The sequence below is a fragment of the Pleurodeles waltl genome, chromosome 12 (genome assembly GCF_031143425.1).
Source record: "Pleurodeles waltl isolate 20211129_DDA chromosome 12, aPleWal1.hap1.20221129, whole genome shotgun sequence".
In the NCBI taxonomy this organism is placed as follows: domain Eukaryota; kingdom Metazoa; phylum Chordata; class Amphibia; order Caudata; family Salamandridae; genus Pleurodeles; species Pleurodeles waltl.
The window spans coordinates 45,133,210-45,277,388 of record NC_090451.1 but is presented as its reverse complement, the minus strand read 5'-3'; the positions used below and the strand labels follow the sequence as shown (position 1 = coordinate 45,277,388).

General features: G+C 47.3%; 2 protein-coding genes across 4 annotated transcripts in view; both read right to left on the bottom strand.

Moving 5' to 3' along the window:
• SIN3B (SIN3 transcription regulator family member B) overlaps positions 1-10,463 on the bottom strand; it is a 127,902-nt gene extending 117,439 nt beyond the window's left edge. The window contains exons 1-3 of the mRNA XM_069216232.1: positions 10,090-10,463; positions 8,065-8,265; positions 5,682-6,152 (exon numbers count right to left, since the gene is read on the bottom strand). Coding sequence (XP_069072333.1) covers positions 5,682-5,792 — 111 coding nt within the window. The 5' untranslated portion in view covers positions 5,793-6,152; positions 8,065-8,265; positions 10,090-10,463. The remainder of the gene's footprint in view (positions 1-5,681; positions 6,153-8,064; positions 8,266-10,089) is intronic.
• A 15,923-nt stretch (positions 10,464-26,386) lies between these two features.
• NWD1 (NACHT and WD repeat domain containing 1) lies at positions 26,387-104,877 on the bottom strand. Of its 3 annotated transcripts, none has more exons than XM_069217120.1 (20): positions 104,717-104,877; positions 103,715-104,018; positions 102,433-102,518; positions 98,792-98,908; positions 88,751-89,105; positions 85,543-86,821; positions 85,107-85,310; positions 83,301-83,460; positions 81,618-81,735; positions 80,150-80,314; positions 78,194-78,391; positions 77,418-77,540; positions 75,124-75,323; positions 73,523-73,795; positions 70,665-70,755; positions 61,328-61,482; positions 57,260-57,536; positions 55,531-56,081; positions 50,248-50,353; positions 26,387-28,745 (listed from the first exon to the last, which is right to left on the bottom strand). In XM_069217120.1, the coding sequence occupies exons 2-20, from the start codon at positions 103,830-103,832 to the stop codon at positions 28,465-28,467; spliced, it is 4,857 nt and encodes a 1,618-aa protein (XP_069073221.1). In that variant the 5' UTR covers positions 103,833-104,018; positions 104,717-104,877; the 3' UTR covers positions 26,387-28,464. The 3 variants fall into 3 exon arrangements, with proteins under 3 accessions (XP_069073221.1, XP_069073220.1, XP_069073222.1); XM_069217119.1 differs by having other exon boundaries at positions 104,615-104,786; XM_069217121.1 differs by lacking the exons at positions 102,433-102,518; positions 104,717-104,877 and having other exon boundaries at positions 103,715-103,770.
• Between the last annotated feature and the right edge of the window lie 39,302 nt (positions 104,878-144,179).

The window sequence follows — 144,179 nt, the reverse complement described above, 5'->3', positions numbered from 1 at the left end:
TACAAAAAATGGTCTTTCACAGCTACTGGAATATATTTTGAAATGTCTGTAAAGTTGACTTAGTTATATAAATGTTGTGTGTTAGGAAAAGTTGATACCAAAAGCCTTTCACTTCACATAGGTCAGACAGTTCACCTTACAAAATCCAGTCACAAGGAAAAGTATTTGCATTGTAAGAAGACAAACTGACTTTTGACGTCTGGCTCTGAACACAGAGCAAATGTGACAAGTATAGGATTTAAAGGCATCTTAACTGCTAATTCAGTTTGTGAATTAACAGAACACCTGTTCTTTGTCCACTTGCCAGAAGGGTGGAGAGGAATCTAAAAATAGCTCGACCTCATAAAATAAAACTCGCCATAGCGAGTGGTCAAGTAGATTTTTCGAGCCCTGCACAGTGAAAACACCACATAAATACTCCACACCAGCTTGGAACAAGTATTTGCAATGCAATGGGTCTTGTGTTGGCTCGAGTTAGAGCTATTAGCGTTGTAAATTCCTAACTGGACTTTTCTTGCCACATAAATTGAAAATGTAAAGTAGAACAGTTTAGGTAAGTGAGCCGCCGGCTGCCATGAGTGTGAGCGCAAAGGAGAGAGACAAAAGAAAAAAGAAGCTTGCTTGTAGTTAAACCTTTTGGCAAATGTGCAATTATCCATGTAACAAAGTCGATGTCCAAGGCGGTAACAAAACTGCCCCAAGGAGGGACAAACGTAAAGCATTTACTAATAATAAAGGATTTTTGAAAGGCAAGCCCACAAACGAGTGAAAGTGATGGGTGTGGGGTATGCGTGGTTAAAATGCTACATGGATACCAACACATCGGAAAAGCAGCGTTTGCACACTGCTATGCTCGACCTAAAAATGGCCAATATTAATCTGAATAAAATAAGACCAAAACAACAAGAATGCAACATATACAAGCAATGGTACACATTTTTTAAAGATTACATCTCAGTAAAGCGCTTAGAAACACAATGGCTCCAACTGGGGCTATCAAGACGTGGTTGACTGAGTCGTTCTCAACAGTTCGACGCCACTCGCAAGGAAGTGGGGTCTAGTCACAGAGTCGCACAGACCTCCCCAGCTACAGTAACTTTGAAATAAATTAAAGATATTGCACGGAGCCTTACTGCAATCGGGGATGTGAGGCGGGGTTTTCTTACGGTTGAAAGGGAGGTGATGCGGCATTGATGGCGAGGCGTCGGTTCCTTACGAACTGGCGGGGGTTGGGGGAGGGGCAATGAATCCGGCGGGTCAAGATGTGATGGGGTGACAGACCACGGGGCCACAGGTGCTGCAGCAGAGACAGGAGTAACGAACGTCTGTGACACTGCACTCGGGGATTGCAATGTCGTGGGACTTCAGTGGCACTGCAGCAGCGGCGTCAGGCCTGCGGTGTAGTTCACAGTAAAAAAAAATATTAAAAAAAAAAAAAAAAACACACCAGCAGGGACCACAGCTTTGTAAGCAGGTTGAGCCACGGCACCGGTTCTGGAGTCGTCCAGAGTCGATGTGCCTGGTTCTTTTTGTTTTCGCCAGAACTCATGTCCAAGGGCCCAGGAACTAGATTTGGCCCCACTTGGCAGGTCAGGATTCTCAGCAAGAAAGCCCAGGTGCTGGCAGATAAAGTCTTTGAGATTTCAAACAGGAGGCAAGGTCAGTTCAAGCCCTTGTAGAACCTTGGAAACCAGGATGTACAAACCAATGCCCAGTTCTTTCACTCCAAGGGCAGAAGGGGCAGCAGGAGGCCAGCACAGCAACAGGCAGAGTGGCAGGTTCTCCTCAAGCATCCAGCTCTTCTCCCTGGCAGAATGTCCTCAGTCAAGAAGGGTTTTAAAGTTGTCCAATACTTATTTCTGCCTTTGAAGTAGGCAACCTTCTATGGAAAATCTGTGTAGTGCACAAGACTCTGCCTCTCATTGTCCTGGTCCCAGACACACTCCAGGGGGTTGGAGACTGTTTTGTTTAAGGAAAGGCACAGCCTTTTTCATGTGCAAGTGTCCCCTCCACTCTAGCCCAGGAAGACCCATCAGGATATGCAGGTCACATCTCAGCTTCCTTTGTGTGACTGTCTAGAGTGAATTCACTAACGATTATTCAGCAGCCAGGCAGAGGCACAGAATGTTTAAGCAAGAAAGTGCCTACTTTCTAAAAGTGGCATTTTCAAACTTACAATTTAAAAACCAACTTCACCAAAAGATGTATTTTTAAATTGCGAGTTCAGAGACCCCCAAACTCCAGATCTCTATCTGCTCCCAATGGGAAATTGCACTCAAAGGATATTTTAAGGCAATCCGCTGTTTCCCTATGGGAAAGATAGGTCCTGCAAAAGTGAAAGAAGGAATTTAGCACTATTTTACTATCAGGGCATGTGAAACACACTAGTACATGTCCTACCTTTTAAATACACCGCACCCTGCCCATGGGGCTGCCTTTGGGCCTACCTTTGGGTGACTTACATGTAGTAAAAAGGAAGGTTTTGGCCTGGCAAGTGGGTGTACTTGCCAGTTCGACCTTGCAGTTTAAAAGTGCACACACAGACACTGTAGTAGCAGGTCTGAGACAGGTTTACGGGGCTACTCATGTGGGTGGCACAATCAGTTGTGCAGGCCCACTAATAACATTTGATTTACAGGCCCTGGGCACCTCTAGTGCACCTTACTAGGGACTTACTAGTAAATCACATATGCCACTCATGGAGAAAACCAATCAGCAACCCATTTTAGACAGAGAGCACTTGCACTTTAGCACTGGTCAGCAGTGGTAAAGTGCCCAGAGTCATAAAGCCAGCAAAAACGAAGTTCAGCACAGGATCACAACAGGTCAGAAACCAAAAAGACTGGGGAAACCACGCCACAAGAGCTGACAGATCTAACAACACAAATATTATCTCAACTGAAGACATTGCCTTTCCCTGATCCATAAAATGGTACTCTAAACTGGCAGCCAAAGGGTTTTTTCTGCAGGGGTTAGGCCTACTTGTCACAAGAACCAAATAAACATGAAAATGTGTTGTCCCTGACCCCCAAACAATATGTCCTGAACGTTGGGCTATAGGAATGCAAGTCACTTGAGCCAATCTTAAATTCTAGAATTGGCCAGTAAAAACAACTTGAGCCAAGCACAGTCAAATTTAAAAGTCAGCATCCAAACTGAGAGAGACCTCTGAAAACAGTGCTTTCTACTGAGCCTGAATTTAATAAATACAATATTAAGATGGTAAAGGTTCTGAGAACATCCTTATTCTAAAATACGGTTTTACCTCAATTTACATTGGGTAAGCGCTTGAAAGCAAAGCTGCTACTCTCTTATACTGTTTCTTCCACTTATCAATTAAAGACTTCTTGTGAGTAGCAATACCATTTAAATACTGAAATCAAAAACTGAAGATGCCAACATTTTCCTTCAAATGTTTTTGAGCATTCCAATTGTGACAAACATATATAAAGATTTGTCAGTCCTGTACATATTTATAAACAGGAATTGTGAAGTAGGGAAGCAGCAAATTATGCAGGAGGGTGGCTAATCTATTCAGCAGTAAGAGGGAAATTAAATTAAGTGGCTTGTTTTGTTTAAGCATTACTTCATTGTTTTGACATTTTTATACATGTTAATTCAACATAAGCAATGATTTCACCTTATCAGTACCAGTTCCACAATCAAATCCAGAAATAAATAACTTGAAGATATATGTATGTAAGGAATTTTATTTATATCACGGTTACTACCCCTGATGAGGCGTCAAAACGCTTTACGGCGAATAGCACGCCCTCCGGGAGCTCAAAGTTAGTGGTCAGTCCATTAGTTTTAGAGTCAGTTTTGTATGCTCATTCCATGAATTCAATCCAAATTCTTTGTGGTACATTTTTGATTTGAGGTCATCATTAGAGGCTATATGAGACACAATTCTTTGCTGGAATTAATAGACATTGCTACGGTTTACAAAAACTGCTTTAAGGCAGATAGGCATGCAATTTTGAAGTAACTTGCATACAGAAGAGGCAGACAGAAGGTAGAAGGAAGCAGAGGTCCATTAAAAAAAATAAGGAACGGAATGTCAATTTTTCATGCAGCATGTTCAAGAACATATCAGGTTGAGAATATTTGCATGAAATTTGTGTATGGAAACCCGCTGAGAGAAAGTTTCAAATTCTGCTCCTAAGGAATGTAGCTTACACAGTCTTTCTAGTGGCACATTTAGAAGGTGACACAGATACTTCCCACAGTAAGAAAAGAAGCACATTGCTTGGTGAGACCCCTTTACTTCAAGCATTGCAATTAAGAGACTTTTATATACCCACCACAGCTTGTTTAATACCTAAAAAATATAACAAAGCCATTGATAGACACTTTGCAGCAATCACTGGTATATTTAGTGAACGCTTGTGACCCATTCAATGCCTGGTTCAGAAGTGCAGTCCCCTGCATCCACCTGAACAGCACCAGCACAGAACAGACATGTCCAGCAGATGTGTCTGGGGTCACCTTCCCCATCCTAAATCCACCTTGCCTCGTGGATGACCAGTTAAACTTTGCAAAGAGCCTTCCACTGTGCACAAACATGTTACCACGATTTGGTAACTTCTGATCTGTTTGAGCTAGAACCATTTTTCATTAAAATCTGCAGATTATGCAGCAGATGGTGGACTACTTGGCAAGTGTATAATTGTGCAAAAAATGTCAAGGCCTTAATCGCATAATTCCAGTGACCCTATTTATAAGCTACAGTAAAAGTTTCTACACTGAAAATTATTTTGCATTTTACTTCACCACACAAGTCTCTGAAGATGCGATTGCATGACAGCTATTCCAAGTCCACAGTGGCCACAGAGTTTTGCAACTTTCCTGGACTCTCGCATCACAGTATTTTTAAACTATATTCTAAGTGCGGGTTGGGAACTGAAGGTAAATGGAAACCTTAAAACACACAGCAGGAAATATATATTACATTTTTCTTCAGACAAGCAGCTAAGAATTATCTCATATCATAAATATGTGTCTAGAATGAAGAGCAAATAGGAAACAAGCAGTTGTTTGTGCTTTATTGAGGCGCGCCAAGTCTAAGGTTCAGAGCAAGCTCTTTCAATTAACTAGAACAATTCAGTGTCCCTTTTATGATAGTGAAACCAGAGCTCTCAAAAAAGCCCGTCAAAATGATGTTACAATGGAAGACTCAAGTACATTATTTTCTTTTCTTACCCAGGAAACCTCACAAATATATTTGTTTCACGATTGAAGCCCAAATGAGATTTAAGTTGTACTTTGAAAGTGTTTTGGTGCAAGCAAGGTTTCGGTCATTTCAATTGCAGATACAATGGGGCTCCTAACATATATCATTCCACATCCTCTGTTATCAAGACAGAATGACTGGTTTGTCAGTGAGATTAATAGCACCGCACTGTACAACTCAAATCACTGTCAAATAACAATTTAAAAACTCCATAGGGACCTGTAAAAAAGAATATAACAACAACATCATATGGGGTAGTCACTCCGGTAGAGACAAAGTATATTTATGATTAAAGTCTAGAGGAATTAGTCTACATAGACATACAAGGTACAAGCTTCATTCATTTTTCAGAAATAACCCTGTCTGGACAATGCGGACGGGTGGAACGGGAGGTGGGGGGCAGAGAAAGGCCAATCCTTTCTAGTCTCAGTTATACTTATATACTTACATGCACTGGTAGTTTCTCTTGTGGCTTGCTCCAGCTGTTTGAGCTCAGCTTACAGCTGCTGCCACCTCCACTTGCCATGTTGGGAGCCGTCACCAAATCCACAGGGCGCATCCGCTGCGTGGCAAGTCCTCAGAATGCAAGACTTTGGTAAGAGGGGACAGCTCACCTTACAGGAGTTCACATGCAAGGACAGTTGTGCTTCTCACATAGTCAGAGGGTGCTTGGAACAAACTTCAACCGCAACTGGCTTTTTGACATTGAAGAGACTCATCAGCTTTGTGGGAAGAAACTGATCTTGCAACTTTAACAAATGATGGCTAGCCAATCGATGTTCCCACAAGTGTCGCTCACAAAACCGTAGAGACCAAAGGAGATGGGGTACAATACAACTCTGCTGCAGGGCCTTACTGGAAAGCTTAATGTCCGGTTCCTTCATAAAGCGAGTTGCAGTTTGAGCTTGGTGAACAAACGCTAAAGGAAAGAAAAAAAACGCATTAGTGTCAATTGGACTTTTTCTATCCGCTACTCTAAAGCAGTAGCCTAATCTGCTCTCCAAGTGTAAAGAATTAAGATAATATCGTCAAGCCCAGATATCTGTATGGCTTTCTATGGTTATAGGAACTAGGCAAACCATATGCTCAAGATGTCAATGTCAGCGAGAAAACAAATTCAGCTTGTGATTACGCACTGCATCCTTCGATGCAGAACATACAATATAATGTGGCTGCACACAAGTTATCTATGGACTGGCTGCACATCTCCCCAACCCTCGTACTAGCCACTTCAGCTTTCCTTCCAATCTAAGGAGATCTCTCCAAAACATCAATCAATTATGTGCGGGTGTCTAAAATGAAGCCCAGTATGTTATTTGGTAAGCTACAAATCAGCGAGCATCCACAAGTTTCTTTATGTCCTCAATAACACTACACTGCAACTATTCCTGATTAGTTGCGGCTAATAATTTTTTTGTATTGCTTCCAATCCACTTTTCAGCTATTTCACACTGCTAAAAAAGGGAAGGAAAATTAAAGCAATGGACACAAATTCAGGATAAGTTCTAGTCACTGTTAGCGAGGGGATGAGAGCGAAGACTGGGCGCGTCTTACTTAGCCTGTGTGCTCGGACCGAATGTAACAACACTTTTTCCAATACTTTTATGATCTTCAGAAAATCTTGGTCAAGCCTTGATGATGGCGTGAGGTTACTAGGGATACCCTGTATCCAGGAGATTGCAACTGAGAACCTAACAAATCTTCATTTGGAAAAACGGGTCTGTCTGCAACCAGTGGATTCTTGACCACCTTCAGTATACTCTAAAATCTTTAGAAAACTTAGAGTCCTTCTTGGTTCTCGAGGAAGATATATTTGTTGTTCCCGGCACAGGGCAGGTAGAGAGGCCCTTGTGTCCAACAGTATGGAGATGGGAAGACAGGCAAGTGGTGCACTCAGACGAGGCATGCCTGCTTTCACATTAAAGCACCTACAATTTTTAAAGACTGCAAGGTTCTGTGTAATGAATAAATCATCTATGTGTGATATAATGAAAAACAAGACCAGAAAAAAACAAAAGGATATTGGTGTACAACATCGTTTAAAGGGTTGACTTGGTTAAGTTTTCTTTCGTCATTCACTTGTTATGCATTAAGTGCACTATAGCTCCATTATGTTTAAGGAAATTACATCAGTCTTACACGAAATGTGCAACAGTGATTTGACAAACAACATGTATATATAAACCATAAGCACACTATGCATTAATAAAATTCAACAACCTATATGTAAGTGTGCTATAAATCATTATTCAAAGCACTCGCAATCCTGGCAGAGGGAACAGACACTAGTGGGAGAAACTGATCTGCCAAAGAGCATGGTCAAGTGGGGAAGCCAGGATTAGGATTCCGGTCTCCTGGTTATAGAGTCCCCCCAACTCGTCACTGCACAGCATCCTAACTTCATGGCAAGTGTCACTGACAGAGCACGATGCATATTTCTGCCTTGCAGGAATTTGAAGCTTTGCATTTACACAGATCCTTGCAGTTAAGAACATCCAACAAAAGAACATCCAACAGAGATACTTTCGTGGCTAGACCCAAGTGGAAATGGAGTTCCAATTACAGATCTCCATTCCAACACCGAAATCCAGAGCAGACGACAAATCTAAAACCGGGACCTTCCTGCAGTTTCTAAATCATTACTTAGTTCAAGAGGAGGCACTGGAAGCCAAGGAAGTCAGAGAACAGAGTACACAATTACCCCACCAAACCCATTCAATATCTGGATAAAGCCAGTCCACCAATGGACTAGTGGCTACAAATATGTTCTCCAGAGTACACAGAGACCCCCTCGCAGCACTGAGCGCTAGATGACCCACTACTGGACCTACCAGAAGCAAATGTCACAGCAAGTCCAGACAGGAAGAAGCGATGTGAAGCTGCAGTTTGGTGGCGATAGCAGTTGGCAAAGGTCCTGGAGTGCAGCTATGCTGTTGGTCGGCGACGTTGTCTCTTTTTAAAATGTTTGGCTTGGAAGATGATAGCCGTGCCAGTTTGTAAGTGCTTTTCTTTGAGGGCCAGAAAGTCTACACCTGTTGGAAAAGAATACAGGAGTACTAATAGCTGGACCACAGACCAAATGTAAGAAGTAATTTTGCTCAATTATCCTGATCACGAGTTTTTTCTTGCCCTCGTCTACATTTCTCTGCAAAGCATGTTCTGAGTAACCGGAAACCAACCTATCAGCGCTGCTTTGTTTTGATTTGCAAACCAGGTTAGTATAGCAGTGAGGATACTTTGTGATAGTTACATAACCACTAGCTGTGTTCATGACCTTCACATTTCACAGTTGTAAAAAGAGCCACGAGACATTCAACCCATCTTCAACTTTACCTCCCTAAATTAAAAGGCACAGCGGACAGGCGGGGGTGATTTTATTAAGTTATGCATTTCAAGGATGGTTATTTTTTCCAACCACATATGTCTGGTGCTCTAAAGCTCGAGTGCTTCCCTGTACACCAAAACAAAGGGCGCGGAGGCGAGAGCGGATAGTCTGGGCTAATCCCGTCGCTATCTACTGCATATGGTCCCAGACCTCACCTGAGTGAGAGTAGGTAATCAAGAGGTTCTAAGACAGAACCTGCAAACAACTGCATGTGGTACAGCCCCCCCCCCCACACAAATCACCCCCCCCTACAAACCAGCCAGTTTCACATGAGGAGGCTTTAGGAGCGTGTCGTGTTGATGGTAGTTCGGAATATCATGTATGCATTCAATCGGAGGAGAAAATGGTTTGCAAGTTTTAATTCTTAGGACACTGCAAAGGGTGGCATCACGGTTGCTAATTGGGCCTTTCAGTATTAAAATTAGGATTAAACGCTTAAAGTGCAACCCACAGTTAAGAGGAGAGAAAAAAACAACACAGGACCGGTGTCAGAGGTCAGACGGGACATTTCGTCTCTTGGCAGCAAAACAACTCACATAGAGACTGCCAAAAAGAGTGTTTTACCTCCAAACAGAAAGGACTACATTCGCAGTGGGAACAAATATTTAAAATCACTATTTGACAATACTTTTCCAAGTGTGACACTTTTCTAGCCAGAAGAACTCTGCACTGTGAGACGTATGGTTTTGTTTTTAACATTAGCACTAACACCTTAAAATTAAAGAAAGCCAGTTGGTGGTGAATAAAAAAACAAGAGATGTTAAAGGTGTCACATCTGACGTAGTCACTTGGCAGAAGTGGACCCTGGCAGTTAACACTTCCTTGCCTGTGGCTGCAGAGTGGGCCTAGGTCACGGCTGCCACTCTGAGCCAGGAGTAGCCGTGCATCTAAAAGCATGCTGCATTTAAAAAATATGTAGTTTTGTATTAACGGGGTCTGAAATATAACAGCATGGAAAGTGCTCCTGGCTGAAAAGCAAGGACTGACTGCATGCTTTATACTCGATACGGAGAAACCGAGCTGCAAGACTTTCAGTCAGAAGTGTCCTTCCTTTACCTGCAAGGCACTTTCAAAGTATCCTTGGAAATTAGATGCTGGGGCTTTCAGCCCCATACCTGCAAAGCGGTCTGGGATAAAAAGCACGCAGCGCTTGCAAAGCACGGAGCTAGCAATCCACCTGCAGCGCCCACTAACCGGGTCAAAAGAAGCCAAACAAGACTACAATGCCCATAATGCACTAAGTTGGCAAGAGACAGCCCAGGGCTGGGCAGTGCGCGTGATGACATGGAGCGCTGGTGGTCACCTTACACGTATTGGGCCCTCCGGGTGACCCCGGGCCACACGCCCAGCCAGCCCTCCCGTTCTGCAGCACCGTCCTGAGACGTGCGGGGCTGGACAGCACCGAGGGTCCAGCGTCCCCCGGGAGCAGCCGTGACAGCGAAGCCCTGCGGCCTGAAGAGGTCACACTCACCCCCAGGTAGCGGCCCGCGCGGGGCTACGGCAGGAGAGGACGTGCAGGCGGGGACCAGTGCCCACGGCGGCGGCGCTGGCGGGTGCGCTGCTCCCGGCCCCAGAGCTCCGTTTTCGGAGCTGTGTGACTGGAGAGCGCAGGAGGTGACGCGTGCTGATGACGTCGTACGGCCCGGGTGGCTCCAGGCGCCGGATGGCGCGCCACGCGCTGCGGCGGGGCGGAGTCTAGAATGACCAGCCCATGAGGACGAGTGTAGTTGGTGGCACAGATTGCACTGCCGGGGTCTTCTCATTGCGGGGCTCCCCTGCTACCGACACTCCGTGTGTGACAGGCAGGGTCAGGTCAGCCATCGACAGAGGCGGGCACGCGCATCTGCCACACTTGCGCACGTGCGCTCTCCGGAACAACCTTCCGGCCAATAGCCAAGCGCACACAAAGCCTCACCCCCAATCAAAGGTCACCATGCTTTCCCACCGGTAATGAAGTATGATTCGTCTTATATAATTGGTTGTTAACTTATCCAATCGCGCTTGCTCTCCTGAACAGAAAGCAGCGTAGACGAGTGAACAGTGCTTTCAACTTCAGGAGGATACCCCGTGCGTTGCTTAGATACCCATGACAGATGTTTATTTATTGTGTTTTGTTTTTTATGCATGTTTATATATAGCACAGGCATTACCTAAAGATGCCAGAGCGTTTTGCAATAGACACCTGTCGTTGCATTGATAGTTACAAGGGAAACCTGGTGGTTTTGTGAAGCCGTCAGTTCAAACTACACGTCCAGAATGGTTTTACTTCGCATGTAGTTACGGTTTTATATTGAAGACATTGGGGTGCAAAGAACAAACTGGACTCGAGGTACACTAGGAGCTGATCCTATTATGGAAGTCAGGTCCCACCCGGAGAGATTGTTGATGACCAGCTTCTCTTGGCCCTGCTTCCACTCCCAAAACAAAAGCCAGGAGCGGGAGCGATACACGCCCGTCCCTTGGGACTGAGCACACGCGTGCATGCACAAAGCCGCCACGCGTCTTTTGAAATAATATAAGCGTCAAGCGGCTCTCTCCCCGCTAGTGATATACTTCGTCTTAGTTTCCACACGTGTGTGCCCTAGTGCTTAGCCACCTTGCTCCCACTATGCCCTGGTGCACAGGTGTGTTCCCAGGATTGTTAAATCCCACATAGGCTCTGCTTAGAGTGCTGAGCAGGCGGCTCCTTCCACGCATTAAGTATATTTTCGCCTGCTGCGGTGAGCTCTCCCCCTTTATTAATTGTGACAATTACTATCTTAACTGCAGCATAATCTGCTCTTTGTAGCCCTATTGTCACTGAGTGATGGCCCAGTATGACCAATATGAAGATGATTCAGAAGGCTATGGTGATCATGAAGAAGTCGCCCTAGAAGCAAACCTGTTTGAAGAACTGGATAATAGTGTGCAGTTATCGGTGAACAAAGCCTTAGTTTAGCAGAAGGGCCCTTCACCCAAGATTTTCAGGGCTTTGCCCGTCAAAATGGATGGTTATCTCCCCTCAACTCTGCAAAGTTCTCCAATATTCTGCCTACTAAGCCTAGCAAAGGCAAACGGAAAGCAAAAAGGTGGGCCCATACTGAAGCATTTGAAAAACTTTCTGAGACAGAGAAGAGCATGTTCATAGCGTTTCTCAACCCCTCTACGCTATTCCTGATGAATCGCCTATGCCCACTGTTCTTTCGGACTCACACTTCAGTGGATACAGTGAGAGTGACCAGGATGAGGCTCCAGGACCAAGAAAACAAAGCTGCACAAAACACCAAACTGAAAGCCATTCCAAGACCCCTAAGGTATTAACATTCAAATCTATGGAAATCATTCACCCACGTGTCCAACTGGTCTTCCCCTCAAGAGGTTACAGAGTATGTCTAAAACAATATTAGACAAGATTTTAACAAAGATTTCCGCGCATGGAATGCCCCAGACCTGACCTGTTGGGTAAAGTGGCAGAGACCCTGAAGTAGACCCCACCATGGTCAATGTTATGAAGGGAGGGCAAAAGACTCTAAGATGTGCATAGACAGGGCTTGGTGTAATTGTCAAGATAAACTCATGGACATCTCTGGATCCCTGACAAAAATTCTGGAGGTGGCTTTCCTGGCTAAGGAGTCTGAGGAACCCATAGATCCTGATATTCTGGTGGGATGGGCGTAACATGCAATATGCCAACTGGGAAACACGAATGTGGCCATCTCCACAGAGAGACAGCGATCCATTCTCTTGCACATGGACCCGAAGCTCAATAACTTAGGCTTTTCAGAGGCAGGAACAGTGGCTCAAGGCCTTCTGTTTGGGGGCCCTTTTGTTAAAGACTTAGCCAAGTTTGCTGTGACTTACAACATGCTGGACAAAGCTCAGCTTTCTTTAAAAAAAAAAAGAGATTCATTTCGCGTCCTGGGATACTGGCAAGAACCGTCATCATACAGTACCTTCTACCCCACACGCTCGCTTGGGAGCCAATCACGATTCAGCAGAGGATACCACAAAAGTCATCAAGGGACATCCCAAGATCGCAGGTATACAGATGATAATTATCCCTTTGTCTGGAGTAACTTTGGGGAGCAGAACTCGTTTATTCCTTCACAACTGGCAAACTTTGACTCAAGGTCCTTGGGTACCCGAATTCATTCAGGGTTACATACTAGAGTTCTACTCCTCTCCCTAACAGCCAGGTCCTCCCACAGAGCTCTTTATTCCCTTCAAGAACAAGAGCTCTTATCAACTGCCCTTCTTCTCCTATTCGATAGGGTTTTATAAACACCATCTGTAGGAAAAAGCCACTGTTGGCATGGTTACCCCCTAACTTTTTGCCTTTTGTTGATGCCAGCTTTGATTGAAAGTGTGCTGGGACCCTGCTAACCTGGCCCTAGCACCAGTGTTCTTTCCCTAAAACTGTACCTTTGTCTCCACAATTGGCACAGCCGTGGCACACCGATAAGGCCCTTGTAAAAGGTACCCCTGGTGCCAAGGGCCCTGTGGCCAGGTAAGGTCTCTAAGGGCTGCAGCATGTATTATGCCACCCTGGGGACCCCTCACTCAGCACATGCACACTGCCTCACAGCTTGTGTGTGCTGGTGGGGAGAAAAAGACTAAGTCGACATGGCACTTCCCTCAAAGTGCCATGCCCAAACCCACTGCCTGTGGCATAGGTAAGTCACCCATCTAGCAGTCCTTAGAGCCCTAAGGCAGGGTGCACTATACCACAGGTGAGGGGCATAGCTGCATGAGCACTATGCCCCTACAGTGTCTAAGTCAATTCTTAGACATTGTAAGTGCTGGGTAGCCATACTGAGTATATGGTGTAGGAGTTTGTCAAACATGAACTCCACAGTTCCATATTGGCTACACTGACTACTGGGAAGTTTGGTATCAAACTTCTCAGCACAATAAATCTACACTGATTGCACCCAGAGGGCATCTTAGAGATGCCCCCTGCATGCCAGCCCAACTGCTAGTGCTAGGCTGACCGGTCTCAGCCAGCCTGCAACTTCCAGACCAGTTTCTGGCCACATGGGATGAGTGTCTTTGTGCACTCTGTGACCAGGAACAAAGCCTGTCCTGGGTGGAGGTGCATCACACCTCCCCCTGCAGGAACTATAACACCTGGCGGTGAGCCTCAAAGGCTCAAGCCTGGTGTTACAATGCCCCAGGGCACTCCAGCTAGTGGAGATGCCCGCCCCCCCGGACACAGCTTCCACTTTTGGCAACAAGTCTGGGGAGATAATAAGAAAAACAAGGAAAAGTCATCCCCTCAGCCAGGTCCACCCCTAAGGTGACCAGAGCTGAAGTGACCCCCCTCCTTAGAAAATCCTCTATCTTGTTTTGGAGGATTTAGCCCAATAGGATTAGGGATGGGCCCCCCTCCCCAAAGGGAGGAGGCACAAGGAGGGTGTAGCCACCATCATGGACAGTAGCCATTGGCTACTGCCTCCAGCCCTAACACACCCCTACATTTAGTATTTGGGGGCAACCCTGAACCCAGGAAATCAGATTCCTGATGACCTACAAAGAAGAAGGACTGCTGACCTGAAAAACCATCAGAGAAGAAGGAAGACAACAACTTCTTTGGCCCCAGCCCTACCGGCCTGTCTCCTGATTCAAAGAACCTGCACCAGCGACGCATCCTGCGGGCCCAGCGACCTCTGCCAACTCAGAGGACTGCCCTGCAACTGCAAAGGACCAAGAATTCCTGAGGACAGTGGAACCATCTTTAAAGGGACTCTCACCTCACTCCAGAAGCATGAGTCCACACCACTCTGCACCCGACGCCCCTGGCCTGTGTCCAGAGAAACCAGTGACCCAGAGAGGATCCCCAGGTGACTCTGACGAAGTGTCCACCCTGGGCTAAACTCTCTGCACCCCCACGACGACGCCTGCAGAGGTAATCCCGAGGACCCCCCTGACTGTGACTGCCCGAAAAGATGAGACCTGACGGCTGGAAGAAGCACTGCAACCGCAGCCCCCAGGCCCACGAAGAACCAACCACTGGTGCAGCAGTGACCAGCAGACAGCCCTCACCCTTGCCCAGTCGGTGGCTAGCCCGAGAAGCACCACTGTGTCCCTCTATTGATTTCAATTACAAACCCGACGCCTTATTTGCCCACTGCACCCGGCTGCCCCTGTGCCGCTGAGGGTGTGCTTTGTGTGCCTACTTGGGACCACCCCAGTGCTCTACTAAACCCTCCTGGTCTGTTCCCTGAGGACGCAGGTACTTACCTGCCAGCAGATTAGAACCGGAGCACCCCCTGTGTCCATTGGCACCTATGTTATTTGGTCCCCTCTTTGACCTCTGCACCTGACCGTCCCGGTGTTGCTGGTGCTGGGTGTTTGGGGTTGACTTGACCCCCCAACAGTGGGCTGCCTATGCCCCGGAGATTGAACTTGTAAGTGCTTTACTTACCGTAATAACCTAAATGTAGTTACCTCCCCCAGGAACAATTGAATTTTGCATTGTCCACTTTTAAAATAGCTTATTGCCATTTTATGCCAAACTGTTTACATTACTGTTTTGATTCAAAGTCCTATCTATACCTATGCAAAGTACCTTACATTTAATGTACTTACCTGCAATTCGAATCTTGTGGTTCTAAAATACATTAAGAAAATAATATTTTTCTATATAAAAACCTATTGGCCTGGAGTTAAGTCATTGAGTGTGTGTTCTCATTTATTGCCTGTGTGTGTACAACAAATGCTTAACACTACCCTCTGATAAGCCTAACTGCTCGACCACGCTACCACAAATAGAGCATTAGTGTTTTCTATTATTGTCTCTGTCAAGCCTCTTGGGGAACCCCTGGACTCTGTGCACACTATCTCTTACTTTGAGATAGTATATACAGAGCCAGCTTCCTACACCATCTTCTTGGTCAACAAGAAAGGGGGCGGCTCTCGCCTTGTTTTGAACCTAGAAGATTTTAATACATGGATCGTTTATAGACATTTTGAGATTGAGGGTATATACCTCCTTTGGGACATTCTTTAGAAGGGTGACTGGACTGGACCTGAAAAACGCATATTTGATGATCCCCATTTTTCCTCCTCATCGATGATTCCTCCAACTCTTCTGGCTGGGTCTTTTTTTCGAATCTAAAGCTCTCCCCTTGGTCTATCATCAGCTCCTATGTGTTTCACCAAGCTGATGAGGCCCATAGTGGAAATCTTTCAGGCTAGAGGGGTAAGACTAATCATTTACCTTGACAACCTGATCCTTTTAGAAGAAAACCCACAGACTGTGACACTTCACCTGTCTTGGACGACCCAAATCTTGCAGTATCTGGGCTTTGACATAAACCAACCAGAGTCATGTCTGACCTCCTCCCAACAGATGGGGATTTTGGGTTTCCAGATAGGTTTGGTATTGTCTCAGTTAATTCTCCTGACACAAAAGATTCTGAATATTAAGAAGAAATTGAGGTCTGCATTATGCAGCCTGACAATATCCTTGAGATCTGTGGCTCGGATTGTGGGTCTCCTGGCCTCTTCCATCCAGACCATTTTTACGGGCCCTCTTCATTGTAGGGTTTTGCAGAGACTAAAAGAAAGATCTTTCATACTCAGACCAAGTTCACCTCTTAGAGAAATCCAAGAGAGAGGTGATGTGCTGGATCGAACGCACAGATGCTTGGAATGGCAAAGCGATCTTTGGCAGCTCCCCGGACATCATTCTGTAATCATACGCCAGCAGATGGTTCTGGGGAGCCAGATGTGGGTCCCTCGCCACTGGGGGGTTGTTTGTCGGAGTCTGAACTCCAACTCCACATCAATTGTCTGGAGTTATTTGCGGGCTCTTTTGCAATCAAGAGTCTATCCCCCGAGCGAACGGACTGCTGCATATTGTTAAGGATGGACAACATATCAGTGGTCCGATATGTCAACAAGTTAGGCAGAACGAAATCTCGGATGCTGGCAGAAATTGCCAAGGATTTTTGGCACTTCTGTCTCCAGAATCGAATTTCAGTCTTAGCGGAATATCTTCCCGGGGAGATCAATTCAGTGGTGGACTGGAACTCCAGATATCTCTGTGACTACAGCGATTGGAGGTTACATCCAAAATAATTCTTCAACTTCAATCACAAGTGTGGCCCTTGCTCTATAGATCTCTTCACCTCTTGTCTCATTCAGCAGAACCCTCAGTTTTTCAGTTAGCATCCGGACCAGGAGGCAATGGAGACAGATGCCTTCTTGCAGGAGTGGTCTCAGCATCTAGGATATACCGTCCCTCCTTTCAGCATGATCCCCAGAGTCCTGTTGCAAGTCTGTCGATAGAAAGTTAAGGTTATCCTAGTGACCCCACTCTGGAGAGCTCAACCTTGGTTCCCCTTGGCTCTAGAATTGTCTTGCAACATTCATCTCCTGATCCCACCTTGCAAGAACCTGTTTCTACACCCAGTAGGATTGCCTTATCTGCTAATCCTTTCGGAACAGCTCAGACTGGTAGCATGGAGGGTATCCGGAATATATGGCAGATGCCAGGCATTTCTCAGTAAGCTTCCGTCTATATCAATCATGCCTGGGCTTCAGGTACCCGCAAACTTCATGCTGCAGCTTGCAAATGAAGGCTGCATTGGTGTAACAAAAGGGATTCAGATACCAAGTGGACGGATGTCAGTCTGGTGATTAATTTCCTTTCTTCTCCGGCAGACTCAGGTGTGGCGTATAGATCCATTATTAATTATCTATCTGCCATTTCTGCTCTTCATCTGCCTTTAGGGCCTCATTATGAGTTTGGTGGTGCCACCGCGGGACCGCCAAACACGTGGGGAGGACGCCACCGCCATGGCGGAGACGTTTTCCCTGAGCGCTGGGCTGACCGGTGGGAACATTGTAATATGCGGTTGCCGCAGGGCTGCCAGATAGGAACAGTGATATGATATTGGCCTTGGCTCCCATAAGGGAGCCGAGGCCAAAATTGTAGTACTCCAGCACCCTCGGAATGCACACTGTGTGCAAAGCAGACAGTGCGCATTCTGATGGAGCTAGCGGGGGGCCCTGCACTGCCCGTACCATGGGCATGGGCAGTGCAGGGGCCCCTCTGTGTCCCCCGGCACTGGCTTTCTGTCAGCCTTTCCATGGCGGGGTCCCTGCCATGAAATAACTGGTAGAAAGCTGAGTTGTAATCAGCCAGGCGGCACTGAGTTCAGCATCTCCCTGGCTGAGTACAACTCAGGTTGCCATCACCACGTCGGGAACCATGTTCTTGATGTGGATGGCAGTCTTTAGGCGGGTCCGCCCACCAGGGTTGTAATGTGGAGGTCGGACTGCCTGGTGTGCGGCGGTCTGACCATCACCGCGAGTTTGGCGGTCCTTGGTCCGCGGCACTCTTAATGAGGCCCTTAGAAGGCAAACCTGTCGGCGAACATCCTATTCTATGCAAACACATTAGGGGTATTCACATGTGCGAACCCCCTCTACCCAAATACTCTTCTTTATGGGATGTTAATATTGTCCCAAAGTTTCTTACCAGTTGGCCTGAGAATAAGTACCTTTCCCTGAAACAGCTGTCGGCCAAACTAACCATGTTACTTTACCTGATCTCTTCTAAGAGAGTTACCGATGTGCGGGCATTGGATCTATCTGGCAGAGTCTTCTATCTGAACAGGAAGCCCTTTTTCATTTCGAGAAGGACAAAATTTAATACCAGGATAATGTCTTCTAGCATTTCCAAATAATGCAAGACTGTGTGTGGTGCATTGCCTAAAAGCTTATGAGGCAGCTACCAGCGACTTTCGGACTGACCTGGGTAGTCAGGTACTAATCGCTTTGCAGGAACCTTATAGACTTGTAGCTTCCGTTACGCTTGCCAAATGGATGCATTGGTTGCTAGCTGAAACATGTATTGACATTTCCATTTTTGGTGCACATTCGGTCCGAGGAGCAAAGGCCTCTAAATCCTTCTTGGGTTCTCTCCGAGAGGATATTTTAAAAGCTGCGGACTGGTCATCGGAATCCATTTTAAAGGCTTTTTACTATAAACCTATTGTGGTTGCGACATCAGTGGTGGGAGCACAGCTTTAAACAAGCATAATCTGAGCCTCCGGTTCTGACATAGAATAAAAGTTTTTCTATCTTACGCAATAAGAATTTTCAATTCTATTAAGGACACAGAGGCAAGAATTATCCCACACGGATTATATGATCTGTATATATCTACATAAGGTATAAGTACATTCTTGTATATTTATTCTGTGTTACTACATGTTGAAATCCTTCCCTGTATGTGCCTATGATTGATTACTTTATTCATCTGGACGGTTATTACGGGTAGTAATCTCTATTTTCACAGGAAATTATCAGAAACGTACTTGAGATTAGCGAATACCCAACTGGGTTTCAGTGCAGTTGATATGTTCTCTGTGAATCAAGATTTCGCCTTCAAGCAATGGTGCACAGTTCTGCATTGGATATTGCAAGGGTTTTGTTACCTTCAAAGGGAAGAAGAGGCTTTTGTCTTCAGTTTGATATGGTTTTATTACAGAAAGTTTGATGTTCCTTATTATGTCAGGTCTGTTGCAAAAAAGAGGATGTTAAAATGAGTGAGCATCAATTATTGCTATAGGTTACCACTAAGCAAGCAGTTACCATGCAGGCACTAGAGCTGTACTTTGGTTGGTGCAGGACGTGCTGTGGCACGGGCCAAAAGCTCTAGGAAACCCACCAAACACACATTATTGCTAAATGTTGCACTAGGCAAGCGATCACAAGCGCAGTTACCTTGCAGCCACTAAGGCCATGATTTGGATGGTGCAGACGGTGCAGTGGCATAAGGGCCTAAAGCTCGAGGAAACCTACAAAGCACAATTATTGCTCTGTTGCCACTGACCAAGCAGTCCCAAGTGCAGTTACCTTGCAGGCACTGAGGTCATGCTTTGCAGGGTGCAGCAGGTGCAGTGGCACAGGGGCCAAAAGCTCTAGGAAACTCACCAAGCACCGATTATTGCTATATGTTGCCACCCAGTTGCAAGCACAGTTACCTTACAGGCACTGGGGACATAATTTGAACGGTGCCGTAGGTGCAGTGGGCCAGGGGCCAAAAGCTCTCAGTAACGCATTGAGCACCACTTATTGCTATATGTTACTACTGAACAGACGGTCACAAGCGCAGTTACCTTGCAGGCATTAGGGACTATGATTCGGTTGGTGCAGCAGGCGCAGTGGCATGGGGGACAAAAGCGCTTGGAAACCCACTGAACACTGATTATTGCTATATATTACTAATTGGCAAGTGATCAAAAGCCCAGTTACCTTGCAGGCACTAGGGGCTACGATTTGGATGGTGCAGAAGGTGAAATGGCACAGGGGTCAAAAGCTCTAGGTAACCCACTGAGCACAGATTATTGCTGTATGTTACCGCTAACCAAGCAGTCACAAGCACAGTTACCTTGTGGGCACTGGGGGGGGGGGGGGGGCACGATTTGAATGGTGCAGCAGGTGCAGTGACACACGGGCCAAAAGCTCTAGGAAACCCACTGATCACCGATTTGTGTTATATTTTAGTACTAAACAAGCAGTCAGGAGTGCTTTTTTGATTCTTCTGTAACCATTGCACCCAAAGTAACATGTAGCCTAAAGCATCACCATAATAAAAGCTGTAACCTATTAGACTTTTTCGTCTACCTACAACCCATGTTACATTCAGCGCATTTATATGGCACATTTTCACAGTTTTTGTATGGCCCTAAAATGCTTCTGAATCTGAACTCATTAACACCTTGGCAAGGGCATTCTCCGTTCTATAACTTTAGCACTTCTGCCATTGTAAACACCATATAAATACTTATAACTTACCATATGGCACCCCATACCACGCATTGGCAAAGCCGATGGATCGCGCCTAATCAAGATCTATTGGCTTTGTCAATGTTTCTAGCCATATTATAAAGCAGCATTAGATACAGTGCAGCATAACTGATAATAAAAACAAACATTGGCAAAGCCAATAGGGTTCGCTTCTGTGAAATCTATTGGTTTTGGCAATGCTTTTTGGATATGTTACACAACAGTGCTAGCTGCTCTGCAGCATGGCTTGAAGTAAACAAAAAGTTCTGTAATGCGGTCAATGCTGTCTGTAGGAAAGTACTCTTTTTTTTGGCATGGTTACCCCCACTATTTGCCTGCTGTCAGTGTGTTTTGACTGTGTTCACTGGGATCCCGCTAACCAGGACCCAAGTGACTGTGCTCTCTCCCTCTTAATTTGGTTGCTTCTGACTTAGTACACCCCAGAGTTGGCATACTGGTGCCTCCATGTAAGTTCCTAGTATATGGTACCTAGATACCTAGGGCATTGGAGCGCCAGGGGTTCCCCATGGGCTGCAGCATGTCTTGTGCCACCCATGGGAGCCCATGCAAAATGTGTCTGCAGGCCTGCCATTGCAGCCTGCATGAAAACGTGCATGTACCCTGTCACTACAGGTCACTGCACCAGGTCACTGAAAGTTACCCCTATGACAGGTCCTCCTGGTCCCTACAAACTCCAGCTCAATTTTCCTGGACTTCGTAAGTTCAGGGAAGCAATTTTACCGCTGTATTGGACATAGGTGACTACCTATGTCCAGCTACATAATGGTAACTCCAAACCTGGACATGTTTGGTATGAAACATGTTAGAATCATATCCCATTACTGTTCCCAGTATTGGTTGTATGATTCCATGCACTCTGGGGGCTCCTTAGAGGACCCTCAGATTTGCTCCTACCAGTTTGCAGGGTTTTCCTGGCAGCCCGTGTTGCTGCCATCCTACAGACAGGTTTCTGCCGTCCTGCAGATTGACCAACTCAAGCACAAGAAGGCAGAACCCTCCTTTAGAAATAAGTGGTACATGGCTTGAGAGTTGGCAGGCACCAACTGCAACGACGTCCAGCTGCGTGGATCTTCTGTCCTGTAAAACTGCGTGGATTCTGGAACATAGGAACACTGGGGTGGTCCCCTCGGTCCTCTTTACCAGCTGTCCTACTTGGGAGATGGTTAGCTCTTGCCTTTCCTTGCAGGACAGTACCCTGTGCACCGCGACTCTTGCATCTACCAATGCTTGTTAGCTCTTCTTCCAAGGGATCTTCAGGCTTCGTGTAGCCCGGCCTCCAGTACTCTTCCCTGAAAAGCACAGTCTCCTGCCTGCTGCTCGAGCGACGTGGGACTCCTTTTCAGGAGTGCTGAGTGTTCCTCACTGCAACTCCTGTGCCTGCTTCCTGTGAGTTGTCTGTGGGGACTGCATCCTCGTCTTCTGACTCTCCTCACTGCTGAGGGTCACCTGGGACTCCCCTCCTTGGGCTGAGTCCCCCTGGACCTTCCTGGTCCCCGGCAGCTCTGCAATGCCTCATCTGCTACTCTTGCCTTTGCCAAGGCTTCTTGGTGTTTTTTTCACACCACTGACTGACTGCAACTCTTGTTCCGAAGTGGGACATCGTCTGCATCACCTCTGGAACTCTTCTCTTGCTCCTGTGCTGCATAGCTGACTCCTTGTCTTCACTGTCAAACTGGTCCTACATCTCCAGCAGGACGGGTAGTGGCTCCTACCCCAACTGGACACTCCAACTCGAACTGGACTTGGTCCCCTTCATTTGCAGGTCCTCTTCTGTCAGGATCCACCTTTTGTTCCTTCCAGTCTTGCTTGGTTCTAGCACAGTCCTTTTCCAAAGGTTACCTGTGGGTTTGGGGAAAAAACAATTACTTACCTCTTCTCTCCTAGTCAGCAGGGTGCACCCTGGTACTTACCTTTTGGGGTTCCTAGTTCCTTCAGCTCCCCTCTACAGATTTCACTTCCTTGAGTGGGGGACTGACTTTCGCATTCCACTTACTTAGAATATGGTTTGGTCTCCATTTCATTCTGCTATTTCACTATTTTCTATGCCAAATCCTGACTTCTAATGTGTATATAATAGTGTGGTTACCCACTTGCTAGTGGAGTATTGCCGATACAGCATTTTAGTATTTGTATTACCATAATAAAGTACCTTTATTTTTGTAACACTATGTGGTCCTTTCATGTGTGTGAGTGCTGTATGACTGTAGTGATATTGCGTAAGCTTTGCATGCCTCCTGGAAAAGTCGTGGCTGCTCAACCACAGCTACCTCTAGAGAGCACTGGCTTCCTAGACACTGCCTACACTTCACTTATACATGATACCTGGACCAGTATAAGGTGATAACACCATAGTTGCTCACCACACACCAGGCCAGCTTCCTACACTGTCCGTGTCATAACACTTTCATTTTCCAACTTTAAGCCATGTTGTACAGCAACAAGTGTAGCTATGCAACATGGCTTAAAAAGTTACCTCTGCAAAATCTATTGTGTTTGCCAGTGCTTGTTTCAAAAATGAAATTGGAGTTATGTGAAAGCACTTTTTTGTAAAGTGGAGAGGCCAACAGCAATTTCCTGCTGCACCCTTGGGCCGTTGGGTTGGGGGGAATAGCAGCGTGGGTGGGTAGAAGCTATAAGGAGTGGGCATGGGGTGTAAAATACAGGCATTGGCAAAGCCAATAGGTTTCGTCTATGCAAAATCTATTGTTTTTGTCAATGTTTTTAAGCCATGTTACAGAGTGGCACTAGTTGCTGTACAACATGGCTTAAAGTTGTAAAATTAAATTGTTATGACGTGGACAACATTGACCGTGTTACAGCACTTTAAAAAAAAAACTTTTAGCCATGCTGCGTCATACCCAAACAGGATGGCTGCACTGCTCTGGAACGCATAATGGGAAGCTTTCCAAAGGAGTGTCAATGATCTTCTATGCTTATCTCGAGGGGAGAGCATGTGGCATATGGGCTAGAGCATCCGGCCATGAATCTAGGGAACGGGGTTGAGTCTCGGCGGAGGCTCAACATCCTGTGATTCTCCGTAAATCAGTAAATCTCTCAGTAATTAACTGGTGCCTGTTCAAAGTGCTCCAATACCTTTGGGTTGAGTTTGCGCTATGTATAATTGCAAAAAAATAAAAAATAGATAAATAGGAATGCAAGGCTAATTAAAGAAAGTAAATAAAAGAATGGATGAGCAAGCAGAGGAGAGGCATTCAGCGAAGGGAGTGAGGTGTGTGGAGGGATGGACAAGCCATGGACTGGAATGCGGAATGTGACGCAAATAAAAATAAAAGTACCTTTAAAAATGCACTTGAGGAGGGAAGCAGTTAAGTGTGAACCGAGAAAAGGCTGCAGGGGCATGGCGAGGAGAAAGACAGGAGGCCTGCAGATGCACATGTATTCAGTGTTTGTTGGCAAATGAAAAAAAGGTACCTGCAGAGTGAGTAGTAAGCGGAAGGACACTGGCCAGTGCCAGTAACCGGAGGAGTACTTGGTCCAGAATCCATGCATCGGCATGAGTGGCAAAAGCAGAGCAGGAAGTGAAAACAGATCACATACTGGCTAATGGGAAGCAAATGTGTTAGAGCGACGTTCAAGAGACTTCGCAAGCACAACACAATTGCTGTGCAGGCGAAACCTAAAAAGTGGTATAACGTGGACAACGCTGCCTGTTTCATACAACTTTTTTACATTACTTTCAGGCATTTGCAACATATCTAAAAAGCATTAGCAAAACCAATACATTTCACATAGGCAAGACCTATTGGCTTTGCCAAGGCTTGTTCTTTATCTTACTGTCATCCACTGGAATGTCCTTCCACTGAAATTGCATGTCCTGACAAATTAAGTGTAGGTCAGGCAACTTCTTAAAAACTGGCTTTTCCCAGATTAAATCCCCTATTTTTTTTTTCATGCGTTCTTATTGTTTTCCTCTATGTACATTAGTTTCCCTGTCAATTTTGATGTAGCCCTGGGATATTATCTTGAGGACGATTAAACTCCAAGCAAGTCATTTTAACATAACAAAAGACTTGTAAAAAGATGGAGAAAGTTCTGCATATCATTTGACTCTTCAGTAATTCAGGCAGTCTTGGAACTGAGAAACCTAACTGAACCGTTATTCCAAACCTTCTCTTTTGAACAACAGTGCTTAATTTGAGCTGGTGGTTTCCGGTGCTCAGCACCGGCACTTAATTGTCGGCACCAGCACTAACGACATTCCCCACATGGTGGCAGTCTAATTTTGGGATAGGCACAAAAATGTTTTTTTCAAAAATTCTCTAAATTTGAAAAATGACTAACACCAGATGCCCAAGCCATTCTTATAGCTCTGGGCAGCCGGAATAGTATGAATTGTCACCCTTGTAGGAGAGCGATGCTTAGTAGTTGTGTTGGTTGTGTCATTGGCAGCACTGTCAGGAAGAATGTGTGTAACAAGCTGCAGTGACCTCCTGACCAGGGCCCTGGCACTTCTTGTTTTACAAATTAAGCACTGTGAACAACCTGTTTTTTAAAAATATTTACTCCTTTAATTTTTTTACGGCTACGATTGCGCATTGTTTTTTTAAGTATTTTTTTTTATTTCTAACATTTTAATATTTTGTTAACAGAATTGAATGGATGATGGCTGAAAGCAATAAACTTGAGTGATAGATCGAAAGAATAGATTTCAGCATTTATGGTTCTATAGTTTATTGCACAGACATTCAAGCAAACAAGATCCTGTTTTTAAAGTAAGAAATGGTTTACATTTGCTAATGTTTTTGGGTTCTTTAAGGGTTCAACGCTAACACTTAAATAAGAATGTATATTATCATCTGCATACTTTTGTAAGATGTCATTTCTGCCTTAGATTGAATTATTTATCATCTAAGGCTGCCTTATTGACTTCTGAAATACTTTTGAAAAACTTTCTTCTTGTATTTGCTGTATTAGGTTTATTGTAATTGTTTATATGTTGAAAGGGAAAAATATACATTTTCGTGAATTTCCTTATTGTTTTTACAGGCCCTGACGTGAAAATATCAAATACCTGGGTATCATACAGGCGGCAAACCCTTGTCACCCTCCTTCGCGGAAGTATATTAGAACATCGTCAAACACATAACTGCCAAGTGACCTCACGTAATGTGTGGTAACGTCGGCCAGTCCTGTTATATATTTTTTTATTTTTTCAGGCAGCGTCACACTCCATGCCAGGTTGTGTACTTTTGCTTTTCACATTGTAAACACTGGCTCCTAACTCTCAGCCTGATCACAGTTGTTGACCAGTGAACCAGGACTGAGCAAGAGTGTCACTCATGACACAGGTTCACTTTGCAGCCGGTTCATGCACCTGGAAAGAGGAATGAATGTGCCCAGGGTTAAAAGTAAGTTTTGATTTTATTAGCCAAGTAGGGATCTTTATTGAGTACTCCCTTCAAAGTCAATAATTCGGGGGATACATTTCGTTTATATTTGGCAACTGTTTTATTGACAGCACTGGAACTGAATTCAAAAGTAACCAAGATATTGTTTTATCTGGTTGTGAGATAACATTGAAGACAATTGGGTCATTCAGTTCGAGCAATAACAATGCTGTGCCCTAGTCTGCAAGCTGATGCTGTGAGAAGTGTTTTGTGTACTAGATCCCTTTCTTGTGTGATTTTTCTTTGTTTTTAAGCTTTGGTCTTCCACCTTCTGCTACAGAAGAGAGCTTTCCTTCTCAGTGGCTTCTGCTGTAAAATCGATTGAATGTTTCTCTGAAATCCTCCTCCGAGAGACACAGTTCATTCCTCTTTCAGCACATGTAGGCAGGCACTCTTTCTCAGCGGGTTTCTTGTCCGATAACAACCAGGAGTTTGGATGTGTTGGAGGTTTGTGTTCATTAGTTGTTAGCTACAGGTTGGTATCAATGTTTCATATGTACTTCTCATCAGTTGCAGATTTTAACAAGTTCACAAAAGAAATGGAACAATCTCAAAATATAAGGTCGCATATTTATTTTTTACAAGTATAAATTGAAAATATAATTTATATATGTATGTAGACATAAATACTAAGCAAGCTGTATTTAGTGCCGATGAACCACCAATCCTTTAGCAGTTCCCCAGGCGTGTCAGTTCACCAGTTGTATTTCAGAAAATTCACCATAAGCTCAAATACAAAGGATAGCAGCAAAGACAGATTATAAAACAATAGCATCTAGCAAAAAGTATAAAATCGAGGTTCTTGTCACATAACTTTCACTGAATTACAATACAGGTTCAAATATACTGCACATATGCAGCGGCTGAGAGTTTAGTATTGTACTTTTATCGTTGTTCAGTGTTTGCAGGGGCTATGTACATTCTTGTAAGAACTCTCTGTTGTATTTTAGGTGAGTACATGTTGACATTTTGTTTATGTTTGCATATTTTGTGTGGTTTAATTCAATTTTACAATAAAGTTTGAACAAATAGAAATATTTAATCTTTAAAACCGCAAGCTGTGGTTTCTCAAGTTCTGCTGCTGTATAAATCCAACATACTGTTCAACACTTGTGCTGCAGCAATAAGTGTGTGAATGCGTGTTTATTGGCACACTTGTTATAAATAACATGTTTGTTTGGGCACCATTCAATTTTCACTCGCATGCAATGAATATAAAGCATAGTCCATTAAAGATTTATTTTACAGTTTTCAGAATGTTTGCTAATACAATGTGCTAATTGTGCATTTTTAGGTTTTTTGTTTTATACTTTCCAGAGCGATTGGCGTGCGGGTGGTATTTATAATCATATCTGTTGTGGAGGTCCTTGCTTCTGAAAGTCATACCAATCCTGCTTGATCTCTATGTAAAAAAGTTTTGACGCACGGTCATATTTATAAAAGACATCTGATGGTGCATCAGTTAAATTGAAGTATTATCAACTATTCTCTGAAAACATTCAACATATTTATATGAAGACAATCAGCATACTTAAATTTAATTATTGGACGCACTTGAATACAATCGGTGTATAAGGCTATATTGATCTTCAAGAATGTATATATAAATATTTTAATCTGGTATCAATGGCTAAAAATTGAGGACAGAAGTCCGAGTACAAGAAAGACATAAAGACACCAGTGTGTGTTTTTTTAAATCTCCTATATGCATTTGGTTTCCTAAAATGTTGAATCATCAGGAACACCAGAACTAAAACGTACCATGCCTGTTGTCTCAGTATCATTCATGTTTTTTCCCCCATCCCATAAATAAACACCGCAGTGGAACAGGTGGATGAGCCTTAGTGCACTAAGCGATAACGTTTCTAGTCTCATTCTTGTAGGAAAACATCAGTTGCTTCATTGATTAACCAAAATGTACAGCGAAGCCCCAGCCTGTGAAAGAGCAATCACCATTACCACGTGATCCCGTACGTGTAATGTCTATTTCTGGCATTCTTCGTACAAGGAACTGAAAAGAGCAAAGTCTCCTTATCTTGTCACCACATAACACTTTGCCAAAACAGCCAATGTACAAATCCCTTAGTCAACCCTGAGAGACGAGCTACTCATTGCTCCGCGCGGAGTACCAGTTTCGTACATAATGTGTGGTCTAGTAAGGTATGTTTCCTTAGCTGATGTCATATCTTTCCACTAATGCAGTCAACTTAGGGGAATAAAAATGGACTGGAAGACAGTTCTTGTAACCTTGTTTGGAATGAGAGTCTTCATCTATGAACAAAGGCGAATCTTGACTTAAAGCAATATCATACCCATCAATTTCACATGCTTGAATGTATTCTTTAAAACATATTACAATAAACATATAAACATGGCAACAAGGCCATAGTTACCGTGTAACAAAGAAAGTTTGGATGCATCCTTAATCGGTAAGTGCTTTTCCTTTTTTTCTTTAAATGTAACTAAGTGCCATGCAAAAACCAGACACCGAGAAACTTCAAGATGTCTTGCAGAACAATTATCTAATTGATCAACCAGTGACTGTAGGTCGAACTTCATCCGTATCCTCTCGCCAACTAACCCGAACTTCAGAGGGTACGAGGAAATTCCAGTCACTAGGCATCGCTATGCACAGTTTACACTATCAGACACGACTTGCTGCCCTGGTTCTGATTTTCTTTCTTCTGTTGTGCTTTGGAGCCTGTCGCATAGTTCTTGGCATGTTCCTCTTTCCTGGATCTCACCTCGCAGGTGGCACAAATATTCTGAAGAGGGTTGTGCTGAGTGCTAATAGTTTGAGGACTCTGGAATCTTTCTCTGATCACGTAGCCTAGTCTTGTGGTGGCAATAAGCCCCTCTGTCGTCGAGATAATTCGGCTAACACTTGCGTACACATACTGGACTGCAAGCAAGGCTCCTGGGGCAAGATAATAGAGTACAATAAAAAAAATAAAGTTAGCAAGCTCAGGTCATTGGAGGTTGTACTTTCCAACAAATACTTCTTTGTGGCAAGTCATCAGCAACTTCTATGTGTACCATTAATGCTGTTCATGGGTTGGGTTACAAAAGTGCATTGTCTTAAGTAGCAGGGGGTGTTTATTTGTAGTAGAAACTGACATAACTGCAAGCCAGCCCTAAAGCAAGGAGGCTCAATAAGGGTCCTTGCAACAGCCTGCAATAGAAGTTGTTCAAATAGTGCATAACAAATCAAATCGCTGTCTATGAAATAAAAATAAAAAAATGACTGAAATAGAAAACATAACGTTCTTCTAAAAAAAGGTGTTTGTGTATGGACTCTGATGGGATCAGTATTTTTTATTGATTCTGTATTTACATGGTTTTAACATTCTCAAGCACGCAGCGTCTAGTATTGTGGTAGGCACAGGTAGATTCTTGGGCGTGGAATGTTACGGAGGTTTATCATGAGAAGCTGTCACTGGGTAAGTGCAATCATCTTTTAGGGTAGGTGGGGGGGCTGCTGTGGACAGAGGTACGATTGGTGGATTGGTCTCCACACGATATTTCTGAAGTAATAAACTATCTGAGCGTGGTGCCCTTGACTTCTCTGATGACGAGGATGGGATTAGAATAGACCTGGTGTTATCAGAACCAGTGAACATTCAGTCGCTGCACAAAGGATGCCTCTGCGAGGGGTCGTGGTTTGGCCACCAAACAGAATGGCCGCCTGAGGACGATGCTCCACGCGCCGAGATAGATTTCAGCTACGGCGGGGGCAACACGAGCCTCAGGCAGCCTCACAACGGCTTCCCGGGACTGCGAGATACGCAGTCCGGGGAAATAACAGATTTCCCCAGTGAGATATGGTGGCCGCGACGGCATCGGACGCGGATCGCTGGAGGCCTTCGACAGCGCGGCCGACCCCGGCCTAAGGTGAGGGGCCTGCCCGCCGAAGGAAGTCCCCTCGGAAGCCTCGGAACCGCGACTGCGCTCTGAACAGCGCGGTCGAGGCCACCAGCAAAGAACAAGGCGTCGGGAGGCGTGGGGGTAAGTGGCAACGGAAGAGGGCCCCCCCACTCTCATCTCGATCTCTGTCTCCAAACTACCACCCACGGGCAGCGCTGCAAGCTCCGGCATATTACAACGATAGCAACGGCGCACGCTACTGGAGGACATCTTTGAGTCACAGGGCGTACGGGCCAAAAAGGCGACACCCCCAACCCCCCCCCCCCCCCCCCCAAGACACCCGTAGCGCGGAGAACGAACAGGCTTGAGGCTCACCCGAGGCCCACGATCGTGTGCCCGGTCACGGCATCAAACGAAGGGCACGAGAGAGAGCGGAGAATCAACGACGGATAAGTACTGCAGCCACACCCTGAACAAATAAAATAGAGGATAAAACTACCTACCTACGAGTAGCACTGAGAGTGAAACAAAAATCTCTTTGAACTATCTACCTTGTAACATAGCAGCGACGCAGCGGTCTAGAGAGGCATAACCTGAGACACATAGCCCCGAAGGCACCACTGCGTACAGTGCAATAATAGGAGGAAATTATAAGACCGACTGATCCCCGATTGCAACACAAAAACTTTGTTGTGAGAGGCCATCAATATACAGCCTCACAATAGAGCGCTAGGTGGCCATTACTAATGGGACCACCGACCTCCCACCCCCTCTCCCCCCTCCCCCGAGAGAGACGAAGTGGGGGACCATCACAAGGGGAACAAAGTGATTAGATACAGATGGGAAAGAGATGGAGCACCACCAGCAGAGAGGGCATGGAAGGGGTGAAATACTACAAAAGCGGTACAGGAGGACGGAATGGATAGACGAAGATAGCGAAGAAGTGAAATAACAGCAGCAAGACAGAGTGAAGTATATGTACGAGACAATCACTCACAACAGAAAGTCACAGAAACGGAGGGGTAGGAATCGATGTCCGACGGCAGTGTCACCCATCGTATCACAATAACAGTAAAAGTTCTGGCTCAACCTCCTACCCTCCCCTTTTTACGCCATAGATCCTATCTCTCAGATAATAACACTACCGCATGGAAGAGGCCCGAAGGCAGACCTCCATCTGTCACACAAATGGTGGCTGTCTTGGGGAATGGTCCATAACATCCTATGGATGACACGAAAGAAGAACAGAAGCGGCCCCCCACTGCCTACACAGCCTTTTAACTAGCCCGCATTTCACATCAATATTCCACCTCCTCTCCCAAGTCCAACTCCTACCTATAAGGACCACCCTCCTACAACAGATACGACCTCGACACCTCAACCTACAGAACAGGGGAAGGACGACCAGCAAGCTACGACCTCATCGTACCCACACAACAAAATCTATCACATAGAGCCTCCTACATTCCGGAAGAAATGCCCAACGGAAAGCTTTCAGGCAAGCCTTCCAGACAACTCCTGTTCTCAGAGGCTATCACACAATCGAAACCCATGACAACACAAATGGCAACACCAGGGCCAATGCCCACACCAACAGACCCTCCTGCCCCGGAAGCCACAGAACGTATACTACAGGAGATTGCCTCGGTGGGACGTCGTCTCGAGGCAATGGATCAGAAGATCACGGACTTAACCATAGCCTCTTCCTCCATCTGTGCAGATATAGCAGGTTTCAAGGACACAGCGGACGCCCTGGACCAACGCCTCACTACGGTGGAAGATCAAAAGGCGACACTGCCAGATCAGGAAATCGAATTACGATCCCTCTGAGCAAAGGTAACCGACTTGGAAGACCGGAGCCACCGAGACAACATACAGCTCTTCGGAATCCCAGAACGCAAAGAAGGATCTGACACCAAGGCCTTTCTACAGTCACTTCTGCCCGACCTCTTCGGTATTGAATTTTCACCACCACTAGAATTCGTAAGGGCGCACAGAATCGTACCACCACACAAGGCTACCTCCGACAAACCATGGCCCATCATAGCATGCTTTTTAAGACATGATCAGGTTCGACAGGTCCTATCAGCAGATAAAACACAAGGACCAGCCTCTTTGGACGGCCATGAGATCAGAGTAGATGCCGACTTCTCCAGGCTGGCGAATGAAAAGCGAAAAGCGTTCCTAGCCTTCAGACCGCAGCTCAGGAAACTAGACATCAAATATGGCCTTTTCGAACCCACAAGGATGTGGATCACCTATCGTGGTAAATCCAAAGACTTTACGGAACCGGAGGACCTCAGCTCATTTCTCAATGATCTTACCTCACACCCCATGGACGTTTCATCAGGACAAGAAGATCCGATGCCTCCCAGACCGGGAACAACCCCCCTGCTGCACTTTTACGAGCCCAGTCGCAACGGTCTTCCTCACACAAGAGAGGCAGAATGTATGACCGCCTTCCCAAGCCATAGGACAATCGTGACCAGGTGCTACAGGCAGTAATAGACCACACCCAGGACATGGGTAGGGACAAATCCCGCTCACCTCTGAAGCCTTCACTGGACAATCACTCAGATCATTGAACTCCGAGAATACTTAGAACACTGAAGGAACGAACCCTCATTTAGCAACCAACCTACTTTTCGTCGGACAGATAAGTGGCATGCCCAACTGTTCTGAACTAAAGTTGCATCATTGATGGGGAGGGGGCGGGGGGGTCCGAGAGTTTACCATCACCCCCGTCCATTATGGGATATCAGCTCTTAAAGAGTAATGTCTGTTTATCGGCTAGGAATTCCCTAATCAACCTCAGAGGTATAGCTGAGGCACTGTAGGAGGCTGGACTGGCTTGTAGTGAGTACCAAGGGGTACTTGCACCTTGCACCAGGCCCAGTTATCCCTTATTAGTGTATAGGGTGTCTAGCAGCTTAGGCTGATAGATAATGGTAGCTTAGCAAAGCAGCTCAGGCTGAACTAGGAGACGTGTGAAGCTACTACAGTACCACTTAGTGTCATATGCACAATATCATAAGAAAACACAATACACAGTTATACTAAAAATAAAGGTACTTTATTTTTATGACAATATGCCAAAGTATCTTAGAGTGTACCCTCAGTAAGAGGATAGGAAATATACACAAGATATATATACACAATAGCAAAAATATGCAGTATAGTCTTAGAAAACAGTGCAAACAATGTATAGTTACAATAGGATGCAATGGGGAAGCATAGGGATAGGGGCAACACAAACCATATACTCCAGAAGTGGAATGCGAACCACGAATGGACCCCAAACCTATGTGACCTTGTAGAGGGTCGCTGGGACTATTAGAAAATAGTGAGAGTTAGCAAAATAACCCACCCCAAGACCCTGAAAAGTGAGTGCAAAGTGCACCAAAGTTCCCCTAAGGACAAAATAGTCGTGTTAGAGGGAGAATGCAAGGAAAACACAAATCAGCAATGCAACAACGATGGATTCCTGTCTGAAGGTACCTGTGGAACAAGGGGACCAAGTCCAAAAGTCACAAGCAGCTCGGAGATGGGCAGATGCCCAAGAAATGCCAGCGGTTGGTGCAAAGAAGCTCTTACTAGGCTGAAGAACTGTGAATACTGCAGGAACGACAAGGACTAGAGACTTCCCCTTTGGAGGATGGATCCGCCACGCCTTGGAGAGTCGTGCAGAAGTGTTTTCCCGCCGGATGGACGCCAACAAGCCTTGCTACACGCAAATCGTGCGTTTGGCGTTTTTGGACGCTGCTGGGGCCCAGGAGGGACCAGGAGGTCGCAAATTGGACCTGCAGAGAGAGGGGACGTCGAGCAAGACAAAGAGCCCTCACTGAAGCAGGTAGCACCCGGAGAAGTGCCAGAAACAGGCACTACGAGGATGCGTGAAACGGTGCTCGCCGAAGTTGCACAAAGGAGTCCCACGTCGCCGGAGACCAACTTAGAAAGTCGTGCAATGCAGGTTAGAGTGCCGTGGACCCAGGCTTGGCTGTGCACGAAGGATTTCCGCCGGAAGTGCACAGGGGCCGGAGAAGCTTGCAAAGTCGCGGTTCCCAGCAATGCAGCCCAGCGAGGTGAGGCAAGGACTTACCTCCACCAAACTTGGGCTGAAGAGTCACTGGACTGTGGGGGTCACTTGGACGGTGTCGCTGGATTCGAGGGACCTCGCTCGTCGTGCTGAGAGGAGACCCAAGGGACCGGAGATGCAGCTTTTTGGTGCCTGCGGTTGCAGGGGGAAGATTCCGTCGACCCACGGGAGATTTCTTCGGAGCTTCTGGTGCAGAGAGGAGGCAGACTACCCCCACAGCATGCACAAGCAGGAAAACAGTCGAGAAGGCGGCAGGATCGGCGTTACAGAGTTGCAGTAGTCGTCTTTGCTACTATGTTGCAGGTTTGCAGGCTTCCAGCGCGGTCAGCGGTCGATTCCTTATCAGAAGGTGAAGAGGGAGATGCAGAGGAACTCGGCTGAGCTCATGCATTCGTTATCTAAAGTTTCCCCAGAGACAGAGACCCTAAATAGCCAGAAAAGAGGGTTTGGCTACCTAGGAGAGAGGAAAGGCTACTAACACCTGAAGGAGCCTATCACAAGGAGTCTCTGACGTCACCTGGTGGCACTGGCCACTCAGAGCAGTCCAGTGTGCCAGCAGCACCTCTGTTTCCAAGATGGCAGAGGTCTGGAGCACACTGGAGGAGCTCTGGACACCTCCCAGGGGAGGTGCAGGTCAGGGGAGTGGTCACTCCCCTTTCCTTTGTCCAGTTTCGCGCCAGAGCAGGGGCTAAGGGGTCCCTGAACCGGTGTAGACTGGCTTATGCAGAATTGGGCACCTCTGTGCCCAACAAAGCATTTCCAGAGGCTGGGGGAGGCTACTCCTCCCCTGCCTTCACACCATTTTCCAAAGGGAGAGGGTGTCACACCCTCTCTCAGAGGAAGTTCTTTGTTCTGCCATCCTGGGCCAGGCCTGGCTGGACCCCAGGAGGGCAGATGCCTGTCTGAGGGGTTGGCAGCAGCAGCAGCTGCAGAGAAACCCCAGGAAGGGCAGTCTGGCAGTACCAGGGTCTGTGCTACAGACCACTGGGATTATGGAATTGTACCAACAATGCCAGGATGGCATAGAGGGGGCAATTCCATGATCATAGACATGTTACATGGCCATATTCGGAGTTACCATGGTGAAGCTACATATAGGTAGTGACCTATATGTAGTGCACGCGTGTAATGGTGTCCCCGTACTCACAAAGTTCAGTGAATTGGCTCTGAACAATGTGGGGGCACCTTGGCTAGTGCCAGGGTGCCCTCACACTAAGTAACTTTGCACCTAACCTTTACCAGGTAAAGGTTAGACATATAGGTGACTTATAAGTTACTTAAGTGCAGTGTAAAATGGCTGTGAAATAACGTGGACGTTATTTCACTCAGGCTGCAGTGGCAGGCCTGTGTAAGAATTGTCAGAGCTCCCTATGGGTGGCAAAAGAAATGCTGCAGCCCATAGGGATCTCCTGGAACCCCAATACCCTGGGTACTTCAGTACCATATACTAGGGGATTATAAGGGTGTTCCAGTAAGCCAATGTAAATTGGTAAAAATGGTCACTAGCCTGTCAGTGACAATTTGGAAAGAAATGAGAGAGCATAACCACTGAGGTTCTGATTAGCAGAGCCTCAGTGAGACAGTTAGTCACTACACAGGTAACACATACAGGCACACTTATGAGCACTGGGGCCCTGGGTTACCAGGGTCCCAGTGACACATACAACTAAAACAACATATATACAGTGAAAAATGGGGGTAACATGCCAGGCAAGATGGTACTTTCCTACACAACCCCCCCCCAAACGAAGGACAATAAGACTAGCCATTACCTGATGAGTCTTCATTGTCTAAGTGGAAATATCTGGAGAGTCCATCTGCATTGGAGTGGCTACTCCCAGGTCTATGTTCCACTGTATAGTCCATTCCCTGTAGGGATATGGACCACCTCAACAATTTAGGATTTTCACCTTTCATTTGTTTTAGCCAAAGTAGAGGTTTGTGGTCTGTCTGAACAATGAAGTGAGTGCCAAACAGGTATGGCCTCAACTTCTTCAGAGCCCAGACCACAGCAAAGGCCTCCCTCTCAATGGCAGACCAACGCTTTTCTCTAGGGGTCAACCTTCTACTAATAAAAGCAACAGGTTGATCCTGGCCCTCAGAATTAAGTTGTGATAGGACTGCCCCTACTCCTAATTCAGATGCATCAGTTTGGACATAGAATTTTTTAGAGTAACAAGGGCTTTTCAGGACAGGTGCAGAGCACATGGCCTGCTTCAGCTCCTCAAAAGCTTTCTGACAGTTTGCTGTCCATAATACCTTTTTAGGCATTTTCTTGGATGTGAGGTCATTAAGAGGGGCTGCAATGGAGCCATAGTTCTTAATGAACCTCCTGTAATACCCAGTGAGGCCTAGGAAGGCTCTCACCTGAGTCTGAGTGGTAGGGGGAATCCAATCAATAATAGTTTGGATTTTCCCCTGAAGTGGTGCAATCTGTTCCCCACCAACAAGGTGTCCCAGATAAACCACCTTACCCTGCCCTATCTGGCACTTTGAAGCCTTGATAGTGAGGCCTGCCTTTTGCAGGGCCTCCAAAACTTTCCAAAGGTGGACCAGGTGGTCATCCCAGCTGGAGCTAAAGACAGCTATATCATCCAAATATGCTGCACTGAAAGCTTCCAGCCCTTGCAGGACTGTGTTCACCAACCTCTGAAAAGTGGCAGGTGCATTTTTCAAACCAAAAGGCATTACAGTAAACTGGTAATGTCCTCCAATGGTAGAAAATGCAGTCTTAGGTTTAGCATCTTCTGACATTTTGATCTGCCAATACCCTGCAGTCAAATCAAAAGTGCTTAGATACTTGGCAGATGCCAGTGTATCTATTAGCTCATCTGTCCTGGGTATAGGGTGAGCATCTGTTTTGGTTACCAAGTTGAGACCTCTATAGTCTACACAAAACCTCATTTCCTTCTTTCCATCTTTAGAATTGGGTTTTGGTACCAGTACCACAGGAGAAGCCCATGGACTGTCAGAGTGCTCAACCACTCCTAGTTCCAACATCTTCTGAACTTCTTGCTTTATGCAGTCCCTGACATGGTCAGGCTGCCTATAGATCTTACTTTTGACAGGTAAACTGTCTCCAGTATCTATAGTGTGCTCACACCAAGAAGTGGTGCCTGGCACAATGGAGAAGAGTTCTGAAAATTGTCCTAGGAGATTTATGCAATTATCTTTCTGCTCAGCAGTAAGACAATCAGCCAAAACTACCCCTTCCACAAGAGCATCTTGTTCTGTGGAAGAGAAGAGATCAGGTAGAGGATCACTGTCTTCTTCCTGTCCCTCATCTGTTGCCATGAGCAGGGTGAGATCAGCCCTGTCATAGTAGGGTTTCAGGCGGTTGACATGGAGCACCCTAAGGGGACTCCTGGCAGTGCCTAAGTCAACCAAGTAGGTGACTTCACCCTTCTTTTCAACAATTGTGTGTGGACCACTCCATTTATCTTGGAGTGCTCTTGGGGCCACAGGCTCCAAGACCCACACTTTCTGCCCTGGTTGGTACTGAACCAAAACAGCCTTCTGATCATGCCATTGCTTCTGGAGCTCTTGGCTGGCCTGAAGGTTTTTACTGGCCTTTTTCATGTACTCAGCCATCCTTGATCTGAGGCCAAGTACATAGTCCACAGTATCCTGCTTAGGAGCTTTTAAAGGTTGTTCCCAACCCTCCTTTACAAGTGTGAGTGGACCCCTAACAGGGTGTCCAAAAAGAAGTTCAAAGGGGCTGAAGCCCACTCCTTTCTGGGGTACCTCCCTGTAGGCAAAAAGGAGGCATGGTAGAAGGATATCCCATCTCCTGCGGAGTTTTTCAGGGAGTCCCATAATCATGCCTTTGAGAGTTTTATTAAATCTCTCCACCAGTCCATTTGTTTGTGGATGATAGGGTGTTGTGAACTTGTAAGTTACACCACACTCCTTCCACATGGCCTTTAAGTATGCAGACATGAAATTGCTTCCTCTGTCTGATACTACTTCCTTTGGGAAGCCCACCCTGGAAAATATTCCCAGGAGGGCCTTTGCCACTGCAGGAGCTGTAGTGGTCCTTAAAGGAATTGCTTCAGGATACCTTGTGGCATGGTCCACTACCACTAAGATAAACCTATTGCCTGAAGCAGTAGGAGGGTCAAGGGGGCCAACTATGTCAACCCCTACCCTTTCAAAGGGAACCCCAACCACAGGCAGTGGGATAAGGGGTGCCTTTGGAGTGCCACCTGTCTTGCCACTGGCTTGACAGGTTTCACAGGACTTACAAAATTCTTTTGTGTCCTCAGACATCCTAGGCCAATGAAACAGTGGTACCAATCTGTCCCAAGTTTTCATTTGACCCAGGTGCCCAGCTAAGGGAATGTCATGTGCCAGTGTTAGGAGGAACTTTCTGTACTCCTGAGGAATCACTAATCTCCTGGCAGCTCCAGGTTTAGGATCCCTATGCTCAGTGTACAAGAGGTTGTCCTCCCAGTAAACTCTGTGTGAGTCACTGACATCCCCATTAGCCTGTTTGACAGCTTGCTGTCTGAGACCCTCTAATGTGGGACAGGTTTGCTGTGCCACACTCAGCTCCTCTCTGGCAGGCCCCCCTTCACCCAAAAGCTCAGCAGTGTCTGCTTCCAGCTCCTCTGGTGTAGGTTCTGCACAGGGAGGGAATTCTTCTTCCTCAGAAGTAGAATCCACTGTAGAGGGAGGGATAGTAGGAAGTGGTTTGCTTCTACTAGCCCTAGCTTTAGGGAGCACTTGGTCCATTGTTCCAGGATCCAAGCTTCCCTGTCCTTTTTGCTTTTTGGCCTGAGCCCTTGTCAAAGCAAAAATATGCCCTGGGATGCCCAGCATTGCTGCATGGGCCTCCAACTCCACATCTGACCAAGCTGATGTCTCCAAATCGTTCCCTAATAGACAGTCTACAGGTAAATCTGAAGCTACCACAACTTTCTTTGGACCAGATACCCCCCCCCAGTTGAGATTTACAACAGCCATGGGGTGGCTTTGTGTTATGTTGTGAGCATCGGTTACTTGGTACTGGTGTCCAAGTATGTGTTGTTCAGGGTGCACCAGTTTCTCAATCACCATTGTGACACTGGCACCTGTGTCCCTGTAGGCCTGGACCTCAACACCATTTATTAGGGTTAGTTGCTTGTACTTCTCCAAGTTATGGGGGCAAGCAACCAAAGTGGCTAAGTCAATAGCCCCTTCAGAGACTAAAGTAGCCTCTGTGGTCTCCCTAATCAGACCAACCCCAACTAAATTACCAAAAGTGAGCCCAGCTACTCCCTTGGATTGGCTATTAGTAGGTTTGCTCCCACCACCACTGCTATTAGTAGGGACACTAGGTGTAGCAGTAGGGGTTGTAGTGGTAGGAGCTGTGGTGCCTTTCTTTGGACAACTGGGATCTGTTGTCCAATGGCCTTTTATCTTACATAAATAGCACCATGGTTTCTTTTCCTTGTTCTGATTAGAGGAGGGTTTGGGCCCACCACCCCCACCAGAGTGTTTTTGTGGGCCTGATGAAGACTCATTTTTAGATTTGTCCCCACCCTTGTCAGAAGACTTACCATCCTTCTTTTTGTTGCCATCTTTGTCACCCCCTGTATGAACTTTTCTGTTCACTCTTGTTCTGACCCATTTGTCTGCCTTCTTTCCCAATTCTTGGGGAGAGGTCAGATCAGAGTCCACCAAGTACTGGTGCAACAAATCAGACACACAATTATTAAGAATATGCTCTCTCAGGATTAAGTTATACAGGCTGTCATAATCAGTAACTTTACTGCCATGTAACCACCCCTCCAAGGCCTTCACTGCCTGGTCAATGAAATCAACCCAGTCTTGTGAAGACTCCTTTTTGGTATCTCTGAACTTGATCCTGTACTGTTCAGTGGTTAAGCCATAACCATCCAGGAGTGCATTCTTAAGAACTTGGAAATTGTTAGCATCATTTTCTTTTACAGTAAGGAGCCTATCCCTACCTTTTCCAGTAAATGATAGCCATAGGATAGCAGCCCACTGCCTTTGAGGGACATCCTGTACAGCACAGGCCCTCTCAAGTGCAGCAAACCACTTGTTAATGTCATCCCCCTCCTTGTAAGGGGGAACTATCTTATGCAGATTCCTGGAATCATGCTCTTTTGCAGGATGACTATGGGGAATACTGCTGCTGCCACCATGGGTATCTAAACCCATTTTCTGTCTTTCCCTCTCTATTTCTAAAGACTGTCTATCCAAATCCAGCTGTTGCTTCTTGAGCTTCAGTCTGGTTTGCTCCACTCTCAATCTATTGAGCTCCCTTTCCAACAATCTGTCATCAGGGTGGGTGGGAGGGACATTTCTAGATACAGAGGTATGATGGGAATGAACAGAAGGAGACCTGTCCCTTACAGAGGGCACCCTAACAGCTTGGCTACCAGTATAATGTGAGAGCACATCATCAGTATGATGTGATTCCACCTCTGTACCAACTATGCTAGACTGTCTAGTAATGGGCAGGCTGAGAAGTTTCTTTCCTGAACCTTTTCCTGGGGGAGTCCCTGGATCAGATTGAGAACCATTAGCTACTTTTTCTACAGATTGGGCACTTATGGCCTTATCCTGTACTCTAAGCATATTAATTAACAGTTCTAAAGAAGGATTCTTCCCTCCACTCAAACCTCTCTCTATGCAGAGACTCCTTGCTCCTTTCCAGCTAAGGTGATCATATGCAAGTTTGGACAGTTCAACTTTTTGGCCTGTGCCAGACATTTTTTAGAGAGAGTTAAAGTGATAGACAAAGAGAAAAAAGTTTTCAGAACTTTTTGGAAAGACAGAAAAAAACTTTTTAAACTTTTAAGAACTTTTTGAAAGTTTAGAAGTACTTTTCAGCACTTAGAAAAGAGTGAAAAGAGGAAATGCAAAACTTTTTGGCTATGTGTATATACACTGACCTTGTTTTGTATATTTTTCTCTTATGAAAAGTACAATGACAAGAGTGGTAAGTAGTCTCAAAGCACTTATCCCACCACTGCACAACCAATGTAGGAGGCTGGACTGGCTTGTAGTGAGTACCAAGGGGTACTTGCACCTTGCACCAGGCCCAGGTATCCCTTATTAGTGTATAGGGTGTCTAGCAGCTTAGGCTGATAGATAATGGTAGCTTAGCAAAGCAGCTCAGGCTGAACTAGGAGACGTGTGAAGCTACTACAGTACCACTTAGTGTCATATGCACAATATCATAAGAAAACACAATACACAGTTATACTAAAAATAAAGGTACTTTATTTTTATGACAATATGCCAAAGTATCTTAGAGTGTACCCTCAGTAAGAGGATAGGAAATATACACAAGATATATATACACAATAGCAAAAATATGCAGTATAGTCTTAGAAAACAGTGCAAACAATGTATAGTTACAATAGGATGCAATGGGGAAGCATAGGGATAGGGGCAACACAAACCATATACTCCAGAAGTGGAATGCGAACCACGAATGGACCCCAAACCTATGTGACCTTGTAGAGGGTCGCTGGGACTATTAGAAAATAGTGAGAGTTAGCAAAATAACCCACCCCAAGACCCTGAAAAGTGAGTGCAAAGTGCACCAAAGTTCCCCTAAGGACAAAATAGTCGTGTTAGAGGGAGAATGCAAGGAAAACACAAATCAGCAATGCAACAACGATGGATTCCTGTCTGAAGGTACCTGTGGAACAAGGGGACCAAGTCCAAAAGTCACAAGCAGCTCGGAGATGGGCAGATGCCCAAGAAATGCCAGCGGTTGGTGCAAAGAAGCTCTTACTAGGCTGAAGAACTGTGAATACTGCAGGAACGACAAGGACTAGAGACTTCCCCTTTGGAGGATGGATCCGCCACGCCTTGGAGAGTCGTGCAGAAGTGTTTTCCCGCCGGATGGACGCCAACAAGCCTTGCTACACGCAAATCGTGCGTTTGGCGTTTTTGGACGCTGCTGGGGCCCAGGAGGGACCAGGAGGTCGCAAATTGGACCTGCAGAGAGAGGGGACGTCGAGCAAGACAAAGAGCCCTCACTGAAGCAGGTAGCACCCGGAGAAGTGCCAGAAACAGGCACTACGAGGATGCGTGAAACGGTGCTCGCCGAAGTTGCACAAAGGAGTCCCACGTCGCCGGAGACCAACTTAGAAAGTCGTGCAATGCAGGTTAGAGTGCCGTGGACCCAGGCTTGGCTGTGCACGAAGGATTTCCGCCGGAAGTGCACAGGGGCCGGAGAAGCTTGCAAAGTCGCGGTTCCCAGCAATGCAGCCCAGCGAGGTGAGGCAAGGACTTACCTCCACCAAACTTGGGCTGAAGAGTCACTGGACTGTGGGGGTCACTTGGACGGTGTCGCTGGATTCGAGGGACCTCGCTCGTCGTGCTGAGAGGAGACCCAAGGGACCGGAGATGCAGCTTTTTGGTGCCTGCGGTTGCAGGGGGAAGATTCCGTCGACCCACGGGAGATTTCTTCGGAGCTTCTGGTGCAGAGAGGAGGCAGACTACCCCCACAGCATGCACAAGCAGGAAAACAGTCGAGAAGGCGGCAGGATCGGCGTTACAGAGTTGCAGTAGTCGTCTTTGCTACTATGTTGCAGGTTTGCAGGCTTCCAGCGCGGTCAGCGGTCGATTCCTTATCAGAAGGTGAAGAGGGAGATGCAGAGGAACTCGGCTGAGCTCATGCATTCGTTATCTAAAGTTTCCCCAGAGACAGAGACCCTAAATAGCCAGAAAAGAGGGTTTGGCTACCTAGGAGAGAGGAAAGGCTACTAACACCTGAAGGAGCCTATCACAAGGAGTCTCTGACGTCACCTGGTGGCACTGGCCACTCAGAGCAGTCCAGTGTGCCAGCAGCACCTCTGTTTCCAAGATGGCAGAGGTCTGGAGCACACTGGAGGAGCTCTGGACACCTCCCAGGGGAGGTGCAGGTCAGGGGAGTGGTCACTCCCCTTTCCTTTGTCCAGTTTCGCGCCAGAGCAGGGGCTAAGGGGTCCCTGAACCGGTGTAGACTGGCTTATGCAGAATTGGGCACCTCTGTGCCCAACAAAGCATTTCCAGAGGCTGGGGGAGGCTACTCCTCCCCTGCCTTCACACCATTTTCCAAAGGGAGAGGGTGTCACACCCTCTCTCAGAGGAAGTTCTTTGTTCTGCCATCCTGGGCCAGGCCTGGCTGGACCCCAGGAGGGCAGATGCCTGTCTGAGGGGTTGGCAGCAGCAGCAGCTGCAGAGAAACCCCAGGAAGGGCAGTCTGGCAGTACCAGGGTCTGTGCTACAGACCACTGGGATTATGGAATTGTACCAACAATGCCAGGATGGCATAGAGGGGGCAATTCCATGATCATAGACATGTTACATGGCCATATTCGGAGTTACCATGGTGAAGCTACATATAGGTAGTGACCTATATGTAGTGCACGCGTGTAATGGTGTCCCCGTACTCACAAAGTTCAGTGAATTGGCTCTGAACAATGTGGGGGCACCTTGGCTAGTGCCAGGGTGCCCTCACACTAAGTAACTTTGCACCTAACCTTTACCAGGTAAAGGTTAGACATATAGGTGACTTATAAGTTACTTAAGTGCAGTGTAAAATGGCTGTGAAATAACGTGGACGTTATTTCACTCAGGCTGCAGTGGCAGGCCTGTGTAAGAATTGTCAGAGCTCCCTATGGGTGGCAAAAGAAATGCTGCAGCCCATAGGGATCTCCTGGAACCCCAATACCCTGGGTACTTCAGTACCATATACTAGGGGATTATAAGGGTGTTCCAGTAAGCCAATGTAAATTGGTAAAAATGGTCACTAGCCTGTCAGTGACAATTTGGAAAGAAATGAGAGAGCATAACCACTGAGGTTCTGATTAGCAGAGCCTCAGTGAGACAGTTAGTCACTACACAGGTAACACATACAGGCACACTTATGAGCACTGGGGCCCTGGGTTACCAGGGTCCCAGTGACACATACAACTAAAACAACATATATACAGTGAAAAATGGGGGTAACATGCCAGGCAAGATGGTACTTTCCTACAGGCACCCACACAGATCTTTAGAGACAACCCTGAAGGATGTCAAAACTGTTCTAAATGCATCATTTTAAACCCTATACTCAGCTTTAAACATGCATGATCAGGTCTTCTTCAACACCTATCCCCCACGTTCTTCTGCTTCTAAACCTGGACTCCTTTATATTCAAACCCCAGTGATATCATTATCATTAACTATCTATACCCGCACCACGCAACACATAACACATTGAGGCTGACTACTGACCCCTCCCAAAATCATTGAAGAAACACTGAAATAACCCCCATCATATCTACATTTCATAATAATACTCCCTCGGGGTGCGGACTCCACAGGTACGAACCCGCAGGTTAACAGACAGCAGGTTTTCTTTTTCCCTCCCTTTTGTTCTTTTTTTAGGTCTTTCTCTCACTTTTTATTCATTAGTGCATAAGTTCTTCATCTCTCCGATTTAGGAGCCTTTCAACCTTACTTCTAATTTTATAACTCCTACTCATTGCCCCTGGTGACCGAGGGACCCAGACACATCTTGTCTTGCCCCTTATATTAAACCATCCCCCCATTACACATCCCTGAATAGCTAGTATCTGTATAATATTCTCCCCCCGTGCACCTCACCACACATTACAGATACATTATATGGAATACACCTCATCCACATGGCACCCATGGGAACGACAACACCGCTCACAATCGTCTCCTGGAATGTCCATGGTATGACCAACTATGTCAAACGACAGAAAGTACTATCCTATTTACGCTCTAAACATGCGGATATTGCCCTGTTACAGGAAACACACCTTGACTCAGCAGAATCTGAAAAACTTCATAGAGACTGGGTTGGTAAAGTACTCTATAGCGGTAAACCGCCTGTATCTGACGGAACGCAGGGTACTGAGAGGAAATGCGGGGTGGCAATTCTCATACATCGCTCACTGCAATTCCGGCTGCCTAAAACATGGCACGACCCGGAAGGTCGTTATGTCGGAGCCAAAATCAGGATAGGTCTTTCCACGATCTGCATAGGTTCAATATACGCCCCAATAGGCTCCAAGCACACTTTCTTTCTCTCTCTTAATCAACTGCTCACACAGATTGGCGCTTCTCAATATGTACTGGGTGGAGACTGGAACATTGTACAAGATGCTATCCTTGATCGCACAAGCGGCCTTGACGCAGGCAATAACTCAGATAGGGCCCTACTCCACGACGTCCTTTCCGACCACGGCTTGTTAGACTGCTGGCGCTTATTACACCCCTCAGACCACCAATACACCTTTCTCTCTCCAGTCCATGGAACCCAATCACGATTAGACTACTTTATGATCGACCTGAGACTGATACAATCGATAAAACTGACGGATATCCTTGCGGCCGCACTATCGGACTACTCCCCGGTCCTACTAACGCTGGAACTAGGAGTGATCAGTCCCGGCCGTAAACCATGGCGCCTCCCCAATTCCAGATATAGAACCCCAAAAGGAAAGGAGCAACTTAAAACCCACTTAACCATCTATCTAAAAGATAACAAAGGCTCGGTATCCTCACCCCAACTCCTATGGGCGGCAGCAAAGTCAACCATCAGAGGTCAGCTAATGTGAGACGCCGCCATTGCCAACGCCCAAAAGAGAGATCAACAGGCCAACCTAGAAGACAGGATAGCCCATGCAACCAGGGAATATACACGAACCCCCACTCCATCCAATCGCCGCCATCTTGAACAAGCTAAAATGGAACTCAACTCCCTATATACCTTGCGGGCAGAATATGCATTGCAAAGGTTAAAGGGCTGCCATTATGAACACGGCGAAAAAGCAGGACGTCTACTAGCCGCCCAACTACACCAAAGAGAAATTACATTAGCCATACCAGCACTCACTGACCGAAATAACGACCTCCTCACGCACCCACAAGCAATTGCGAATGAATTCAGCAGCTATTACCAAGCCCTATACACCCCAGAAACAGTAGAAGCCATTGACCACCTGAACACCTTCCTACAAAGAGCAGATATACCCTGTCTTTCGACAGAAGGTAGGGCACTCCTAGAAGGTGATATTAGCAAGATAGAAATTCAACAGGCGATAGCCAATCTATCGTACCACAAAGCCCCCGGGGAAGACGGCTTTACGTCCAAATTCTATAAATGGTCCAGGACAAATACAGTGGAAACCCTATACAACGCTTTCCAGGGAGCGGACCGCACGGGATCCCTATATCCTATCTCCAACAAAGCCACTATCACAGTTTTACCCAAACCAGGAAGAGACCCACTTCTTTGTGTGGAGCTACCGTCCCATATCACTACTTAATGGAGACACCAAAATCTTAGCAGCGATATTAGCTACCCGACTTTAAAAAGTCATCCCCTCTCTGATCCATCATACCCAGGTGGGCTTTGTGCCAGGCCCCTCATCAAGGAATCACCTCCGTACGCTATTCCATACCATATGGACAGCACGAGATTCACAGGAAGAATCCCTTGCGCTCTCATTGGATGCAGAGAAGGCATTCAACCCCATAGAATGGTGGTATCTTTTTGAAATTTTAAAATGCTTCGGACTAGGGACTAACTTTATTAATGGAATACGACTACTCTATGATTCCCCGACAGCTCAGGTGAACTGTGGAGGGTTCCTATCTGACACCTTCCCGATCTCCAGAGGAACACGACAGGGCTGCCCACTATCCCCACTATTATTCTTATTAGCTGTCGAACCCCTTGCAGCGGTAATTAGGAACTCCAATGTAATATCAGGAATCCCAGTCCCGGGCGGATGTTCCACCATTTATCGATACGCAGATGATATCCTACTCACGCTCACCGACCTATCCAATTCCCTACCAGCTCTTAAACAGATATTGACAGAATTTGAGCAACTTTCGGGCTATCGGATAAACTGGGATAAAAGCGAGGCCCTCCCCTTATCTCCTGTAACAACCAGCTCCTCCCTACAAGGTCTGCCGGTTAAATGGAAACACGCACAGCTCTGTTACTTAGGTATTAATATAAATAGAGGCCTAGAAAACATAGTGACAGACAACTTAAACCCCTTAATCAATAACATGAAACGAGACTTTGAGAAATGGAAAAAATTAGGATTCTTCATGTGGGGTAGAGTACAGGCGGTGAGAATGGTAACCCTCCCAAGATTTTTATACGTGCTGGGTATGCTCCCTTTATACATACCATTAACCCTCCTCCGAGAGATAGACCATTGCATTCGCGCCTTTGTCTGGGGATCCATGCGCCCACGACTGCCCAGAGCCACGTTATTAGCATGACGTGAATTTGGAGGTTTGAATCTCCCTTCCATAGAACACTATTCTTCAGCATTACACCTATCACAGATGACCCTCCTACTCCCGAATGTGCGGGACCCGCCACTCTGGGTAGCAGTGGAAAGGGCAGTTACAGGAGTTCCTCACGAACTGCAGATACTATACAACACGGACATGCTGGACCAACGAACTACCGACCCCATGATAGGGGCCATGAGGAAATCTTGGCGACAGGCGCACCACTCCCTGAAAATATACCCATATCTCCATGACAGAGCCCCCCTATGGGGCAATAAAGGACTCCAGATAGGAGGTAAGACCATCCACTGGCGGGAATGGTATCAAAAAGGCATCATAAGGATTGACCAACTCATCTCTGGAGACAATTGGAAGACGTTCAAGGAGCTACAGGGCGAATTTGACTACCCCGATCACTATTCATGGCGCTATCTACAGTTGCAACACTGTCTGATACAGCGACTAGGACGATCACCTGGCAATTAACAAATTCACCAATACTCCAATACCTAGAAACATGGGGCCAAATGAAAGGGGCTGTTTCAGGGCTACAGATGGAGCTGAATCGACACCTTTTCTCGCTACCACTACTCAACTCTCTTAGAGAAAAATGGCAAACCCGACTACAGAAAGATTATGACCTAGAAGACTGGGCTGAATTAATTGAGGCTAGAGACCGAGGAGCCCGTGAGGCTCACCTGAAATTCTGCCTTTTCAAGACTCTACGTGACTGGTATTGGACCCCCCAGAAACTATGCAAGGCACGACTTCTACCCCACGCATCCTGTTGGAGATGCCCCAACAAACATTGCGACCTTACCCACATCTTACATGATTGTACTGCTATACAACCCTTCTGGCGGGCGATAGGACACACTCTTGGAGAGGTATTGCCCTTACCGCCAACGCTCACAACATCCCTCATACTCCTACACGATACAGGTGAATTACAACATCTTGCACAACCCCAAAGCCGACTATTGCATACTGCACTAGCCACAGCCAAATTATATATCCTCAGACATTGGCGGGCGGTGGCACCTCCCTCCCAGGAATAATGGATTGGCGCAATGTACCAGGCAGCCTCCCACGAATGCCTACAAGATAAAACTGATATATTCCTACAAACATGGTCACCCTTCCTACCTAATCTGATGACCTAGGTATATCCTGTGAAAGACCACTATAACCATTTAAATTATGCAAACACAAACCAATGCCCACACATTAATATATATAACATAACCTTCAACTATACTGTACCCTCTTTTTATATTGTCCTATCATCCCTAGTAAATCATCATTATTATCATCCCTGACTACATCTAGGTCGCCTTATCCCCTTCAACCCCCTCCCTTTGCCCCCCTCCCCTTCTGTCGGTCACCACTGCTCCGAGCACCACTGCCGCCATAGCGGTCCCCATTATCTTTCTTTCTATTAGTGTTATTATCATCATAATGGATATTATTACCCCTATCGCCCTTTATATCTATCTTTCTCTACCTAGGAATAATCTCATTGTTATGCTTTTCAACATTATTTACCCAATTAAGTTGAATACCCCTTAATCAATCATTAATCATGGATACACTCCCGTAGGTGGCGGCAGGACATCTTATTATCAATATACTAACACGTATCACGAACAATCACTCCATATATTAGAATAGCACAACACGAATATCTCGATCAATGTTTCCTCAATAGAAAACACCCCAATTTCTTACCTACGTATCAGTACTCATTGAGTCTTTCTTGTCCTCTCTGTAAAACTAACCTCCCTATGAGTCCCTGAGTTCCTTGAGGAAGGGAATACTACTAGAAACAGACACGAATGCTCCCACACCGACCCATCTCTGTTAAAAATGTACACCATGTCACAGAGAGGCTATTATACTAAATACCCGTCAATGGCACCTGTTAATACAATATAATATAATAGTAATATGCTGCAGTTAATCTATGATATGGATATACCCAACACTTATGGCTGTATACCCTTTATAGATGAAGTTCAAGCAGTCTGAAGATTGATACATTTTATTTGTTTGGAGACATGAGACCACTATGCTATTAATACTGGCTCTTAAATGTGATTATTAATGCTGGGACAAGGCACGTTTTTCTGTGTTTGATATACTTGTATACAACGATTATAGACTGTAAAGGCGGAGTACCCCCAAAGGCGGGAGGAATTTTGTTAACTTATCCTTTGTACATGACTTGTGTTACGAAATATGAATAATGACTATAATAATAATAAAAAATTATAACACAAAAAAAAGGATGCCTCTGCAACACATATCCTTTGTCTTATTGTGCTAACTCCACTGCTAAAGGCTCAGTGTATAGGTTCAGAATGTTTTCCTAAATACGGATTGTCTGATAAAGGGAGTTAGCACTGAATCAAATCACAAATTTTCTGGGAAATCTGTCTTTTTCGGTGTTTACACATGAAAAGCAGATGGAATACATGCATGGACAAATACACAGAAATTGATGTACAAATGCCAACTTCACAGTCACTCCCCATTCCATGGGCCACAAGCCGTAAAGGTGTAGCAATAATCTGCTTGTAATTATTGCATCCCAGATCATCAGTACTTCTGTCTGATGTATTATCACACCCATTGTCAGACAGGACTGATGCCTAGCTAGGGAGCAGGGAAGCGCTGAACAGCAAGCGAGAGCACATGAATGCCGTTCAGGGTTGTTTGCAATAAGGCAGGTCATAAGCAGGTCCTTGTCTGGAGTTCAAGTTGGAGCTGCTCAGTCATCCCACCCTGGCCACCTTGAGGTTTGTTTACTGCTTCACCGGGCCTGAATGATATTGACTGGAGGCCAGGATAATATTCGGTTCTGGGCCTGTACAGTTAGAATTGTTTTGACATTTATGTCTGTGCGCAGTCATATTTATAGTCCTAAAGTGCTGCATTTCACTCCACACACCTTCCCAAGCCAGCACTTGTTCATGCACACACATGATGGATATCCCATCCGCCTTAATATTAATACAAGTGCATTAGATCCTACAGCACAGAGAGAGAAATCATGGAATAATTTTGGTTGAGGTGTGTATGCATATATATTTTTGGTTGAGTGTGTTTCGATATTTTGTCCTTTAATAATCCTACCCTTTTTCCTACATTTATAGTAAAAAATATGATTGTTACTCACCACTCGAAACTTCCCAAACTTTGATGGCCCTGTCCTTTGCACCTGTGAAGATGTACTTGTCATCTACAGAAAAGCACGCACATTGGACACCTTGGAAAAAGAAACCCTATCAAGGACGACAAAAATAACCCTATTAAAATCTGCCTCATTACTTTGAAGATGTTAAAATTGTACACCTCTCTAAAATTGTACACCTCTCCACAAACACAGGATACCTCTATCAAGTCATCCCATCACATGTCTTTGTGAGACCCCGTCCAGCACCATACTCTCCAGCAACTGATGCAGCGCTGCCTTTAAGTACTTGGCCACCACCGCGCGCGCCTCTTTATAAACGTATCCATCACCATGCCTCTTTATAACTTCATCAATCACCGCAGGTCTTTATAACCCCATCCATCACCACGCCTCTTAATAAACTCATCCATCACCACGCCTTTTAATAAACTCATCCATCACCACGCCTCTTAATAACCTCATCCATCACCACGTCTCTTAACAACCTCATCCATCACCATCTCTTAAACTCATCTATCACCACATCTCTTAATAACCTCATCCATCACTACGTCTCTTAATAAACTCATCCATCACCATGCCTCTTAATAAACTCAACCATCACCACGTCTCTTAAACTTATCCATCACCACGTCTCTTAAACTCATCCATCACCACGTCTCTTAATAACCTCATCCATCACCACGCCTCATAATAAACTCATCCATCACCATACCTCTTAATAAACTCATCCATCACCACGTCTCTTAATCAACTTATCCAACACCACGTCTCTTAAACTCATCCATCACCATGTCTCTTAGTAAACTCATCCATCACCACGCCTCTTAATAACCTCATCCATCACCACGCCTCTTAATAAACTCATCCATCACCATGCCTCTTAATAAACTCATCCATCACCACGTCTCTTAATAACCTCATCCATCACCATGTCTCTTAATAACCTCCTCCATCACCACGTTTCTTAATAAACTCATCCATTACCATGTCTCTTAATAAACGTATCCATCACACGTCTTTTAATAAACTCATCCATCACCATGCCTCTTAATAAACTTATCCATCACCACGTCTCTTAATAACCTCATCCACCACCACGTCTCTTAATAACCTCATCCATCACCACGTTTCTTAATAAACTCATCCATTACCACGTCTCTTAATAAACTCATCCATCACCACGTCTCTTAATAAACTCATCCATCACCACGTCTCTTAATAAACTCATCCATTACCACGTCTCTTAATAAACTCATCCATCACCATGCCTCTTAATAAACTCATCCATCACCATGTCTCTTAAACTCATCCATCACCACGTCTCTTAATAACCTCATCCATCACCACGTCTCTTAATAAACTCATCCATCACCACGTCTCTTAATAAACTCATCCATCACCACATCTCTTAATAAACTCATCCATCAGCATGTCTCTTAATAAACTCATCCATCACCATGTCTCTACAGAGTCGCCCAGCGTCTTCTGTAGTTCCTCCAGCACTATCTCTCTGCACTTGGACACCACTGTGCCTCTGTGATCTCGGCCAGCTCCATGCATCACCTGTAGTCATTAATTGTTGTGTTTCCCAATCAACTCTTCGGCTTCGTAAGAACTCAGGCAATGTGTTGACTCCCAATGAATTCATCCAGGGTCATGCCTCAATAAGAGCTTGTCCAGCAACGTGCCTGCTATGACTTCTTCTAGCGCTCTAACTCACTCATAAGTGGTTCAATGCTGTGTCTAATAGCTCACCCAACAGTAGTCTTCTATAACGACTCATCCAACAAGATGTCTCTCTAGTAACTCCTCTGGGACCATGCCTTTCTGTACAGCACCCTGCTTCTTTATGACCTCACCTAGCACCTTGCCTATTTATGATCTCATTCATCACCTTACCTCTCTATGAACTTATCCAGCACCTTGCTTCTTTATGACCTCATCAAGCACCTTGCTTCTTTATGACTTCATCAAGCACCTTGCCTCTGTATGTCCTCATCCAGCACCATGCCTCTTTATGACCTCGTCTGGCCCCTTACCTCTTTATGACCTCGTCCAGCACCTTTCTTCTTTATGACCTCATCCAGCACCTTGACTCTTTATGATCCCGTCCAGCACCTTGCCTCTTTATGACCTTGTCTAGCCCCTTGCCTCTTTATGACCTCGCCCAGCACCTTGCTTCTTTATGACCTCATCCAGCACCTTGACTCTTTATGATCTCGTCCAGCACCATGCTTCTTTATGACCTCGTCTAGCCCTTGCCTCTTTATGACCTCTTCAAAACCTTGCTTCTTTATGACCTCATCCAGCACTTTGCCTCTTTATGACCTCATCCAGCACCATGCCTCTGTATGACCTCGTTCAACACCTTGCCTCTTTATGACCTCGTTCAACACCTTGCCTCTTTAGGACCTCGTCCAGCGCCATGCCTCTTTATGACCTGTTCAGCACCTTGCCTCTTTATGACCTCATCCAGCACCATACCTCTTTATGACCTTGTCCAGCACCTTGCCTCTTTATGACCTCCTGCAGCACCATGCCTCTCTATGACCTCATCAAACACATTGCCTCTTTATGACATCATCCAGGACCATGCCTCTCTATCTAGCACCCTGCTTGTTTATGACCTCATCAAGCACCTTGCTTACTTATGACCTCAGCATCCACCTAGCTTTTTATGACCTCATCCAGCACTTTGCCTCTTTATGTCCTCATCCAGCACTGTGCCTCTTTATGACCTCATTTAGCACCTTGCTTCTGTATGATCTCATCAAGCACCTTCCTTTTTTATGACCTCATCTAGCACCTTGCCTCTTTATGACCTCATCCAGCACCGTGTCACTCTATGAACTTATCCAGCACCTTGTCTGTTTATGATCACATCCAGCACTTTGCCTCTTTATGACCTCATCCAGCACTGTTCCTCTTTATGACCTCATTTAGCACCTTGCTTCTGTATGATCTCAACAAGCACCTTCCTTTTTTATGACCTCATCTAGCACCTTGCCTCTTTATGACCTCATCCAGCACCTTGTCACTCTATGAACTTATCCAGCACCTTGTCTGTTTATGACCTCATCCAGCCCCATGCCTCTCTATGAACTTATCCAGCACCTTGCATCTTTATGACCTCATCAAGAACCTTGCTTCTTTATAATCCCATCAAGCACCTTGTATCTTTATGACCTCATCCAGCACCATGCCTCTTTATGACCTCATCAAGCACCTTGCTTCTGTATGCTTTCTTCTTTATGACCTCATCCAACACCATGCCTCTTTATGATCTCATCAGCACCTTGTCTCTTTATGACCTCATCAGCACATTGTCTCTTTATGACGTCATTCAGCACCTTGTATCTTTATGACCTCATCCAACACCATGGCTCTTTATGACCTCATCCAGTTCCTTGCCTCCTTATGACCTCATCCCGTACCTTGCCTCTTTATGACCTCATCAAGCACCTTGCTTCTTTATGACCTCATCCAACACCTTGACTCTTTATGACCTCATCCAGTACCATGCCTCTTTATGATCTAATCAGCACCTTGTCTCTTTATGACGTCATTCAGCACCTTGTATCTTTATGACCTCATCCAGCACCATGCCTCTTTATGACCTCATCCAGTACCTTGCCTCCTTATGACCTCATCCAGTACCTTGCCTCTTTATGACCTTATCGAGCACTTTGCCTCATCTTGGCCTCATCCAGAACCGTGCCTCTCTGTGACCCCATCAAGAACCTTGCCTCTCTGTGACCTCATCCAGCACCTTGCCTTTCTATGAACATATCCAGCACCTTGCCTCTTTATGATCTCATCCAGCACCATGCCTCTTTATGATCTCATCAGCACCTTGTCTCTTTATGCCCTCATTCAGTACCTTGTATCTTTATGGGGAACAGGGTCAAGACTGATTTGCATATGGCTGGGTCCAAACTGGAATGGCATGGGCAGCAAAAAAACGATGGATTAAACCCAGATCTGTGACTGGGGGTGAATGTTTGACAATGTTCAGCATTCCGTCCATCACTTGTTGTTTTTGCATTTTTCGCCCTAAGTGGGAAGGGTATGCCCAGACGTGGGTCCCGTGCTTCCCATGCCACTGGATTCATGCTAGCCTGGCTGATGAGGGGTGAAACCCCGAAACCGGTCCCAGGATGCTTGTTTCCAGTCCAGGGAAGACCTGGCCTAGCAGTTCGGGCTGGACTGTTCCCATGGGGAACAGGGTCAAGACTGATTTGCATATGGCTGGGTCCAAACTGGAATGGCATGGGCAGCAAAAAAACGATGGATTAAACCCAGATCTGTGACTGGGGGTGAATGTTTGACAATGTTCAGCATTCCGTCCATCACTTGTTGTTTTTGCATTTTTCGCCCTAAGTGGGAAGGGTATACCCAGACGTGGGTCCCGTGCTTCCCATGCCACTGGATTCATGCTAGCCTGGCTGATGAGGGGTGAAACCCCGAAACCGGTCCCAGGATGCTTGTTTCCAGTCCAGGGAAGACCTGGCCTAGCAGTTCGGGCTGGACTGTTCCCATGGGGAACAGGGTCAAGACTGATTTGCATATGGCTGGGTCCAAACTGGAATGGCATGGGCAGCAAAAAAACGATGGATTAAACCCAGATCTGTGACTGGGGGTGAATGTTTGACAATGTTCAGCATTCCGTCCATCACTTGTTGTTTTTGCATCTTTATGACCAGCACCATGCCTCTTCTTGACCTCATCCAGTACCTTGCCTCTCTGTGACCTCATCAAGAACCTTGCCTCTCTAGGAACATATCCAGCACCTTCTCTCTTTATGACCTCGGCCAGCACCTTCCTTCTTTATGACCTCATCCAGCACCTTGCCTCTTTATGACCTCATCCAGCACCTTGCATCTTTATAATCTCATCCAGCATCTCGCTTCTTTAGGACACCATTAAGCACATTGCCTCTTTATGACCTCACCCAGCACCTTGCATCTTTATAATCTCATCCGGCACCAAGCGTCTCTGGTAGTCATCCAACCCTGTATTTCTCAACTGACTTCTAGGCTATGTAAGAACTCAGGCAGTGCCATTTAGGAATTCATCGAATGCCTTAATCCACCAGAATTCATACAACTTATTGAAATCTGTGCTCCATGTGCAAAGACAGTTTTTGTGGAGTAACTCACCACATTTCTAACATTCCCTCACTATGACAGTGTTAAATAACACCACAGATGTTTTGTGGACTTCACCCCATAGCTTGTACAGACCCAGCAAATTTTGACCAACCTTGTAGCACATTTCATGGTCCCAGTCTTTATATTTTAGGTTCCAGAGCCGCTGAATAGAGTCTTCGCAGCCACTCAGGGCAAACAGCTCACTGTGACTAGTCTCGAGGCAAGTCACTTTACTGGCGTGTCCCTCTAGCGGCACCGTCGTGGTAGTCTGACACTCATAAACGGCTAAGTCTCCATCCGCAGATCCATAAAGAACCTGGTAGTCCGCAAGAACTGCCACCTTTGTAAGAGCTGCATGGAGCCCAGGGTGGATGGTGTACACCGGTCCCTGCATGGCTGGGCAGGGTGTCTCTGTGCCAATGCCAAACACAAGGATTAAGTCAAGGTAGGCCAGGGCCAGCCTCTCTTCCTGCTTGCTGACTCCAATGCTGCTGATCGGCTGTTGAGTCTCTGGGGGTGGGAGGCAGGTGACATCTTGGCTGGAGTCCAGTGGGAAGATGAGAACAGTGCCAGACGCCAGTCCGCTGAAAAGCAGCCTTTTATTCGGTGCCACTTCCAAGCACCTCACCTCCGACGAAGCGTCTAGAACATCCACAGTCTTTCCTGCAACAAAGAGAATTAACTGTGAGTGACATGGAAAGGATCTGCTGGTGAAGTTGTATTATCTACCCTTGAAATGGGTACTACTTACCACTTGTGAATGAGTAAATTAAACAATTTCTTACATTAATAAAGGTATCAGTCCAGGTCTTCCATCAGTCATGGATCCTGCCTGCCTGGCAATAACCCTGTTTTTGATATAGACCTAAATGTTCTTGAAAATATACCAAATTGTGATAAATGTGTTCAAAACTGACACTTTGCAATCTACTTGTAATTAAAAGACTTGCCCTGGATGGTCTGGAAATCGGTCAGTGTACCTGGAGTCACCTTAATAAACTTGAACGTTACCCAAACTCTGTTTCTGATATAGACCTAAATGCTCTCGAAAGTGTATCAAACTGTGATAAATGTGTTTGAAACTGACACTTTACAGTCTACTTGTAATTAAAAGGCTAACCTCAATGGTCTGGAAATCAGTAAATGTATCTGGAGTCGACTTAAGCTTGAAAGTTACCCAGCAATTCTCAACCATCAGAGAGAAATTACTTCATAAATAGTACGATTGAGAACAGTCGTGAGGCACTGCCTGTACAAGTGTATTCTATTTCGTTTACCATCAGTGGCATTTTGGTGTCCTTTGGGAGGGAAAGCTCACCATAGGAGACCATTCTTCTCATTCTGTGGACACCGCGGTTGCTCCAGAAAATCCCCTTTCATGCTACATTTGAGGTGAGTGGGAAGGCCAAAGCTTCCATATCTACTTCCCTGCCACATCAAAGATAAAGTCCTGCTTTTCACACAAGGCTGCACGCGGCACCAGAAATAACATCTTGGAAGAGAATAGGAGAGAAGGCCTTGAATAATCTTGCGAGTGTCCTATCGTGACAAAAACAGTGACATAAAAGAGTGGAATCCATTTAAACCTTTTGCATCAATGGGCCTAAAGAAAAAGCTCTCTCCATCAACATCAGGAAGCTGCAAAAGCAGGCTGTGATGCTTGCTGCCCTGGATGGATAATATTTAAAGGAAGAAGCTGGGTCTAGCAAAGGTGTTGTGTCAAACCTTTCCAAATTGTTCAACCTTCCAGGCCTCTCTTGGAATTCCCAACCTGCAATGACACCTCAGCATTGATAATGAAATTGAAGGCTTTGCAGCACACCACATTGTCCAAGTTCTACCTTCTAGGGAGTCCCAGATAATGATCTTGTGCTTGTCTCCTGTCTTCAGAAAGTACACCAGGTCACCACCATTGGACAGGGCGGTACATTCGGTGCGGTCCTGGAAGGGCGCCACTGTTTTGTGTTTCTGCTCATAGTCCAGGTTCCATACTTTAAGGTAGTAAGCGCTCCTGGATGCAGACACGAGGGTGTCTTCGTACAAGGCCAGCAGAGTCACCGGCATCCCCATGCCATCGAAGGAATCCAGCAGCTCCCCCGACTTCGACAAACTCCAAACCTGCAAATGTAGGACAAGTGAGGAGACATTATTAGAATGAATAGTGGAAGGAGAGTAAATGTGACTAGAGACTGAGCATTTTATGTCTAGAGTGGTAATGAGAGTTCCTGCTAGTTGTATCACTTATGTTTGTTTTTATGGATGGGCAAATCTATTCAAAGCCATCCTGTGTTGTTTGTGAAATTCTTGGTTGAAATTTGTGTGTTTCTGGGTCCTTTCAAAGAAGGCCAGATGGTGTGAACGTTCCAGATTTTTGTTTACCTGTCCTGTGAATAAAAGGGGTTTCTAGAAGGTTAGAGACTTGAACAATTGCACATGCAGACAAAAGGAATTAGGGAAGCAGTTCCCTTTCATCGGATGAATGGTACCGAGTTAATTATGAGAATGGAACTCCTCGAGAGTGGGCGTGGTTTAGGCACAGGTGCACTGATGGTGCTGTAATCTCAAGAGACTGCATAATTGTGCACAACAATGGGGATTCTGGCACAGTATGGGTATACTTTGACGTAGCCTGTGGCATATGGCATACTGTCGACACATTCTGTCCCAGTGATGAGGTGTTGTGGCATTTGGATGCACAAATATGACTCACTGATGACACTGATACAAAATACTGGCCCAGCGATAGCAATTAGGACACAATGGTAGGATATTCTCGCACAGCGATGGCACAGACTCGCACAAAGGCAACCCTTTTCTGGCACAGTTATGGGGTGCTATTGCACTTTGGTCAGGTAAGATGCACATTGATGAAATATTCTCTGACAAGAACAAGACATTCTGGCAGAGTGATGGGCATTCTTGACTAGTGGTAAGGCATTCTGCCATAGTATGGGATGTTTTGGCACAATGATGGAGCGTTCTACCATAGAAATGTAGAATTCCATGTACCATAGAATTCGGTGATGAAGGCACGTTCTGGCATGTTGTGATATTCTAGCACAGTGATGAGATATTCTGTCACAATATGCCATATTCTTCCAGCACAATGGCATATTTTGGCAAAGTGATAAGTATATTTTGGCGTAATTATGGGGGATTGTGATTCAATAATGCTGAAATTCTGGCACATTGATGGGCATTCTATCTCATTGACTGGCTATTCTGGCAGAGTGATGGGCATGTTAGCTCAGTGATTGGCAATTCTGACACAATAATGGGCATTCTAACTCATTGACTGGATTTTCTGGCAAAGTGATGGGCATTCTAGCTCAATGATTGGCTATTCTGGCACATTGATGGGTATGTTAGCTCAGTGATTGGCTATTCTGACACAATGATAGGCATTCTAGCTCAATGACTGGCTATTCTAGCACAGCAATGAGCATTCCAGCCCAATGATTGGCTATTCTGGCACAGTGATGGGCATTCTAGCTACATGATTGGCTATTCTGGCACAGTGAATGGCATTCCAGCTACATGATTAGCTATTCTGGTACAATGATGGGCATCCTAGCTCAGTGACTGGCTATTTTGCCAAAGTGATGGATATTCTAGCTCAATGATTGTCTAGTCAGGCACAGTGAGGGGCATTCTAGCTCAATGAGTGACTATTCTGGCACAGTGCTAGGCATTCTAGCTACATGATTGGCTATTCTGGCACAACAATGGCCATTCTAGCTCAGTGAATGGCTATTTGGCCACAGTGATGGGTATTCTAGCTCAATGATTGTCTAGTCTGGCACATTGATGGGCATGTTAGCTCAGTGACTGGCTATTCTGGCACGGTGATAGGGATTCAAGCACAAGAATAGGCCATTTTTGCATTTTGATGAGTATTCTGGTATCACAATGGTATACTTTGTAAAGTGAAGTGATAATTTGGCACAATGGCTGGGCATTCCTGCAAAAGACGGTGTATTTCAGCACAGAGATGGGGTGTTTTGGCACAGTGATTGGAACTTCTGGCAAGAGATAGTATACTCCAGAGCACTTGTTACATAGAAGCGCACAGCTTTGTAGTATTCTAATACACTAATGAAGATATTGTTGCACATATTCTGGCAGAGAGATGGGCATTCTTGACGAGTGGTAAGGCATTCTCCCATAGTATGGAATGTTTTGGCACAATGATGGAGCGTTCTGCCACAGAAATGTGGCACACAGGTGGAATATATTGCCATACAATGATGTATTTTGGCCCAGTTAGGACATCTTTGCACAGGGCTGCCCGAGAGCTCCACATTCTGCCACTTAGCCAGGGCCTCCTTGCGTACATGTACTGTTAGTTTCCAGGTGTTTCTCTCTTGTTTCACATATCCGATCCTCGAGTGATATTACCCTGGTTACTTGCTCCTGTTACTCGTGTAATGTGCCACCGCACTCACCTGGGCCAGGTTGCGTTACAGAGATATTCAAATAAATAAATAGATGGCATTCTGGCAAAGACATGGGGACTCCCCACACTGGCCCCTTTCTTTTTGAGGGAGGAATTGCCAGGAATCCAGCGCCTGGCTTAAATGACGGTAAGACTGGATGTGTTTACAAACATTCACTTCTTGGTTAATGAGCTGGCTTTAAGTAATGTATACCTATTCATCCATCTCAGCGGGAAAAGATAACTCTACATGCGTGCACGAAAGATGAGATTGGCAACAGGAATGAGCTCTCACTAACATTTCCTCCAAATAATTTTGCATTATTTAATGTGCTGCTTAAGGTAGTAAACGCCCCACAACGCTTCTAAAGGAGGGTACACGTGTGAGATTTTATATTTGGCGTTCATATGGGTGCGGAAAAAAGGAGCGTTATTGTGAGAACTGTGAACTATTTATACTCACAACAAATACTCCATATAGTTCATTTTTTCATATTCCTTCTTTCAACGAATAAATACCCACACGTTTGCTTCATAACACGTTTTGCCTTTGAGATTTGGGAGATCGTGAGTGTTTGTGTGTTGAAACACCGGCGTCTGAGTATTTTTTAAAGACATCTTTGCATGGTGATAAGATGGCGGCAGAATCTTGCCACATGGCGTGTGTTCTGAAACTGCGCCTGCTCAGAATGAACCACTGACACAGAGCATGCTCAGATCGCAGACGCTGATTTTCAGCAGCGCTAAAGGGAGAACTAAGGCCCACCTCTCTGTCTTGCAACCAAGAGACTGAACTGATTGATGCCAATGATGAAGATTGCTGGCTTTGCAATAGCTGTTCAAGGAAGCACTCCTCTGGGGCTTGATTTAAAGTTCATGCTTTTTATTTGGAGGCAAAGCCATGGCTTTCCTAATGGCCCCCTTCAAACAAAAAATAAAAAACAGATCAAAAGACCCATGCGGGGCAGTTTGGGGTCAAGGCACTACTCTGACATGACTTCATTGTGCAGATATCTCAGCATCCGACCAGCCTTGTCTTTCTGTGACCCTCTTTAATAGGTGCTACACTGAGCATTGACAACAGTGTTTGTCTGGGTGGTAACTGAGAGGCTGTCCTCATGGGCGTCCGGAGGGTGTTAGGGGGCACATGACCCCCACCCCGATTTGGTGTGCAGGCTCACAGTGCAGCGTAACACTACGGCCTCAGTCATCATCAGTTACTCTGACTCCATTCTGAATTTCTTTTCCTCTCTAGTTAGGGACCAAACCTTCAGAACACACAGCATGTTGATGTTCCATCCTAACCCCTTCCCTTCTCATAGCCTCTAATCCTAGCAAACGGTTGTGTAAATTTGGCTTCTGGTTTTGTTCCAGAGATGGGAATGCACTGTGCCCTAATGCTTTTGTTAGTGCACAAGTGCTTTAGAAAACATTTAAATAAATGAATGAGAAGAAGTTGTTTCCTGTTGTGTACCCTTATGGTTTCATCTCTGCAGCCAGTGATGATGACTTGTCTGTGCAGGCTGATGACAGCAGTTTCGACCTCATCATTGTGTTCTAGATCTTCTGCCTGGAACCTGTTGAAGGTCACCGAGTTGGCCTGATAGGTTCTTACAAGCCTGCCGAAACCTGGAACAACCGAAAAAATAGAGTTTTTTTCAGACAGTTTAAAAACAATCAAAAATGGATTACCGAAGACTTTCTATCCCCAGAGAAAACTTGTTAGATTCTGGGATCTTAGTAGAACTGACGGGACTAAAGTTCGTCTCTGGAACCCACAACTGGATCCCGTTGCCATGATGTCATACCAGACCTTAATTCCAGGCATTTTTACATATGAAGTAAGTGTATACATTTTAAATTAAGGTGGCTATATTAGCCCGAAGACACTGAGCTGCCACAGACCCAGATCAGACATTATTTGAGACAGGTATGATGTGTACTCTCCTATGGCCATCCCTCTTAGATGTGATTCTCCTGGTGCAGAGGCCTTTGATTCTTAGCCCATCAACAATACCTAAGAGTTAAAGTATTACCAGTTGATCGGCAAAACATAAAATTGGGCTTCTTTTTTAATCCTAAAATAAAAACAATGCAATGTTTGTTAGTTTAGAAAGTTAGGCTTTCAAGGCCCTCTTGGCCTGCAGCTCATGAGTAGAAGTGGATAGGTTCCTTTCCAAAAGAAAACAGGCTGCAGACACGGTGATCCAAGATCATTAAACTGGTAAGGATAGTTTGCAAGCAACTTCTGAGCCCTGTAGTGGTGAGCATTGATGTGCAGGATTCCTTCAAATGTTGGCAAGAAATAAGTTCAGTCCCTCCAGCCTCACCTTCAAATCACATCAACAGCCAGCATATCTCCTCTGTATCATTAATATATCCGCAGGTGCCAAATATCTCTGCAGCAAAGACTTTCTTCAGCTGGAATCCAAGAGATTCCCATCTCACCTGGTTGCCTCAACATCTTGTTCTGTGAGGATGGGGGGCTCCATCATTGTGCAACACTCACTTTCTGCGTAAAACTCACAACTCTATTGTTCGGCTCTTAGCCCAATATTTAGCTCCTTTTTCCCTCATTCTATAGATGAAAAACAAATCATCCCTCTTACCCCTTATAAGATGCTACCCCACCCTCTGGTCTATTTCCCATTCCCTGTGCTCACCTTCCATGGTCCTCCTGTCTGAAGAATGAAATGTGTCTGCTGCCTATTGTGTTCAAATGTACTTCCGGGACTCGGATCTTTCATTTTTCATTACTTGGGAACCGCAATGGCATCCTCCAGGGTACGAGTAGCAATAGAGAATGCCATTAATAATAAAATATACAAATAGTTCTTTAGGGATTTGCTTTGTGGTAGTTGATTAGCCCCACAGCTGCCTCAATGTTATTTGAAAAAGGAATTTTAAGAAGTTCTTGAATAAATAAAATGCTTTGAAATCAAGGTTTCATCGTTCCAAAATACTGTCTGCATGAAGGCCCATGTTACAGATAGGACCACTGTCCCTGTTTACGCTGAAGCACACCTTGAAATGGGTGTGCCAGGTGCACACTGGGACAGTGCACCCCATTAGAGTAAATCCTCTGCCCCCAGCACAGCTGAAAACTTACCCCAGCCCTAGGGCAGATCATTAGGGAATGCAGACAGTTTGTTTGAAGCCACCGCTCCACCTTTTACTGTGGAGGCGGGAACCGGGCCTTCGGCGCTCCAAAGGGAGACACAGATCTACTGCAGCATGGAGCCACGAGTGACTGCACCTGCCGGCACTGGGTTGTCAGAGGGGTACATAGGACCTCTTTTCTCCTGTTTCAAGGAGTCCTCACAGCTGGGGGAACCAGACTGTGTGTCACCTCCATGTAAACTGTAAAACTGTAAACATCACACTTGTATAGTGCACTACTCACCCGTTAGGGGCTCAAGGCACTGTGCGCATACCACTGTGGAACCCCTCCTGGCTTTTCCCTGTGAGATACCCACTCCTGGACAGCGCCAGGGTGAAGCCAGGATTCCAAGCGCTGTGAGGGCCGTTGTGGGGATTAAGTAAGCTATTGCCCAGAGTTACAGAGTGGGACCCATTTATTAGATTAGGCACCGAGGCAAGAATTATCTGGTCCAAGGGAATTGAGCCCAAGACCCGCCGAAGTGGGAATTGAACCCTGGTTCCAGGCCAGATCTCTGCATCAGGGTCTGCCACAGTTCTCCATGTAGCACAATCAGTGTGGTTCCGAAAGGCCTCTTTACACACATCTGCAATATGGCACAGGCGCAGAAGCAAAGTGCTTCCTCATTTACATGGGACTGTGATCCTACGTAAAAGAGTGAATGCCCCTGTGAGGTTGTGCCAGTGCTACATGTGCACCAGAGCAATCTAGGATACAGAAGGGCCCTTGCAAGTGTCTGCGGCCCCTTCTGTAATACCAAAGTGTACCTCGAATGAACAGGAAGTGGACACACAAGCCCAAGGAGACTCAGGAGCAGAGTGAAGAGCTGCACTGGGTAACTGCAGAGCTGATCACATGCTTCTGACACGCCATCTGATGTTTATACCTTAACTCTGAGAAATTCTAAGTTATATTAGGAACTTTAGATTCCTCAAAAACAAAAAAGGTGCTCTGCCTTGCTCAGAACACGATGTGACTCGCAATGTCAACAAGCAATGGCAAAGCTAAAAGGTCTCGCTCTGTTGACCTTTTGGCTTTTCCAATGCTTTTTGCTGATGCTCTGCAGCCCACAAAAAATAAATAAATAAAATAAAAGAGAACAAAGTGTGTTGATGCTGGTGACCACTTCATTCTGCGGTGTGTGTGTGTGCATGCATGATGTATATACATACATACGTGATGTGCACGTGTGCATGCATCACTGTGCACACCTAGGCATCATTTTCTTTTTCCTTTGTACCTATTGGTCCAAGGTGAAGAAAAAATTAAATTTTACGAGCTCGAAAGTGCTAACTGTAATGCAAAGCAGCCCAGCAGCAAACGGCAGCTGCCAGGCCCTCCAAACTAAGTTTTTTAAAGTATATTTAAAGGATCGCATGGGTCGGCAGCAGTAGAGGAGGGGTTGGGAGGCAAGTGGGGAAACCAACAAGGAGTAAATTAGGGGCCAGGGACCAAAAGAGTTGCACGAAATCTCGTTTTGGGACATGGAAAGGCCCTGCAGCCCTCCAAAAACATTAACATTTGAAGAAATAAAGATTCAATGATAACAAGGGTGCTGTGGCAACGGAGGAGCAGGTGGTTGGTTGAGTGAAAGAGAAGCAAAGGGGGCGGCACTGAGAGGGATAAGAGGCGCACAAAAGAGAGAGCAAGAGAGCGCGTGCAGTCTCTTCGAGTGCTTTATGAAAGAGACATCAAATCAAACAAATGAGAGCGACAATAAAGCTAAACAACTGGACTGTGTTGCAGCATTTGTATAGCGCTTACTACCGCTATGTGGTGCACTGAGGAGCTCACCCAAATGCAAAGCAAGCTCCACCATGTGTGCTCTGTGCTGTTTTTGTTGAGCCTATATTCAATGGTAAGCAATGGGCGGGCTCTAAGCCCACTGTAAGTTTTTAGGTCTGCAGTTAGCCCAGACCATTTCATTTTACTATATAAATATCTGTTATTTTGTCACTTACATTTTTCTCCCTCCCACTGCAGCATACAGCATGGGGCACTGGGTCTTTAGCCTTTGACTCACTTCACTGTGAGTGACGTTATTCTGTGTTTTCATGACAAGAACATCCACACACAAAGTAGTAGTATCCTTTAGTACCTGGGACGACTATCGTAATTCGTGCTTTCTAAAAGCAAATTTTTTTTTTTTTACACAATTCTATATTTTTATATGGCCCAACAGCTATCCCAGCAATATTTTTTGTAAAGATCATGATAAAACAAGCCCCAAACCCAACCCCAGTCCTAAAGTCGATGTTTTCGCCTACAGACACCTTCGACGCATAAAAGGTGGCGCAAAAGTACCTGTAATCTGAAAGACAGCCACATGGTGTCGCCATTGTTCCAGTAATAAATATCTAATGGCGACGTGCATTAAGGAAGAACAATTGCAAGCTCCGGTGTCTTTCTGATTCAGCACCTCGACAAATGATATAGGCAGAACGACTCTCATTCTTTAAATGCGAGTACAAGCAGGGCGGCTTTAGCGATGCTGGCGCCCTAAGCAACAGGCTTTTTTGGCACCCCTCACCCCATGACCAACTCCTCGGATCCACTCACTACCACTGGCAAATGAGCCCCTCATCTCTCCATAGCCCCCATTTCACATACATTAATTTGTTTTAAAGCGCTTGTAAAGGCTGGCTTTACTAATCTACTCAGCTGTCCACATAAAAAATAGCTCTGTTCTTTGCAACAGGCGTATTAACCCGCTCTACTCTATGGCGAGTCAATGCTGCCGCTAGATAAAAGTCCCATCTCTCTCCCTAGCAGGAACATTATTCACGAGAAGTATCTTGACGTTTTAATTGCTTCCTGAAGACTACACTCACAAGGAACTTTTCAGCAGGTGCTTTTAAATCGCAAGTTTGGTAAGTTAGGGCCAGATGCAGGAAACACTTTGTGACTCGCAAATGCGTGTTTCCAATGCAGAAATGCATTTTGCGAGTCAGGACCGACTCACAAAATGCATTTCCGAATCGCAAATAGGAAGGGGTGTTCCCTTCCTATTTGCGATTCGCAGTGGTATGCAATACCATTTGCGACCGCATATGCGGTCGCAAATGGTGTCTCAGTTACCATCCACTTGAAGTGGATGGTAACCCACTCGCAAATTGGAAGGGGTCCCCATGGGACCCCTTCCCCTTTGTGAATGGACCACAAATTATTTTTTCAGGGCAGGTAGTGGTCCAAAGGACCACTACCTGCCCTGAAAAAATACCGAAACTAAAAGGTTTCGGATTTTTTTTTAAGTGCAGCTCGTTTTCCTTTAAGGAAAACGGGCTACACTTAAAAAAAAAAAAACGGCTTTATTTAAAAGCAGTCACGAACATGGAGGTCTGCTGACTACAGCAGGCCTCCATGTTTGCGAGTGCCCATAGTCACTATGGGGCCGCAATTTGCGACCCACCCCATTAATATTAATGAGGTGGGTCTTTGCGACCCCATAGCGACTCGCAGTCGGTGTCTGAGACACCGTTCTGCATACCAATTTGCGAGTTGCAAATTGCGAGTCGGAAGGACTCGCAATTTGCAACTCGCAAATTGGATTTTTGCTACATCTGGCCCTTAGTGCTAAACACAGCACCCCCAACCCCCGAGATCAGCACCCGGTGCGGCCACATTGGTCGCACCGCCCTAAAGCCAGCCCTGAGTACAAGACTCCCCTCGGAGGAGCAAGACATGTGGTGCCCGATTCACAAAGGGACTTATGACTCGTAAAGTTACGACTGAGGAGTCTCCGCACCAGTGGCATAACGAAACTGGAGAGGGCTCACATGCAAAGAACATGGAGGGGGCCCCCCTCTGGTCTCACTCAGGCCAGGCGCAGTGCTGAAGGGGGCCCCTAGAGCTTGACCCCCCCAACACCACAGGGGCTGTGGGGGCCTTTGTTACACTACTGCTTCACACTCATGATGGAATCTCCACACTGGGCACTGCAGTGAGGAGATTCTGCAGTCAGCCATGGCAAGTTTCCCAGGTCCGTACATGATGTGCTGCTCCCGTCCAACTTATTTCTTTGAAGTCATGATTTATGGTGTAATGGACAAGACTACAATTCGCAGAATTCAAAGAAAAAACTTAGACTGGAGTAGCACATCACACATGAACCAGGGAAACTAGCCAGAGATGCGTATTTGGTGTCAGTTCTTGCAAAAGAGTCAGCAAGTGTTTCGCCCGGGAGGGTTGACTAATGAGCTTTCTCAATGCTTTGTCGATCAAGGCACGGCCTTAACATAGTAATGATGCATGATCAGGACTGAAAGTACATGTAGACGTCAGTATGAAAGGGAAAGTTGCTTTGCAGTATTGAGCACATCACTGTTGTACGCAGTACATCTTACTGTGGTGCGACTGATGGAATTCTTGAGTCAACAGGGTTGTTGGAACTAGGCTGGAGCTTATACAACAGAAGAGACTTCCCTGACTGGAAACAATACTCAAGATGTGGCCTCCAGAGTTGGATGCAACACGGCAAGTGGGGGCTGGGGGCACAGAACCAAAACACAGCTTACAGAATGACAAAACAAGACTCAGTGCTTCAGATAGGGTCTACAGAACTTGACACAGCACTCAAAATGTGCACTACAGAGCAAGACTCTATTCAGATATGGTCTCCAGGACTGGAGATTGTGCTCCAAGTGTGCCCGCAGAGCTAGGCTCATTGCCCTGAGACAGTCTCCAGAACTGGTCTCTAAAGCAGGCTCCTTTCTGGAGGGGAACACTCAGGACCACAGCGTGAAGGCACCCAACTGAAAGGCCACGCTAATGACAACACAGAGCTAGACAACTCTTCACCATAACATAGACAGGTGTTACCCATCATGTTGGGTCAGGAAAGGTCTGTATAGCTCTTTATGGTGATGAGTATGGCCTCTCAGCGCCAGGCCAGATGAGGTTTGCATACACGAACACTATACTCCTGGTGGAACCTCGACGCCGAGATTTACCGCTCCAGAGGAGGCATCAGGGGTGAGCTGTACAGCGGGGGTGCGGCTGTCTTACACTGCTTTTTACGCCTCCTCAGTGGCACCCAACACTCCATGCTGCCCTGTGCTCTTGTTTAAGGCCGGTGATTTGTTAAAGCCAGATAAGATGTGAGGATGGCCCACCGGCACCACCAGGGCGTGGAGGAAGGCCCCCTGCTTCACTTCAAATACTCCGCCTAAGCTGAGAAGTAAAATAACACTGGAAGTAGGGTTTTAGGGCCATATGTACGAACACATTTTCCCATTGACATAGAATGGGAAAAACCCTTTGCTACATCTGGCCCCTAGTCCATAAAACTGAGAAGAGAATATTGACTCACCAGGATATCGTAGCCTCTTTATCAAGAACCAAAATATCGAGGAGGTAAGTGCATATAGGCAACAGGGGCGTAGCGTGGTCAGTAAGACTTGGAGGAAGGCAGCTTCAGGTTTCATGACAATCAAGCTAGCATATATTAAAATACATTATACCACAGCCATGAGAGGGGCTTAGGAGGCAGTGGAATGGGAAAGGAATGCGGACTGTGAGGGGTACTAAGTGAGAGAAACACTATTTTGTAAAACAAATCAACATTTTTAAGACTTTCAAAACAGAGATGTGAGAGTGTGTGCGTTTTTGTCAGTGTGTGAATGCAAATATACCAGGTGAAATCCGACAGACACCTCACCATACCCGACTGAAAGCATCTGCCACAACTATGCATCAGGAAATGCATTTATTAGGGGGGTGTAACACCCCGAAGACCCCGTTGAAGCTACGCCCCTGATAGGCAAGTATGGATTTATTCTTCCTCCCTCCCATCTACCTAATCTACGACTCTGTGTTCCATGATGATATATGTATATATATATATATATATATATATATATATATATATATATATATATATATATATATAATGTGCATGTATGGGGAGTATATTGAACCTATACTGAGAGCGTGCATCAGAGTGTCAGGGCCTCAAGTCCTATCTGTCCATCATCGTCTACCAAGACATGAGCTCACAGTGTGCATGAGGGTCTACCTGGGCCGCAAGCAGATGGCACGCCTAAAGTTTTTTAGGTGCACAAGCGGAATTGTTTGTAATATGTATATTACAGTGTAACAAGGCATGAACTGACGGCTACCACGGTTGCAAATCCAGGTCATACATCAGGGCGTTCCTTGATGCACTCAGATGTGCAAAGAACAAGAGATGGTGACAGAAAGATGCCTCTTGGCTCCTCGCCTCTGACTATCTTCCTATAGGGCACAGGAGTTAAAGACTCAGGCCCTCATTACGACTTTGGCGGTCTTGAAAAAAACCCGCGGGAGCCACAATAAGGCCAATGCTGGCGGTATTGGTGGCACCCTATTTTGACATTTCCGCTGGGTCAGCAGACGGAAACAGCGTTTCCGTCAGCTGTCCCAGCGGAAAAGTCACATCAACATTGCCGCCGGCTCATAATAGAGCCGGCGGCAATGTTGATGTGCAGGCAGTGAAATGCGCGATGGGGCTGTGCCTGGGTGCCCCTGCACTGCCCATGCCAAATGCATGGGCAGTGCAGGGGCCCCCAGGGGCACCCCGAGTCCCCCTTACCACCAGCCTTTCCATGGCCGTGTTTACCACCATGGACAGGCTGGGTGTTGGGGACTCATAATCCCCAGTGCAGCGCTGCCCTGGGGATTATGACCGCCTGGCGGAAGCCTGCCGATATAGTGGAGGGGCCGGCGGTATGGCCGTGGCTAATGCCCCACGGTCATAATACAGTAGCGGAACACCGCCAGCCTGTTGGCGGTGTGACTGCCAGTGTTCCCCCGGCTGCCAAGGTCGTAATGACCCCCTCAGTCTCCAGCTTCACCCACGATGTTTGCCAGTTCTCAGTGTCAGAGTCACAAATAAATTGTGGATTTCTTCCACTGGCCCTCCTATGAAGGGACCACACCTAGCGGTGCTTCCCACGCTGGTTCAATATATTTTTATATACAAACCTCCTATCCTGTGTTTTTTTGTGACAGCTGATTGGAAGTTTATCGTGCTTTAACATGATATGTTATAATGCGCCCTATCTTCTGTGTACTCTCCCATAGCTCAATGATGATGTGCGTTTATAAAGCGCAATGATTGCTCCCAAGAGGGTGTCCTGGCGCTACATTGGAAGGAAGGCCTTTCGAAAAGAGCCACATCTCAAGGTCTTTGCAGACTTTTTCATGCTAGACTTCAGACCACAGAGACCTCACACGAGCAGTCCAAAGTTTTGGGGTGAGGTAAGAGGAAGCTTAATGCGTGGATTACCCTACACAAAAATATCTCTAGACCCCAATATTCTCACTGTTAAACTTATTTTCGATGCTTTGAACGAACTTAGGGTGGCACAAGTATTATACAAATAACCAAAAAAATAACTACTTATATTTTTATATTTCCTAATATCAGAGTTTTGCATTTTCCAAGCACTGTAAGTAACAGGTGTCAATAATACCCAATATAGTGGAACTCAATCTACACACCTCAGAATGATGAAACATTGATTCAGCCCTCCCAAACTTTGAATTCGTTGCCCCGCCTGTCACACAGATGGCAGCCGCTAGACTTGAACCTGCTGAGTGCTCTCGTCTGCTTCCTAACATGAAGTGCACGAGCTGTAACGGCACGCGCGGAGAGGTGCGTGCAGTATCCTACCTGCAAGGAACAGCTCCTCCTTCTCGGACACCGTCACCAGTGTGATGGGGCTGGCCAGGTGTTCTACAGCTGTGCTGCCGTCAGAGGACACCTGCAGGAAAGAACACGTGTTAACCAATCACATGCTTGGCCTGGGGCATCTTCATTCACCAGAGAGGTGGACTTGCACACAGTGAAGACTGAATATCACACAACTGACTCTGCATCAGCCCTCCTGGGCTTTCGTGGACCCCACCCGCCTAAGTGATGTCCAAATTCACTTATCGGGCAGTCAGAAAAATATAGGTTTGGAGAACTGGGTAAGAAATGGTAGAGAGGCAGAACTGGAGTGCATGTGGTTTAGTTTACAGTCAGTATAAGACTTAGCTAGGAGACCCAGAGGGTCAGAGGTCGCCTGGGGTGTCCTCTGAACAGGCCCCGGAGCCACGGGGAAGGATGCACTAATGCCTTTGTACAGCACACATTTCGCTGTATATAATACTCTGCAAGTACATGCACATACTAATGCAGCAGGGACATCTTGTGGTCATTAGGAGAATGGCAGGGGGTCTGGGAGTGGCTTGTAAAGTAGTTTTCATTGTGGCCAATGGGAGTCACTGTGCTGCATAACTCTAGGGGCCTGATTCCCAGAAGAGATAACTTTTTTGATGTAATTTACACTTTTGAGTAAGTTTACAACTTCTCGGTATGCGCAACTGCACTTTTGTAGTAACTTCCATGTTTGTAGTAACTTCCACTTTTGTAGTAAGTTACACATTTATAGGAACTTACACATTTGTAGTAAGTACAGCCCTACACATGGCAAACGCTGGTACTGCAGCACCGTCCATAGAAAATAATGAAGGTAGGGACTTAAAATAAAACCCCGTACAAATAATGTTAAATTAAAATATTTAAAAAATATAAATAAATATAACGTAATGTTTGCAAATATGTGTAAAAAGTACACTTCTATTTTGTAATAATAAAATGTGCAATTACCTATTTTTCATTTACAACATAATGAAACATCAAATAAAAAAAATGACATAAATTAAAATTTATTCCATACATCACTTTTAATAATCATGAATGCACATTAAACACAGAACATAATGTACAGCATAAATGGTCCTTCGTACTGCAGAACTCAGGGCTAGTTGTACAATGTCGCTTTGTGATCTCAAACCCTTCGACTCCCAAAATCAAAGTATTTTTAACTGCAAATAATGTTTAGCCAAGTACAAAATCCCTTTTGTAAGTTAGGAAAAAATTTCTGACTCACAAAACCGGTTATACAAATCTTTCCTAATCACCATTTGAGGGAATATGAAAGAGGCTTCCCCTCCTAATTGCAATCTGTAGTGTTTATTATTAATGGTTTGTGACCACAATTGCAGTTGCAAACCATACAAAAGTTACCGCACCTCAAAGGGGGGCGGAGACTATTTCACAAAGGGGAACGCAGTCCCCGTGGCTCAGCTTCCATCTTGGAATTGTCGGGCGACCTCGAGGAGTGGCAGACAGAAGGAGAGGAACACTGCCTAGGTCTTCTCAAACAAGAATATATTTTTAAAGCTGCATCTGTTTCCTTAAGGAATATGGGCTGCTTTAGAAAAATGTGTCCTTGTGGGAATACACATGCATGAGGGGAGGGGTGTGGTATCTTACAGACCACAAGCCCTGATTTGGTAGCCACTTGTGAAGGGTCACAAATAGCGACCTGCATGACTAATATTCATTAGGAAGTCATTCTGGCATCTCTCTGTGATTGAGAATTCTGCAGTGCGACCTATTAGTACATAGATTGCATCTCAAATTGGCAAGCAGATCACAAAAAAAGTTGGTGCACAATATGCTCCCACGGGATCCACACTGCCTGTTCATTAGACTGATTGAAAGAACTTGACATGAACATAACAGAGCCTAACATCTCACGACAAGACACAACACAACATGACACGATATAAGAAACGTAAGGGATGTATGCAAAATAAAGAAAGCTTAAATAAAATGGGCTCTTATTGTATTTCTCACAAGCCACACAAAACTAGAAGCCAAAAGCATGGCAGGTGTCAGCCCTCTGGTCAACAGTTTATGTGTCCCAACAACAGTCTCTGGCCCTCATTCCAAGTTTGGCGGGCGGCGGTTGCTGCCCGCCAAGCGGGAACCGCCAATTGGCCGCTCCGCGGTCAAAAGACCGGGGGGGCATTCTGACTTTCCTGCTGGGCCGGCGGGCGCCCACCAAGGGAGCGCCCGCCGGCCCAGCGGGAAAGGGCCTGCAACACAGAAGCCGGCTCCGAATGGAGCCGGCGGTGTTGCAGGTGTGCGATGGGTGCAGTTGCACCCGTCGCGCTTTTCACTGTCTGCCAAGCAGACAGTGAAAAGCATACTGGGGCCCTGTTAGGGGGCCCCTGCACTGCCCATGCCAGTGGCATGGGCAGTGCAGGGGCCCCCAGGGGCCCCAGGACACCCGTTCCCGCCATCCTGTTTCTGGCGGTGAAAACCGCCAGAAACAGGCTGCCGGGAAAGGGATCGGAATCCCCATGGCGGCGCTGCTTGCAGCGCCGCCATGGAGGATTAGCTCAGCTGGGGCTAATCCGGCGTGAAACCGCCAGACCCGGTTTTCCGACCGCGGCTTTACAGCCGCGGTCGGAATGGGCAGGGAAGCACCGCCAGCCTGTTGGCGGTGCTTCCATCATTTTAGCCCTGGCGGTCGCGGACCGCCAGGGTTAGAATGACCCCCTATGTGTCCCAACAAACGTCCATGTGTCCCAACAGCAGTCCATGTGTCCCAACAACAGTCTAGTCCCAACAACAGTCTATGTGTCCCAACAACAGTCGTATTATCATAGTAGCTGACACAGAATCGTCCTTACCATCGAAAGGCAGCCATCGGTAAACCCAATAACCATCTTGCCATGTTTCTGGATCATAGCACTGCAAGAGGGAACGCGGCCGCACAGCTCTGCTAGCTGGTGGGTGCCCTGTGGCTCACCGGTGCAACTGTCCCACAAGCTCAGGGTACCTCCTTCAGTCACCGACATGACAAGTTGGCGTGGGGCAAACACCGCTGCACACATAAGAAGATCTGGTGCACCACTGGACACTTGGAAAAGGTTTTCTGCAGTTTCAAGGTGCCAAACATTGATCTAACAAAGGAAGCAAAAGATTGTTTCTTTGAGGAGCTCTTTGGATACAAGGTTAGGAATGAAAGTTCACCATCTGCACCAAGCTAAGTTCCACACTGCATAATATCACATTGGTAACCACATGCGTCATTGCAGATATGCTTTTGAGAAGTCCAGAAAGTCTTCTCTAAGGCCCTCAAAATGTTAACATAATTGGAGATTTTTATTTTTGGATTACAGACCACCAGTTAGTATGTTACATTATTCAATAATTATTTTCCCGCGTGAAAAAAACATTTCTGTGACGCAATAGTGTCTTTTATGTGTTCTGGTGACATTTAGAGACACTTAGGGCCTTATTATCTGCCAGGGTCACAGTCGGACCGCCGCCAAAGTGGCGGTCTGACTGCAACATTAAAACTGTGGCGTTACCGCCATGGGCGCACGGGCAGCACCGCCACGTTTCCGGCGGCCACTATCCTGGCGGTGCTGGCGGTCTCAATCCGCCTGGAGAGCTCTGCAAGCAGCGCTGCCCTGGGGATTACGACCCCTGCCTCCGCCAGCGTTTACATGACAGTTTCACCACCATGTAAATGCAGGCAGAGACGCGGTGCCAGGGGCCCCATGCGGGCCACCACACTGCCCATGCACTTAGCATGGGCAGTGGGGGGGCCACCCTGGACAGCCCCATCGCGCACATCACTGTCTGCTTTGGTGGCCACCAAGGTTACAGCTGTGAAAGGTAGGAAAAGAGTGGCGGAAACTACAATGGAAAAAAATGACAGGGTGAATTTTGAGCTTTGTATCCTGGCCACTTAGAGCCCAGAAAACATATTGGCTGAAACTTCAACCTTAAATTCCACTCACATTTTTTCTGTGTTCCTCTCGGGTGCCTTATTGCTGCCCTCTATTGTGACATTTCCATTTGACCTATTTGCAGACAGTGATTTGCGCGAGGGTCCTGCTGCACCCGACGAACAACAGCATTGCCACCGGCCGTATTAAGAGCCGGTGTCAATGTTGATGTGCGTTTCCCGCTGGGCCAGCAGGTGGAAACTATGTTTCCACCCACTGACCCAGCTGGAAACTCTTAATAGTGCCGGTGTGAAGGAAACTGCACTGGCGGTCTCCTGAACGTGGGAGATTGGCAGGCGGCCTTTTCCGCTCGCCAAACTCATATTGAAGGCCTCAGTTTGTGTTCCTCTTGTTTCTTATTATGGTCACCGGACGTATGCAAACAACATCCTCCATTTGGAACTGTAGGACCATAATACAAGGTTACCCATCATGCATCCCCTGCATCTAATAGGATGTACCTGGCAATAGCCAATTGTGTCACATTCTCCTACCTGTGACCTGGAAGCAGAAAACATCACATTGCTCTTTTCATCTACATGGAGCAGCCACGAGGTCTGGTCATCGCTGTGGTCCTCCTGGATGGAGCGCCACTCCTTCCCTGTAACCAGGTTCCAGAGACGTAAGGTGTTGTCCAAAGAGCTGGAGACAGCGCGGGTGCCTCGACCAAAGACGCGCACACTCCGCACCTCGGCTGCACGAAAACAAAACAAGCACATGGAGTCATCCTCATCCCTACATGCCATTGCCATGGGAAGGAGATTCACTTTCGTTGCTTATGTCTTATCCAAACTAATATGTCTCCCATTAATTGGGGAAGGCTAACTTAGCTAGCTTCAGGGCTCCCATGAGGCAAAGTAAAGCAGCAGTCTTAGGGTGTCACCACTGGGAGACACAAAATGTATTTTTTATCAGTATATCAGGAGGTAATTCAGAGGCAACTTGATATGTGAACATCAAGCGCTACCAACACCATGTCTGTTTTCTATTCAGCTGCTGCGTCTCTTTCTTCTTTTTCCTAAGATGTTGCTGCTTTTCTCCCTTCCTAAGATTTTTTATGTTTCCTTCTCTCTCTTGTTCATTATAGATCTTTCATAGGCCCTTGTTCAGATTCTGAGACCTTTTAGCAGTAGATTGAATCTCTGATCTTGATGTTAATGTTTACCAGAGGTAATGTGAACCTGCAGCTCTCCCTCCCTGCCCAGTATGCTTAGGATATTATAGGTTATATTTTAAAAAAGCACCAGTGCAGAAATATCCTGATTATTAATGAAGGGTAATTTATTTAATCTATGTTTTTTTAACAATTAGTGCAATTATCCATTCACAGCGAGAGCACAGAGCATCTCTTCATCTCCGAAAGTTAGCGTGCATCTGTGGTGTGCACTAATTGGCAGAAAATGCAGAGTTTACTCAAGCAAAATGGGACAGTTAGTGTAGAGCCCTTCAGCTGACACGGCGTAAATGGGGGTGCTTCCACAGAGGGCCAGTCTAAGGGTTGTCAGTGCCCTAGGAACAATGCTACTTTATCTCTGGGAATACAGGTAGAAACAATCATTGGCAAAACCATTATATCTGAAATGCATTTTGGATCTAGAGTAAAACAATAAAAAAGCCTGCTGAACAATTATTGTGCCTGTCTCTTATTATTGTGTCTGTAGACATCTATTAAATAAAGAATTTAGGGCCATATGTACGAAAGCTTTTTCCCATAGACACAGAATGGGTAAAATCCTTTGGTACATCTGGCCCCTAATGTGAGAAGAATCGGCATACTATTGAGACGTAAAATAGTCTCTCATGCATTGCAATGTAAGTACTCCATATGAAGTGGAATGCCTCACCAAACAATCTACAGAATGAAATGAGAGGAGAATACACCTCTGGGCAGACTCAAAGTCCACTCAATGTATATTTTAAAGCTCCAGGAAGAAATCCTGATTTAAACTGATACAGTTCAAATGTGTAAGTGGATTTATGTCATCACACAAACTACACGCTCCAAGAAAACGGGCATGAAAGCAACGCGCCCTGATGCAGGAGTCGGATGTAGTGACCAATCTATGGCAAATTGTCCCAGTTGCTAACCATTGCATGGGGATACCTTGGGATGAGTGCTCCACACACAGGAGGGAGAAAGATGGTGGTCACCAAGTGTTAAGGTAGAGCTGTGAAAGGTGGGAAAAAATGTGGCGGAAACTACAATGGAAAACAAGCATTTGCAATGCAACGGGCCTCGCATTACGTTGAGTTCGAGTTATTAGCGTTGTAAACTCCTAACTGGACTTTTCTTGCCACATTAAATGAAAAAAAAAAAACAAGCGTGATCGTGCTGTGTAAAACACAGCGCGATCGTGCTGCGAAATAAAGAGAAAAAGTAGTCCAGAAACCACATGGAAAACATGGAGCCTCGTATTTTTCCAGTAGTTTACCGGTGCTCTCGAGGAGGGCTAAACACCGGAAAAGGCATGACAAAAGCATGCCTTTGACGAATGAAAACAAGCGTATTTTAAAAGGCAAGGCCACGAACCAATGAAAGTGACTGACGTAACATGGGCGTGGTTAAAATCCCCGTAAAGAGAGATTAGAAAAGGGACGGAGCTCTTTGCGCTCGCCCCTCAAAACGACTGGGTGATTTTTGGGCTTTGTATCGTGGCCACTCAGAGTCCAGAAAACATATTTTTTCTGCGTTCCTCTCGGGTGCCTTATTGATGCCTTTAATGCGACATTTCCATTTGGCCTATTTCAAGCCCACCTTTTTGTTTCTGTACAAATCAGGAAGGCTCACCTGAGTGCCCGCTCAGCGTGTGGATAACTTCGACATCCTTCACATTCCAGACAATAATCGAGCCGTCCTGGGATCCAACTAGTAGTAAACGATGCTGTGCGCAGAGCTCCATCACTGTGATACCTGTGGCGAGAAGCGCATGCGAAAGAGAGCGGTAAAAAGGTGGGGTCGGTAGAGGTAACTGCAAGGCACATCTACAAGCCAGGCCAAAGCAGGCTTCAATATTCTTTACATATGATTTACAGCATTAGTGTCCAGGAAGGTCCCAGAGTTCTAGGTCAGATGTTTAGGATATCCGCACAGGATAAATATATTTACAATTAATGGAAATGAAACTCATCTAATTAATTAGTTATCCTGAAAATCCAGAATGGCCCTTATGTACATAATTTAAAGTAACAAATTTAAGTGATGAGTGTGTTAAAGTTTGTGTGTGTTACTTGCATCGTTCTTCGTGAAGACCTGGAACGCAGGCACTGTGGTTGTAGGTTGTCTAGTCAGTGCTAAGAAACTTGAAGACTTCTCATACTGCACAAACCTGTGTCACAAGTGTTTCTTACCTTTAGGGTGCCTTCTGTATGGGAAAATGAAACTGTACATTTGCCCTGTCCTATATTCTATTTTTCTGTATCTCATCCCATCTAATTCAATGACAATTTAGGGATGCCTTTCTCCAAAATTCATTCATACAATCCCAAAATTCTGTTTAAACTATCTTTCAAAAGATGCCAGTCCTAAAGGGATCCCTTCCACACTGTACAAGGACCAAGCTGTACCTTTAGAAAATCCAGTTAACGTGGTCTGTAGGGGACCTCCTGGTGGCTGGAAGAACCCACACGTGGGTATGAACGTGGGGTGTGGGTACCCCTTGAACCAGTCGACGCACTGGCGGCACAGCTCACCGATAAGTGAAGGGTATGAAGTCGCAAAGAAGTGGAGTCGTGCTAGCACCTCGGTGTAAATAATACTGGATTCTAAATATGAAGAAAAACAAGTTAAACTCATCAGATTTGTTCTTTTTGGTGATTGCCTTGCTACTAAAACCATAGCTGGAAATCTTTGATCTTAAGACCCTGCAAAGTCTGTCTGTTCCATGACATCAAAGGATGTGACATCACATAGCCTTTCATCCCAGTGACTTCTAGGTATCAACATTTGTAGAACATTCATGACTATCACACAAAGCTACATCAATAGCTTTTGACCCAGTGACATTTAGAATCTGTGTAATCTTCAAGACTATGCCATCATAGGAAGTAACATCACACCAGGGGCGGCTCCTTCATTAGGGCGGAGGAGCATCGCCCCCCACCAGCTGCAAACCTTTTCCCAAAAAACAATAATAAACTGTGTTTATTATCGTTTTTTGGGAAAAGGGGTGGGGCCTCGGGGGTGACGAGCAGTGAGAGGAAGTGCTCAGCACTCTCCCTCAGAGCGCATGTGTGTTTGGCCGGCCGTCACTGGCCGGCCACGCACACATGCGCAGTGGGCTCTCTCCAGACCAGCAACACAGTTGGCAGACTGGAGAGAGCCTGCACAGGCTCCCAGTCCCCCTGGGAGCACCCTGGCTGGTCGCTCTCAGCCAATCCTGACGCTGCTGTAAGCAGCGTCAGGACTGGCGCAGGGCAGGCTGGGAGCCCGTGCCTGCAGAAGAGCAGATGAAGCGGCGGAGATAAGTGATTTTTTTTTAATGTTTAATTTAATTCCCCCTCCCGCACGCCGCTCCTTTTGCAGGCCGTGAGCCGCGACTGCATCACACTTCCTTAGACTCTGATGAGATCCAGGTGGTAACATTTGTATGGCCTTCCCAGGGAGCAGCATTATACATCCTATGACCCAAATGACAGGAAGGAAGTGCACAAGGTTAGACCTTCTCAGGAAGTGACATCGCATGATGTTATCATTTACAGGAATGACTTTCAATGGTTTTATAACAGGAAGAGGCGTCACCAGAATTGACATTGCACAAAATGGTATTTCAGGAAGTGGTTATGAACATTAGCACCATAATTGTCAAATTAATAAATTCTATGAAAAAACAACAAATAACTCTGAAATGAATTAAACGTTATCAGTAAATACAATGCACAACACTTATCTATGAAATTACCATTCTGGGATTACCGCCTTCACCTCAAAATCTTGTAAATCAGTACTATTGCCACATGTTTGAAACTTATAAAAATACATTATCTGATTCTTCCTGAAAGAGATTAAACGAGTACTTATCTGAAATGTAAAGACAACTTGAAACATGCTGAAAGTGTGATGACACATAAAAAGCACCCAAAATGAGTGCCTTTAGCCAAAAACTAACTTAAATGAGAATCGAAACCCCATATCATGTCTAATTCCATTGGAGTTTTGTTATCCACCCACTGAGCTGTGACTTCAGTCCCAAAAATGAGAGAATTCAGAAGCTGTTCTGGACAGTAGGTCTGTAGAGCAGACTCTTAGACCAGTGGTTCCCAACCTGTGGTCCGGGGGCCCCTGAGGGTCCGCAAAGCCACCTCAGAGGGTCCGTGACTGCTGAGAAAATTAAATAATATTAACAGATTAGGTCCCCAGCTTTCAGTAATGACTCAGTGGAGGGTCCACGGATTCCTATAATGATTCAGTGGGGGTCCCGGGGTGCCAGTACTGATGAAGCGGAGGTCCACAAAAGTCAAAAGATTGAGAACCACTGTCTAAGACCATGCCAGGAGACACCCATGCCAACAGTGCACCCTTACCCACTTGGCCTTCCACAAAGTCTATGGTGGGTTTGAAGAGGAGCAGCGTGTCCCTCACGAGGCGCACCTCTGCACAGTCGACGCAGTCGGTGCACATGACAAAATCTTCAATGACGCTCTTTATCCCACACGAGAGAACCTTGCAGTTGATCCAGTCCATGTTCCCTAATGAGAAAGAGGCTTTAAATATTAAGAACATCAGAAAAGACAGTGGAGTCTCCACTTTTTGTACTATGTGTGGTTTCCGCTGCCACCTCCCACTCATTTGACATGAAACCAGTCATTTTGCACCAGTCATAGTAAAAATGTCCAGATGCTTGTATAGATGGTGACTACAGGTGGACATGCCATATTACTAATGCTTCATTTCTCCACTAGAAGTGAATCGTATGAGGGAGTTAACATAAAAAGTCAAGCTGCATTGTTAAGGGCATATCTTCAGAAAGGTTGTACTAGTGAATGTCAGCCCCCAGAGTATCAACCTACAGGAATGTCAGCCCCAGAGTATCAACCTACAGGAATATCAGCCTACAGGAATGTCAGCCCCCAGAGTATCAGCCTACAGGAATGTCACCCCCCAGAGTATCAGCCTACAGGAATGTGAGCCCCCAGAGTATCAGCCTACAGGAATGTCAGCCCCCAGAGTATCAGCCTACAAGAATGTCAGCCCCCAGAGTACCAGCCTACAGGAATGCCAGTCCCCAGAGTATCAGCCTACAGGAATGTCAGCCCCCAGAGTACCAGCCTACAGGAATGTCAGCCCCCAGAATATCAGCCTACAGGAATGTTAGCCCCCAGAATATCAGCCTACAGGAATGTCAGCCCCCAGAGTATCAGCCTACAGGAATATCAGCCCCCAGAATATCAGCCTACAGGAATGTCAGCCCCCAGAATACCAACCTACAGGAATGTAAGCCCCCAAAATACCAGCCTACAGGAATGTAAGCCCCCAAAATACCAGCCTACAGGAATGTCAGCCCCCAGAGTATCAGCCTATAGGAATGTCAGCCCCCAGAATACGAGCCTACAGGAATGTCAGCCCCCAGAGTATCAGCCTACAGGAATACCGTGAACAGACTACCAAGGGATAAAATATCAAAAGGTTGGTGCATGTAGGGAAGTATAGATTTACTATGCCTAACTCCACATTTACATGCCTAGAAGTTGTATGTATATCACCAAGACATATGTATGTGGAGTTAGGTATAAACAATCTATGCTTACTTACTGTTGATATTTCACTGTGTATATTGTCCTCAATATTCTGTTCCACCTTTAAGCTTCTCTTTTCTGCCTTCGATATTCAGCGTGCATAGCCTTGCAAAATACAATTTTTTTGACTCAGTCAAAACTAATCAGACAGTTTTTGGATAGTGCAGATTTCTGTAACATTTGTAACTTAGTGGCCACCTGTTTGCATCAGAAGCAAATTTGTAACAACTTTATTTTGAAAGAAGGAAGGATCCACCTAGGACTTCGTCCTTCAGCTCCTCCACACGTCCGGCGTTGAGTAAGTGATGTGGCATTTCATTCAGCTTCCGCAAGTTTGGCACATCGTCCGCAAACCACAGCGGCTGTGGGGGCACCTGCGCAGGTGAGAAGTGTATGAGGGTTTGAGACAAAGTATTAGCACTCATGGGCAGCCACTTGGCCACCAAAGAGTCTTTCCACACTCCACCTTTACTCTTTTACAAAATATCGGACAAAGCAACGCCAGACCAATTTATATGGGAACTTACAGATTCCCTTATAGGCCCAGACCATTTCTGGATGTACAGATGAGGCAAGACCTCCTTATGGGTTAGACAGAGCTGGAGAAGGGAGCACTTCTGCAAATCCAGCTTCAGCTGGGCCAATCGAAGGAGAGTTGTCTGCCAAGCAGGCAGACATTATTCACCCAAAAAGGTTTCCTCCTACATGGTAGGATCAACTTCCTGTGGTCACTCTGGGGGTTATTACAACTTTGGAGGAGGTGTTAATCCGTCCCAAAAGTGACGGTAAAGTGACGGATATACCACCAGCCGTATTACGAATCCGTATTACGAAAGACTGCTGCCGGCATTCAAACCTTCCCGCTGGGCCGGAGGGCGCTAACCATGTTAGCGCCCGCCGGCCCAGCGGGAAGGAGGCCTGCAACACAGAAGCCGGCTCCGAATGGAGCCGGCGGTGTTGCGGCCGTGCGACGGGTGCAGTTGCACCCGTCGCGCTTTTCACTGTCTGCTAGGCAGACAGTGAAAAGCCGGCCGGGGCCCTGTTCGGGGGCCCCTGCACTGCCCATGCCAGTGGCATGGGCAGTGCAGGGGCCCCCAGGGGCCCCAAGACACCCGTTACCGCCAGCCTCTTCCTGGCGGTGACAACCGCCAGAAACAGGCTGGCGGTAAGGGGGTCAGAATCCCCATGGCGGATTCGCCCAGCCGGGGCAAAAACGGCGGGAAACCGCCGGCCCCGGTTTTCTGACCGCGGATTTACCGCCACGGTCAGAATGGGCTATGAAGCACCGCCAGCCTGTTGGCGGTGCTTCCGTCACCCGTGACCCTGGCGGTCTATGACCACCAGGGTCGGAATGACCCCCTATATCCTATGGAACTAGTAATACGGCTGGTGGTATATCCGTCACTTTACCGTCACTTTTGGGACGGATTAACACCTCCTCCAAAGTTGTAATAACCCCCTCTGTCTTATGCCTGAAGGTATTCCTCTGCAAGAGGGAGCTCAGGGCACTTTAGGCACAGCTGAATAGTTCTGATGGTGCTTACCACACAACAAAAATCATTGGTGGCCTTCGGCAGACTGGTAGTCCAGTTGAAGGAGACCCTGCAGTTCCTCCACCTCTCATTGAAGCAGGGGAACCACACTTTATAGCAGACCCCACTTTCTGTTAAACTCTAAATGACCCTCTAAGGGGGTTATTACAACTTTGGAGGAGGTGTTAATCCGTCCCAAAAGTGACGGTAAAGTGATGGATATACCACCAGCCATATTACGAGTTCCATAGGATATAATGGACTCGTAATACGGCTGGTGGTATATCCTTCACTTTACCGTCACTTTTGGGACGGATTAACACCACCTCCAAAGTTGTAATAACCCCCTAAGTGTCTTACTTGACAGTAGTAAAGTCTAGACATGACGTCACAAGGTAAGCACTTACCTTTCTATCTGCGTTCAGGGACATCTTTAGGAAAGGAAGCGTGATAGGCTTCTTGACAGCATGGCTCCAGTTCCCTTTGAAGAAATCCGCCAGTGTGGCATGGCGCTCGCTTTTCTCCCGCGCACCCAGGTAGCCTTCCTGCACCACCTCGATGAACTGCCTGGAGAAGACAGAGAAGTAAAGTCAGGGCAGGACTCTAGGATGCTTACGCCATCATAAACACCTGTGTACAGGGAACCTCTCTCTGGAGACGGCTATCCCAAGTTAATGGTGGTTGGATAATAAAAGTAATGAGGCACTGAAGCATGTTAGCAGGCCTCAGGTGTGCAACGCGTTTACAAGCGTGAAGGCCTAGTCAGTGCACGCGCGGTCAAAGGACTGCGACGATTACACCAACCTGGAGCCTCAGGAGTATTGTCAAGCAGACTGCTTTGGTTTATTTACTGTAATATAATATAATATACTACTACTATTACTTACAATAATAATAATAATAGCAATAATAAATATTGTTATTGATGTGGTTAAATGTTTATAAAGCGCCTTGATACCAAAAGGCTTCATGGCACTGTATGCTATTATGAACTCACATACTTTGCTTAGAACCACTCTATTGCCAACATTCAACTGATCCTTTAACCCTGGTTTTTATCCCCCAGTTTTTCAGCTCATGTTTTAAAAAAAATATATATATATATATACTTTGTATTTTTTCTTTATTCCCATATATTTTAACAGTGGAGGTAGGAAAGAAAATAAATGTATATATCAAATATTTTTGCAATTTTAGGGATAAAAAAAATAAAATGGAAAGTTGATTTTGGGCAAACAAGGCATGCAAGTCGGTGTATTTTGCAAGAAATTTGGAGAAATGCGGCATACTTCGAAATCTGGTGGCATTGCTCAGATATGCGTCAGTGTAAGAAACCGTGGAACCACAATTAGAGATTATATAAATATCTTTTGTTTCAATCTTCTCAATAACTTTAAGTCAGATTCAAAACTGTCTTCAACATAATAACATTGACCATTTATGTAGCACCATCAATGTGCAGAATTGGGACTTAAATCATTATCCAACTCAATAGTATTAATTTAATTGACTTTGAAAACGAAACAGCTGCCCAGTCCACTAGGATTAAAAACCTGAGACCTACAAGTCATAATCAGTTTTCTGTAACTGGAGTAGAACCCAGTGACCTACCTCATGAAGCAAAGAGTTTAATTTGAATTTATATGTTTGTTTAAGAAATTTTACAAGCCGCAGTCCATATCAGATAACTTTATCGCATGAGCATTTAGAGAATTATTCATTGTGATGCCAGAGGAACCAATTAGACCATTGAACATGCATGAACACTCTACATATTACATTTGTTGTATTGTAAGTGGATTTATACAGCCCTTGCTACCCCATATGAGGCTTTGACGCCCTTTCGGCAAGTGGCGCGGTTCTCTGTAACCCAAGGTTTGTGGTTGGGCCAGTGGCTATTGGAATTGGTTTTGTGCTATCAAGGAAAAGATCCTGTGCATTTACTTCAGTTTTTCTGCCAGATCAAATTAGTAGGAGTTAGATGTGAACATTAGCGGAAGGCCTGCGAGCTCTTACAGATGGTTGGTGGGGTGAATAGACATGTTTGGGAATCTACGACAAAGTGCAGCAAAATCAGCTGAAATGCATAACATGCACATTCTGTGGTTTTTATAGAAGTTGGTCTCTTCAACTAAAGTGGCACTGTTGGCTGGAGGTGTTGCAGGAGGCATGGAGCCCCCTGGGTGTCCTGCAGAGGCTGGCTTGTCCTTTACCTGTGATAGAGACCCATAACCGTATAGCCATCCGCCTGCCTTTCCACAACGTACTCCCCGAGGTCGAAGCGGAGCCTGGTCCACAGCAGAGGCGGCAGGCGGATGACATCTTTGCTGGGAGGGGCCCAGTACTGGTAAATATCAGAGATGACTTCATTATCAAGGGACAAGACATCCTTCAGCTCAGTTTCAGAGAGCCCATTCCTGAAGGGGACAAACAATTCCATGTCAGTACACTGCATACCCTGCACGGACTATGCAACAATCTCCACCCAGGTCTAGAGAAGACAGACATGAACATCACACCAATGCAAAATCGCTGAATTATCTATTTGAAGCTGAACTTCCAGCCTCCTCTACATTTAATTAATTATAATTTGCTGTTCTGACCTGATGCACTTGAAATTGTGGGAATGAAAAAAACAGGTGCATTTACCTGGATGACACAATGTAGCCCAGGGCATGAGACACCAACAGCTTGCCATGTAGTTTCTCTAGACGCCCGTACAGTTGCCGCACAGCTGCGCGGGTGCTGTTGGCGATGTCCTGCTCAGACGGCACTGTGTAAGATGCCCATCGCTTGGCCTCTTCAAAAGCCAGCTTCAGCAGCAGCGGCTCCCCACACTCTTGGAAACTGCGCAGGAGAAGTTCATGCTGAGCCTGGGTTAACCTCCGATGGGCTGCGGCCAGCAGCATCTCCATCATCTCACCGCCCTGCTCCGGAGATAGCGGGTCCACCTGGATATATGACTCTGGGCTGGAGATAGCCTCTCTCAGAGTCTGCAGGATATCTGACTCCTGTGGCAGAGTGGAAACTATAATGTGCACCCTGGGGGGGCACTCCTTGGGGAGCCAGTGTAGTCTGTGAGCCCCATCAGATGGTGAAAGCTGGTCCAGAGAGTCAAAGATAACAACCAGCGACTCTTTGTCCCTACGGGAGACGTCCATAAGCAGGCGTTGGAAGAAGCGGACTGTATCATTGTAGCTGTTGGTGGCTTGGGTGGACGGTGGTGGTAGATCAACAGCTAAGCACACCTGGAAACAGATGTTAACCAGCACACTGTGGATCTGGGAGCTCAACGGGGAGGTTCCCAACAGCCTCAGGACTACCACTGCCTGGTCACCCAAGGCATTCCCCACGCACTCTGACACCTTGCACACCAGCGCTGTCTTCCCGGTCCCTGATGGTCCGTGGATGACAAGTGGGACATGGTGGCACCTATCCTGCTCCTGGACAGCCTGGGAGATGCGCAGCAGTAGATCCTGTCTGCCACAGAACACCCGCAGTTTTTTTTGGGATAGGGCAGCGTGGTGGATCACCTCCTGCAGCAGCCAGGCATGTGCATCCCCTGCATCCTGCTGCCTGTCCAAGCTCTGCAGGATCTGATGGTTTAGCACCACCAGGAACTGATCGCACAGCTCCTTCAGGTACTGCCTGTGTGCCTTGTGCTTGGGATCCACAATCTCTTTGCTCCAGTGCAGTCTGTGGATCTTGACTTGGCCTGAGTAGTCCTTTGCAATCCTTGACTTAAGGCAGCAAAGCAGATTCTGTGCATCGGCATCTAAGCTGCCGTCTTCCTTCAGGTCCAGAAACATGGAGCTCCGCTCATCAGTGAGGTGTTGGTCAATATCCTGAAGATCGCGCAGGAAGATTACGCCAGAGGGCTCGCTGGTGTCTGATGTCAGCAGTCCGAATTCAATTTCCCATTCTGTCACTGAGAAGAAGATGCAAGCGGTTGTGAGGAATTACATGGTAACCAGGTCAGAGACAAAGTAGCACCCATAAGAATATTTTGGGGAAAGGTGGATTGTGGTGGGTTGGGGGTGTTCTTGGAAACAATAGAAGATTACATTGAATTGGGCTTTAACAGACTATCGTGACACTTTACACTAGCCCAAATCGACCTGCTGAGAAGATCTAACATTTAAAGTTAACCTCAAGCCCATTTTTCATGCTCTCTCAAACTTTGCATGCTATCTTGGTTGTGCTGTAGATAGTTGGACCAGTGGCCAAGAAGTTAGGTGCTGGGAAGGATTTATGAAATAGACATCATCACTTTGGTTGCTTTTCAAGACTGGGATCCTCCGAACTGCACCCACCCTCATGGGACAACCTGCAAAAAAAGAGGCTGACCTATTATCTGATAGGAAGGGGCTTTCTAATGACGCTGCCCAAGGGTTGAAAGGTGGAAGTTGGAAAGCCAAACTCAATTTTAGCAAGCTACTGGCAAAGGTATGCAAAGCCTTTTTAATTTTAAGAGTTTGAAACAAGGGCCAGCAGTACTTTGTGACATAGCCCTCCAATCAGAGAGTAGCTTCAGCACAGAAAGAGAAAGACAGAGAGAGAGAGGGAGAGAGAGAGAGAGAGAGAGACAGAGAGAGAGAGAGAGAGAGAGAGAGAGAGAGAGAGAGCTCTTGCCATTCTGAGCCCTCCAATCGGAGTAGCACATTGACAGAATGAGAGAGGCTCCTGCTCTTTCCGTCTCAGTACTCCTGTTGTTATACGGCCCCTACTATGATAATAGGACTGTGTATTTAGGATGGCAGAACTTCTGAATGTGGGCGACTAAGGGCTTGATATAGAACCCGGCGGACGTGATAGAATATAATGGGATTTAGATTTCGGTGGTCGGGATATCTGTCACCGTTGTGACGAAGTAACCCGTCCGCTGAGTTCTAAATCAGACCCTTCGTCTGTCCACGCCAGCAGAAACTGTCAGTCCAATTACTGACTAGCTAACAGTGCCTCGCTTGAAACCCTGAACCTACCAGGTTGGACGTGATTACGGCAACCTAAACAGGACACTTTGACTCTTAAGGGAAGTCGTGGAAACAGATCTCACCCTTCTATTATATTACTCATGCATGCCCAGGAGAAAACATGAAAGATCTATGGACTGAGTTTTCAATATATGTATTGAAACAAAACTAATCTTGCATACAGTGAATGAGCTGCAATAATTAGGCAGATGAAACAAAGCAAACTAACCACCATGATGAACATGGTAAAGATAATGAATAATCCAACCATGGTAAATGTGTTCTAGAAGTTCAAGAGATTCCTATCTAACCCTAAGACTAGGCTGAGAGCATAGCGGGAGTACCCTTCTGCCTGGCCCGATCTACAGGATTAGCCCCAGCCCATACCTGAAGGCTGCTGGTCTGCAGTGTCGGTGGCAATCCTACCGGATCCTGCACTAACTGAGGAAGGTGACAGCCCCTGTTGTTTTACTGTTTTAAAATTGTTACCCATCCAATCAGAGATTACCATCAAGAGAGACAGAAAGGTTCCCATTCTTCTGTCCCAGTAAAGCAAATGTCAAGCATCAAAATGGGATGTTGTGGCCACACTGTTCTTTCAAAAATAAGTACAAATCAGCTGCTTCTTAAAAACTCCCCATTTTAAAGTGATGATTGATTCAGCCAACATCATACAATTAGGTTAAGTAAGCTGTAATTAGATCTCAGGCCTCCCTGTTCTTGGTCAGCAACTTTGTGATTAGACCAACATTAAAGCAAAGCAACGATTGGTCTGCGTTACTTAAGGGGAAAGGACTTCGGAACTGTCTGCCGACCCCTATTCGGTAATCTGATCACTGGAACTCGTTGGTATTTTCTGCTCGTACACTGGTCAGGCTCCTCACCTGATTTGTAATACTTGTGCTTCTGAGTCTTGCTGAACATCCCTTCTTGTTCCGCCAGCTGGGCAGCGTGGCGCAAGATGGCCGTCAGCTGCCTCTCTGTGCTCCTCCAGGACGTCACCTCACACTGCTGCTGCTCGCGGTGGGCTGGGTCCTTGTCATCATAGTGCCTGAGGTGGGTAGTGATGGGTTGTAGGAGATACACTGGAGGGACAGCATTTTCATCTTTCCAGAACCAACGATCTAGGAGCTCGATGGCGCTGTCGTCGCCCAGTACTCTTGCACGTAGAACGTTGTACTCCTTCTCCTCGATAACACGAGGAACAGGGCGGTAGCCGTAGCGGTTCCCAATCAGAGCCTGATGAAAGTGGAAAAGATGTAAGTTGCAAGCCCCTAGTACTGAGGGTTAGCCTGTTTGAAAGTGCTTCCAATTTATAAATATTTTAGAGGGACTGGGAAACAAATCCATTTGCTTAGATTTACCTTACTTGGTCATGTGCTGAAGACAGGATTAAGATTTTGGTATTTTGATTCCACAACCAAACATTTACCTACAGGACAAATTGCCTTCCCTACAGATTTCACAGAAGATCACCATTTAAATAAGATTATATGTGAAAATAAACATACTACAAAAAGAAAAACATGAAAAATAAAGACTAAAAATGCAGAATGAAAAGAATAAACATCATACTAAATATCATCTTGTAATGTATTGGTTAGTTAAAAAAATAATATTCATGCAAAAGACTACAGGGTTGTGCTAAAGCATTGTTCTAACTGCAGTCGTAATATATTTGTAGATGCACTTTTTAGGGTGGATTTGTTACATGAAATTATGTGTGTACCTCTGTACATTTTTATTTTATTTTAGTATTTATTTGCAGGCTTAATTTTAGCTCTTATGTTTTTTAAGTCTTCATGTTGTACTTTTTGGAGTTTTTATCTCTCAAATTTTATTTTTGGATTCTACACATTAAGACAGAAGTCCGGGAAATGCCTCAGCTCATAACTTCTAAGGAGTTTTATGCACCTCTTTTAAATGTGCCTAGGGCTATGTCCGGATATACTAACAGCCTCCCCTCCAGTTTGGTAAATCAGAGGGTAAAACCCTATTTCAAATGTACTAAACTCACTTAGTTGTTTGGAAAAGGTTTTCTGAATCGCTGAATGGGTTTAGAAATGTTTTCAGAATTGCTGTTTGGAAGAGGCATGTTTTGGGCGTATCTCATAGTGATTTTGACCCTGATGTATCAATGTTTTATGAACATATTCTAGTCGCAAAACATTGAAAAGTTACAGACTCCCAACTTGGAATGGTACCTGATTCCCAAAGGGGAAGGGTTTCCCTTTGGATCCCTTTCCCTTTGTTAATCTTGAAAAATGTTTCAGAGAGAGAGCAGGCAGAGGTCCACAGGGCCATTGCCAGCTCTCAGCAGAACTTTTTACAAAAATAAAACTTTACATTATAAACAGTCCTGTTTCCTTTATGGAAAACCAGCTACATAAACATAATTTTTTTTTTTTATTGAGACTCACTCAGGTACATGGTGGTCTGCTGACCCTTGAAGACTACCATCCCTGTGAACGTGCCCAATGACACGGTCGCTAATTAAAACCTAATTCCAATATGTCTAATAAATATTAGTTAGGCAGGACTTTCTGCAACCACCTGTGATTCAGTAGTTTATGAACTGACGTATTATTACACAGGTGGGTTCACAATTTTTTTTATATATTCGCAAAAACTTTGCTGCAGAATTTTCGACCACTTTTTGCAAATTGAATAATAACTGGTACATGAGACCCTATGCGCCTGATTTATACTTTTTTAGCACTGCATTTGTGTCATTTTTTTACGCAAAAGTGGCACAAAGTCACAAAATTCAATTCTTTTTTGTAAGTTTGCGCCGCTTTTGCGTCAAATAATGACGCAAATGTGGCGCTAAAAATGTATAAATCTGGCCCTAAGTTTCCTCTTCCTAGGCTGAACCTTACCATCTTTCATGACACTCCCGTCGGTGATGCAAACCTCAGAACTATTTGGAAAGCCAATTTTAGACACCTCAAAGCACTGGGGTGCAGCATGAGATTGTGTAATGAACAAATGCTGATAACAATCAGACGTAATGCGTGCTGCTTCTATTACAAACAAAGCCTCTGTCCTTTGGGACAGAAGTGATTACTCCACCGCTGGGAGCAGGGGAGCTCAGTAGCACACTTCCAAGCACAACAGAGTCACGCGGACATAAACACAATAAGCATGGTAAGAAAAGCAAACAGTAAATATCTGGATTCTAATGTGAAGTTCGTCCGTACACTAGAGAAATGTACAAATCACAAAACCAGAAGACCGAGGCTTTGATTACGAGTCTGGCGGTCCTAGAGCCGCCGGACTCGCGGTGGCAGTCGGACTGCCGCCAAAGCAGCGGTCCGACTGCCACATTACGGCCGTGGCGAAAGTGCAACAGTACGACCCCCGGCACCACCACTTGTTCGCTGGCCGACGGCCTGGCGTTGCTGGCGGTCTTAATCCGCCACCTGCCAAACTCGTAATGAGGCCCTGAGTGTCACAAGGCAAAAAATGTACTAGGGTCTGACTTGCCAAGCTTTGTGCACTGCAACTCCAACTTCCCTGTTCACAAAATGTGAGTTTGCACTCACACATGAAATTAACCCAGTATTATTATTATATGATATAAGTAAGACTTGAAGTTTTATGGTATTGTTTTTAACAATTCTGTCTGTATTTATCCATATTTAGTTTTTGCTCATTTTATCTGTGAGTATATATAATATATATATATATATATATATATATATATATATATATATATATATATATATATATATATATATAAATATATCTATTTATATATCTCTTATTGCACACGCTCTTATAGACCCTGCTCCCATGAGGGGTGGAGTGTAGATCAGACAAGCAAACTGGCGCATATATTATAGTCCAAAACCTCCATAAAACACTCGCTCAGGCGTTGAACCAAATCACAAGAATTTTAATTACCTTCCATGGTGCATTTCGGCCGAGCAGCAGCCTTGTTCACACAATCACTGTGTTTTACAACAAACAGTTTAAATCAACTCTATAGTGCATTAGACAGTGAAAAGGGACTCACTGGCGGAGGTTTTAGACTATAATATATATATATAAACTAGGTCCTAACTATAACTATCTAGTGGCGACCGCCACTAGGTTTTATATGTATATATATATATATATATACTCATTTTATCTATATTTATCTACATTTATTCTGGGCTTAGTATAAAAATGACGTTGCAGAGAGCATACTTCCACACGTATTTAACCAATAAATGTGCACTCGTGTTTGAAAATCCAATGGGTTGTATACATTTACGGTACAATACAGTAATCTGAAAACATTTGCATTGTATGTAGTTTAACCAGCTCTACTCCTGCAGTTATTTAAGCTTCATTAGATTTTTTTTTCGTTTTCTTAACTTCTCTGCCTGGCAATCATCACAGCTACTGACCTGATATTCAGGATGGATAGTACTCAGGAAAAGGCCTGTTTTCCATACTTAACAATGAAGACAGACAGGAAAATATATGATTTTTTGTCTGTATTTATAGGACAGTGACATCTTTCTAGCATAGTTACCCCCACTTTTTGCCTGGTGTCAGTGTGTTTAGATTGTGGTACACTGGGATCCCGCTAACCTTGCGATATAAAAAACATTTCATGTACAACACATATTTGAGAATCTGGCGGTGATATGTGGCACTGATTTGATATGTGGTAATGTAACAAACCAAGGATGCATTGTCAGAGTTTTTTTGTGTTTTCAAGGACGAACCCAAAACTTAGAATCTTCCTGATTCTGACAGCAACTGGAGCCAGTTGCAAGCCAAGATCTGGCTTCCGAGCAGGACTTTGTCAGTTCTAAACATCCTGACCCCGAAAATGGATGGCTGGCTGCACCTTCTTTCTTCTCGATCTTTCAGTTGCACTTGACACTGCCAACAAGTCAGAAAAGGGGTATCTGACTTACATCCAGGAAAACCTATCCACACCTGTTAGAAATGGGGTCTCTAGTTGGCAGTCGGTTTGCACCCTGTTCAAGTAGGTACCCTCGCTCTAGTGAGGATAAGGGAGATACCCACTCAGACAACCCCTGCTCACCCCCTTGGTAGCTTGGCACGATCAGTCAGTCTTATCTCAGAAGCAATGTGTAAAGCATTTGCAGATAGCACACAGTAAGAAGTGAAAACACTACAAAAGGACACCACACCAGTTTTAGAAAAATAGCCAATATTTATATGTGTAAAACAAGACCAAAACAATAAAAAGATTTAAAGATATGAATTTTGCAAGATTTACTCAAAAATACCCGCAAACAGTACCTTTGGAGTTGCAGGGCGTCGTGATCCTCACGGTGAGCTCGGGAGAGCGGCGTCGCTGGCATCGCGGTGTTGGTTCCGGAGTCAGTGCAGAGGTAGTCGGGCCCTTGAAGTCATACGCATTGCAGATCGAACTCCGGGCTGATGAAGTCAGGAGTGCTGGCGTGGATGGCGTCCGGGCTGCGGTGCGCAGCAGGACAATGTGACGTGCAGTGCCCACAGGTCAAGGTGCAGGCAACAGCTTAGTGACGGGATCCAGCGGCGTCTGTGAGACCAGGGCTGCGGTGTGAAGCGGGGTGGTGTGACGTGCGGCGTCACGGTGAAGGCAGCGTTGTCGTTGTTGCTGAAGCGCTGTCGTCAGTAGGCCCAAGCTGGCGGCGCGTGACGGGACGGTGCTTCGTGACCCTCACGAGCAGTGTCCACAGGACACTGTGCAGGCAGGGATGCCTGGTGAAGACACTGGAGTCAACGGTGCTGGCGTCGGTGGACCGGGGCTGCGGAGCGGGATGGGACGTTGCTTTGTGTACCTCACGAGCGGTGTCCACAGGCCACAGTGCAGGCAGTGGCGTCGTGTCAGCAGGATCGTTGTCGTGGGGGATGCCCAGGTGCAGTGTGAGCAGGCGATGCTGGAGTGCGGGCCCACAGGTCGCGGTGCAAGCAGCAGCTCAGTGAAGTTGTCTGATGACGGTATCAGTGATACCAGGGTCACGTGCGAAGCGGGACTGTGCAGCTCTGTGCGGCATTAGCAGGTCACGGTGCAGGCCAGCGGCGTCGTTGCCGGCGTCACAGTCGTTTTTCTCCTTGAACAGCACAAAACACACAGTTCCCAGTGCTGCAGGAAGAGGAAACTAAAGTGTTTGATATCCCTGAGACTTCCAACAGAAGGCAAGCTCTACTCAACGCCCTTGGAGAACTTTCTCAAGCAGAACACACAGCAAAGTTCATCCTTTGCACTCTTTTCAGGACAAAGCAGCAACTGCAGGCCAGACCAGCAAAGCAACACAGCAAAGGAACAGTACTCCTCCTCCAGTTCTTCTCCTTGGCAGAGGTTCCTCTTGATTCCAGAAAGATTCTAAAAGTCTGGGGTTTTGGTTCTCCTTCTTATAACCCTTTCTGCATTTGAAGTTGGCAAACTTCAAAGCAAAGTCTCAAGTGTTGCAAGATCCTTCCTTGTCCAGGCCAGGCCTCAGACCCCCACAAGGGGGTTGGAGACTGCATTGTGTGAGGGCAGGCACAGCCCTTTCAGGTGTTAGTGACCACTCCTCCCCTCCCTCTCAGCACAGATGGCTCATCGGGATATGCAGGCTACACCCCAGATCCCTTTGTGTCACTGTCTTGAGGAGAGGTGTGAACAGCCCAACTGTCAAACTGACCCAGATGGGGAATCCACAAAGAGGCAGAGTCACAGAATGGTTGAAGCAAGAAAATGCCTACTTTCTAAAATTGGCATTTTCAAACTCACAATCCAAAAAACCAACTTCACTAAAAGATGTATTTTTAAATTGTGAGTTCAGAGACCCTAAACTCCAAATTTCTATCTGCTCTCAAAGTGAATCTGTGGTTTAAAGTGATTTAAAGGCAGCCCCCATGTTAACCTATGAGAGAGATAGGCCTTGCAACAGTGAAACCCGAATTGGCAATATTTCACTGTTAGGACATGTAAAACACACCAGTTTGCCCTACCTTACAAATACACTGCACCCTGCCCATGGAGCTACCTAGGGCCTGCCTAAGGGGTGCCTTACATGTACCAAAAGGGAAGGTTTGGGCCTGGCAAATTGGTGCACTTGCCAGGTCGAATTGGCAGTTTAAAACTGCACATACAGACACTGCAGTGGCAGCTCTGAGCCACGTTTAAACGGCTACTAATGTGGGTGGCACAACCAGTGCTGCAGGCCCACTAGTAGCATTTGATTTACAGGCCCTAGGCACCTCTAGTGAACTTTACTAGGGACTTACCAGTAAATCAAATATGCCAATTATGGATAAACCAATCAGCAATACAATTTACACAGAGAGCATATGCACTTTAGCAATGATTAGCAGTGGCAAAGTGCCCAGAGTCCTAAATCCAACAAAAACTGGTCAGAAAAATTAGGAGGAAGGAGAATTGGGGATGACCCTGCAAAAAGGGCCAGTTGCAACAATGCCCAATAGTCAAGAAAGTTACATGAGTCACTGAATCTAAATGGAACTCATTTACATAGTCAGTAGTTGTCCTAAAGCTGTGCAACAAATGTTGAACCTCCTGCATGGATGTTGGACATCCCTGAGTCATAGATGCAAGATAACCCAGGTTCATGCATGGTGTTCTGCTCCAGTTCAGGTATTTTCCCTTTGAATTCTGGGAATTGTAGTCCTTGTTTATAATGAGGAAAACAAAACTACAAGTCCAAGAATTCAAAGAAAAAATCTGCACTGGAGCACCACATCAGGCATGGAGCTGGGAAACTTGGCAGGACTGCTAGGCATACCAGGGGTCTGGCCCAGAAATGGAGCAAGGCTTAACTGTTTTAACATTCTCCGACTGAACATTCTCAGACCCATTTTCGTCCGCTAAAATAGAGACACTTTTTGTGCTTCCCCTGAATTCATCACTTTCTCATGTATTTTTTAATTGTGTGCATGCAGCTTCTTCCTACTCTGTCTTTTTCAGATTGTTCGTTTATATTCACATAATGATTCCTAGATCATCTTTGAGGTCAGGGGAGATGTGATAGTCAGCAGCTGATTTAAAGCCCTCTTTTTAAGGCTCAAGTGGGCTAATCAGATGCTTTTGTGAAGCCAGGGCCAAAAGAATTGGCTGAGTCCCTCTTCAGTGTCTGGGCTAAGGGGCAGCTCGTAAATAAGGAAGTGTTTACTTAGGGCAAACGAGAACATAGCAGTTTGCACCACCTTTTCGTGTTGTCTTGTTAGCTGCATCACGAAGGAACCGGTCAGGCCTGCCTTTTACTATGTGAATACATGCAGTGGCGTAACAAAAGTTGAGCTCCTCCACCTCCCTGCAAAGTACATAATCTAAAAAGTCAGACCACCATCTCCCCAGGACAACATTAGAAAACATGTATTGGTGAGGGGGTCATAGACCCCCCAAGGCCACAGGCACTGCCATCTCCCCGGGTTACCAACTAAACTTTTTTGGGGTGTGGGGGGGGTCACACGGACTACCCCTCCCCCGCGCCCTGGGGACTCCATCTCCCAGGTCTATGTTTAAAGTATGCAGGAAGACATGCGGCAAAGCATCAAGAATATATCCCATGGTGTAATGTGACTGCAAACTACACCTCCAAACAATGAGCCATGTCTGTAGCCAGTAGCTCTCACTGCTGGCGAAAAGTTTATTATCCACCCTTCCACCTCGTTCCTGGTGTGCAGGGAACGATTCCGCAGTTATGATTACACATATAGAGGCATATTTACAAGCCCCGTGCGCCTCCCTACCCACATTAGCATCATTTTTTACGCTAATGTGGTGTTAAGGAGGCATTTTCGTCGCAACATATTTACAAAGTGGCGCAATGTAAGCTTTATGCCGCTTTGCAACCCCTTGCGCCACATTATGTCTGCGCCAGGCATAATGTATTCAAGGGCGGCGTTCCCCCATTAGGAGGCCCAAAAAAATGGCACAGTGAAATCTACAAGATTTCAGTGCGCCATTTTTAGCATAATTTTTAACACCTGCCTTAGGCAGGCGTTAAAGTGACGCTCTCATTGTACTCAATGGACCTCCCTTGACTTTGGTGGATTAGCACCATGATTTTTGGCACTAATCCACCATGGCGCCACAATAGCATCAAATTGTTTGACGATATTGGCCTAACGTGCGCCATGGTGTGCTGTTTTGTAAATACGGCACACACATGGTTACATTAAGGGGGTGCACTGGGGCGCAAAAAAATGTGGTGCATCATCTATGATGCGCCACTTTCTTGGAACTATGATGCACAGCGCCAAAGAGCTCGATTTTCCAGGCCTGCTGGAGCGCCGCCGTTGCCCGGCACTCAACAGCTATTCCTTTGTGAACTTCTCTTAAGTCAGAAAGCCATGTGGGCCTTCACAACCGTCCCTGAAAGTGAAACCCAAAGGCGTGTACATTTTAGTAAGAGTGCTGTACTGGGCGCTCCACCAAATCCACTCAAGGGGCACGGAAATTCTAGCAATTCTAGCAAGTACCTAGTATTTTTGGTAAAACATTTGCAAGATAAACTAAAAACTAGGCACGAGAGAGAGAGGCGTACAGATTTACTATTCCTAGTTCAACGTTTGTGTATCTTGGCTATATATATAAACAAGCATTTACAATTCTTGTGTTTGCTCGAGTTAGAGCTATTTACGGTGAAAATTACTAACAGGACTTTTCTTGTCACACAAACTGAAAATAAAACAGTTGACATAAGCGAGCCGATTCAAAGCCCCGCCATGAGCGCGAAGGAGACACAAAAGGAAAAAGAAGTTTGCTTGCAGTCAAAGTTATCGGCAAACGTGCAATTATCCATGTAACAGGGTCGATGGCCAAGGCGGTAACAAAACCGCCCCAAGGAGGGACAAACGTAAAGCAGTTGACAACGAAAACAAAGGATTTTTGAAAGGCAAGCCCAGGAACGAGTGATAGTGATGGGCGTGGTTAACAGCTCAGATATATACCAACACGTTGGAAAAGCAGCGCTTGTGCGCTGCTATGCTTGACCTAACAACCATACATAATATACATATATATGTAGATGCAAAATTAAGAATATTCTATCTGTACATATCTCTGTATATTTACCTTGCCCATTTAGTTGTAGTCGATATTTTGCAGGACAATATTTCTATTCTCGATAATGTGGAATAGATTGTGCCTCCTAACATTTAGGTGGTCATTATGAACATGGCGGAAACAATCGCTGTGTTCATGCTGGCGGTCAAAACACTGACCGCCAGCGACCCCGGAACCCCGCCGGCCAGATAATGAACATTTCTGTGAGCTGGCGGGCGGAAACTTTGTTTCCACCCGCCGGCTCACAGAAAGGCTCGGCCGGGACATTGACAGCAGCTCCACATGGAGCCGTCGTCAATGTCTCTGTGCGGCAGATGCAGTTGCACCTGTCGCGCAGGGGCTCTGCAACGGGGCCCCTGCACTGCCCATGCAAAGTGCATGGGCAGTGCAGGGGCACCCCCTCCGCCAGCCTTTTCCTGGCAAAAGGCTTGCGGGAAATGAAACATTATCCGCAGGGTAGCGCAGCTACCCTGGCGGATGGTGTTTCAACCCGCCGCCAGGCTGGCTGACGGCAGGAGCCTGGCGGGGGTGACAGCTGCCGCTGGCGGCCATCACCATGTACATTATATGGCGGTTTGGCCTGCCATGATCATAATGATGGCCTTAATGTCCTCCTCGTGCTTGGCCACTCATTTTACCTTTCAGCTTCTTAAATTTTGCTTTTTACCACTAGCTTCTGAAATCTACCATAAATGTTTTCAGGATTGTGTGCCCTAAAGTCGTAAATAGATTGTCTTTCGCATTGCTGGCTGTGCTGATCTTAAATGTTAAGCAGAGTGTTGTGCTTTTGTTGAAATGCACAACTCCACAGCCCTCTCCTAGCCTCAGCATCAAGTTGAACTGGTGGAAAAGAGAGGCCCAGGGCTGTATTGCAAACAGGGTGACAGCAGACAGTACTCACAATAAAGGTGGGCCCCACTGACATCTTCTGACAGGTGTCAATCTCCTTCAAACACAGCTCAGTGGTCATGTGGTCCACAGCAGCATCGTCGCGGACCCCCCAGCGCATGTCCACAACCTAAGAAACAGAGGAGGGAGGAGTGAGATGTCCTCGAGGCTTAAACCAGACAACTTCATCAATAGGGTAAGTCAGCAAAATGGGGGGATCCTGTACAATGTGCTTTGTCAGATACAGGCCACATAACAGTCTACTGCAGTGGTTATCAACCTTTTGACTTCTGTGAGCCCCACTTTATCATTACTGGAACCTGGGGACCCCCACTGAATCATTATTGGAATCCGGGGATCCCCACAGAGTCACTACTGGAAACCCAGGACCCCAGCCTAAACATTGTCGATGATTGGAACCACAAAACAATAGACAAAAAATACAGAAACAAGCATTCTACATACACAAATGATAACACACTTTATTTAATGTGCAAACAAATGTAAATAAGAAATAAAACTTGTAATTTTAATTGAAAGATTGGAGCTTTTCTAAATACAATTAAAACCACTCATCATCCATAGGACATTATGTTTGATGACCGTGTACTGCTCCCATGAATGAGGGTACTAATTTAATTTTTAGCCTTCTGTTTCCATGTTCTTGACATTTGCACTACTTTTTAAAATTTTCAGTTGTACATTTAGCCATTGTATTTATACACACTTTATTAATCTCTTTATATTATTTCATTTTCTAAGCAGTCGCAGACCCCCAAAGGAGGCTTTGTGGACCCCCAGGGGTCCCCAGACTGCAGGTTGGGAACCATTGGTCTACAGTACAGGCCTTTATTTAGGCACTTCAGCTGAAACAATGACACACAAGCAGAACTTGTAGGTGTGTGCAAATGTTCACTTGTGGCTTCTTGGCGCTATCCGGGTAGCCAAGGAATGATACTGATCGAGTGAAGTGAAAAAGGTATATGTTGAGGGGCTTCCTAGATTGGCTCAGGGAAGCTGTCACTGCGTTGGCCTCCCGAGCACTGGCTGGTCTAGGGTGGGTGCGCAGTGCAAGAAGTCAGCCTAGTGTCTAATCACTTATTTCAGGTAAATTGGATGAGAGGAGGGTTATTGTTCAAATTAGATATTTCTTTAGCTGAAAACAAACCCGTTATTCTCATATAACTATTTATGTACGTGAAATTTGGCATACTTTAGTCTTATCTTTGAGATCTGAGTGAAGATGTATTTTCTCGTTTCAGCAGGTGCGGAATTGGGGTACGCACCCCACGTTAAGATCCGCAGCCAGTCGCCCACTAGGTAACTTTGAGAGCTGGCTCGTCACCTAGGAGATAAGTTTATACTCTCTGAGATATATAAGTATCTCAAACAGGGGCAGGTGTATAACAAACCATCAGGACAGGAGAGCTGGAGAGGGGATTGGCAAAGGCCACTGAATGCAGATGAGTGGAAGGCAGTTTTCCAAAGGGCAAAGGTTACTGCAGATACAAACAAATGCCAATAAATGTAGCTACTTATTGGTACTATAGGCCAGAAAAATGACATTCATGCAACCCCTTTAAACCAAAGCACTGCTGACGTGGCTGTGGGAATTCAGGATCACTGCTGCACTTGCTGTGGGACTGCCCTAGGCTTTCCAGACACTGGGAGGCAGTTTTGAGATATAGGGGCTCATTATGAACACGACGGGAAATCCCGATGTGTTCATGCTGGCGGTCTTTTCATAGACCGCCAGTCCCCTTGAGACCCTGCCAGCTGAATTACAAACATTCTGCTGGGCCGGGGCATTGCCGACGGCTCCACATGGAGCTGTTGTCAATGCCTCAGTGCGGCGGGTGCATCCGCACCCGTTGCGCAGATCAGACCTGCGCGACGAGGCACTGCACGGGGTCCCCTGGACTGCCCGTGCCAAGTGCATGGGCAGTGCAGGGGCCCCCCGGGGGAGCCCCGGAGCACCCCTTCCGACAGCCTCACCCGCCAGGGGAAGGGGTGCTCCGGTGAACCCGCCAGGGAAAGGCTGGGGGAAACAGGGATCATTATCAGGAGGGCGGCGCTGCTTGCGGGGCTGCCCTGTCGGATAATGATATCCGCCATCGTCATGCTGCCTGGCGGCAGTAGCCTGGCGGTGGCAGAGGGCCGCCACAGGTGGCCCTCCCTGTGTACATTATATGGCAGTTCAGACCACCATGCTGGTGGCGGTACTTACCGCTGCCGCTGGCATGGTGGTCTAAACCGCCGGGTTCATAATGAGCCCCATAGTTTTGATGACGTGTTTAGCTGCTCAACCCCGAGACTCCTAGGTACATACTTCTTTAGGCTGAGAGTCTCAGGATGGAGCAGTTAAACCCCTATTCATGTGGATTGGACAATGCTTATCTATTTTTTATCAGATACTCGGTGGCTCACAGGCCCATTCCATCAAAACGACTTTGGTGCTATGTGATGGGAAGAGCTAAGAAACTTTCATTGATACCCTCGAGGGCAACTCTTGTGTCTTTTGGCCTGATTTAGGGTTCGGCGGAAGAGTTACTCAGTCACAACAGTAACGGATATCCTGTCCATTGAAAGATAAATCCCATTATATTCTATGGATATTCGGCACTGTTGTGACAGAGTAATCCGCCAAACTCTAAAACAGGCCCTGCGTATTTTTATTCATCTACACTTCAGCGATTGATGGGAAATCTCAGTGTCGCACACTTCCATCTCGCTACCATGAGCTCCTGCGTTTGGCTGTCCGGGTCCACTCTAACATTATCTCAGCAGTATGCGCCCCCCAAGTTTGCTGCAACTTTAAGGCCACTGTAGGAAACCACCTTATGGCACATCCTCAAGAGGCCACAAGAGGGTGCCAGATTACAGATTTCAACAGATGGACTCAAAATATCCTTTGTGCCAGAGGAAGGGGAGATCCCAAATGACAAAGTCTCCTTTTGATGGGGGCATTTGCTGCTCACATTAGCTTCAGACTCTGCTCTTGTGCTGTCTGCTGCCTGAAGCCTGATTCTACCCCTGGCTTCTGCTGGTACCAACCAGCTGATGTGATTTTATTTTGCCCGGAGTGCTGAAAATCCTTCTATCATTCCAGGATGGTGCATATTTGTCTGTTGCATACATTACATGTGCCCAAGCCGGTAGGAATGGAAAGTGATGTTTGGAGCCTTCACCTGGGAGCTGGGCAAGAAGGGCACCAGTGAAACAGCACCCCCTAGGGGCCTGATAAAGAATTGGCTATTAATGAGGTATCGGGCTAGAGCTCAGCAGGCTTTCTATCAGTTGGTGCAATATTGTAATTTTATTTATATAGGGCTTACTACTCCTGATGAGGTATCAAAGTGCTTTTCGGCGGGTAGCACGCTACTCCAGAACCCAAAAAGGATTAGTGGTGGATTAGTATAGTGAAAATGAGTTGATTTGAGCGGTGCCTGTTAATTGGTTGAACAGGGTGATGGAGGGAAGAGTCTGGAAGGTGTTATTTGGGGGATCACAGTAGTAAGATGAGGGTTGAGATGAGTAAAGGAGAGATGGAGGTGGGAAGAGTCTGTGGAAAGGGGTCAGGGAGATATTGTGAATGCTGGGGGTCATTTGAGGATTTGGGGGAGCTCAGGGGGTTTATAGAAGGAGCTTGCTTACCTCAAACACTAAGCCGTGCTTCTGGCAGAAGGCTTGCACCTCTGGGTAGGCCTGGTCCAGCAGGGCGTCACGCTCCGTCGCCATGTCTGCAGGGAAGGTGCGTGCAAAACTGAGTGAATGGATGAATACACATGTACACACAACACACTCAGTATTGTGACCCGTCGATGTTTTGGATTCGATATTCTCAACTACCATCGATCTAACATCTCTATATCAGGAAGAGTCCAGCGGTGGCCCAGGGGGGCTTGCTCAGGGCCACGTGTTAAGAACAACCTCTATGTAAATGAGTTAATTTAGATTAATTGTATGTAAATGTATTTCCTATGGATAGCCCAAAAACCAGGCCTGGATGCAGCCACTGTGGAAGAATTTTGTGGCCCAGGTAGCTTGGCTCTTGCACAGTCACAGAGCCACAGTGTGGGGCTTCCTGGCCCCTGGGTAACCTCTGACCCTTCCAGCCTGAGGCCGGCCCACAGGTGGGGTGTGGGCTCTTCCCTCAGCCTGGGCTGGGGCGACCTCAGACCAGGAGGACCACCTTGGAATCAGATTACACAGATGTGTGGAAGTAGAGGCCAGAAGTGGAACCCCTGGTGACAGAGCCCCCCACAAGTCTAGCTCGGGTATAGAAGAGAAACTTTCAGTGAGGATGACGGACCTCTGGAAGCAAGGGATCTGAGCACAGACACGTGAGGTGATGTGCCCAGGGTCACACAGTGGTGAAGCACTGGCGCCAGGATTACAATGCGGGTCTGCGGGCTCCACAGTCTGCAACTTAACCTTGCCACCGCACAGTGCAAATGTTTGGCTAGTTACCCTTTAATAATAATAACAACAACACCTGGTGACGACGGCAGTAATAATACCAGTAATACTGATGTACATAGTACCACGTCATTAGTACAACTTTACTGTTCCAGGGTGCTGTTTCTCACTCTTATCACAGGTCTGCCGTGCTCAGTTATTGACCTCGGAAGAGCAAACAGCCCGGCCAACCCTGCAAGGAATGCGATCTGGGACCTGCAGGTTGCTGGCAGACTGCAGCACGTTCCCCAACCCGACGAGCTGTTTCCCATCTATTTCTGGGCAGTTAATTCCTAAGGATGAGCGTTTACCACTGAGGTCTATGTATGACCCGGGCTGGGTCAACTCGGCCTTTCATCCACCCGAAGTTGATACAAACGAACTACAGTATTTTCTACCGAGTAATAATTGTATATGAAAATGTTCTCTTCCAAGCGCTATGGCGAAAGCGCTATATAAAATACCAGATGGTGATTACCTGCGAAGGTGGAGCTGATGAAAACCCGGACAACCCTGGATGACTCGGGGGGCAGCTCCACCGCCATCCCCCGCAGCAGGGCCCGCCGCGCCTCCGCACTCAGGCCTTGAAACAGCATTCTGGCTTCGGGTTCTAGGCGCTAGAAACCACACTCGCTCCTTTCCCCGCTAACAGCCACGTTGACGCACAGGCAACAAAACCTGCGTCTGCGAAGATCTTGTGAGCGTTTCTCTTGTGCGCACTCAGGACGTGTCCTCTGGTCCCGTCAGGTGTGGGGAACAGTGGCAAAATGTCTGATTTTCACCTGTTGAAGAATAATATATATTGAAGCGGATGATGAGCTGTAAATTTCTCTTTTCTGCCTTCTTAATGCACCCCATCTGGGATCAGAGGAGGGGGGTCTGTGTCTAAACGTCCCAGCAGCTGAGCACCCCTGCAGCCGGGCCTTAACCCACTCAGCTATCTCCTAAAGAGTGAGCCTATTGGGTTTCTGGGCTTTCCACGACCTGCCCTGGGAAGGACCCATTCACCCCACCCCCGCTGCCAAGAGTGACCCAGAGTCTGGTCTTCACTCCCCTGCCGCGGGCGCACGAACCCTCTCAGCTATCTCCCGGGGGTTAGGGCTCTTGGATTACCATGCCCCCCCCCCCAACCCCAGCCTGCTTTGGAGAGACCCCAGGGACACCCCCCGGAATCCCAGCCTACGCCCTTCAGAGACCCGCGCTGCAGGTGCATGAACCCGCTCAGCTATCTCCACAGAGTTAGGAGTCTTGGATTACCCTGTCGCCCCCCTGTTTTGGGAGTGACCCCAGACACCCCAACCCCCCGGGGTCCCAGCCTACGGCCTTCAGGGCCCCGCGCAGCAGGTGCATGAACCCGCTCAGCTATCTCTTGAGTTACCGCGTGGCCCGGCCCGTCTTGGGGATCCCCCGGGTGCAGCCGGACACGGGGAGCTGGCTGGGCCCCGTCCGGACCCGGCGGACGCAGCAGACTGTGCCTCACCCTTCCGCCGGCTGTACAGCGCCTAGAGCCGGATCCCTGGTGTGTTTGAGGCGCTCCCTGGAGAGCCGCGGCATCGCTATAACAACCGGTGTTGTCGGGGAGGCTCGGGTATCGCAACGGATCACGCCGCGGGCAGAGCCGGGTCCCGGCGGAGGGAGGGCACGTGGTGGCGCTATGAGGCGCTCGGAGGCGCTGCCTTCACTGTCCGACGGCGCCTTCCGGTCCAGCAGGTTTATTCCCCCCTGGAGCCTGCGGCGCGGGGGCCTCCACCTACTGCTGGGGAAGGAGGCTTTCAGAGGGGCCTCTCACGGGAATAACTCGTGACTGACTGCCCCACCCCACCGCACACACCTGTCCGAGGTGTGACTGACTGCCCCAACCCCACAGACATGTCTGAGGTGTGAGGTGTGCCCGACTCTGTCCCAACCCCACAAACCTGTCCTTGGTGTGAGCTGCACCTGACGTGTGACTAACTCTGCTTCACCCCACAGAGCTGGTAGAGGTGTGAGGTGTGACTGACTCTGCCGCACCCCACAAACCTGTCCTTGGTGTGAGGTGTGACTGACTGCCCGAACCCCAAAGACCTGGTAGAGGTGTGGCTGACTCTGCCGCAGCCCCACACACCTGTCCTTGGTGTGAGGTGTGACTGACGTGTGATTAACTCGGTTCCACCCCACAGACCTGGTAGAGGTGTGAGGTGTGACTAACTCATTCTCAGCCCTACCGACCTGTCGGGGATGTGACATGTAACTGACTTGTGACTGACTCTGTCCCAGCCTCACAGACCTGTACGAGATGTGTCATGCACCTGACGAGTAAATGACTCTACCCCAACCCCACAGAACTGCCCGAGGCGTGAGCTGCACCTGACGTGTGACTGACTCCGTCCCAGCCCCGAAGACCTGTTCTTGTTGTGAGGTGTGGCTGGCTCTGCCCTAGCCCTACAAACCTATCCGAGGTGTGAGCTGCACCTCACGTGTGGCTGGCTCAGTCCCAGCCCCACAGACCTGTCCGAGGTGAGAGACGTGACTGTGTTCCAGGGCCACAGACCTGTGTGAGGTGTGACTGACTCTGTCCCGGCACCTCAGACCTGTCAGAGATGTGTGACTGACTCTGTCCCAGCCCCACAGACTGAGCTCCACATGACGTGTGGCTGACTCAGTCCCAGCCCCACAGACCTGTCCGAGGTGAGAGACGTGACTGTGTTCCAGGGCCACAGACCTGTGTGAGGTGTGACTGACTCTGTCCCGGCACCTCAGACCTGTCAGAGATGTGTGACTGACTCTGTCCTAGCCCCACAGACTGAGCTCCACCTGACGTGTGGCTGACTCAGTCCCAGCCCCACAGACCTGTCCGAGGTGAGAGACGTGACTGTGTTCCAGGGCCACAGACCTGTGTGAGGTGTGACTGACTCTGTCCCGGCACCTCAGATCTGTCAGAGATGTGTGACTGACTCTGTCCCAGCCCCACAGACTGAGCTCCACATGACGTGTGGCTGACTCAGTCCCAGCCCCACAGACCTGTCCGAGGTGAGAGACGTGACTGTGTTCCAGGGCCACAGACCTGTGTGAGGTGTGACTGACTCTGTCCCGGCACCTCAGACCTGTCAGAGATGTGTGACTGACTCTGTCCCAGCCCCACAGACTGAGCTCCACCTGACGTGTGGCTGACTCAGTCCCAGCCCCACAGACCTGTCCGAGGTGAGAGACGTGACTGTGTTCCAGGGCCACAGACCTGTGTGAGGTGTGACTGACTCTGTCCCGGCACCTCAGATCTGTCAGAGATGTGTGACTGACTCTGTCCCAGCCCCACAGACTGAGCTCCACATGACGTGTGGCTGACTCAGTCCCAGCCCCACAGACCTGTCCGAGGTGAGAGACGTGACTGTGTTCCAGGGCCACAGACCTGCGTGAGGTGTGACTGACTCTGTCCCGGCACCTCAGACCTGTCAGAGATGTGTGACTAACTCTGTCCCAGCCCCACAGACCTGAGCTCCACCTGACGTGTGACTGACTCTGTCCCAGCCCCAAAGACCTGTCAGAGATGTGAGGTGTGACTATCTCCGTCCCAGCCCCACAGACCTGTCCGGGGTGTGAGGTGTGACTCTCTTCCAGCGCCACAGACCTGCCCGAGGTGTGACTGACTCTGTCCCAGCCCCATAGATCTGAGCTGCACCTGACCTGTGACTGACTCTGCCCCAGCCCCACAGACCTGTTTGAGGTGTGACTGACTCTGCCCCAGTCCCACAGACATTTCAGAGATGTGAGCTGCACTTGACTTGTGACTGACTCTGCCCCACAGACCTGTCCGAGGTGTGAGCTGCACCTGGCGTGTGATTGACTCTGTCCTAGCCTCACAAACCTGTCCGAGGTGTGACTGACTCCGCCTCAGCCCCGCATATCTGTCCAAGGTGTGAGGTATGACTGACTCTGCCCCAGCCCCACAGACCTGTGAAAGATGTGAGACGTGACTGACTCTTCCCCAGCCCCACAGACCTGTCTGAGGTGTGAGCTGTACCTGACGAGTGACTGACTCTGTCCCAGTACTACAGACTTGTCCGAGGTGTGACTGACTTCGCCCAAGCCCCACAGACTTGTCTGAGGTGTGAGACTGACTCTGTCCCAGCCCCACAGACCTGTCAAAGATGTGAGACGTGACTGACTCTTCCCCAGCCCCACAGACCTGTCTGAGGTGTGAGCTGTACCTGACGAGTGACTGACTCTGTCCCAGCCCTACAGACCTGTCCGAGGTGTGACTGACTTCGCCCCAGCCCCACAGACTTGTCCGAGGTGTGAGACATGACTGACTCTTCCCCAGCCCCACAGTCCTGTCAGAGGTGTGAGGTGTTACTCTGTTCCAGCACCACAGAACTGTCTGAGGTGTGAGGTGTGACTGACTCTGTCCCAGCGCTACAGACCTGTCAGAGATGTGAGATGTGACTGGCTCTGCCACAGCCCCACAGAGCTGTCAGAAATGTGAGCTGCACCTGACGTGTGACTGACTCTGTCCCAGCGCTGCAGACCTGTCAGAGATGTGACTGACTTCGCCCCAGCCCCACAGACTTGTCCGAGGTGTGAGACTGACTCTGTCCCAGCGCTACAGACCTGTCAGAGATGTGAGTGGCTCTGCCACAGCCCCACAGAGCTGTCAGAGATGTGAGCTGCACCTGACGTGTGACTGACTCTGTCCCAGCGCTGCAGACCTGTCCCAGATGTAAGTTCCATTTGACGTGTGACTGACTCTGTCCCAGCGCTACAGACCTGTCCCAGATGTAAGTTCCATTTGACGTGTGACTGACTCTGTCCCAGCGCTACAGACCTGTCCCAGATGTAAGTTCCATTTGACGTGTGACTGACTCTGCCTCCCTATTCAACAGACCTTTCACAGGATGATCCTGAATCCTGATGTATGGCATACCCTACCCCAGCTCTAGTCTACAGACGTGTGACTAACCCTACCCCAGCTCTAGTCTACAGACGTGTGACTAACCCTACCCCAGCTCTAGTCTACAGACGTGTGGCTAACCCTACCCCAGCTCTTGTCTACAGACGTGTGGCTAACCCTACCCCAGCTCTAGTCTACAGACGTGTGGCTAACACTGGCCTATCTCTAGTCTACAGATGTGTGACTGACTCTGCCCCAGCTCTAGTCTACAGACGTGTGACTGACTCTGCCCTAGCTCTAGTCTACAGACTTGTGACTGACCCTGCCCCAGCTCTAGTCTACAGACGTGTGACTGACTCTGCCCTAGCTCTAGTCTACAGACGTGTGGCTAACCCTACCCCAGCTCTAGTCTACAGACGGGTGGCTAACCCTACCCCAGCTCTAGTCTACAGACGTGTGGCTAACCCTGGCCTAGCTGTAGTCTACAGACGTGTGGCTAACCCTGGCCTAGCTGTAGTCTACAGACGTGTGACTGACTCTGCCCCGACTCTAGTCTACAGGCATGTGACTAACTCTGCCCCAGCTCTAGTCTACAGACTTGTGACTGTCTCTGCCCTGGCTCTAGTCTACAGACGTGTGACTGACTCTGCCCCAGCTCTAGCGTAGAGACGTATGCATGACTCTACCTCATCTCTAGTCTACAGACATGTGACTACCTCTACCCCAGCTTTAGTCTACAGACTTGTGACTGCCCCTGCCCCAGCTCTAGTCCACAGACTCGTGACTGACTCTGCCCCAACTCTAGTATACAAACGTGTGACTGACCTTACCCCACCTCTAGTCTACAGACTTGTGAGTGACCCTGCCCCAGCTCTACCCTGGCTCTGCCCCAGCTCTAGTCTACAGACGTGTGACTGACCCTCCCCACCTCTAGTCCACATACTTGTGAGTGGCTCTGCCCCAACTCTAGTATGCCGACTTGTGACTGACCCTGCCTCATCACTAGTCTACAGACTTGTGACTGACCTTGCCTCATCTTTAGTCTACAGACTTGTGAATGACCCTGGTCCACCTCTAGTCCACAGACTTGTGAGTGATCCTGCCTCATCTCTAGTTTACAGACGTGTGACTGACCCTGCCCTATCTGTAGTCTACAGACGTGTGACTGACCCTGCCCCAGGTAGACTGACCCTGCCCCAGCTCTAGTCTACAGACGTGTGACTGACTCTGCCCTAGCTCTAGTCTACAGACGTGTGACTGACTCTGCTCTAGCTCTCCTCTACAGACGTGTGACTGACTCTGCCCTAGCTCTAGTCTACAGACTTGTGACTGACCCTGCCCCAGCTCTAGTCTACAGACGTGTGACTGACCGTGCCTCATCTTTAGTCTACAGACTTGTGAATGACCCTGGTCCACCTCTAGTCCACAGACTTGTGAGTGATCCTGCCTCATCTCTAGTTTACAGACGTGTGACTGACCCTGCCCTAGCTGTAGTCTACAGACGTGTGACTGACCCTGCCCCAGCTCTAGTCTACAGACGTGTGAATGACTCTGCCCCGGCTCTACGCTACACAGACACGTGAGCTCTGCATTTACTGCCTTCTCTTGTAACACAAAAGCTGTGCACGGCTGGCGATGATCATTCCACATATTCGATCTCATTTCACACGTTGGTATTTGTCCCATCTGAGTAACGCATGAAGGCCGTCAGTCCATGGCGTCTGTCCATCATGGCCGTCTGTCCATGCTCTGTCCATGGCCGTCTGTCCATGCTCTGTCCATCATGGCCGTCTGTCCATGGCGTCTGTCCATCATGCCGTCTGTCCGGCCGTCTGTCCATCATGGCCGTGTGTCCATCATGCCGTCCATGCCGTCCATGCTCTGTCCATGGCCGTCTGTCCATCGTGGCCGTCAGTCCATGGCCGTCTGTCCATCATGCCGTCTGTCCATGCTGTGTCCATGGCCGTCTGTCCATCATGGCGTCTGTCCATGCTCTGTCCATGGCCGTCTGTCCATGGCAGTCTGTCCATCATGGCGTCTGTCCATACTCTGTCCATGGCAGTCTGTCCATCGTGGCCGTCAGTCTATGGCCGTCTGTCCATCATGGCGTCTGTCCATGGCCGTCAGTCCATGGCCCTCTGTCCATCATGGCCGTCTGTCCACGGCCCTATGTCCATGACCTTCACTGCCTCTTTGCCAGCAAATGTTTCTTAATTCTACATCGTCAACCTCCATGAACCCACGTCACATTTAATTCTAAAGCGCGGGTAACACGGGGTTTGTGGGGACAACACGTGCCTCGCTTGGTAGGACCGGCAGCGACCGCCCTCATCACCTCTCGGTCTCTGAACCACTTAATGTATCTGCGCTACGACTCACTTGCTGTTGTGAGGTAGTAACGCACAGTTGTGAATGTTTGTGTCATGTTTACACACTAGTCAGTGCAGATTACATTACACTAGCGTGTCCATGGGCGTCGGTGCTCCATAACACGGGGTGGCCAGTGCAACAGTTCTTGAGGCATTGACGTGGTTGTTCTCTACCACTCGTGATGAAATAACGGGGGTGATTTTGCGTCCATGTGATACGGCGATGTCAGAATGATTCACACATTTGCACTGATAGTGAACAGTTTAAACATTGTAGAACAAAAGCTGTGGTAGGATTGTGTAAACTGGGGGCGGGAGCTCTGGGAACAAAGGCGTGATATAGCTGACGTTGTTAGCGGCGGTGATCAGGTGCACTGTTACATCCGCGCAGGAAGGACTAGTGTGAGAAAGTAGCCTCTTTCTAGCCTTGTTACCCCCACTTTTGGCCTGTTTGTGAGTGTATGTCAGGGTGTTTTCACTGTCTCACTGATATCCTGCTAGCCAGGGCCCAGTGCTCATAGTGAAAACCCTATGTTGTCAGTATGTTTGTTATGTGTCACTGGGACCCTGCTAGTCAGGACCCCAGTGCTCATAAGTTTGTGACCTATAGGTATGTGTTCCCTGTGTGATGCCTAACTGTCTCACTGAGGCTCTGCTAACCAGAACCTCAGTGGTTATGCTCTCTCTTTACAAAGTGTCACTAACAGGCTAGTGACCAATTTTACCAATTTACATTGGCATACTGGAACACCCTTATAATTCCCTAGCATATGGTACTGAGGTACCCAGGGTATTGGGGTTCCAGGAGATCCCTATGGGCTGCAGCATTTCTTTTGCCACCCATAGGGAGCTCTGACAATTCTTACACAGGCCTGCCACTGCAGCCTGAGTGAAATAACGTCCACGTTATTTCACAGCCATTTTACACTGCACTTAAGTAACTTATAAGTCACCTATATGTCTAACCTTTACCTGGTAAAGGTTAGGTGCAAAGTTACTTAGTGTGAGGGCACCCTGGCACTAGCCAAGGTGCCCCCACATTGTTCAGGGCCAATTTCCCTGACTTTGTGAGTGCGGGGACACCATTACACGCGTGCACTACATATAGGTCACTACCTATATGTAGCTTCACAATGGTAACTCCGAATATGGCCATGTAACATGTCTATGATCATGGAATTGCCCCCTCTATGCCATCCTGGCATAGTTGGCACAATCCCATGATCCCAGTGGTCTGTAGCACAGACCCTGGTACTGCCAAACTGCCCTTCCTGGGGTTTCACTGCAGCTGCTGCTGCTGCCAACCCCTCAGACAGGTTTCTGCCCTCCTGGGGTCCAGCCAGGCTTGGCCCAGGATGGCAGAACAAAGGACTTCCTCTGAGAGAGGGTGTTACACCCTCTCCCTTTGGAAAATGGTGTGAAGGCAGGGGAGGAGTAGCCTCCCCCAGCCTCTGGAAATGCTTTCATGGGCACACATGGTGCCCATTTCTGCATAAGCCAGTCTACACCGGTTCAGGGACCCCCTAGCCCTGCTCTGGCGCGAAACTGGACAAAGGAAAGGGGAGTGACCACTCCCCTGACCTGTACCTCCCCTGGGAGGTACCCAGAGCTCCTCCAGTGTGCTCCAGACCTCTGCCATCTTGGAAACAGAGGTGCTGCTGGCACACTGGACTGCTCTGAGTGGCCAGTGCCATCAGGTGAGGTCAGAGACTCCTTCTGATAGGCTCCTTCAGGTGTTGCTAGCCTATCTTCTCTCCTAAGTAGCCAAACCCTCTTTTCTGGCTATTTAGGGTCTCTGCTTTGGGTATTTCCTTAGATAACGAATGCAAGAGCTCATCCGAGTTTCTCTGCATCTCTCTCTTCACCTTCTGCCAAGGAATCGACTGCTGACCGCGCTGGAAGCCTGCAAAACTGCAACAAAGTAGCAAAGACGACTACTGCGACCTTGTAACGCTGATCCTGCCGCCTTCTCGACTGTTTTCCTGGTGGTGCATGCTGTAGGGGTAGTCTGCCTCCTCTCTGCACTAGAAGCTCTGAAGAAATCTCCCGTGGGTCGACGGAATCGTCCCCCTGCAACCGCAGGCACCAAAGAACTGCATCACCGGTCCCCTGGGTCTCCTCTCAGCACGACGAGCGAGGTCCCTTGAATCCAGCAACTCTGTCCAAGTGACTCCCACAGTCCAGTGACTCTTCAGTCCAAGTTTGGTGGAGGTAAGTCCTTGCCTCCCCACGCCAGACTGCATTGCTGGGAACCGCGACTTTTGCAGCTACTCCGGCCTCCGTGCACTTCCGGCGGAAATCCTTTGTGCACAGTCCAGCCTGGGTCCACGGCACTCTAACCTGCATTGCACGACCTCCTAAGTTGTTCTCCGGCGACGTGGGACTCCTTTGTGCGACTTCGGGTGAGCACTGTTTCACGCATCCTCGTAGTGCCTGTTTCTGGCACTTCTGCGGGTGCTGCCTGCTGCTGAGAGAGCTCCTTGTCTTGCTCGACGCCCCCTCTGTCCCCTGACGCAATTGGCGACATCCTGGTCCCTCCTGGGCCACAGCAGCATCCAAAAACACTAACCGCACGATTTGCAGATAGCAAGGCTTGTTGGCGGTCTTTTGGCGGGAAAACACTTCTGCACGACTCTCCACGGCGTGAGAGATCCGTCCTCCAAAGGGGAAGTCTCTAGCCCTTGTTGTTCCTGCAGAAACCTAAGCTTCTACTGCCCAGTAGCAGCTTCTTTGCACCCACAGCTGGCATTTCCTGGGCATCTGCCCATCTCCGACTTGCTTGTGACTTTTGGACTTGGTCCCCTTGTTCCACAGGTACCCTCGACTGGAAATCCATCGTTGTTGCATTGCTGGTTTGTGTCTTTCCTGCAGAATTCCCCTATCACGACTTCTATGTCCTTTGGGGAACTTTAGTGCACTTTGCACTCACTTTTCAGGGTCTTGGGGTGGGCTATTTTTCTAACCCTTACTATTTTCTAATAGTCCCAGCGACCCTCTACAAGGTCACATAGGTTTGGGGTCCATTCGTGGTTTGCATTCCACTTTTGGAGTATATGGTTTGTGTTGCCCCTATCCCTATGTGTCCCCATTGCATCCTATTGTAACTATACATTGTTTGCACTGTTTTCTAATACTATTACTGCATATTTTGGTATTGTGTACATATATCTTGTGTATATTTCCTATCCTCATACTGAGGGTACACTCTGAGATACTTTGGCATATTGTCATAAAAATAAAGTACCTTTATTTTTAGTATATCTGTGTATTGTGTTTTCTTATGATATTGTGCATATGACACTAGTGGTACTGTAGGAGCTTCACTCGTCTCCTAGTTCAGCCTAAGCTGCTCTGCTAAGCTACCATTATCTATCAGCCTATGCTGCTAGACACCCTATACACTAATAAGGGATAACTGGGCCTGGTGCAAGGTGCAAGTACCTCTTGGTACTCACTACAAGCCAGTCCAGCCTCCTACAACTAGTGACCGCACAGGAGTGATGGGAGTGAGATTACCAGGCAGAGGGTCTATGAAGGTTTGATTGGGTTATGACGCGGTGTGCGGGGGAGAATGTTTGAGTCTGTGTTGCACTCTCCGCCGGATGGGTTATGACAGTAATTCGCACTCAGTGCGCCACCCATCTGTGGTTCGGGTGTGTTAGTTGTCGGTGTGTGTAGGTCAGCCAGTATGAGGCCGAGAGGGTCCTCCCGGTGGAGGGCAACACTTTCCGCCTGCGCCCGGATAGTCATGGATGGTACCCGGACATCATAGCACGGCGGATCCGGTGATCCCAGATTGTCATGGATGGTAGCCAGACATCAGAGCACCGTGTATCCAGTGATCCCAGATGGTCATGGGTGGTAGCCAGGCTTCATAGCACAGCGGATCCGGTGATCCCAGATGGTCATGGATGGTAGCCAGGCATCAGAGCACAGTGGATCCAGTGATCCCAGATTGTCATGGATGGTAGAAGGACATCATAGCACGGCGGATCCGGTGATCCCAGATGGTCATGGATGGTAGCCAGGCATCATAGCACAGTGGATCCAGTGATCCCAGATGGTCATGGATGGTAGCCAGGCACTAGAGCACGGCGGATCCAGTGATCCCAGATTGTCAGGGTTGCTAGCCAGGCATCATAGCACAGTGGATCCAGGGATCCCAGAATGTCATGGATGGTAGCCAGGCATCAGAGCACAGTGGGTCCAGTGATCCCAGATTGTCATGGATGGTAGAAGGACATCACAGCACGGCGGATCCGGTGATCCCAGATGGTCATGGATGGTAGCCAGGCATCATAGCACAGTGGATCCGGTGATCCCAGATTGTCATGGATGGTAGCCAGACATCATAGCACGGCGGATCCGGTGATCCCAGATTGTCATTGATGGTAGCCAGGCATCAGAGCATGGCGGATCCGGTGATCCCCGATTGTCATGGATGGTAGCCAGGCATCATAGCACAGTGGATCCAGTGATCCCAGAATGTCATGGATGGTAGCCAGGCATCATAGCACGCGGATCCGGTGATCCCAGATGGTCATGGATGGTAGCCAGGCATCAGAGCACGGCGGATCCAGTGATCCCAGATGGTCATGGATGGTAGCCAGGCATCATAGCACGGCGGATCCAGTGATCCCAGATTGTCATGGATGGTAGCCAGGCATCATAGCATGGAGGTGCAGGTGATCCCAGATTGTCATGGATGGTAGCCAGGCATCATAGAACGGCGGATCCAGTGATCCCAGATTGTCATGGTTGGTAGCCAGGCATCATAGCACGGTGGATCCTGTGATCCCAGATTGTCATGGATGATAGCCAGGCATCACAGCACGGCGGATCCGGTGATCCCAGATTGTCATGGATGGTAGCCAGGCATCAGAGCACGGCGGATCCAGTGATCCCAGATGGTCATGGATTGTAGCCAGGCATCATAGCACAGTGGATCCAGTGATCCCAGATTGTCATGGATGGTAGCCAGGCATCATAGCATGGAGGTGCAGGTGATCCCAGATGGTCATGGATGGTAGCCAGGCATCATAGCACGGCGGATCCGGTGATCCCAGATTGTCATGGATGGTAGCCAGGCATCATAGCGTGATGGAGCAGGTGATCCCAGATTGTCCTGGATGGTAACCAGGCATCATAGCACGGCAGATCCGGTGATCCCAGATTGTCATGGTTGGTAGCCAGGCTTCATAGCACGGCGGATCCAGTGATCCCCGATTGTCCTGGATGGTAGCCGGGCATCATAACATGGCGGATCCGGTGATCCCAGATGGTCATGGATGGTAGCCAGGCATCATAATATGGCGGATCCGGTGATCCCTGATTGTCATGGATGGTAGCCAGGCATCATAGCACAGTGGATCCAGTGATCCCAGAATGTCATGGATGGTAGCCAGGCGTCATAGCACGGCGGATCCGGTGATCCCAGATGGTCATGGATGGTAGCCAGGCATCAGAGCACAGCAGATCCAGTGATCCCAGATGGTCATGGATTGTAGCCAGGCATCATAGCACGGTGGATCCAGTGATCCCAGATTGTCATGGATGGTAGCCAGGCATCATAGCATGGAGGTGCAGGTGATCCCAGATGGTCATGGATGGTAGCCAGGCATCATAGCACGGCGGATCTGGTGATCCCAGATGGTCATGGATGGTAGCCAGGCATCAGAGCACAGCGGATCCAGTGATCCCAGATTGTCATGGATGGTAGCCAGGCATCATAGCATGGAGGTGCAGGTGATCCCAGATGGTCATGGATGGTAGCCAGGCATCATAGCACGGCGGATCCGGTGATCCCAGATTGTCATGGATGGTAGCCAGGCATCATAGCGTGATGGAGCAGGTGATCCCAGATTGTCCTGGATGGTAACCAGGCATCATAGCACGGCAGATCCGGTGATCCCAGATGGTCATGGTTGGTAGCCAGGCTTCATAGCACGGCGGATCCAGTGATCCCCGATTGTCCTGGATGGTAGCCGGGCATCATAACATGGCGGATCCGGTGATCCCAGATGGTCATGGATGGTAGCCAGGCATCATAACATGGCGGATCCGGTGATCCCTGATTGTCATGGATGGTAGCCAGGCATCATAGCACAGTGGATCCAGTGATCCCAGATTGTCATGGATGGTAGCCAGGCATCATAGCATGGAGGTGCAGGTGATCCCAGGTGGTCATGGATGGTAGCCAGGCATCATAGCACGGCGGATCCGGTGATCCCAGATTGTCATGGATGGTAGCCAGGCATCATAGCGTGATGGAGCAGGTGATCCCAGATTGTCCTGGATGGTAACCAGGCATCATAGCACGGCAGATCCGGTGATCCCAGATTGTCATGGTTGGTAGCCAGGCTTCATAGCAGGGCGGATCCAGTGATCCCCGATTGTCCTGGATGGTAGCCGGGCATCATAACATGGCGGATCCGGTGATCCCAGATGGTCATGGATGGTAGCCAGGCATCATAACATGGCGGATCCGGTGATCCCAGATTGTCATGGATGGTAGCCAGGCATCATAGCGTGATGGAGCAGGTGATCCCAGATTGTCCTGGATGGTAACCAGGCATCATAGCACGGCGGATCCGGTGATCCCAGATTGTCATGGTTGGTAGCCAGGCTTCATAGCACGGCGGATCCAGTGATCCCCGATTGTCCTGGATGGTAGCCGGGCATCATAACATGGTGGATCCGGGGATCCCAGATGGTCATGGATGGTAGCCAGGCATCATAACATGGCAGATCCGGTGATCCCAGATTGTCATTGATGGTAGCCAGGCATCATAGCACGGCGGATCCGGTGATCCCAGATTGTTATGGATGGTAGCCAGGCATCATAGCACGGCGGATCCGGTGATCCCAGATTGTCATGGATGGTAGCCAGGCATCAGAGCACGGCGGATCCAGTGATCCCAGATGGTCATGGATTGTAGCCAGGCATCATAGCACAGTGGATCCAGTGATCCCAGATTGTCATGGATGGTAGCCAGGCATCATAGCATGGAGGTGCAGGTGATCCCAGATGGTCATGGATGGTAGCCAGGCATCATAGCACGGCGGATCCGGTGATCCCAGATTGTCATGGATGGTAGCCAGGCATCATAGCGTGATGGAGCAGGTGATCCCAGATTGTCCTGGATGGTAGCCAGGCATCAGAGCACGGCGGATCCGGTGATCCCCGATTGTCATGGATGGTAGCCAGGCATCATAGCACAGTGGATCCAGTGATCCCAGAATGTCATGGATGGTAGCCAGGCATCATAGAACGGCGGATCCGGTGATCCCAGATGGTCATGGATTGTAGCCAGGCATCACAGCACGGTGGATCCAGTGATCCCAGATTGTCATGGATGGTAGCCAGGCATCATAGCATGGAGGTGCAGGTGATCCCAGATGGTCATGGATGGTAGCCAGGCATCATAGCACGGCGGATCCGGTGATCCCAGATGGTCATGGATGGTAGCCAGGCATCATAGCACGGCGGATCCAGTGATCCCAGATTGTCATGGATGGTAGCCAGGCATCATAGCACGGCGGATCCGGTGATCCCAGATTGTCATGGATGGTAGCTAGGCATCAGAGCACGGCGGATCCGGTGATCCCAGATTGTCATGGTTGGTAGCCAGGCATCATAGCACGGTGGATCCGGTGATCCCAGATTGTCATGGATGGTAGCCAGGCATCATAGCACGGCGGATCCGGTGATCCCAGATTGTCATGGATGGTAGCTAGGCATCAGAGCACGGCGGATCCAGTGATCCCAGATGGTCATGGATTGTAGCCAGGCATCATAGCACAGTGGATCCAGTGATCCCAGATTGTCATGGATGGTAGCCAGGCATCATAGCATGGAGGTGCAGGTGATCCCAGGTGGTCATGGATGGTAGCCAGGCATCATAGCACGGCGGATCCGGTGATCCCAGATTGTCATGGATGGTAGCCAGGCATCATAGCGTGATGGAGCAGGTGATCCCAGATTGTCCTGGATGGTAACCAGGCATCATAGCACGGCGGATCCGGTGATCCCAGATTGTCATGGTTGGTAGCCAGGCTTCATAGCACGGCGGATCCAGTGATCCCCGATTGTCCTGGATGGTAGCCGGGCATCATAACATGGTGGATCCGGTGGATCCCAGATGGTCATGGATGGTAGCCAGGCATCATAACATGGCAGATCCGGTGATCCCAGATTGTCATTGATGGTAGCCAGGCATCATAGCACGGCGGATCTGGTGATCCCAGATTGTTATGGATGGTAGCCAGGCATCATAGCACGGCGGATCCGGTGATCCCAGATTGTCATGGATGGTAGCCAGGCATCAGAGCACGGCGGATCCAGTGATCCCAGATGGTCATGGATTGTAGCCAGGCATCATAGCACAGTGGATCCAGTGATCCCAGATTGTCATGGATGGTAGCCAGGCATCATAGCATGGAGGTGCAGGTGATCCCAGATGGTCATGGATGGTAGCCAGGCATCATAGCACGGCAGATCCGGTGATCCCAGATTGTCATGGATGGTAGCCAGGCATCATAGCGTGATGGAGCAGGTGATCCCAGATTGTCCTGGATGGTAGCCAGGCATCAGAGCACGGCGGATCCGGTGATCCCCGATTGTCATGGATGGTAGCCAGGCATCATAGCACGGCGGATCCGGTGATCCCCGATTGTCATGGATGGTAGCCAGGCTTCATAGCACGGCGGATCCAGTGATCGCCATCTTTTGGTAATGAGTCTTGACTGAGATAAAGTCTAGGTCCAGAAATCGTGTTATGACTGTGTTTTTTGGCTCTATGAAAGAGTCCCACTATACATGTTTCCCAAGTAGATGGGTCGGTAGGATTCACACAAGCCGAAGGCGGCACATACCTTCACTCCAGCAGAGCTGCAGCCACAGCAGGACCATGGCATGTGCAGTAGATCTGCATCTATGAGGTGGCAGCGCGGGCATTCTGCCTCTGTGTGGCGGAAGTATCTGTTGATTTTAGCAGGTGTAAGATAGGCTCGCTGGGTAATAGACTATTGAATTAGTAGGAATCTGGCATTACGTGGCACCCGGGCTGGGCTTTCCAACAGCACAGACCCTTCCATGTCTGTATATGGTGGGCCACGGGTTGCCTCCCAGTGGTCACAAGGTGACATGGGTGGTGGGGAGGTGTGATGTCTCAGTGATTCTGCCAGCCATTGCACTAAGTGCCTGCCTGTGCCAAACACATGTAGCTATTGTAATGTAAAGTACGTGGGGGGGCCCTGAGTAACTTCACCTGATTAATTGTCCTAGGACACCTGTCAATGAATGAAGAAGAAGAAACCCACTGTGGGCATTCCAGTTTCCTGCATTCAGGCATCATATGTGAGGAGGTTGTGGTTGTCGAATAAATTGCCCCAGGTATGCAGTCCAGCAGCATGCCACAGTGCCAGCTCCGCTAGTGTCGGATCATGGCCCTAGTGAGATGTAGGCATCTGCCAAAGCAGCAATGTGCTATGTATGGAAATTGTGTCCGGGAAACAGGAGGTTTGGCACAGGGGTGGAATAATCAAAGAACCTCAGGGAGGCTCCAGGGCGGGGTTGACGTGGCTCTATCAGCCAGATTCCGAGGAGCTAACCAGCGAGCCACCCACTGAAGTTGGGCAGCAAGGTAGTCATTTTCAAAATTAGGGAGTGTCAGGCCACCCTGGTCTGTAGCTCTGTATAGTTTAGTGAGTGCTACTTTGCATCAGGAATTGCTCCAAATGAAGTCACGAATGGTGCATTCTAGTGAGCGAAAAAAGGAAACAGGTACATATAGTTTGAGGTTAACAAAATATTAGAGCAAGGGAGGTAGGGTTACCGTTTTTAGGAGTGCTACACGACCTGTCACTGATAAGGGTAGCGAGAGACGTTGTAGCCCGTATTAGGTTCCCCTCGAGTAAATCTAGGTCTGAGTGGTAAATCTGGATCCCAAGAACCCTGACAGTGTCTGGTTGCCAGAGTGGGGTAGGGATGGGAGGGAGCAGGCCCGGATTAGACATGGAAGCTGTGAATGGAACGTACATGACTTAGACCAGTTGACTCACAGGCCTGACGATGCAAATGTGGTGAGCGCCGTGATTATGGATATGGGGGAGGTGAGATAGGTCACGTAGATAAATAAGGAGGCCGTCTGCATAAAGGGACACTGCATATACACCATCACCTATAGGTATGCCCCAGTCGAGGCTCTGTGTTCTCAAGGCGACAGCCAAGGGTTCCACAGCTAGGGCAAAGAGAAGAGGGGACATCCCTGCCCTGTGCATCTCTCTGTATTATTGGGGCAGATATGAGGGGCCCTGTTTTTACTCTTGCTCTTGGTGCATTATATAGTAGCCTTACCATTTGCATAAATTGGGAGCCCAGTCCAAATCGTGCTAGAACCGGGAGAAAGCAAGGCCACTCTAGTGAATCAAATGCCCTCTCGAGATCGAGTACCAAGCAGCCTGCCTGAGGCCACTGCACTGGGGCATATTTTAAGATATGAACAAAACGTCTTAGGTTAAGTGATGTGGTGCAGGCAAGCACAAATCCATTCAGGTCTTCAAGGATTAGGGTGGGGACTAAGGGAGCTAGTCAATCCGCTATAATTTTGGCTAGTATTTTATAGTCCGAGCTCAACAGCGCCAGTGGTCTCTAGGAATTGGGCCTTTACGTGGTTTGGGCAATGAGATTAGTAGCGTGTTGCATAGTGTGTCGGGGAGGCACGTGGTATCTAACCCGTCTACTTAGAGTGCATGTAATCTGGGTGCATGTAATAGTACATATGACTTGTAAAATTCTGATGGTGTTCCGCCTGGTCCGGGGTTTTTCCCGATAACAAGGGCTTTCATGGCATTTTGAACCTTTATTAAAGTGATAGGTTCGTTGAGCTCTAGACATTGGGCTGGTGGCGCTTGGGGTAATAGTAGCGTGGCTAGAAATGAGTCAATGGTATCTAAGGTGGATGTCGTAGTGGATTGATATAATGTGTTATAATGACGATGTAATTCATTGTGTATTTTGTGTTGTGTATAAAGTAAAGGGCCAGTTTCTGCTCGCTATGCCTCTATAGGGAGCTGAGGTCTATCCTGCCTTATCAGCCATGCCATAAGTGGTAACATATTCAAAACCCCTGTGGAATATCAATAGGCAGGTCTTCAACAAAATAACAGTGTATGCAAACATGGACATAGCTAATACCAAAGGGGCAGTGCACAAGAACAAGTGGCTGTCCAAACTAAATATGAAGGAAATGTTGAGGGGGAGCGGTCAGGCCCCTAAATCAGTGTATTTTAGCATTTGTCTCAAGAGGGGAACACCCCTGCTCTTTAGGGAAAGTCTGGCATCTGATCAAGTGGGATCCGTATGTCCTGCAGGAGTCCGGTTACTATCTGGTATCACCAAGAATGGCCTCATGTTCATTGATCGTGTGCCATCACCCATTTCAGGACAAAACATCATTGCCACTGCATAACAGGGGTATGTAGAGTATGGCATTGGTTCAAGTGGAAGTGTGGGTCTCAAGGAGGGTATTCAATTGACAAAATTGCTGTTTGTGGGGTGACATCCGTGGGGGGGGGAGGGGAACGAGTCACATCCAGAGGGCCAAGTGGCGACAGAGCTCACTTCGTCAGACGATTAGTGTTCCTCCAGTTCTGGGCTGGAACAGTGACTCGTCAGTGACGGCAGCAGCTTATTTCAGGGCACGTCGGCGTTCCACAATGATTTGCTCCAGGTTAGGGGCTGTCCGAGAAGTAAGGCGGGTCTTTGACTAGGCTCCTCAATGCTTGCACTGGTTGCTCGAGGTCGGGGGCTGTTACTATCGAGCCCAGACATCTCCAGCCATTCCCATGCCTCATCTGGAGTGGTGAAGAAATGCTTGGTGCCTTCTGCAAAACATAGTCATGCCGGAAAGAGGAGTGAGTACTTTAGGTTCAGTTCCCGTAGCCGACGCTTTACAGCAAGGAAGGTGCTCTCCTGGCGCTGTATTGGTATTGGATAGTCCAGGAAGAATATTATCTTGGCATTTTATCTGCACCTCAGGAAGGAGACGTGTATCTCCTAACACTGCATCTCTGTCCCGGTAATGCAAGAAGTGAATCACCAGCGAACGAGGCCTTGTTCCAGGTGAAGGTCTCTGCGACGGGACTCAATGAGCTCTTTCAATTGAGAAGAATTGCGACATTGCTACTGCGGGAAGCAACTCACGCATCCATGTCTCTATAAATTTCACTGTGTCACGACCCTCTGTCCCCTCTGGAAATCCCACCACACAAATATTATTCCTGCAGAACCTTCCCTCTGCGTCTTCAATGCATTTTTCCAGAGTGGGTACACGTTCCAAAAGGTTTTGCAGGGAGGAGTCTATATTTTGGATTTTTGCTTGTATTATATCAAGAGTCCGTCCGCTGCCACTACCTTGTCTGTGAATTTCCGGTGGTCTGCATGCAGCAGGGTAAGTTTGGATGTGACCGTGTTGATGTTAGTTTCCAATGCGGATCTGGATTGTTCAATCACCGCGAGTATGGCGTCCAATTTAACTTCCAGCGAAGCAGGACTTTCGGCATGTTCCCGTCTAACTGGTGGTGGCGTCGACACTGAGGGCGTGGCTCGGTGGTGTGGGGTTGCATGTTGTTCGGTAGCCCGTGGCCGCCCCATCCTCATCCCACAGGGTGTATATTGAAGCAGAGGGTGGCAGTGCGACACAATGCGTCAGGTCCCGCTTGACGGAGGTGGTGGGGTTTAGACGCACCGCAGCATAAGCGGTCACAGGGGTCACAGTCCTGACTGACCAGAAGGTGGCGGTAGCTTGAGGAATGATGCGAGTTTATACAGAGTGCGCCAGGAGTGAGTCTGTGGTAAGCCAGTTAGGTATTGTGATGCTCCTTCAGGTCGGTGGTAACTTGTAAATGTGGTAACAAAGCTGTGAACCATGCCAAAGTGCTGAGGTGGCGGGGGTGCAGGTGGGCCAGGCGACACTGGTGCCAAGGTGGGGTGGCCAGGGAGCAAGGCGGCCTCGCGAGCAGCACAGGGGGGTCCTGCAGCATGGATGGAATCAGCAGGTGGGCGCCTGCCTGCTGCAGCACTGGTGTGTGGGCACACATGGCTCACTGGTAAGGTGCTTCCACCAGAGCGCCGCGAAGCGGCACTCTCATGTGTCAACACCTATTGTACGCAGGTGCTTCTGGCGAGTAACCCGCTATGGGCTGCGGTAATCCTCAGGTTGGACTCAGTTATTTGGTCGTTTCCCTGTGCACGAGAGGAGTTGGAGGCCCCGGCGCGCAGGTTCGGATCCCCCAGGTTCCTGTAGGTGCAGTCAGTGGGAGATCAGTCAGCGCCCCGTGGTGGCATCGGATGGGTCCTAGCATCGGTGGCAGGCCCGGGCGTTTCCAATCAGGTATTACGCGGTGCACCGCGGACTGCCAAGCCCAAGCAGTAGCGCTTCGAAGCCAGGCACAGGCGGCTCGGGTGCCCAGTGCGTCTCGCGCCCCCGAGCCCCCAACAAGTGCGCGCTCCTCGTAGTTTTTGCAGTTGATGATTCTCTATTTTGGCGCACCAGAGAGAGGTTCATGTGCACTCCCTGGCAGACTTAGCCCATGATTTTAAAGGATAACGGGGTGGGGCAGTGAGGAGCTATTTCAAAACGCGTCCCCAATGTTCCTAAAGCCTACCTTGATATTGTGATTTAAATCTCCAAGGACCAGTCAAAGTGCCTTGAGGGACAAAGCCCTGGACCGTATTAATGGGTCCTGACTTCCAATAAAGAGGCGTCAAAATCCCAAGAGGGTGACACGTAGGCGCTACATAAAAGCTATTCCATCAAGGTGCCCCTTGATCCATAAAATAAACAGTATGCGATATAGACAGACTGTAGCAGAAGCATGTCTCGTGTTTGTGTCTCTGTTTCTTGCAGGATTTAGAGGGTGCAGAACCCCCCTTCTTTGCATGAACTCGAGCTAATGTCTGGGACCGAAAATACCATGTCATCTATGCCAGGGTACTCATTTTACCACGTTTCTTGCAAACATACTCCTGCGGCCCCCCAAAGGGGGCCTCAGGAGTAGAAATCTGTCTGCTCATAAGACCAGCCACAGTGCATTCTGGGAGTTGTAGTCGTGGTGCAGGACTGGACATGCGGTGCTCTGCTAGGCCAGTGCCTCTGTTTTTAAATCGTGCAAAGTCAAAAGAGAAACATTTGTACGAACCTTGCTGACAAATGACAACTGGAAAATAGAGTTTATTTTATTCGTACACATTGAAGCGATACATCGTTCAGCATTTACAAAGCTTATGAAATGTCACATGTTTAAAGGGCAGCACTTTACATGTCCAGGGTGTTGCACCCTCAGACTGCTTCACTAGCTTGTTATGGTAGCACCAAGTGCCGGGTCAGCCTGAAACTTCTGTGTAACCTGAGGGATAGCTCTGCTGTCCCAGACTCAAGCCATGAGATCTGTCTCATGTTAGTGAGAATTCTGCTGTCTGATGCCCGTGAAAGCATGTTCAGTGTAAGGTGAGGAATAACCCTGCTGTCTGAGGAAGTAAGATCTGACCAGACTTAGGGATAGCTCTGCTGTCAAGTATGTAACAACTGTCTAACCTGAGAGCAACATGGAGGACTGAGGCTGTAAGATCTGTGTAACGTGAGGGATAGCTCTGCTGTGTAAGGGCCAAGCATCTGACCTGAGAGCAGCATGAATGGCTGACGCCGTAACATCTGTGTAACATGAGGTATAGTACTTCTGAGCAAGACCCAAGCAGGTAACAACCGTCTAACCCGAGGGACAGCTTGGTGTTAGATCTGTGTAACATGAGGGATAGCTCTGCTGTGTAAGGGCCAAGCATCTAACCTGAGAGCAGCATGAACGAGTGAGGCTGTAACATCTGTGTAATATGAGGTATAGTACTTCTGGGCAAGACCCAAGCAGGTAACAACCATCTAACCCAAGGAACAGCTTGGTTTTATGTGTAACATGAGGGATAGCTCTGCTGTGTGAGACTCAAGCATGAATCAGCCGTTTTACCTGTGGGACAGCTTGGGGGCTGAGGCTGAAGTATCTGTGTAACATGAAGGATAGCTCTGCTGTGTAAGGCCGAAGCATCAAGGGACAGCTTGTTATTAGGTCTGTGTAACACGAGTGATAGCTCTGCTGTGTAAGGCCCAAGCATGTAACAATAATCTTTTCTTAATGGCAGTGTGGAGGACTGAGGCTATAAGATCTGCGTCACATGAGGGGTAGCTCTGCTGTGCACGGCCCAAAACATGTAGAACTGACTAACCTGAGGGACATGGCAGAGGGCTGAGCTGTAAGATCTGGGTGACATGAGGGGTAGCTCTGCTGTATATTGCCGAATCCTATAACATTCCTCTAGGGATTGTTCAAGTGTCTGAGGCCACACATATGGAAGATGTGTCTATCTTTAGGCTTAGTTTGTCTTTATACGGCCTGCACCTGCTCTTTCTTTTACTTAGGTCGATCACCCTGCTGTCTGAGGTCCAAGATTGTAGGATCAGTGTAACGTGAGGAACATCGCTGCTAAGGCTATAGGGACATTGCTGCTAAGGCTATAGGATCTGTGTAACCTGAGGAACATTGCTGCTAAGGCTATAGGATCTGTGTAACCTGAGGAACATCGCTGCTAAGGCTATAGGATCTGTGTAACCTGAGGAACATCGCTGCTAAGGCTATAGGGACATTGCTGCTAAGGCTATAGGATCTGTGTAACCTGAGGAACATTGCTGCTAAGGCTATAGGATCTGTGTAACCTGAGGAACATCGCTGCTAAGGCTATAGGGACATTGCTGCTAAGGCTATAGGATCTGTGTAACCTGAGGGACAGCACTGCTAAGGCTATAGGATCTGTGTAACCTGAGGAACATCGCTGCTAAGGCTATAGGGACATCGCTGCTAAAGCTATAGGATCTGTGTAACCTGAGGGACAGCTCTGCTAAGGCTATAGGATCTGTGTAACCTGAGGGACAGCACTTCTAAGGCCATAGAATCTGTGTAACCTGAGGGACAGCGCTGCTAAGGCTATAGGGACATTGCTGCTAAGGTTATAGGATCCGTGTAACCTGAGGGACAGCACTGCTAAGGCTATAGGATCTGTGTAACCTGAGGGACATCGCTGCTAAGGCTATAGGGACATCGCTGCTAAAGCTATAGGATCTGTGTAACCTGAGGGACAGCACTGCTAAGGCTATAGGATCTGTTTAACCTGGGGAACATCGCTGCTAATGCTATAGGGACATCGCTGCTAAGGCTACAGGATCTGTGTAACCTGAGGGACAGCACTGCTAAGGCTTTAGGATCTGTTTAACCTGGGGAACATCGCTGCTAATGCTATAGGGACATCGCTGCTAAAGCTTTAGGATCTGTGTAACCTGAGGGACATTGCTGCTAAGGGTATAGGATCTGTGTAACCTGAGGGACAGTGCTGCTAAGGCTATAGGATCTGTGTAACCTGAGGAACATCGCTGCTAAGGCTATAGGTTCTGTGTAACCTGAGAGACAGCACTTCTAAGGCTATTGATCTGTGTAACCTGAGAAACATCGTTGCTAGGGCTATAGGATCTGTGTAATCTGAGGGCAGCACTGCTAAGGTTATAGGATCAGTGTAACCTGAGAGACAGCACTGCTGAGGCTATAGGATCCGTGTAACCTGAGAGACAGCACTGCTGAGGCTATAGGATCTGTGTAACCTGAGAGACAGCACTGCTGAGGCTATAGGATCTGTGTAACCTGAGAGACAGCACTGCTGAGGCCATAGAATCTGTGTAACCTGAGGGACAGCACTTCTAAGGCTATAGGGACAGTACTGCTACGGCTATAGGATCTGTGTAGCCTGAGAGGCAGCACTGCTAAGGCTATAGGGACAGTGCTACTAAGGCTATAGGATCTGTGTAACTTGATGAACATCACTGCTAGCGCTATAGGATCTGTGTAACATGAGAGACAGCACTTCTAAGGCTATAGGATCTGTGTAACCTGAGGGACAGCACTTCTAAGGCTATAGGATCTGTGTAACCTGAGGGACAGCACTGCTGAGGCTATAGGATCTGTGTAACCTGAGAGACAGCACTGCTAAGGCCATAGAATCTGTGTAACCCGAGGGACAGTCCTGCTAAGGCTATAGGGGCAGTGCTGGTAAGGTTATAGGGTCTGTGTAACCTGAGAGGCAGGACTGCTAAGGCTATAGGATCTGTGTAACTTGAGGAACATCAGTGCCAGGGCTATAGGATCTGTGTAACTTGAGAGACAGCACGTCTAAGGCTATAGGATCTGTGTAACCTGAGGGCAGCACTTCTAAGGCTATAGGATCTGTGTAACCTGAGGGCAGCACTTCTAAGGCTATAGGATCCGTGTAACCTGAGAGACAGCACTTCTAAGGCTATAGGATCTGTGTAACCCGAGGGCAGCACTTCTAAGGCTATAGGATCCGTGTAACCTGAGAGACAGCACTTCTAAGGCTATAGGATCTGTGTAACCCAAGGGCAGCACTTCTAAGGCTATAGGATCTATGTAACCTGAGAGACAGCACTTCTAAGGCTTTAGGTTCGGTGTAACCTGAGAGACAGCACTTCTAAGGCTATAGGATCTGTGTAACCTTAGGAACATCACTGCTAGGGCTATAGGATCTGTGTAACCTGAGAGACAGCACTGCTAAGGCCATAGAATCTGTATAACCTGAGGGACAGCACTGCAAAGGCTATAGGGACAGTGCTGCTAAGGCTATAGGATCTGTGTAACATGAGAGGCAGGACTGCTAAGGTTATAGGATCTGTGTAACCTGAGAGGCAGCACCGCTAAGGCTATAGGGGCAGTGCTACTAAGGCTATAGGATATGTGTAACTTTAGGAACATCACTGCTAGGGCTATATGATCTGTGTAACATGAGAGACAGCACTTTTAAGGCCATAGAATCTGTGTAACCTGAGGGACAGCGCTGCTAAGGCTATAGGGGCTGTGCTGGTAAGGCTATAGGGTCTGTGTAACTTGAGAGGCAGGACTGCTAAGGCTATAGGATCTGTGTAACTTGAGGAACATCACTGCTAGGGCTATATGATCTGTGTAACTTGAGAGACAGCACGTCTAAGGCTATAGGATCTGTGTAACCTGAGAGACAGCACTGCTAAGGCCATATAATCTGTGTAACCTGAGGGACAGCGCTGCTAAGGCTATAGGGGCAGTGCTGGTAAGGCTATAGGGTCTGTGTAACCTGAGAGGCAGGACTGCAAAGGCTATAGGATCTGTGTAACTTGAGGAACATCACTGCTAGGGCTATAGGATCTGTGTAACCTGAGAGACAGCACTTCTAAGGCTATAGGATCTGTGTAACCTTAGGAACATCGCTGCTAGGGCTATAGGATCTGTGTAACCTGAGGGCAGCACTGCTAAGGTTATAGGATCTGTGTAACCTGAGAGACAGCACTGCTGAGGCTATAGGATCAGTGTAACCTGAGAGACAGCACTTCTAAGGCCATAGAATCTGTGTAACCTGAGGGACAGCACTGCTAAGGCTATAGGGACAGTGCTGCTAAGGCTATAGGATCTGTGTAACATGAGAGGCAGGACTGCCAAGGTTATAGGATCTGTGTAACATGAGAGGCAGCACTGCTAAGGCTATATGGACAGTGCTGCTAAGGCTATAGGATCTGTGTAACTTGAGGAACATCACTGCTAGGGCTATAGGATCTGTGTAACCTGAGAGACAGCACTTCTAAGGCTATAGGATCTGTGTAACCTGAGGGCAGCACTTCTAAGGCTATAGGATCCGTGTAACCTGAGGGCAGCACTTCTAAGGCTATAGGATCAGTGTAACCTGAGGGCAGCACTGCTAAGGCTATAGGATCTGCGTAACCTGAGAGACAGCACTTCTAAGGCTATAGGATCCGTGTAACCCGAGGGCAGCACTTCTAAGGCTTTAGGATCTGTGTAACCTGAGAGACAGCACTGCTGAGGCTATAGGATCTGTGTAACCCGAGGGCAGCACTTCTAAGGCTATAGGATCCGTGTAACCTGAGAGACAGCACTGCTGTAGAAGGCCCAAGCATGTAACACCTCTGTCTGTAGCTGAGTGGGCATTTACTCGCGGTTCCAGCTGAACGATGTCTCTAAGGATGGGACCAAGACTGATTCGCATAGGACTGGTCCCTGCCTGCACTGTACAGTGAACACAATAACAATGGACTAGAATGTGCCCGATACTTTTCCTAGTGGCTCAGATTACTTGGCGCATTCCATCCATCATTCTTGACCTGTGTCCTTCCTCAGTTAGATGCTCTACGAATCAGGGGCATGCACTGATATGGGTCCCATGTACCTCATCCCTTACTCTGCGCCTCACTGATGAAGCCCTCACAGATGAAGCCCAACAAGGCCGAAACATGTATGGGATTGCAGGGTTGGCTGGCTTGCACACGTTTGGCCCCTGTTTGTGGTGGCACAGTGAGCAAAAATGATGGAATGAGCAGTGACCGTGGTTGAGATTAATACAAGCCTTCCATACATCATCCTTTTTGGATTTTTGAGACATAGTTGAGATTGCTTATGTAAAAAACATTGCTGAGATCCTACGCCGACAGCACAGGGAGCTAAAAAGCGCAGAAGGATCTTGGTTGACACGATGGTCCCCGTGTGATGCCGTCAGCGCCATCACTTGCGCCCAGTACTTTTCAGTTCACAGTTTCTGTATTATGATGTTTTTGTTCTAAGACTTGGCAGTCCGCTGCAGTCAGGTTTTGCAGGATATCACAGTGAGAAGAGTGTTGGGTTGAAAGGCAGGGCTGATCCTTCCGCTGACAAACCAGGGGACAATATTGTCCCCCTTATGTGTCTTCTTGCATTGTTCACATCAGGCCTATTTCTGGACCACCCCAGGATCCACCAAGGTCCTGCTGTAGCATCATTTGATTGGTTCCCTTCCTGTGTTGTTCCGCAACGACAAAAGGTGCAGATACTGGTCTTATGCTCGCTCCCCATGCCAGGGGGCGCTGTTCATCTTCGCCACGATGTAATCGATCTGATTTATCAAAAGAAAAGTCAGCACAATCACGAAAATCTGTAGAGAAAAATGAGTATAAATCAGTGAGATGGGATGTTATAGGGACGAGAACCAATGAACAGATCCTTCAGAGGGTCTGGAGCAGAGAGAAAGGCAGAGCAGACCCAGGAGGCAAAGAGACCTCTTGTAGGGCCTGGAAGAGAGAGAGATCAGGCTTAGGAGGTTAAGGGAGCTCTCTAAGGGCCTGGAAGAGAGGGAGATCAGACTTAGGAGGTTAAGGGAGCTCTCTAAGGGCCTGGAAGAGAGAGAGATCAGGCTTAGGAGGTTAAGGGAGCTCTCTAAGGGCCTGGAAGAGAGGGAGATCAGACTTAGGAGGTTAAGGGAGCTCTCGTAGGGAATGGAAGAGAGAGAGAGATCAGACTCAGTAGGGCCTTGAAGAGAGAGAGATCAGACTCAGGAGGTTAAGGGAGCTCTCTAAGGGCCTAGAAGAGAGCGAGAGAGATCAGAGTTTGGAGGTTAAGGGAACTCTCTTAGGGCCTGGAAGGGAGAGCGAGAGAGAGAGTGATTAGACTTAGGAGGTTAAGGGAGCTCTCTAAGGGCCTGGAAGAGAGAGAGAGATCAGACTTAGGAGGTTAAAGGAGCTCTCTAAGGGCCTGGAAGAGAGAGAGATCAGACTCAGGAGGTTAAGGGAGCTCTCTTTTGGCCTAGAAGAGAGAGAGATCAGACTCAGGAGGTTAAGGGAGCTCTCGTAGGGAATGGAAGAGAGAGAGAGCTCAGACTCAGGAGGTTAAGGGAGCTCTCGTAGGGCCTGGAAGACAGATGGACTTCAGACGTAGGAGATTAAGGGAGCTCTCTTAGGGCTTGGAAGAGAGAGAGATCAGACTTACGATGTTAAGGGAGCTCTTGTAGGGCCTGGCCCATTAGGATAGGACCGTTAGGCGCCATAGATGAGGTCACTCAAGCGACTCCTCAAGAATCCATGCAAGAGGTCATGTGAGTACTCATGCAACATGCAAACAGCCATGAAGCAGTCATGGAGGCCTATACATTCTCTATTTCACTACTTTACCTCCAGGAAGACCAGGCCCAGAGCCACTCCGGCCACCATCAGCAGGTTTCCTTTGCCCCAGGCCACCATCTTCTCGAGACAGCCCTCCACGTTGATGCGCTCCGCCGCGTACCAGGGCCTCACGTTCTGCGTCTCGTAGCCACACATAGTGTTGATGATTACCTGGGGTGCAGGGGAGTGGAGAGTATATGCAAATTAGAAACATTGAGAGGAGGCTTGGGCTCTCTGGACGTTTAAGTGGTACAACTGAGTGGTTCAGGAGAAGGAGATTGGTCTATTGGCCAGAGCTGATGACTTGGGAACCAGGGAGCCAGGTTCAACTCTCGGCGTCAGCTCAATATCGTGTGATTCTGGGCAAATCACCTAATCTATCTAAGAAAATGAATCTGACCTTGTGTAATATAATCTGGTGCTCATGTATAACACTAAAATGCCCCTGGGCCAAGTTCACACTCTAACTGCATCAGGGAAAGGAGTCCAGGCGTGCTCCTCATCCTGCTGCTGTGGGAAAGTTTGAGAGGGTGGGCTTAGTAGAAGAGAGTAAGTGGAATTCTAAGAGGGGCACGTGTGATCTGAGACAGAGGCACACATGAACGGTCTGGCATTGGGTAGAGCAAAGTTCACTTTTACATAGGCAGAAAGAGAGATACACACACAGACAGAACCATGAACAGAAAGACACACACAAGCATAGGTGAAGAGAAGGGGCTTTATACACAAACACACAGAGGCTATGGGCAGAGAGAGACAGAAAGGCAGATACCCAACCATGGACAGAGAGACAGGTACAGGCACTTATAAACACAGAGGGACGTCTAAAAAGAGACCCAAAGGAACACACAAGGACACAGGCACAAGCTGCTATTGTTAAATAGACACAAATAAAACAGACATGAGTAAGGAGAGACAGGGACACACACAGGTGAGCAGGTGGTGCACACAACACACAGGCATGGTCAAGTGACATACACACACACAGGCCCTGATATGCGGATGTGAAAGTAGACAGCCCATACACCCACTGGTGGAAGGACGACAGCTCCACACAGGGCGAGAGATGCACACACAGACAAACATATTGGCTTCCCTCCCGCTCACCTGTGTCTTGGGCCGGAGGCAGCAGGAGTAGGGCACGGCACAGCGCTCCAGGCTTGGGTTGAAGTCGTTACAAGCAAAGTAGACATTCTGGGACCAGTCGGTGTAGGAGGTCACCCCACAGCACTCGAACTGAAAGAAAGGACAGCTACTTGGAGGATCCCTGCGAGGCGCTTTGTGCGCTATAAACAGACAAATACATTTATAAATAATGTGTGAAAGCTAAAGCAAGAGGTTGGAGGAGATGTCTACACCATGAAAACCTTCCAAGAACCGACCCTGGTGAAGGGCATCTGCATCGCCTTCCAGGTCATCCTGGGCTTTGGAATCACCTTCCTACAACACAAACTGTGCACCTACCACCTAGAAGGACCCTTGGTTTCATTATACCCGGCTACAGACGATCCCCAGGTTCAGAGAGCCCACAACTGGAGCCTAATTTGCAACACTGATAGCAATACTTTAGAACTCTGTTGCAGCAAGAATGCTTTACAACCACCCAGAGTTCCAAAGATCTGTAAGCCCTGGTTGTCACCAAGTGCCCAAGGCCACCCATCATTATAGTCCTTCCCTGTAAACTAATGCAGAACAATCAATCCCCAGAGATCAGCAGATTATAGTAAGGTACAGCTTTAAAACACAACAACCAACCCCCGGAGACCAGCAGATGAATGTAAGGTACAACTTTAACACAGAAGAACCAAACACTGGAGACCACTAGATGCATGTAAGGTAGAACTTTAACACAGACCAACCAAACCCTGGAGGCCAGCAGATGAATGTAAGGTGAAGCTGTACCGCAGAACAACCAATCCCTGGAGACCGGCAGATGAATGTATGGTACAGCTTTAACCCAGAACAACCAAACCCTGGAGGCCAGCTGACGGATGTGAGGTACAGCTTTAGCACAAAACAACCAATCCCTGGAGACCAGCAGATGACTGTAAGGTACAGATTTAGCTCAGAACAACCAAACCCTGGAGACCAGCAGATGATTGTATGTAAGGTGAAGCTTTAACAAAGAACCACCAAACGCTGGAGACCAGCAGATGATTGTATGCAAGGGGAAGCTTTAACACAGGAGAACCAAACCCTGGAGACCAGCAGATGACTGTAAGGTACAGAGTTAACACAGAACAACCAAACACTGTAGACCAGCAGATGAATGTAAGGTACAGCGTTAACAAACAACAATCTAAATCTGGAGACTCGCAAATGAATGTAAGGTACAGCTTTAACACACAACAACCAAACCCTGGAGACCAACAGATGAATGTAAGGTACAGGTTTAACACAGAATAAACACACCCTGGAGACGAGCAGATGAATGTAAGGTACAGCTTTAACACACAACAACCAATCCCTGGAGACCAGCAGATTAATGTAAGGTACAACTTTAACACAGAACAATCAAACTCTGTATGCCAGAAGATGAATGTAAGGTGCAGCTTTAACACAGAACAACCAAACCGTGAAGGCCAGCATATAAATGCAAGGTGAAGCTTTAACACAGCAGGGGTGTGGAATTTAATAAAATATCTTCTTGTCCATGGGACAGGTTGCTTCTTAAATCTATTTGCCCTGTAAAGAAATCTACTCGTCCCTTTGGTGCCATGTAGTGCGGCGACAAATTATGTCAGCAATCTCATCAAATGTATGAGCTCCGACAATAGCTTCTCTGGTTATGCCAGGGCTACTTCTATAGTAGGGTTTGGCTATTTGCAATTTCAATCCCTACTATAGCAATTTCCTTCTTATGCCACCTTACCATAGATCTACGTACTGGGGCTGAAGGAAGCAGTAAGCAATAGGTTCAGGGCTGAAATGCCTTTGAGTCAATGCAAACCTGCGAACTTGCATGTTTTGAGGATTTTCACCAGCTCTTCTCTGATCTTTTCACATAATGAGAAAGGTTGGAAATTTATTCCTGACAATGGCAGAAGTAGAATTTCTTTTAGGGTTGGGAAAAAAGAGGTTGGAGGGAAAGTGAACTTGCAAACGCTCACTAGATTTTCACATGAGCTAATCTACACATGCATATTTGCTTGTGCTAAAATACAGTTCACAAATATTTCCTAGGAGTACGATTTTCTGCTCTACTTCTGTAAGTTCCTGTGAATTCATGAAAGCCACTAATTCAAAGACATATAGCATAGGTGCACTTTTGTGACTTTCTTTAAAAACTGGGTCCCTAGTTAGGTCTGGTGTTAGCAAAGACATTTTGTTTTTATTAAACTTCTATTTCTCTCCCTATCTATTGGCTGGCTTTACTGTGATTGATTGCATTCTGCTCTCCAACAAGGAGTATATTGGCACACAAAGTAGTTTTGTTCAGTGCCAGGAATTTCTGTGGCAATCATTGGTGTAACGAAACTGGAGGGGCCTTTGAAAAGAACATGGAGGGCCCTCCAGACTCACTCAGGGCAGGTGGTGTGCTGAGGGGTCCCCCTGGAGGGAGGCTATGGGGCCTTTGTTACCCCACTGGTGGCAATGTGTGCTTTTTGAGACCAAAACCTTTCTTTTCTTTTTGCTAGTGTTTGTAACAATGGTGAGGGCCTGGCAGATCCCACAACAGTAAAGTGTTACAAAAGCCATGTCAAAACAAGACATGCATTGACAAAACCAAAAGACTTACAATAAATGTCAGATCGGTTGGCTTTGCCAGTGCTTGTTTATTTTCATGCTTCCCATAATCGTGTTCAAAATGGTTGCACTGATTTTCCATTAGGAATATTTTATGGAAATACTAGCATGCATCAACACATTTTATTAAATTACACTTCAAAGAAATAGCACCTAAAATTTCATAGTAGCAAAACGTTTTTTTCCTACTTGCATTGTCTTCTTAACATTTTATTTTGAAAGAAAAGAATAATCACTCTTGTTACAAGCTTCTGCAAACATTGGCATCTAATAAGAGCACGATGGGGGCATTATACTTAGCCTAATATTGTTAAACGTTTCAAACATGTGTACACTTTTTTTTTTTTCACTGGAACCACTCACTGTCAGTAGTGCATTGTGACCTTAAAACGTTTATTTACAGCACTCACCCTAATAAGAAAGGCTTTTCATTAATGAACCATAAATACAAGTTTGACCAGCATTAACATATGGACACACTTTACCTCAACTGCAGACAGTTCACCCTCTCTGTAAGCTAGCAACCAAAGGGTTTGTGCTGCTGGAGGGTTAGATTTAAGAGTCGCGCACTCGCGTTTCTCGTATTTTCATTTTATTTCACCGCGTCGGGAGTTGCGTACTCGCTTCTCTCTGTCTCTTTCGTAGTAGATATTGGAGCCTAATTCTGTTCGCATTTAGATACGATCTGGAGGCCTAATAAAGGCTGTTGTATCGGACATTTACTGATTCACGGACCCGTTACCGACATTGATGTTATAAACCGTACATTGGAGTATATAAATCCTGTGATGATAGAAGATCATTACTTACCTATTGATTGATTTCTCGTGGATTCTGTTTGAGGATGGTTGAAGTTTGGTCAACCTTTTGAAAATTAAGAGCCCTGAAGAAGTCGTTTGGGATCGATTTGGAGTTTTCCCAAGACGAAACACGTGTTGGCTTGAGTTGTACCATTTTGGAGACATGTTTATACTTATGAGGAACAATTATTTAAAGCACTGAGAATGGACCTTTTGAATTGGTATTAAAAGTTGATACTTGAATGTGTTTAATTTTCTACGGATCATTCATAATTAGTTTCTGTTAGGTGTGCCGCACCATGTAATCCTGTTTGTTGGGTTGTTCTAACCTATAAGGGATGGGGGTGTTCCCTTGTGCAGGCACCCGTGTTGTCCTTGTTTCCATGTCTACTTGATCTGAAGTTTATGCTATTTTTTGATCCTGAGCGCCTATGTAACCCCAATTTTTCACCCCATTAGCAATTTTTCATTTGTGCTGCTGGAGGGTGGCCCTACTTGTCTGAAGGACGAAATAAACATGAAAATGTGTTGTCCTTTACCCCTAACAATATGTCCCAGGCATAAAGTACAGTGTTAGAAATGGGGTCTCTAGTGGAGCTCCTCCAATGGGGCCCAGGAGTGTTGTCACCACCAGCAGGAGCCACTGCAAATCCTTTAGCAAATTATCGTTTTGTTTGTTAAAGAGGCGGATGACAAGATGAGGGGAGTGAACTGTGCACTCCCCTCACTGCGCATGTATGTTTGGCCGGCTGTCTCGGGTCGGCCAAACATACATGCGCAGTAGGCTCTCTCAACACAGTTGCCGGGCTTGAGAGAGCCAGCACAGGTTCCCAGTCTGCCTAGGAACGCCCTAGCTGTGCGCTCCAGCCAATCCTAACGCTGCTTTGAGCAGCGTCAGGATTGGGCCCAGCGATGCCTGCAGCGATGGGAGAGGAGCAGCGGAAGAGAAGCAGGTGGGGATTTTTTAAAATTAATTAATCCCCCACACCCCTGTGTGCCCCCCCGACATCCCATACGCTGCCCTGCCCCAACAAAGCTCTGAGAGCCGCTTCTGCAAGTAGGGACCCTCACTCTAGTCAGGATAAGGGAGATACCCAGTTTAGATAAACCATGCTCACCCCCTTGGTAGCTTGGCACGAGCAGACAGGCTAATCTCAGAAACAATGTGTAAAGCATTTGCACATAACACACAGTAATACAATAAAAACACTACAAAAGGACACCACACCAGTTTTAGAAAAATAGCAAATATTTATCTGTGTAAAACAAAACCAAAACGAGAAAACTCCAACATACAATAATAAAGATATGAATTTTGCAAGAATTACTTAAAAATATAGGGGGTCATTACGACCCTGGCGGCCGGCGGTATGTTGGCGGTAACACCGCCAACAGGCTGGCGGTGTTCCGCCAGCAATTATGACCGTGGCGGAATTGCCACGGCCATACCGTCGGCCCCTCCATATTCCCGCCAGGCGGATTATGAGTCCCCGACCGCCGGCCTGTCCATGGCGGTACACACCGCCATGGAAAGGCCAGCGGTAAGGGGACTTGGGGTGCCCCTGGGGGCCCCTGCACTGCCCATGCACTTGGCATGGGCAGTGCAGGGGCCCCCATGCATAGCCCCGTCGCGCATTTCACTGCCCGAATTTCGGGCAGTGAAATGTGCGACGGGTGCTACTGCACCCGCTGCACATCAGCATTGCCGCCGGCTCTATTACGAGCCGGCTGCAATGTTGATGTGACATTTCCGCTGGGCCAGCAGACGGTAACACTGTTACCGTCCGCTGGCCCAGCGGAAATGTCATAATAGGGAGACAGAAATACCGCCGGCAATGGCGGTATTCTGTCTCCCGCGGCCTCAGCGGTCTTTTGAAAAGACCGCCGAGGTCGTAATGACCCCCATAGTTCCTTGAAGTCACTAGCTCCATCTAGGCCAGTGGTCTCCAAACTTCTTAATGCCGCGCCCCCCCAGTTGAAAAACAAAAATCTATGGGCCCCCCTCAGAATTTTTCACAAATATTTTATAAAGATGGCAATGTTTAAGTATGTCCAGACCTATTTAAACATTGCAGTCAGGTGCTGTTACCTTTTTAAAATTGCAATAACATGCTTTTGTTTAAAACAAAGGCCTGTTATCTGTATAATGCTTCTTTTGGCCAGAGTTTGGCGCCCCCCCTGGGACCACTTGAGGCCCCCCAGTTTGAAGACCTCTGATCTAGGCTATTACGGTGTCATGAACAATAAATCCAAAAGTTCAGGCCGGCCGCGGTGTTGTGGGCCAGCTACGGTGTCGGGAAGATCAGCAAACAGTACCTTGCAAATGTAGGGCGTTGTGATCCTCACAATGAGATCTGGAGTGCTGCGCAGCTGGCGTCGGTTTTAGAGGTCGGTGTGGGGATCGTTGGCCCTTGAAGTCACACGCATTGCAGATCGAACTCTGGGCTGATGACGAAGTCAGGAGCACAGCCGTGGATTGCGTCAGGGCTCCGGTGCGATGTGGGACGATACAACGTGCAGTGCCCAAAGATCACGGTGAAGGCAGAGGCTCGGAGACGGCGTCCTGTGGCGTCAGTGAGACCAGGACTGCAGTGGGAACCGGGGCGGTGAGACATGCGGTGTTTCCAGATCATGGTGCAGGCAGCAGCATCATTGTTGCTGAAGCGCTGTCGTTGGTAGGCCAAAAGCAGCAGCACGGGGCGGGCTCTGTGCAGTGCCCACGGGTCGCAGTGCAGACAGGGCCATCTGTTGACGATACTGGAGTCGATGGCGCTGGTGCCGTTGGACCGGACTGCAGTGCAGAACGGGACGATGCGTCATGTACCTCACAAGCGGTGTCCTCAGTCTATGGTGCAGGCAGCGGCGTCGGTTTCAGTGTGGAGCATCGTCGTCGGGGATGCCAAGGCTGTGGTGTGAGGAAGGAGATGTGAAGTGTGGGGCCCACATGTCACAGTGCAAGCAGCGGCTCGGTGACAGCGTCAGGTGGCGGCGTCGGTGAGACCAGGGTTGTGGTGCAACGCGGGGCACGGCTCCGTGTGGTGTCGTCAGGTCATGTTGCAGGCAGCGGCATCGATGGCGGCATTGCAGTGGTTTTTCTTCTGTTGCAGCACAAAAAAACACAGTTCCCAGTGCTATATGCAGATGAAACTGAAGTCTTTGATATCCCTGAGACTTCCGACAGGAGGCAAGCTCTACTTCAAGCCCTTGGAGAAACTTAAGAAGCAGGGTACACATCAAGGCCCAGTCTTTGTCCTCTTTAAGGCAGAAACAGCAACTGCAGGCCAACCCAGCAAAGCAACACAGCAAAGGGGCAGTACTCCACTTCCAGCTCTTCTCCTTGGCAGAGGGCCCTCTTGATCCAAAAGTGTTCTGTAGTCTGGGGTTTTGGGTCCACTACTTATACCCCTTTGTGCCGTTGAAGTAGACAAACTGCAAAGAAAAGTCTCTGTTGTTCACAAGATCCTGTCTTGCCCAGACCTGGCCCAAGACACACTCAAGGGAGTTGGAGACTGCATTATGTGAGGAAAGGCACAGCCCTTTCAGGTGTAAGTGTCTGCTCCTCCCTCCCCACTCTAGCCCGGGAGACTCATCAGGATATGCAGGCTACACCCCAGCTCCCTTTGTGTCACTGTCTAGAGGGAATTCAAACAGCCCAACTGTCAGACGGAGCCAGACATGGAATAGACAGGCAGGCAGAGGTACAGAATGGTTTAAGCAAGAAAATGCCTACTTTCTAAAAGTGTCATTTTCAAACTGACAATCTAAAAAACAACCTTACCAAAAGGTGTATTTTTAAATTATAAGTTCAGAGACCCCAAACACCACATCTCATCTGCTCCCAATGAGAAACTGCACTTAAAATATAGTTAAAGGCAGTCCCCATGTTAACCTATGAGAGAGATAGGCCTTGCAATAGTGAAAAACAAATTTGGCAGTTTTTCATTATCAGGACATGTAAAACACACCATACATGTCCTACCTTCTAATTACATTGCACCCTTCCCAGGGGGCTACCTAGGGCCTAACTTAGGGGTGCCTTACATGTAGTAAAAGGGAAGGTTTGGTCGAATTGGCAGCTTAAAACTGCACACACAGACACTGCAGTGGCAGGTTGGAGACATCTTCACAGGGCCGCTCATGTGGGTGGCACAATCAGTGCTACAGGCCCACTAGTAGCATTTGATTTACAGGGCCTGGGCACCTCTAGTGCACTTTAGTAGGGACTTACCAGTAAATCAAATATGATAGTCATGGATAAGCTAATTGGCAACACAATTTCAACAGGGAGCATTTGCACTTTAGCACTGATCAGTGCGCTGAGACAAAAAAAACAGCGAAAACAGAGTCCAGCATACCATAAAAACAGGAGGTCAGAAGGCAAAAAGACAGGGGAAACACGCCAAAAGATGCCAGGTCTAACATACAGTTTTAGCACAGAAAAATGCAACCCTGGCGACCAGCAGAGGAATGTAAGGTACAGGTTTAACACAAAACAATCAATCTCTGGAGACCAGCAGATAAATGTAAGGTACAGCTTTAACACAGAACAACCAAACCCTGGAGACCAACAGATGAGTGTAAACACCAGCTCTAACACAGAACAATCAAACCCTGAATACCAGCAGATTATTCTGTTTATGGTCAGACAGGGCTCTAGCTGCCTTACCCTCTTTTGCAGCACAGACATGTGTAAGCTCTGTGCCAGGTCTGTAGGAACACACATGTTGCACCAGTCCTGCCCTCATATATGGGACCCAGTACTGCCCACGGATGTCACACTCCAAGCAGACAATATCCCAGAGACATACAGCAAGCGGGGTAGTTCCTTACCCTTCTGCTGAAAGTGGTACTGTGAGATCATGCAAAAACAACAAGTGATGGACGGAATGCTGAACATTGTCAAACACTCACCCCCAGTCATAGATCTGGGTTTAATCCATCGTTCTTTTGCTCACCATGCCACCCCAATTTGGACCCAGCCATATGCAAATCAGTCTTGACCCTGTTCCTCATGGGAACAGTCCAGACCGAACTGCCAAGCCAGGTCCTCACTGGACCGGAAACAAGCATCCTGGGACCGGTTTCGGGGTTTCACCCCTCATCAGCCAGGCTAGCTTGAATCCAGTGGCATGGGAAGCACGGGACCCACGTCTGGGCATACCCTTCCCACTTAGGGCGACAAAGCAAAAACAACAAGTGATGGACGGAATGCTGAACATTGTCAAACACTCACCCCCAGTCATAGATCTGGGTTTAATCCATCGTTCTTTTGCTCACCATGCCACCCCAGTTGAGATCATACCAGTTCATGAAGCTTAATGCAAATGTTACAACACAATACAACGTTAAGGCCTACTTCTAAAGAAACACACACGTCAGATGTAAATGACCCCTTCTGCCACGCTCAGAGGCCCAAAGGCGTGGGATTAAAGGTAACAGTGAGAACATACTTTGTACCTCGTGCACTCCTGTGGTAACACCCTCCCATAGAACAACCCACAGCACACACACAATGTCTGGACGCACCAACATAGGCCAGAAGGAAAGTACGAAGATGGCTAATGCCAACACACTGGTGTGTTCAGCGTTAGAAGAGGAGGGTTGAACCCGGGCTAGATGTTCTGGATGCACACTGGTTGCGTGAAGTAGTTTCATTGACATTCGTTGTATGTAGACTTATGTTATGCAAATATACTGAAAATCCAGCATGAATTTGCCTTCCATGCCAACATTAAACACTCACAGAGCCTGTTCCAATGGGTACACCCACCACCTGCAGATGACATCTACAATCAATTCCCAATATATCACTAGAAGACCATGCAATTGGCAAATGCTGTGCTATACCATTTAACATAACAATATGGGGGCTCAACCAATTAACTTTTAGACTGGTTCATAATAATAGTGGTATCCAAGCCAGTATTTAATATTTTACAGGTGCATGCAAGCCTTACAGAAGTTCTGAATACTCTGCTTATTTTTGGAGTCATTACACCAAAATCAAGAGGAATACACCAAAGCGTTGTGCTGATGGCCTGCGTTAATCACGAATCACATGCATAAAAGATCATGTTAAATTTACAATGACCTAGATCCATAGAGAATAGCAATGAGGTTTCGCCTTCCTACCTTCTTCTGGACATAATCAATGAAATTCTGCAGATCGAGGTCCTCTCGGTATCGCGATATGGCTCTGACCATCACTGACGCGGTCTTTTCCAGCACCTGATAATAAGTGCATTGTCCATTAAACATACTAAATTGTCACTTAAAGTCAGATTCTCAAAAGTGTTTGTACACTTAAGTTGCACTTAGATGCTAAGAAAGTTGAAAAAGCTCCAAAGCAACACTACCTTATTCAATGTCACTATCCGCTTGTGATGTCATCGACTGGCAACGCTGCCTGTTGATGTCATTACAGGTAATCCTTGGGATAGAGAACTGGTGAGCCATGCTAATGCCTAATCTACGCTGGTGGTTGCAGCTAGTGGGCACATGCACTCATTTTTGGGGACCACACTTAAAGTTCATCCTCAGACCTTAACCCAGAGCAAGAAAAGGAAAGGCAGAAACAAGAGAAAGAAGAAGGAAGAAATGACAGGAAAACAATGAGCAAGGGAGAAATAATGTGGAATAGTAAGATATGAAAACTGTAACAAACTGTAACAAAGTGAGAAAGAAGGGGTGATCAAGGACCCGCTAGAGTGAGATAAAGAAACAGCAACTGAAGCGTGGTGAAAGAAACAAGCAGGACGTGGAATCAAGACCAGGCAGCCCCGGGATTCATGAGATAAAGAGACAGAAAATGCAGGGTAGGTGAAGGAAGAGGCATGAGATGGAATCAAGACCAGGCAAAGAGATGGGAAGTGTAGGGTGGTGGAAGAAAGATGCATGTGACAGAATCAAGACTGGGGAGCCTCCGAATTCATGAGATAAAGACACAGGAAGAGTAGGAGGTAGAATAAAGAAGTATGAGATGGAATCAGACCAGGCAGCCTCTGTATTCATGAGATAAAGAGACAGCAAGTGTAGGAGGTGGAAGAAAGAAGCATGAGGCGGAATCAAGACTGGGCATCCTCGGTATTGATGAGATAAAGAGACAGGAAGAGTAGGAGGTGGAATAAAGTGGCATGAGGTGGAATCAAGACTAGGCAGCCTCTGTATTCATGAGTTAAAGAGACAGGAAGAGTAGGAGGTGGAAGAAAGAGGCATGAGATGGAATCAAGACTAGGCAGCCTTGGTATTCATGAGTTAAAGAGACAGGAAGAGTAGGAGGTGGAAGAAAGAGGCATGAGATGGAATCAAGACTAGGCAGCCTCTGTATTCATGAGTTAAAGAGACAGGAAGAGTAGGAGGTGGAAGAAAGAGGCATGAGATGGAATCAAGACTAGGCAGCCTTGGTATTCATGAGATCAAGAGAACAGAATGTAGGACTGTGGAGGAAAGAGTCATGAGTGAGGTGGAATTAAGACACTGCAGTGTTGGTAATCTGCACTGCACAACATGAGTGGAGGGCATCTAAGAAAACCATCACCCCAAAGTACTGAGCCGGGGGTACATTAAAACATATATGACCAGTCTAGAAGCACTCTTTAGGAATGGCGTTTGTTTCATGGTCCTTCATTTTGGAGGAGTGGGAGCCTGAGAGGTACCACGCTGCCCCACCTGTGTGTAAGAGAAGAGCCGACGACAGGCTTACCTTGCTGGAGAAAACGAAGCCAAGCACGGCTGCCAGAATCTGCAGACTGAGGATGACGAGCATCAAGCCAGCGAACTGGGGATAAAAGAGAGAAACCGGCACGGAGTCAGCAGTCGTGGCTATTGTCACAAGCAGGAAAGAAATTGCAGGGTAAAATGAGGGTTTTTTTGCGGCACACACAGAAAATCTATGTTTCTTTAAAGGGAAAGGGCCTGATTTAGAGTTTGGGGGACAGAGTACTCTGTCACAAATGTGATGGATTACCATGTCTGACAAATCCTGTCAGCCCACTCTATTTTGAGTTTGGCAGACTGTCAGTTCTACAACTGCGGGTCCCTGGTGGCCCCGGCATTGGGAGACTCTGACGACCCAACAGAGTAGGGGCTCACAATCTAATGT

Bases quoted from the DNA above. Each gene is read 5' to 3' on its own strand.
- NWD1 (XM_069217120.1), bottom strand. From the start codon at position 103,832: ATGCTGTTTCAAGGCCTGAGTGCGGAGGCGCGGCGGGCCCTGCTGCGG. The intron at 89,106-98,791 runs GTGAGTACTGTC...CACTTTCATCAG, and splicing joins CAGTGGGGCCCACCTTTATT to GCTCTGATTGGGAACCGCTA. The intron at 80,315-81,617 runs GTGGATCCTTCC...CTTTCTCATTAG, and splicing joins GCTGAAGGACGAAGTCCTAG to GGAACATGGACTGGATCAAC.